The 144179-nt window shown below is 41.8% G+C and overlaps 1 protein-coding gene across 5 annotated transcripts; it reads left to right on the top strand.

Annotated features, from left to right (window-relative positions):
* Positions 1–31408: 31408 nt before the first annotated feature.
* On the top strand, positions 31409–121796 carry PRR5 (proline rich 5). 5 transcript variants are annotated; one of them, XM_069864688.1, is made up of 11 exons: positions 31409–31474; positions 31879–31961; positions 54180–54317; positions 69589–69702; positions 78654–78734; positions 86138–86186; positions 86865–86922; positions 91062–91153; positions 93284–93424; positions 117425–117563; positions 120408–121796. In XM_069864688.1, the coding sequence occupies exons 4-11, from the start codon at positions 69599–69601 to the stop codon at positions 120956–120958; spliced, it is 1215 nt and encodes a 404-aa protein (XP_069720789.1). In that variant the 5' UTR covers positions 31409–31474; positions 31879–31961; positions 54180–54317; positions 69589–69598; the 3' UTR covers positions 120959–121796. The 5 variants fall into 5 exon arrangements, with proteins under 5 accessions (XP_069720789.1, XP_069720762.1, XP_069720779.1 ...); XM_069864661.1 differs by having other exon boundaries at positions 31410–31474; positions 69437–69702; XM_069864678.1 differs by lacking the exon at positions 31879–31961 and having other exon boundaries at positions 31430–31474; positions 69437–69702.
* Positions 121797–144179: the final 22383 nt, after the last annotated feature.

Raw genomic sequence — 144179 nt, 5'->3', positions numbered from 1 at the left:
CCCATATACAAGTTAACACACACACTCAGTCATTGTTATATGATCTGCAAGTCAAGGAAGTTCTGGCTTCCTCTGGATTTCAAGCAAACACTGTTTAAAATTTAAGCCACAAAACACCTTTTTTTCTTATGTGGGTCTTATTTTAACTTACAATTACAGCAAAGTGATTTGGGGTTTTTCCTTCTCCTCCCCCACAGTTCACATTGAATTGTTCAAAGGCTATGAAGCAGCAGGCAGCAATAGTTTTATTACTTTTTTCTGTCCTCTGCAAGCTTATCTTTATGATGCTACTTTTGATGCTAACATCCGTTCAAAAAGGCCATCAACCTTTATTAGCTACAATAAACCATGGATCAGTGGTACACCAGGCTCTCCAATTGCACTTTTAGATTAATAATTATTAAGGTAGAGGCAAAGGAAGGACTCAGATTACTTTACAGACCTGCATGCGAAAGGGTATTGCAGAACAATAACATAAGATGATGTCTGGAACCCCTTAGTCCGATGCTGTGAGCACATCACAAATAACTCATTTGTGAATATTAAATACTAAGCAATGAAATATGAAATTTCAGTGGTAATGAACTGTAAATGGACGGAAACACCTTTTGTTTGGGGTAAACAAATTGTCATGAGAAGCTTCATCACTGCTGAAGCTGTTTAGTAGTTTTTAACCAAGTGTACACATCACTTTAGCCTCCCTGTGTCTGCAGGCATATGATGAGAGAGGGCTTATGCTGTGAGCCAGTCAGAGCAACGTCAAGAAAGGAGGGGGAGAGAGAAGATGGGAAAACTGTCTGGGATAGATACACCACTCTCCTTGCAGCTACTACTGCTGCCACACAACCCAATCACATGGGACCCTCCTCCCCCAGGGATGAAGCCAAAGACACCTCGGCAATCGTGTGTTGCCCCCTGGCCCACTTCTTGCAGCTGGGCTGCATCATCTACCCATGAGAGGGACACACGTCCCTGCCACAGCTCCCCTCAACCTCCAGATGGGGACAGAAGTGTCACCCTGGAATGGCTCTCAACACCCATTGCTACCTCAAGGTGTATATTATTATGGAGTAGTTACAGGGTAGCTTAGGACTGGTCATATTTTTCTATGTGTATTGTATACATAGTAGCTTGTATTATTCTCAGTTTATAGTTAGTTATTGTATTCTGAGAGTGTGTTTGTTCGGGTAGCTGCAAGCTAGACATCGTGTCCTGGAACTTGTTATGCACAACACCCATCTGACTTCAACGCTATGCAAGTACAAAACTTCCCTTGAGGAAGAGTTAACAGCATTAGCAGTAAAGGAAAATTTACTTAAATTTATGGAACAAATAAGTCTGCAAATATTGTCTGGATATTTTCGATATAGAATGACTGAACAGTGGTTTAGAATTGCCCAGATCACAAGACGTATGCGGGGGTGCATAGAAAGGAGTGGGACTGCATTCATTGTAAGCACTTTTTGCATTTTGAAAGGAGTTGTTCAGATATTTGCAAACACAAGAATAGGTTTTATTGAGGATTGCTCTGTTACTAGAAGTGAATGTTCTTTACCATCAAAAGGAATATTTTGTCTTTGTATGAAAGAAAGATGAAAAAAACCACAGGCATAATGACAAAATGAAATGGCTTGGAGTAATACAATGCTTCACACTGGAAGTGGGCATTGGTGTAGGAAGGAACATTCCCCCTCAGCATTAGATGCCTTGGTGCCCATGAGCTAGGATGCACCACTGTTCTTGACCGAGTCACACAGCCCAAGGCTTCACCTGAAAAAAGAGCTGTTCATACCACCTCAATGAGACTGAGAAAGAGTGACTGGAGCTCCTGGGTCTTCATGCAGGCTGGTCTATGCAAAGCAGAGGGCTATGATATATTAAAGGGAACCACCAATACCTGCGTCAGGCTAAGTGTTCAATGTTCAGCACTTTGTCTACCACTTTTGTTTTCAAACTGCAGTGCAGTCACAGTCTCTCCTCCTCTCTTCCTCCAAACATGTGCAGTGGTCTGTGTTCACCTGCAGCAAGCCAGGCAACTCTACTGAGTTTTGTATCCTGACAGACTCACAGTGCTTTTGCCCTGACTCTACTGTAGAGCAGAGTCACCTGCCATTTGTTAGAGTTATGGTTGGACATGGCCCAGGAGGGACCTGAATGTAACCCAGTTGGTATGTTGGGCTCTAGCTGTATGCTAAGGAGAGGCAGTGTAATCATCAGGACTCAGATCTGAGGTCTCAGGACTGGTGCCAGGTGGGGGACAACTTGGGGATAAATGGGCTTGCTGGGGCCATGGCTGGAAAGTATTACATTTCAAACACCAGAGCTTGGCAATGCCAGAGGTCCCATGAGCAGTGTCAGCATTGCATACTGGGCCAAGAGAAGGCAATCCACAGCTTAGGGCAAGAGCTGTCGTGGACAAGGCAGTAATAACTAAGAGAGGATGTTAGTAGACCCTGGAGAACCATGATCACAAGTGTCTGTAATGGCCTTCACCTTGGGGTATCAACCAATGTGAGATACGGCCTTGATTTCCTCCTTAGCAATGACTCTTTAGAAATGTCTCACGGTATGGCCGTTTGTGCTCAGTATTCCCTTAGAAGAGAAAAATTAAAGCTGGATAGGATGCTAGCATCTTCAGGGATAACAAAAGGGCCTATTCACAGGCTTAAGAAAACAATATGAGCACTTTGCACAGATGAAGAAACCAATCTCAGTGACAAAAGATTTTTGTATAAAATTATTCCATGTAAGTTAATTCTGAATTAAAGTCTGGTGGTGGTGCATAGAATGGAACAGATTATACCTCCATCCCTGGAGAAAAATTTATGGGACTGTTTTATTTCTCCTCTCTTTGTTGGTATCTGATGGCAAACTGTCATTTTGGTTGCTTTCAGGTAGGCTTTAATTTGCTCAACTATGGCAGCTGGTGACTGTCATGCCTATTCCTTTTCCTCTGCAGTAAGCAGTGTACAGCGTGTCTTGCAGCTTTTTGGTACTTCTCTGCAGTCCTTTCTTTTTTTGTTCAGCAACATTAGTTATAACACCAAGCAGCTGCAAGTTTATCTCTGACACTGGAGGGGATTTCAAAATGTTTAAGGCCTCATGCCAGAAAGCTGTAAGGCTTTTCCCTGTTTGCTATATTGTTTCAGTGTTAACTCCTAGGGACAGCTATGATACCCCTGTTGACAGAGGCAGGGTTTTCACAACTGGATAATCTGGTATGAGCTTGAACCTTACACATCATGAGATCAAAGATGGGTTCAGGCTATTGCAGAATGTACCTCTGTAAAACTGTAATAACAATAACTCATATTTTTATCTTCAGCAGTAACACTTCATTTTTCTTACATTTATATCATAATAGCTTGTGCAGGTGAGTTATCCTGAGACAAACACAGCTAAGATAACCCTGGTTTTATTCAGTACTGCTTCCAGAAAAGGAGATCTAGGCAGAGGCACAGACTGATGTCAGAGACTCGTGTTATGTCAGACTGAGGTAATGATCTTCCTAGGACTGGAAGGAGAACCCCACCGGATAATTATCTGGGTTCACAATTGTTCCTGAACCCTCTAGCTCATCATAAAACATGACGAAACAAACCAAGGCAAGAGACAAACTGTTCCATGCATTTAGTCTCAACCTTCTGTTCCTTTCATTTTGGTACTGATTGAGAACACGATTAGTAAGATTGACCTCATTTAAAAGAGTATACATGATCCAGACCTTTCTCTGGGACTTAAGGAAAATCCAGAAAGAATTTAATGTTCCTGTGGGTCTTTTATAATCTACAATGACTTAAACTTCATAAGTCTTTGTTTTAATATTTCTACTTCTGGACAGAAAGCATTCCTGAACCTATGAATAGATTATCCATCTTTCCCTGAAAATCATCTTTCTTCCCATTACAATTGTATAATGCATTTCAGTGGAATGGTACCTTCAGCAATGTATTTGCTGAGTTTGTTTAGTAAATTGGTTGAGCTCTGTGACCTAATCTTTTCAACATCCTTTTTGAAGTATGATTCATGTGCCTAGGAATAAAGCCATACCTTCTCTTCACTGGCTTTCTCACTCATTTGCTTTTTCCCAGTTTACCGAAACACTTCAACCTGGACAAAAGACTGACTTTCTCACTTCAGTGCTCTGTTTTTACATTTAAGCGTGGCTGTGTCTGTTTGGATCAAATACAGACAATATCAAACCTGCAAAAAAACCTCAGCATACCTCACCATTGAACCATGATGTCTTTTTCAGGTATATATCCTCCTTCCTCTTCCTCACTCACAGGGTGGGTCGCTTCTTATGGACGGTCTGGGCATCAGTCATTAGGTGGAGTCATCGTTCAATTATGCATCACTTGTTTTGCACATCCTGTTGTTGCTGTTGGTGATATCTCTCCCTTTTGCTGTCCTATTAAACTCTCTTTATCTCAACCTCTGAGTTTTACTTTTTTTTTCTTCTATTCTCCTCTCCATCCCACTGGAGACAGGTGGCAGGTGAGCCAGTAGCTGTGCGGTGCTCAGTTGCCACCTGGGGTTAAACCAGGACAATCAAGAAACAAAATTAGGGATCTCAGACCTGAGTGTACTGATTGAATGCACCAGAATCATACTGGATGTCTGAAGGTGAACAGACCTTGATATTGAATGAGAGACTTTCCCCCAAAATCTTTAGGACCCAGGGCAATAGCTAAGAAATTGCAGCCAAACTTGGCAAATGCCATACCACACAAATGAAACCTCTTGAATGAATTCTGAGCATCTGTGGGAAAATGGAGACGGGAGTCCTTGACTGCATATCTTCAGCTGGGAAAGCCAGATCTAATCCAGAGTTGTCAAATGATATGCATCTGGTTTTGTCACAGCCAAGTATTTTTGGCTGCTTTGCATTTGAGTTGCTTCCATCGCCAGTAGGAATAAATTTGATACTTCTCATAGCTTTCGCTTACACAAACAATACACTCAACATTTCAATGACTGTTGAACTGTTGTCTGAAATTTGGTTTAAAAATAGCAATTTGAATTAAACAAAACTTTGAATTAGAACTCCAAAGAGACAAAAAAAATGAGCAATCATTTTGGTAAGATGTTGAATACTTCTGTTTACTAGGTCTGCTGCTCCCTTTAGCTTCAATTAGCTTTCATTCCAAACCATTTTATGTAATTCTATATGAATGATGATAATCTGTATTAAAAGGTCTCGGAGCTCTCCTTCTACTTGAATAAAGTTTTAGATGTTCAAACCGTTGCCCTTCCTATAGCAATGCCAATGTCTTATAAACTCACTCTGCAGTTCCCCAGCAGATTATCTTGGACTAATCTACTCTTTAGATGAATTCTTGTTCATTTGCAAAGTTTGGTAGAGTCCAATGTTCACTTCTTTGTCCCTGGAAGATTCCCTGCTCAGGAACGCATAATAATTTAGGGGAAAAAATATGCTTTGTCTTAGATAATTTAACATCTTTCATTGTAAAAGATCCTGAAGCATGTAGAGGCAGGATTGCCACAACTGACTGTGGATCTTAGACATGTGTCTAGTCCTATGTCAACTGGGATGAGTTATCTGGGCTACAAATAAAGGCAAAATGTGTCTGTCCAGAGCTTTGTGCATAACCCCTTACCCTCTAGTGAAAATTAATGTAATCAAATAAATACATCTTTAACAATAAAGTTTAGGTACAGGAGGATATTCAGTGCAAAGTGATAGTGGCCACAATGGTTTTGTTCACATCCACCTTCTTCATAAAATGTCCTGAGGAACATTTAGGGAATGCAAATCACATGAACTTTAGTTTGTTTCTCTTCAGAAGGCTTGGATCTCCTGAACCTAATAGCTCTTCATCTGGCAGGAATATGATAACAGGATATTGTTGCAGACAGAAAATTTCAGCTTGTTCAGTCATGAGGGCCTCTGCCTGCTGCTGTTGGAAATACATAAGTAACAAAGTTTAACAGTACATTATAAAAAAAACTTTTCACTTTCTTTGCTCTTAGGCTTCCTCAGCAGTATTCAGTTTTCTTCCACTTTATTTTACATAGCATTTCCTGATTATTTTTGCATTGGCCACATGGGTACTTGATTTCCTTTCTTGAAAAGTGTGGCAATATTTTTGGAGTCTATAACACAAGCTTTCAGGGCATCACAGAAAACTCAGATGTGGTACAGGCTCTCTGGTATCCAGGCAGGGAGGAGAAAAGACACAGAGATGCTGGATGCCTGATGCCCTCTTGGCAGCTGGAAAAAAGCTGCAATTCAGTCTTCAATTCCAGGCAGCTCCACTACTGCCAGGATTCCTGGAGTCACAGTGGGGATTCAGACCACTAATGATTTAGCGTTTCCAGTATCAAAACCAGAAGGAAACATGGTGGTTTAAAAAAAAAGAAATTTGATTTTATGAGCGCATCTTAATACATCAGAACAAGAGACACGGGCATATTTTTGTTTGCTTGGACTTAACATTTAAAACGGCATTTTCTGGTTTAGTAGCCCACAAAACATCAGGGTCATATATTCCATGGTAAAATCTGACACACCTCCATTAGTTGCAAGGAGAAAACTCTATTTATGTTGCTCAGGGCATAGTTCCATGTGTCTGACACAAGCTTCATGTGTCAGAGACTCTTCGAGCTTACCTTGATGCAAGGAGAAGGAATATATATTTGGGATTCATGGTTTAACTCTGCATAATAATGTAACTCATATTGCTTTCATGTACCCTAATACCAGTTTATTAAAAAATTATAAATGCCTTCATTTTATCCCTTTTCTGCTTGTCACAATGCAATATTTCATGTGTATTGGTTATATTAAAAAATACCCAAGTGATGATTTCTCCTCCTTTATTCTTCCTGTATTTCACACCCTGTAAGGCTTGATCTGAAACACGTTTATTAGAAATGACAGCTGGGAATGCAAGAACCCCAGCACAATGAAGATGTTATCTACCTTGCTGGGTTGTGCTCTTGGAAGTGTTCTGCTTCAGGCTAGGCTGCCTCTTGCAAGATTTTGTCATCTGAAAAGTCATTATTACAGAAATGTGTCCCTGGAATCATCGATAACAAAATCAGCAGGAAATAATCAAAATTAAAAAATTGGCCAAATTTTAAGTCATTTCCAGCCTACAGGTTCTGAAAGGGATTAATTTTGTGCATTTGGCACAGCATGCAAGCATTTTCATATAAAATATTCATTTGTCTTCCATCTAGTATTCTATATATTCATATATAGTTACTATATATATGTTATTATATAGTCTTTCCCAATCTTAGCAAACTATTAAGTAAAGGAAAGAAAGAAGGGGAGAAAATCTTAAAAGGTACAGAAAACAGATTTTAATAGGAAGGGGATGATGGCAAAAAAACTGCACATTTTCTCCTCTCCTGCTACCAGAAAAAGCAGAAAATTGAGATGAAAAAGAGATAAACCACTCCTCTCTTAAGAAGTCTTTAGCCAATAATTTGCACATTAATTGTGATTAATTAATGGCATTAGTTCCTCCCACCACTGCCTTACGGGCATAATTTTGTACTATCCTTTGTAGAGGCATGATGAGGGGGAGAGCAGAATGAGGAGGCTACAGCCCATCTCTGCAGTACAGCAGCAGGGCATGGGTCTCAGTTTAAGTAGATGAGCTTAAGGAGAAACAAGTCTCCCTGGTGAATTTCAGCACTAGAGTTAAGCTCTTCCCTTTTCAACATTGTTCAGGAAGGTAGATTAGGAGTTGGTGGCACATTCAGCTGACAGGGCATGTAAATCCATACGGCAGCACTGTATGGTACTTCACCTGCAATTCTGTTTTCGCAGTGGTGACAGTATCAGTAGCTTTGTGGTGAGAGGAATTTCTAGCCAAAACTGAGCTTTTTTAAGTACAGAGAGATTCATAGGAGAGGGCAACTACTGTGTGCAGGGCCAGCTTGGAGGTAGAGGTGGTGAAGCGGATCCTTAAGGCATTCCCAAAGGAACGTACCAAGGACATGGGTCGTCATGCTGCATTATGAATATAGTCGTGAAAGAGGACACAGTGATTCATGCTCCAAGCATAAAAGCTTCATTCATGTTTTCAACAGTGCTGTGCTCTCTGAGTAGTCCTGGTAACACACACAGGTCTATATCTGAAACAGAGTACCAGCTCACAAAGGTAGGGGACATATGAGCACACGTATGCACAGTTCTATGGTTGGTAAGATAAACAAAAGCAAGAGTATTCCTCAGCAGAGTAGTGAAGTCCTCTCCCTGTGCCCCAAAGAAAGCAAGGTTATGTTTGGAGGAAGACAGGAAGTTCTGCACAGCTTTTATGGTTTTGCTGCCCTTCAGAGGATTTCTGTCAGAGCTTGGAGGTCCCTCCCTTGGGACTCCCAGCAACACCCATGGGCTCTATTTAAGCTCAGCCTTGAGGCATTTTTTCGCCACCTGAACTATGTTGGAGAAGTGCTAGTCCACAGCCGCTGTTAGAACCATGTTTATCTGGACCTCCACCCAGTGACTCGTTCCCTGACTTGACCTGGGACCTGCCTTTTATCTGCAGATCTGCAGTTGGTGATGTTCCCAGGAAAGGTAAGCTGGAAGATAAGGAGTGGGTAGCAGAAAGAAAGAAGAAACAGCTCACAGAAGAAACAGCTCACACCACCAGACCAGTGGAATCTTGCATCAGGTCAAGTGGCCCTAAGTAGTCCCAAACTGAAGAGTGTTTCACGCATGTAGTGTTCAGAAAGGAAACAACTTGATCAGAGCAGTTATCTCTCCAGAGGAGAGAGCTGTGGGACACTTAAAGCTGTACTTAAGGATTTAGGTGTTGTATAACAGCCTGTTTGGTGTCCCTGGGGACTTAGGGGCTAGGACTGGCTCTTGAATGAAACATGAAATCATTGGAACTAAAATGTTATGCTTAACTTCTCCAAATCTCTGGATGAGACTTGAGTCAGTGTTGTATTAGTGATTCTTTAAATCTTGGTCTGCAGCTGTTGCATCTAATAAAGCACTGGCAAAAAGCTTGTATACTGAGAGAACAGTTTTGTGTACTGAGAGAACAGTTTAGAAAATTTAGTCTACAATTTACTTTCCTTCAGGGGAAGTATTTCAACAGTGACTGTGGCAAGTTTTCAAACAAAGTATTTAGAAAAGAATGATCAAAAGCATTAAGGGTGGTTAGGTGCTAGGCACCTGGTGGGCAATGAAGCAAATGCAAACTGGGTATACACCTCTTATCTCCTACAAAGTCTCCAGCTGATAGTACTGCAGTCTAGACAGCTGGCATTCCCTTTCTGAACCTGATTCATGCCTTTGTATAGGGAAAGGCTCCGGAGAATAAGTCCATGCAATTCTCTTGATGTTTATGCAGAGCTGGCGTGCTATGGTGAGGCTTGACTATGAGCTCCAACAGGTTCTGTAAGTGCTAACTCATGGCCAGATGAGGCTTCAGAGCACCCTACATTTCATGTCATTTTATGAAAAAAAAGAGATGAGCACTTGGGTGATGGATTTGTCAGGTGTTTTCACAGTTTTAACTTCACCTCGCTCCTTTCCCACACCGAATTCTGCTCCAGCCAGCTCTGCTGAGTATTGCTGACTAACTCTTGCACGGGCAACTCAGAAGAACTCATTCTGGTTCAGTATTTCAGTGTGTAATAATAGAATACCGACATTGTTATTAATGTTGGTGCAATGCAAAGATATTATCTTCATTCTCCATATGTTCTGTCAGAACAAAAGTTACTGCTACAAATGACATCTCTGTACCAAGTCATACAAATGTAGCTGTTTTCTCCTGCTACTGCTGTTCATTTTTACCTTCAAAATAGCTGTTTACACTTTAGAAAATGAAGGGAATCCATCTGTGTTTTGCAAGTAACAGGATCATGTGTCTGGTAAAGGCCAGTTGTAGACAGTATGTGAAACCAGGGGAGTCAAGAAAAGCAGTTAAAACAGTAGTCACCACACTGTCATAATGATGACAGCCATCAAATTTATGTTTAGCCAAATGCTTGTTCCTGGCATTTTTGGCAGGAAGTGCTAATGACTGTCAGAGGCATCCTCAGAAAGGCAGAATGCTCCATCCAGCCGAATGCTGGGAACATGTAATTACTTGTAAATAGATGAGTAAAGGAAGTGGTAAAGGAGTCAAGTCTAATGCCGTGCTGAAATGACCAAAAGAGTGAGGCAGAACCTCTGCTTCAATGACACTCATGCTGGGTTGCAGGACTCTAATTTGGCACCAACAGACTCCAGATTTTCTTCTCCTTTCCTCTAGACAGAGGTCTGCTTTGACTTAGTAGGGCTATAAGTGAAACCTTTCTTTACCTCCTGAACTTCTTCATTTTTTACTTTTTTCAGTTAGCTGAGTCAAGCAACTTGCTCATCACTTACAGTCCATTCGTGATTCCAATACTGCATTTCATCTGGCTTTTCTCTTAGGGGACTTACTGAGCCTATGGCCAGACTTTCAGTTCTAATATTTTTGTGCTTTGTTTCCAAACGGAGATGGACTAAATGATTTTTAGCCCACTGTTCAGCTACACAATACAAAGTAAGGTTCACAGCTTCATCAGAGGCCTACAGCTCACCAGCCAGCTCTAAAACTTCCACCCACAGCCCAACCATCTTCACAGACCAGACAGAAACTGGTAAATGTTTGAGGTAAAAATGAGAATTCGAGGTCTCTCTGTTACATATCATGAGTCAAAATGCAATGAGTCAGGTTTAACCTTGGAGCACTTTTTGCATAGTCTACAGACTTTTCACATTGCCATGGCAGTTCTAGTGGTGCTGGTGTTCCTGGCCAACTCCCTTTTTGTGTGTACAGACACAGGAAAGGCCTGTCAATGATAATCTGATGTCATTGATGCAATTGCGGCTCTACTAACTTACTATTCATACCTTTCCATGTCCTGTGAATACTTCCCTTACGATATACTTCGCCTTCTCTTCATCACCCTCTCTGCACTGAATATGGTTGGCTGCAGTCTCATTGGCAGATGACCTCACTCATCCCAAAGAAAATAAGTTTCTCATATTGTTTCTGCAAACTCTTTATTTGATGCAATGGAAGTAATGGGAGGGTACAGTCCAGAGGAGAGACCAGCCCCTGCGGTTAGATGAGGTTAGGTATAATATTAAACTACACTACTAAGTCCCACTAGTAGGTTTAAAGGCAACTGCACTGATGACTTGCTCCTGAATCCTTGAATAGGAGACCAAGACATGGAAGAAGAGTCGGTAATAAGTGACTAATGCAGTGCGTTATTTGCTTATATGTAATGATTGTTTCAGAATGTAATCTGAAGTCCAAGTTACAAGTAGACAGAAAAAGAAAGGTTGGATAAAGTGTATGTTCTTTCTTTTTACTGTATGAAATACATGTTTTAAATAGAATTTAATCCCAAACAGGGAACAGAAGATTTTCTTCATTATATAGAAAGCAATCCTTTCTTTTGGGATTTGAAAGATTTTTATCAGCAGGTGTTTTTGTTGCTGTTATAATCCAGATTCATATGTCAGTTTCATTGCCTCTCTTCAGCTAATAGGTATACCCACAGGCCATCTAAATATTCCTGAGGGATGAACAATGCAATCTTGCGAGCAGATCAAAGTCAGCATTCTTATTCACTATCATCATTTTTCCATTCACTATCATCCCTTTCCATCATCTTCCAGCACTCCTGGAAGACTGGGGAAGTTCCACTGGACTGGAGGCTGGCTGATGTCGTGTCCATCTATAAGAAGGGTTGCAGGGAGTAACCAGGGAACTACAGGCCTGTCAGTCTGACCTCAGTGCCAGAGAAAATCATGGAACAGGTGATCTTGAGTGCTATCATGAAGCACATGCAAGAGAACCGGGTGATCAGGCCCAGTCAACACGGGTTCATGAAAGGCAGGTCTTGCCAAACTAACCTGATCGCCTTCTATGACCAAGTGAATAGACTCTTGGATGAGGGAAAGGCTGTGGATGTGGTCTTCTTGGATTTCAGTAAAGCCTTTGACATAGTTTCTCACAGCATTCTGCTTGAGAAACTGTCAGCTTCTGGCCTGGACAGGCGCACGCTCTCCTGGGTGGAAAACTGGTTGGATGGCCGGGCCCAGGGAGTGGTGGTAAATGGTGTGAAATCCAGCTGGAGGCCAGTGATAAGTGGGGTTCCCCGGGGCTCAGTGCTGGGTCCAGCCCTGTTCAATGTCTTTATCAATGACCTGGATGAAGGCGTTGAGTGCACCCTTAGCAAGTTTGCAGATGACACTAAGCTGGGAGGAAGTGTTGATCTGCTGGAGGGTAGGGAGGCTCTGCAAAGGGATCTGAACAGGCTGGACAGCTGGGATGAGACCAATGGCATGAGGCTTAAGAAGACCAAATGCTGGGTCCTGCACTTGGGGCACAACAACCCTGTGCAGTGCTACAGACTAGGAGAAGTCTGGCTGGAAAGCTGCCTGGAGGAGAAGGACCTGGGAGTGTTGGTCGACAGCGACTGAACATGAGCCAACAGTGTGCCCAGGTGGCCAAGAAGGCCAATGGCATCTTGGCTTGTATCAGAAACAGCGTGACCAGCAGGTCCAGGGAGGTTATTCTCCCTCTGTACTCGGCACTGGTGAGACCACTCCTCGAATCCTGTGTTCAGGTCTGGGCCCCTCACCACAAGAAGGATGTTGAGGCTCTGGAGAGAGTCCAGAGAAGAGCGACGAAGCTGGTGAAGGGGATGGAGAACAAGCCTCACGAGGAGCGGCTGAGGGAGCTGAGGTTGTTTAACCTTGAGAAAAGGAGGCTGAGGGGAGACCTTATTGCATTCTACAAATACCTGAAAGGAGATTGTGGAGAGGAGGGAGCTGGCCTCTTCTCCCAAGTGACAGGGGACAGGACAAGAGGGAATGGCCTCATGCTCCACCATGAGAGGTTCGGGATGGACATCAGGAAAAAATATATCATGGGAAGGGTCATTGGGCACTGGCACAGGCTGCCCAGGGAGGTGGTTGAGTCACCTTCCTTGGAGGTGTTTAAGGGAGAGGTGGATGAGGTGCTGTGGGGCTTGGTTTATTGATTGATGGGAATGGTTGGACTCGATGATCCAGTGGGTCCTTTCCAACCTGGTGATTCTATCATTCTGTATTTCTTCTTCACATTTCTTTGTTTGGTTTTTGCCTAATCTAATGACAAACAGCTCAGGTGAAGAATGCATTGACTTATGAGAGTTTGGAGGAGCCCTGCATGAAGTAATGTAAATCTCCTAAAAATATATCATGTTTCTTTCATTTGCAAATCTTTCTAAAGCAAGTGTGTTGTAAAGAGGGCTGCCTCAGAGAGAATTCCTGTGAATACAGGAAAAGGACACCTAAGTGTAGCAAAGATTTAGGAATGTCATTTGCCATGTATGTATTCTGAGTAAAGAAATGCAGCAAAGTGTTTCTCCCTTGTGTGCTATGGGGATTTTTAGAACAAATAGCTTTATTGGCTTCTCTTCTGATGGCGTTTGTGTTTTCAGCCACATAGATTTTTTTTTGTTAGAAAATGATATATGAAGCCCATTGCCCCCACTGATTACATGTCTCCTTCCTTTGTAGAAACAAATGCAGGTAACTATGAAGCTAACAATAATTATTTCACTGGACTATTGTTAGAGTTTCCACTCTTGGCTGTGGGTGGTTTGAAGTCCTGAGGCCAAGCAAAATAGCCTAAGTTTTTGCAGCAGCAGAATGGATCAAAAAGCCTCACTTTTTTCAAATTCACAGCTACTCAGATAATCTACAGCTGCTTCTCGGATATATTTTTTTTTTTCAGTTTGTGAAAAGCATGCTATCCTCAGACTAGAAAAAGCCCTATCAAGCCTGTCCTGTACATTCAGTGCAGTTCTTTCTGAGGCTAAAAAGATATAAAGATTAGGCAAGTGTTATGAATCCCAGCCAGGAATCTGTCTTCATCCTGTGCCCAAAATTCCCTGAAGAGAGATGCTGCTTCTTAGGCTCTTGTTTGCCCTGAGAATATTTCTGACTGAGACTGATCTTCCTTGTAGTGTTCAATTCGGCAAGGCTCCAAGCACGCCCTGGTCATCCCCTTCCCTCCTGGTTCTTCCCATTCATTTTTCTGACATGCTTTCTGCATTTTCTCTCTCTTCCTGCCTCCCTCTCCCCCCCTTATTGTTCTATTTTTGCATGTGTACTTATGTGTGATGCCAACATAGCTTTCTTCTGCTGTAAGCCTAATTGAATCTAATTGCATTGCCCGGGTAGCATTCTGCAAATCTTTGTCTGCAACATCCTATTTGGTTTAACTCAAATATTAGCTAAATGCGCACATCTTTCTGAAAGCATGTCAAATGAGACAGAGCCTAGGCTGTATGAAGCAAGCGTGATTCTAGCACATTCATCTTAAAAGTAAATAATGAGAAATAAAACATAACACCATAGCTGCTCTCTTTTCAACCTCTTCTTTGCTTGGAATTATAAATACAAAGAAATATTTTGTGATTTTACTATTTTTGTTGGGTTTTTTGAAATCTGTTGTGACTTATGTAGGTTTCTGAAGGGAAAGAGGAAGGTATGATGAAGTGAGAGAAACAGTCATTCACACTTGAAGAGATGAGGGTTAAACAAGTGCTGGAGCAAGGTGAGAGAGCAGTTAATGCTACAGGACATGCAGCAGGCTCCAGGAGAGCTGCATCTCTTATTGCACCATTTTGATCCCCCAAAATGGGAAGGCTCATGCTTATCAAGTGAACAGTGTCCACCATCCACTTAGGGCCTGGATGAAGCCCTGTTGGATTTTGTTTGTTTTTTCTGGAGACCTTTCTGAAGGACCTGGAGCACTCAGGCAAAATGGAAGAACAGAAAAATGGTCACAAGAAAAGCTTTGAGTAAGAGGCCCTGGCATTCCAGAGGACCTGAGTCCAAACTAAAAGACATGTGAGAGAGCAAGGAAATTGAGGCAAGGAATTTCACAGGGCTTAATGTTTTGCCTAGACCATGTATTTTCTTGGCTAAGAGTCAAGAAAAGCAGAAGTCCTGAGATTCACATGACATTTCTATGTATGTTCCTATGTGACTGCATGCATATGTTTACACCTAGAACACATCCAAAAAATTAACTGTAAGCCAAACAAATCACATCTCGGTCATGTGTTTGGAGTTGGAGTGTTTTTAGGTCACTACAGAGCAGGTCCCTGATTGGTCACCATTTTAATACCTCAAAGAAAAAAAAAGGTGTCTTTTGTCTAGCTGTGAACTTTTTAAAATTCCAGTCAATGGATCTTGTAATACTATTTGCTACTAGTTTAATTATCCAACTAATATCACAAGTCTTTCCTGTATGGAGCTTGTTAAGAGTTACTATCAGGTCTCCTCAAGTGTTAATCTTGAGTGATGGAATAAAGGCAGGCTTTCCAGTCCTGAAGTCATCCATCTTATCATTGTACCTACTTTTTTGAAATATGGGCATTGACTGATAATCTGCTGCATTGTAATTGGAAAACAGAAAAGTCAAGAAACAATGATCTTTGAACCTTTTCATTTTGACCCTTGAATTTGTGTTCTCCTTTCACACAGGAGTCTGAATATTTGGATAATACCAGACAGGCTACATATATTGTGGATTTTAGACTTGTGCCTTTGTATGATACATTGCAGGTATGTTTTTCTAAGAACATCTTTAAAAGTGAGTAGGTTCTTCCTCCAAGAACTAGGACCTGTGTCTATTTAATCCTCAGTTTTAGTTGTTAAAACACATAGATACTTCACCATAGCCTAGGCTGAAACAAGACTGATATATTTGAAATGTACATAATGATGCAGCTAGACTTCATTCTTCTGAGTTCTTCTACATTTACACATTTCTCTGTCGGTATGACCTGCAACAGAAACATGCTTAAGTGACTGCAGACATATTACAGACATATGTCAAATAACATATTTCTATCATAAAACTTTAACACAATACGTGGTGTGTTTTTGGAAAAAAAGGTCCTACTTAAGGCCCTACTTAAGACTTAAGGCCCTACCCATTTAAGTTAAGTTGCCGAGGGAAAGAAGAAAGGAATTTAAAATGCATATTTAAAATCAGCTTTTCCTGAGCTCTTCTGAGCTGGAAGCACGTATCAGCAATCTGACACCTGGAGTATGGAATTGCTATGATCTTCTTTGTTGAAGAAGAGGAGCATCCAAAATATCTCTTATGAATGTCACAAAAGTCACATTTACTATTCTGGTATATTGCCATGCATGTGTCTTAGATGCAAAAACTATATTTGATCTCTCCGCTTTCTGTGCAGATTCACTATAGTGGGAGTAGAATCAGGCTTTCGTTAGATATTTTGTTCTGCACTCTGTCTGTACCTCCCTCTCTTGCTCTCCCTTTAATCTTTCTGAGCAATTTTCTCTCTTCCTGCAGGGGTGATTGAAATGATCTTTTGAAGCAGCCAGCTTTGACATTTGGAAAAAAAATTTCAAAAATGAAAGAATGCTCTAATTAAGCAAAACATCGGTTAAAGCTCTAGCAAAAATAAAAGATTATTATCAGTTCTTTTATGTATGCTTGAAAACTGCTCTGTGTTAGCAGAGGGGCTCATTTAGAGGGTGCTTACAGAAAGACCTGACTATTGATCAGAGATACCCACAAGACTGCATGTAAGAAAACTGAATATTCACCACCCTTCACATAATACATGTAATGACCTACTGCCCAAGTAGTTAAAGAAAAGAGAAAACTTTTCTTTATATTGGGGATATTAAACACTGTTCCAGAAGTAGAAAAGAGCTCAAAAGGGTGTGCATAGTCTTCATTGTTGTGAAACCAACACAGATCTGAGTCCTCTGGGTCTAGGCCCTTGCACATGTGTGTGCTTAATCATACCTGTGCAATCCATCAAATATATGGCAAGCATTTTAAAGAAAAAGATCTTTTCAAGAACATGGTCTTCTGTTCTTCCATGGTGTTGTCCCCATCTTAAATGTACTGTAGGTTGAGAAAGTTCTGAAAGAACAAGCTTCACCTTGTATCCTCATGTCTTATAGCCACTTGATAAAAAAGCTGAATTTGAATGTTGAGAGCTGAGGCTGGTATTTCTGCACACAAAATGCCCACAGCTCATTGTTTCAGCTGTAATGCCATTGTCTATAAAACAGCAACTACTTTTGTTGTAAGAATGACGCACATGATACAATGAGGTGATATTCTCTATTTAACCTCAGAGAGGGTCTCTGTGAAGCAGGGCTGGGGAGGATGTTGTGGGCTAGCAAGTTCAGCCCCACTGTGCTTCAGCCAGCCAGTTTGCAGAATCCACTTCATAACAGTAGTGAGATAAAGCTTAAAAATGAATAAATGTGGTATGCCCACACACCGCCTTTTGAAAAGCTGTTTAAGTGGAACGATATAAATCGTTCACATTGTTTTACTCACTTTCCTTTTCTTTTTTTGCTGAGCTAGGAATATTTTCTGCAGTAAGTTTGTGCACCGTGTAGGGTGTTTTTTTTCTGAAGCTTTCTCAACTCATTTAGCATTATTGGGCAAAAAATGCTAGAGGAGCAAGGCAGAGGAAACTCACAAATGCCCCTGGTCTCAGCCTCCCCGAGTTTCAGATGTGCATGCATGGTTTTCATTTAGTCACAGGATTTTTTACTCAAGGCCTACGGACAGTTACATGCATCCTTAAAAGTGCTACCACAAGCCTTGCTGTTGGAAAGCTGCACAATCATAAGAGATGAAATGGATTAAACGGGCAGAGAGAAAGGAGGAAGATCACAGCACTTTGGCAGGACTGACTATGAATTTATTACCTGCATTAGTAATGTGCTATTGCAGGATAAATAAATTTTGAGAACTGATGTGGGGGTGATACTGTGGTGAGAACACTTTTACCTGCAACAACCTACATTCTATATCTTGTGGCAGCCATTTGTCACTAAACAATAGTCACTTGGGGACCGTACACTAGCCTGGCTGTTTCAGGTCTTTCTCTCCACATTTTGCTGGCCTTGCATAGCTCACAGCATGGATAAAAATGTTCTCTCCCCAGGGAGTGCAGAAGAAACCTACTCGGTTAGGTTAGAAGGACATCCAAGCATTGGGAGGGCAGTCCATGCAGGCACATGCACAGGTTCCTGTGTCCTGTTGCTCTTTCAAAGGCACCTTGTGGAAGTCTCACTTCTGGGGCTGAACAAGAACCTCTTCCCTCAGGCAACAAGAATTATTTATAGCATGGTTTACTGAGCCACATATGTGTTTTTCTGGGGACAAAGGACTGGAGAATTCCTGAGCACTCTGGTCAGTCTCAGTTTCTACATTAGACAACACGGGGTATGGTATGTAGAATAGCTTCTATCCATTTTGCAGTTATCATTGTGGTGCTCCAGAGATCTTCAGAGTGTAGTTAAGAGCTGGGAAAGATGTGGCTTCCTGAGTGGGACTTCTTTCCTCATGCACAAGTACAACATAGGTTAAAAAAAGAAAGTTCTTAGGGGGAAAAAATGGGCTCTGAAGTCCTAAAATCTTGAATGGTTGGCAGAACAAGGAAAAGCCTGTTCTTTACTCCTTCAATCACCAGGCTTTTGTTGACAATTATTTTGGCATGCATAACACGCATACAATGTTTGACCGTACATTTATGCAACCCCCTGAAAAAAATGCATTGTGCTGGTGTTTGATTCTGTAGCTTTCTCTGATGCCCAATATGACAGACAATAAGATCTATTGGAGTAAGTTTTGTGTTCCTTTACTTTTAGATACATGTATTTTAGATTTATATCACCTTCCCAGAACAGTTACTGGCAGCAGATATGGCAATACCATTTTAAAGCTGACTCCTTTGATAGCTTTCAGATCTGACAAGGAGTTTGTTCCCAACAGATATTTGTTGGGGTTTCTTGGTTAAAGCATCTTCCCAATCTTTTGACAAATTCAGTGTCTCAACACTGTGAATCTCACACCCACCACCCCCAAAATACTGTCAGAGCAAATGGATTTCTTTAGAAATGTCCTCCTTCCAAGTTTTACATGCTGAAAGTTCCTCTTCAGATTCACTAAAGTCTAGCTTGTAGGAGGATCTGATGACATCTTCTCTTTATATCTTCATCTGCAGCATATCAGTTATTCCTGCCCTGCAGACTTGATGGCTGATCCCTCACTGCATGGGCCCCTCTAGCTTACCTGTATGTCCCAATGAAGCTGGAAAGTGAATTGCTCCATGCTGGCCCTGTGTGCAGGACCTTGCATTGAGGTGACTGCATCACTACCACAAGCAAAGGCTGGGACATAAAGTCATGTCACCAGATCACTTAGCAGAGTTAAGAGTAACAAATATTAATTGCCACCTGCTGACTAACAGTGACAGCTATACATGGCAGACAATATATATTTTGTTTGTCCTCACTTTGTAGATTATCTCCATGTAAGAAGAGAGTAGCTGGGTGAAGAGGCCTCTGGAAGGAGAAGGGATGCTCCTTCCCTTGGAAAGCAATTGAATCTTCCCAAGGGAGAGACACATCCAGATTACAGGGCGGATAAGAGGAAGCAGCAGTAAGGCTCTGCCTAGGCAGTAATTTGCAGCACAGCAAGGAAGCAAAAGACTGCTGAGAGAGGCAGTGAGCATGTTTTGAGCTCTGTGCTGATGTAAGGGAATTTCTTACAGAGCCAAGGGGACACTGCAGATAGTGTCAACCCACTAAAAATCTCCAAACTATAGCTTTAGAGCAATGGCCTGCCTTTCTAGGATAAAATGGGCAGAGGTACGTACATTTATAAACCTTTCAAACTACTCTTCTGTCTTACCTACTGTGTTACCTAGACACTGGAATCTTCTGATCTAAAAGGTCAAGAAGTCAGGTTTTTGGTCTAAGACTGGCTTTTTCTGAATTTGAATGGCCGTGTTTGAGGAGCTTCCTGTGAAAGAAAAAGTCTTGACAGATTCATACCAAAGCTTGGATCAATCTGGGATCCTATCACACAATTTGGTCATTTTCATAAAATGAGTTAGCAATCTGACCTAATTTGAATTGAATCATTGTAGTAGTAAATGACACTTTGTTCTCATGTTACCAGACTTAACAGAAAATGCCAAGACTGAATCACCATGAAGAAGAAAAGGTGCTTTTCCCTCCACTGCACCTGGTGTCTACAGGTTTGCTCTGAGGTGTATGCTTGGGCTGTCTCTGCCAGGGTGGGGGGGCTTTGCTGTTGCAAAACAGTGAGCACTTCTTCAGGGTATTGTATGTCTCTGAGAAACTGACTCTCCAAAATGTATACTCAAGTTTTGCAATCTTTTGGGGTAGGTTATGCTTTCCTTTATCCTGGAGAATACAGAGTACTGCTGTTGTGATTCCCCAGGTGGGCCAGGTGGATACATTAGCCAAATTTCCTCTCTCGGATGCTTGCTAGCAAATTAAACCCCGTAGGGCAGGAGTGCAAGCTGAACCTCTCCAAAGGTTGGTTCAGTAGCTTTGTTCTCCCTCTTCTTCTCTGCAGCTCCATATGGACTGAACCTGCCCTGCACAGGCAGAACCATATCCTTCCCTGCTTTTTTGAGAGCAGAGCTCCAAGTTTTGCCTCTGGTGCTCCAGACCTTCCAACCAACTTTCAGGGTTTAAAGTTATCACTGGCTTTAAGCTTTGGCAAAGGAAGAGGAAAATTTCTTGGGGAGAAGATGGAAGCTCTTTTCTGCCCAGTATCCACAAATATTCTGGTATATATTAAGTCCATAGTGTCCATATGAGAAAGAGGCACAGCAAAAGGAAAATAGGTACCTCCCACAGAAAAAAAAAAGCATCATCAGTGCACAGCTGAACTTGAAAATTGTTATACAATATACAACTCTTTAGCAGGCTTGAAGCTGATCTAACCAGTCTTTTACATCATGGAATCTTCCCCTACATATTATTCATTAAACAAAGGTATTTATTAGAGCAGAAACAGCAGTACATAGCATAGATAACATCTCTAGTGCAGGCGAAAAAAGCTCTAACCACTGTTTGGAACACACCTTGCTTATGTATGAATGGCAGGTAATGTTCTTTCAGCAGCAGAGAACACATTCCTAAGGAGTGCACAGAGGATTTCCATTGTCAGACCAGTTAGAAGCCAGCAAACTCCCTAATGCTGCTTCATCCCCCTTGTTCATCAACGACCATTGCTCTTAGTATGCTTTTCTACTTTGTTTCTCCGCATGTTCCATTCAGTGGGCTTCGAGCTGCTCCTGAGGGGCAGCCTTTTAAATCAGTGCTTTTCACTCTTCTTTTTTTTCGTAGGCTCCTGAGTGCCTCTACTGGGTCCACCCAAAGGTACAAACAAAATGCAATCCTGCTGGCAAGTGGGTTTACATTTGTCATGTAGGAGGCTGTAGAGCCACTTGGAAGGCTTTGCAATTGCACAGCTAAAAGGAGATTGAAAACCCACTTTCAATGAAAGCAGAAAAGATTATTATACTCGCACCCATATATGTTTTGTCTGCCTGATAATGGCCTTATTGGAGCAAAGGTGCTCCCTAAAGGACTTGAGTTACATAGACAGTGTCTAACATTCTGGTGTTACACATGCCTTTCTTCCAATCTTTCCATACTGATAATTTTTTTCTCTTTAATTTTCCTTGAACTGTGTCTCTTCAAAGTATCAACAAGAATGACTCCTTGATGATGGTATATTGCTCCATGATCAGGGATATTTCTTGGTGGGTCTCTGTTCCACAGTGCAGCAAGAGACAATGCTCAAGAATTGCTGGAATGTTCTCAGTCTATTGCTCCTCTCTCCCAAAGTGAGCCCTATAAAGATGTCTGTGATGATGCCCTACTTCCTTATGTAGCCAGCAGAGGCCAGCAATTTAAACTCAAGAAACTCCTAAATCTCAAATACATAAGATTTGAGTGAATTTGCCGTTAGAAAAAGGTCAGCTGTGGATGCTGCTGCAAACAAGTGTTAGCCAACGTGTAGGTTAAATGGAGCGGATCAAAACAGTCCTGGGCAGCCAGTCACTGCGCAAGCAATGTATCTGAATACATCAAAAGAGATCAAAGGTTTTTTACTTGGAAACAGCAGTGGCTGTGCAAAGACAAATAGGATATGCTGTTGGAGCCTGACAGAAATTTCCCATCTTTTTATAGTAATGGCAACATTTTTGAAAAAACTGCTGCAACAGCAGTTATTAGGGAGCAAATATATATGAATTATAATTGCATTACTTTTAGTCTAGCATCAGATTCATAATGTTATTTATTAAAGTCAATTTGGTACGTGGATTTTAAAGAAGATATTATTAGTCCCTACAGCATTACAAATGTGCTGCTATTAATATTTAAAATCTGTTACATAGGACTACTGTGTGTTTGATCTTCAGGGTATTAAAAACTGTACTTAAAAAAGAAAACAGTCTCTCTTGAGGAAGAGCCTCAGCAATGTAATAAACAAATTTTTTAAAAAAAAACCACATCAGAAAACAAAGAGAAAAATAATAAAATTAAATTTTTTTAAGAACCTGAAATAACTGTAAATTAAATAACTGTAAATGATACACAAGTTCTTTAGCCAAATAAAGTCTCTGTGTCATTTCGCACTCACTTCCAAGTGTTTCATTGTCCTCAGAAAATGCATCATGATAATTATGTACCATCACTTCTTTGACAAAAGGCCTTTAGCACTTAAACTTTTAATGATATTATGAGCTATAGGAATCACTTTTGCAATCAGGAAAATCCAGCCAGCACTAGCATGGAGTCTGGTAAATGCTTAGTAGCAAGGCAAAGGTTCTACATGGTATCATGGTTATGGAAGGAATTGTTTAATTGGATCCTGTGATGCAATAAACAGCAGTCCTAATTTATTCATCACCTAAAATCTTAGATGGACGAAGAATTCCTATGAGCTGGTTCCCCTGACCAGGGCAAGTTAACAATTCAGAAGGGCAAGAGCATGACGCCAAGAAACAACCTTCATCATTCCCTGCAGTAGAGCATCACAGAAACAGCTTTTACCACCTGCAACCCTTTTCAAGATTCAACATATTATCTTTTATTTGTTTCCTCTTGTTAGAGCTGTTCTGCTTTGACAAACTCATCAGATACTCCACATGACTGAGGGAGTCCCTGTACCTGCCAACCAGTGAGAGGCAGAGGCAGGGTAGACCTTTGCGAAGCACAAGGAATGTCTGAGAAATGAGGGACAGAGGGGACAGCAGTGTCTGTAGCCCTATTGAATGGTAAGTGAACCCCTTTGCAGCCCTTGCCAAAAGGGGAGGGAATAGAGTGAGGGGGCAGCAATAGCTTCTTTGATAGATTGCTCCTGCTGGTGGATCTTGTGTGCTAGGGATGGAGTCACTCCCACAATATATGTGATCACTATGAAGATTCCTGATGTCCAACAGGAAGGTCACTGGAAAAAAGCCCAGTTCACACTGAACAGTTCACATAAAATTATATTGTTCCAAAGACAAGACAGAGACAGGTCCCTCCTTGATCAGCCAAAGTCACAGTTGTAGCTCCTACAAGAGCTAAGGGTAACCAGCATGCAAACTGAACATTGAAATCAAAGCAGGAACTTGGGTCCCTGGCATCCTGGACAAGGGGTTTCTGTCTTTAGATGCATCATGTATTCTCAGGGCAGCTTCACTGATTTGAATCAAAAGTTTCAGTCTACATTTGAGACCCTCTTCCTAACGAAAATGTCACTTGAAAATTATCTAATCCTAGTTAATTTACAAGATGAGATAAAAACAGGAAGATGGATGGTGTCTCTCTCTCCCCTCTGTAGTTCACAACCATCTTGTCTCTGTGATGATGGGCTTGGGATTGTGGGCTCCTGACAGACTTCACCTGACTGAAGCTTAAGTAAAGCTATGTGTAAAAAGAGCAGAGATGCCAGCAGAAAACTGTGGTACTGCTGCCAGTAATTGTGCTAAGAGCTGACAAGACGCTGAGTTTTGAAATATCAGCTGAACTGCAGTTCCTTTTCCTTCTCTGCAGACTGTCAAGTTGAAACCTTTGGTTTATTTCATATACCCTCCAATGTTGGCCAAAATAACTCCAAAATAAAACATGGTGTTTCAGTGTTCAAACCTGTTTGTGTGTGCTGAATGCTTGGTGGCAGCTCTCTACTGCTGTACTTACACTTAACTGACCAGGACACTTGAAGATACCTTGAGATTGGAAAGCTTCTAGACCAGAGAGAAGCAATATGAGATGGGATATAGGATGTCTAAGATATATACAAGTGGTACATCACTGATTTGCTACATGCCCTTCAGCAACTCATACCTGCTTTTATATCTCCTTTGGTGATATCTTACAGGTATTTTGATGTTTTACCTACTGCAGATATTTTGCAAAATAACAATCAGTGTCTCAACTGGATGCTTTGAGTGAGCTAATTAATTATTGTTAGTGAAGCATTTGGTATTCTTGGACTAAAATCACTACAGAAAAATAGATTATCATCCCTTGTCTCATAGTTCAGATTCCACTCCATTCCTAAGTACTTGCTTTATCTAAGGCTGATAGCAAAACCCAACAAGGTCATAAAATGGGTAAGATACAGTTGCCTGAGGGGATCCTTAATCAGAGAAGATCTACAGGATATCTATAGTGGAGAATTTTACTAGCCAAGAAACAAAGAAAAAGCTTCCATGCTAAGTTATAACAAATAAGTGGTAATTGCTTTGTGACTAGAATAATGGTGTGGGAAGAAGGCTGTGACAAGCATCGCACTTCTGAGCCACTTAAGCTATGAAGGAAGCCAAACTCATATGGTTCCATTAAGGATCAAAAGTTAGAGGTCTTTATCCCAGCTGTCCCATAGATGAGAAAGTTATTTAATTAACTACTTGCACCTTGGTTGCCTAGGTAGGTTTCCTTTTCCACTGTCTGCAACTGTGCTTTTGTATTTAAAATTTTGTGAATGTGGTTCATCTTAACTTCCCCTGAGCTTCCCATCCTCATCTGACAACAATCCCTTGAGTAATTTGAGGAGATGCAACAGCAGGGACATGTAAAACAAGTGTGCACACAAAACCCTTAACGTTGTGCAATAAAGTAAATCCGGCCTCGTATTAATTTTAACCATCTGGTGAAAACTGAGCTTTCTCTGTGCTCTTACTTCATTGTTTAGAAAAGTGATTGGTTGGTGAGGCAATTATTTTTGCAGATGGAGGGAAATCTCTGCCTCCGGTTATATCTGTGGTATGAAGCTGCCTGGAGTGGGCATGCTACAGCTTAGCAGAGGACAGTCTCTGGCCTTCATACTCTCTGACAGTGTGAACTAGTAGTTTTCCGCAGCCTTTAGCCAGTAACAGGACATCAACCTTTTTCCATTAGCTCATCCTTTCTGCAGCTCTGTGGTTTCCTGTGCTTGTTCTAGTGCGAATTTCCTTCCATCCACAACTTTGTTGTGCAACTTTTACTTCAGGAGGCAAGAGGTTTGCCCTTGTTTTGATAACTATGAACTGCTGAGGGCACGAAAAAAAGTGCTAACAGCTAACGCCCTACATTTCCCAAAGCCCTGCATATTCTTTTTGCTGTCATAGCTGAGACACCTAAAAAGTGTGCCACCTCAGTGTACTAGGTACCAGGAAATGCTAGCTTAAAATTAATTTTACCGATCTCCTGTCTCTTTGCAGTCTGAGAATATGAGCACCGGAGTTCCCAACAACACATGGATGACCACGTTTCTTATGGAGCTATCTTGGAGCTTTGCAGCTCATCTCAGCACAGCTTATATAGGTACTCCCATCACTCACCTCAGCCTTTACTGCTGCTACTCAGGCTGCCCTGGTGATTAACATCTCTGGCAGTGCTGGCCCTGTTCCTTGCAAATATTCTAGCTGATTTTTGCTATCTAATTGTCTCTTCAGTGAGATCACCCATGGGAGGGTGACCTCAGAAACCTGGTGTTCTAACTTAAAAGCTGCTGCTGTCACTACCCACATCTCAGGCTATTTGTGTGTGAGCTGCTGCTCCCTTTGGTCACTTCATGCAGGGAAATGAAGTGAGATGGAAGTAATCATAGAATCATAGAAAGTCCTGAATTGTAAGGGACCCACAAGGATCATCAAGTCTAACTCCTGTCCCTGCATAGGACAACCCAAATACTCACACCATGTGTCTGAGGATGTTGTCCAAATGCTTCTTGAATATTGTCAGGCTTGGCACCATTGCTGCTTCCATGGGGAGCCTGTTCCAGTGCTCCACCACCATATGAGTGAAGAACCTTTCTGTAATATACAATGTAAACCTCCCCTGGCACATCTTCCTGTCGTTCCCTTGGCTGCTGTCACTGGTCGCCAAAGAGAAGAGATCAATGCCTGCTTCTCATTCCCTTGTGAGGAAGCAGTCAACTGTGATGAGGTCTCCCCTCAGTCTCCTCTTCTCCACACTGAACAGACTAAGTGACTTTAACAGCTCATTATACGGCTTCTCCTCCAAACCCTTCACCAACTTTGTAACCCTCCTCTGGACACTCTCCAGCAGCTTTATATCCTTTTTATACTGCAGCTCACAAAACTGTACCCGGTGCTCAAGGCGGGGGTTGCACCCGTGCAGAGTACAGCAGAACAGTCACCTACCTGAATCAGCTGGCAATGCTGTGCTTGATGCACCCCAGGACAATGTTTGATGAGGTCCTGTCAGTAGGATAGACCCCAGGACCTGGGCCCTCCTGCAAGGCATATTTACCTTGCTGCTTAGCACAGACCCACTGCTAGGCAAGCTTCCTCAGGTAGAGAAACCTCCTACTCTGTCCATACAAACTTCTACCTCCCTCAACAGCTGACCAAGAGTTTACCTGTATGTGCAGGGCAGCAGCTTGGGCTTTTACAGTGTGAAGGTGCCCTGCCAACCATCTTTGCAAGGAGTCAGAAAGAAAAGGAAGGGGATCTTCCTGCATCATCACCCCAGTCACCTGTCTCCACATGCCTCCTGTTTTGCTGTAAGCACATTTTCAGACAGCAGTCTAAAAATGGCTTTAGGAAGGGAGGAACTGAAACACAGAGAATGGGACTGAACTGCCTCTTGATTTGGCTTCCGCTGCCTTCCTGGGCATCCTTCGGCTCATTATTTCTAGTATTATACAGGTATTGAATAGGGCTTCCTTTCTCTCTTGCTGTGTCCTTTAAGAGAGCGGAAAAAAATAACCATTGGTTGCTATGTACTAATAACTCTACACCAGGCAGTTTTGCTGCCCTAGGCACCTGGGCTGACTACAGTTACAATAGTCCTGGTCCCTTTCATGGTGCACTTACGCTGGTATTGAACTGATAGGGAGCAATAAAATCAGTTGATGCTTTCTCTGAATTGTTGCTGTCTCCATGCTAGAGTTGTCATCAGTGTAGCAATGCTGTACTAATCTCTGCCCATCATCTCTAGTAAAAGACTTCAGTAGGAAGATGCTGCTACTGATGTGTGAGGTTTTTGTTTGTTTGTTTGTTTGTTTGTTTTTTCCTGAAGACTCTGAATGCATCTGGCTTTTAGCAAAGGACTTGAGAATATTCTGACTGATGTTACCTCATCTGGCACTGAGATTAATTTGAATCCTTTGGTATATTTTCCTGTTGTAAAAACCAAACATAACTAAATATTTCTCACACAAAGATGCTATAGCTGGGTAGTATTTCACCTGCCCAGAGTAATCACAAATTAATACTGCAAAATGAGGCTTCGATTCCATAAAACATTCCTATCAAAAGGAGGTTTATGCCCATCCTAGTTTTGATGGAAGTCACTTGGGCTGTGGAAGGGTACAGAGAGGTTGTCCATTCAGTTCTAGCTGTGATCCTGATAATCATCACTGAAATGGATCGTAAGTAACGATTCTCTCATTTCTGTGCTTCCTAGGGAGTTTGTAGTCGCTTTTGGAAAGCTTCCAGAGAGAATGTAACCTGTACATTTTTGTTTTGTTAAATAAACAAATTAATGTATTTGAGGCTTTTGATGACAAATTCAGATACCATTTCCTACCAAAAAAAGCATTATTTAACAGTGAATTTGTAAAACTTACAGATCAAAGACCTAACTCAGGTTGCTTTGCATGTTAATTAATAGTGTTTTAATCATTTGATTTGGCTTTTCTAAAATGGAGATAACTTAAAAGAAAACAGCCAGTGGTGGCAATGTCTCTTCCAGGGACTTTAATGTGTTCTAGAGACCTACTGTTTGAAAAAAAAATTACAGATCTGGAGAAGAAACTGCTCCCTGATCCTCAGATTGACTCTCCTTGGCATTCAGGGACAAGGGCAATAAGGGACATTCCTTTCATTCCCCCATCAAAGGGTTAGGAGGGTAAAGTGGTCTTCCCTAGATTTCTGGGTCAGTTAAACTAATGAGAAATCATGGGTTTCTTCTATACAGGAGTACATTTTTACAGGTTACATGACTCTCGGACTACTTAGTCATGAGCTTGATTGTTTCACCATTTAACCGCAAAAGACACCATGAATTCTGCGAGTATAAATACCTTATGACAACTCATGTACTGCTGTTTCTTTGCAGTCAGGAACTAGACAAGAGTGTACTTAATTAATTGCTTTTAAAGTGTAACAGTTTGAGCTGAACACTGGAAAGGAAGACTCCTTTGTATGGTTCTTACTTCTCCTTTATTAGATTCCTTCATCTAGTGTTACCATTCAAAGTAATTATAGTCTGAACACATGCTGGATATAGTAAGTCACTTATGTCCAGCTTCCACTGAAATGGGAAGAAAGTGAAGCATGAGCAGTTTCTTTTTCCCGAAAGACCATGCATTTTGAAGCCTACAGTACCGTGACATGGTGTTGTGACATTAGCACTCAAACTAATGATCCTGTGGGTCTCTTCCAACCTGGTTATTCTATGATTCTATGAAACACAGACATGATTTGAGTCCTTTTCTTGGCACTGTCATTCCCTCAGGTAGAACAGCTGAAGCAGGTAGGAAACCAAAGCAGCATGTCTACCAGATACCCCAAATGAGCTATGATTTGATGTGGCTGAAACCCATGGCGAAACTGATTTGTCAATTTAGTTTAAAAACCCTTTGGTTTAAATCCCATAACTCAGATCATAACTACAGACCAGGTGAAACCACTTGACTGATACATAAAGCCAACTTCAGCCCTCACACATGCAAGTCCTTGTGCTGACACCTGACACAAGGTGTGATGTTTCTCAGTGGAGTTCCAGCTCCTCTGGCACTGGAGCACCTAGTGATACAAGAAATACTTACTATTACAAAAAGTGGAATATTTTTTACTTAAGCTAAAGAAGAGCTAAGTTTCGTCTAAGTAATTGTGTTCTTTGAAAGTTAGACAGAACATGCCTCTGGTAGAACGTTTTCTTTCTCTGATAACATATTTTCTTTCAGTGTTTTTTTCCAGACATCGTTCATTCTTTGAAGAGGATAACATCTTGAGTTCAGTATGATCTGTGCTGAACAGATGTCTCCTCTTCTTTAATCACTTCTGTTTGAAATTTCTCCCTATCTCAAATGCAAGGTCAATCAGAGAGCTGGAGCCAGCTCCAAATTAGCAAGAGTATTGACTGTTGTGGAGTTCATAATAACATTAAAATTAGTCCTTGGAAAGTAATAGAATATGCATACAATTTCTGAGAAAATTTATACATGTGTATGTAAATAGGAAATACATTCTGTCCCTAGCTCTTGTCTTGCTGCACATGATTGATGGAGATCAATCGCTTGCGTTGCCCAGGCCTGATGAAGAGTGCTTACTTTCTAAAACGTGTCTTGGAGAGTTTATTTGCCGGCATTTTTGGTATCACTGGAGGAGCATTGGCTCTCCTCAAGAAGTTGCAACTTTGCTTGACACGCATGGACAAGCTCGCTTGTGTTCCTGCCTCCACCATGCTCCTGCCTCCACCTGCACCTTTGTCAAAGGAATTAAACGTTTTGTTTGCTGCCTTCATACAATTCCCTTTCCCCCCCTCTCCTTCAGCATCCTTCAGCAGCCGCCACCCTTCAGCTCGCTGGAGCAGCAAGGGGCTTGTCAGCCTGGCTCCACAAAACAGCTTGCAGGCTGCAGGAACCAGCTTGGTGCTGAGCAGCCTCAACCTGGCCACACTGAGCCACCACCGAGCACCGGCTCTCGCCTTTCCCTGGCACTAAGCTCCGCTCCTGGGTGGTGGGGACTGGGGGGACCCTGACCACCGAGCTACACCGGGCGGGGGAAGAAGGCTCTGCCAATAAATAGAGAGGAGCCCTGCTGGGGTACGGCTTCGCAAGTGGCTGTGGGGGCTGAGCCCAACCCAGCACCGAGGAACCCTGTCGGTCTGTCCGTCCATCCATCCACCCATCCATTGAATCATAGAAACATAGAATAGTTTGGCTTGGAAGGGACTTTAAAGCCCATCCATTTCCAACCCCCTGCCGTGGGCAGGGACACCTCCCACTGGATCAGGCTGCCCAAGTCCCCATCCAACCTGGCCTTGAACACCTCCAGGGATGGGGCAGACACAGTTTCCCTGGGCAACCTGGGCCAGTGCCTCACCACCCTCATAGTGAAGAAATTCTTCCTTATAGAATCATAGAATCACTAGGTTGGAAAGGACCCACTGGATCATCGAGTCCAACCATTCCCATCAATCAATAAACCATGCCCCTCAGCACCTCATCCACCCGTCCCTTAAACACCTCCAGGGAAGGTGACTTAAACACCTCCCTGGGCAGCCTGTGCCAGTGCCCAATGACCCTTCCCGTGAAATATTTTTTCCTGATGCCTAGCCTGACCCTCCCCTGGTGGAGCTTGAGGCCATTCCCTCTTGTCCTGTCCCCTGTCACTTGGGAGAAGAGGCCAGCACCCTCCTCTCCACAACCTCCTTTCAGGTAGTTGTAGAGAGCAATGAGGTCTCTCCTCAGCCTCCTCTTCTCCAGGCTAAACAGCCCCAGCTCCCTTAGCCACTCCTCATAACACTCCTTCTCCATCCCCTTCACCAGCTTTGTTGCTCTTCTCCGGACTCGCTCCAGAGCTTCAACATTCTTGTTGTGGTGAGGGGCCCAGAACTGAACACAGGATTCGAGGAGCGGTCTCACCAGTGCCGAGTACAGAGGGAGAACAACCTCCCTGGACCTGCTGGTCACACCGTTTCTGACACAAGCCAAGATGCCATTGGCCTTCTTGGCTTATGCCCCTCTCCAGTTTATTACCCATTGCCCCTGGTCCTATCACTACAAGCCTTTATAAACAGTCCGTCCGTCTGTCCGTCCGTCCGTCCATCCATCCATCCATCCATCCCTCCATCCATCCATCCCTGTGAGGAGAGGGGGCTGCAGACCCGGACTGGGCTCAGAGAGGCGGAGCAGCAGCGGGGAGGAGAGCTGGTGGCTCCCCGTTCAGGGTGGATTTAGAGGTTTTTTTAGGTTTTATTTTCCCTTTGGCTCCCTCCCGCCGCTGCCCGCCCCGTCCCTCTCCGCCCCGCCCCGCCGCGCCGCGCATTGTGCATCGCGCTGCTGCCTCGCCCGGTGGCACCGGCCCCGCCGGACCCCAAACCACCCGCACCGCCCCCCGTTCCCCCGCCCCGGGGCCGGGATCCTTCCCCCGGCCGCGCACGGTGAGTGCGGGGAGGCGGCGGGGACCGCGCATCCCCCGGGGACCGCGCGGGGCGGGGGGAGCGGGGCTCGCCGCGGAGAACTAGGGAATGGAAAGCGGGGCTGTTCCCGTTCTCCCGGGCGGACACGGGACTCGCTTGGCCCCTGGCAGCTCGGGGAGCGGCTCGCCACCCGTGGCGGTGGGAGGTCAGGGCTTCCCGTGAGATGGGGAAGCCTGCAGAGGAGCAGGCGCCAGCGTCTGAGGGGGCTCCCGGCTTTGTTTATTCCTCTGAAGTGCGATAAAATGCAGCCCTCGTGGCCGTTTGGATGGTTTCTGCTAATTCTGGACCTCGGGCTCGCAGGTTTTGCACGCTAAGTTAATGTTAAATTAATATTTGTGCAGACGCTCGTCTCCCTTTCCTTCCAGTCTGAAATAGCTCTCTCAGGTAACTGGACTTGACTCTAAATGTGGTTCCTGTGGGCTGACTGCTCTAAGCCTTATTCACGCAAGTAAGATCTATATGCATGAGTAACATTGGGGGGGGGTGCAGAATGATATTGCATGTTCCCACCCTGGAGTGTATAATCTCCGATAGCTTTTGCAGATTATACATTTCTATAAAGCCTATACGGTATACAGATGCTTGTGTGTTTCAATTTTTACATGTGTGCAGTCACGGTTAATTTTGGCATCTTATAGTTGATCACTGGTAGAGGTCCAGTGTCTTCCTTTTCTTCAAGAATACACTAAAAATTGGATGTGTGCCACTCTTTTAATATTGTAGAAGCACCAAGAGAGACAGGCTTAGAAAAAGGGTTGAGGAAATGATTTAGCTTCTCTAATGTTCATCATTTCCAGCCAGCGTACTTTTAAGCATTTCATTTTACATTGCAGGAAACAATCGGGTTTTGTGCTTACCAGCATGTTGATTAATAATGGAAGGATAGATCTAAAGCTGATATTTGCTGCTTCATTTAAAATAAATGCTTTTCATTTCCTCCACCTCACACACCTATTAGCTTTTATGAAAAAGACGAATATTAGGTGATGATTAGGCAGCTTTTGACAGTTTGAGTAAAAGAAATAGTTCAGTAACTGGAGACACTTTCCATCAAGTGCATAGTTGGATGTAGAGCTGTGGTGCTGCCTAGCAAAACTCTTCTTTCTTCATAACTTCTCCTGTAGCCGTAGCATATCTAAAACTTAGTTCTGGAAGTTCATTGATAACTGCGTATAACGCTGATTTCTCTAGGTAGACTATTAGTATATGTTCTACTATGAAACATGTATTGACAGGGACACTGCAAAGACACCGCAAAGCAGACAGTGTGCACTACTAAGAGGAATTTCCAAAAGTACTCATCACCCAAGACACAGCCAGATTTTGAACTCTCCTAGGCTTGTCTTTAGGCTCTGGAGTAAATTGTTAGAATTTCAGGTCTTTCCTTTCTGTTCTCAAACTTTTGTATCCAGAGGTCTCTGGGGAACCTTATATATTTGCGTAAGCCAATTTCTGAGTCTTCAACACCTAAAGCCGTGAGCACTTCAAAAAATCTGATGCTTGGGTTACAGTCATACCTCCCCTCATTTCCATTCTAGGAGCATTTCCTTTAATTTTTGTGGCAGGTAGAATTATAGTTGTAAAATGTAGCCACAATGAAAAAAGCCAGTAAAATTACTTTTTTTTTTTCATGTAAAAGCCAGTGGGATTAATGAACAGCTCCATAAATACACATGATAAAATGCAAGATTGGTAATAGAACTGTAAGTGACACTAAATCTTTGAACAAAAATAATAGATAATGGCCAAAACTAGCATTTCCTGTTTCAACAACAGAGTTAAATATTGTAATGGATGTTCACTGCAGCAAGGTAGATTGGTACAGAGCTACAGGCTATGACCATTCGTATCTGCTGACCTTCTGGCCTACTTTATTTTCCTTTAAAGTATCACTCTTGCATGTGTGTTTGATAATAAACCACAAATGCAAACCAAAAAGCTGTTTGTTAAAGGGAAAACCAGAGCTTTTTGCTGCACTATAGCGGTGCTATAATTTGTAGAATGTATTCTAGTTTCATATAGCGCAGCACAAACTGCTGGACTGTGTTCAGGTTATGCCTAGATTTACACAGGTGGTTGGTCCCATGCATGGGCAAGAACATCGAGCATCCTTGCACTAGAAAGAAAACAGTTTTTGAACTGTTTCAACATTACTGCTAGATAAATGCCTTCATATTAAGGTCAATGAAAACTTTGGAAGATGGAAAATATTGTATGAGCATGATTTGAATTAAGTGTTGTTATTCTCTGTTATTAAAGAAATTGCTTGCCTGGTGTACATCTCAAGTTGGAGTTGCAGGCAATTTTTGAAGTATTATTTAAATTATGGTTTAGGTCTGTTTAAGCAGAAGGGCCAGGGAAAGTCTCTCAGTAGGAAAAAAATAATAGGGAAAGATTTTCTTGTTTAAGCTTTTTTTTTTTTTTTCAGTAGCTGCAAAATCTGTGTATGTAGGAGGGAGGAAAAGGGAGTCAGATGGAGCTGAGCGAGGAGCTGTGGTGTGAGGTGAAATTCTGATATTGTTCTCTCATGCCACCCTGCAAATACATTTGCATTTAAAATTTCCAGGCAAGCCAAACTGTAGGACAGGTTCAGAATGCTAAACGAAACCTGACATCTAACTCTGAAAATGCCACATAACGATGCCAGACATTCCCTTCCTTGGACAATTGAGTTGAAGATTGTTTCAGATCCAGAATCATTACAAGAAACAAAGATGGGGGGGCGGGGAAGGGGACATCAATTTTGTTCATAGCTATTTTCACTAGAAAGATGTTTACTTTCTGTCACATTACCCTGTGACTGCTGGAAAACTCAGGAATTGTAAACCTCAAATCCCTTCCCTCATCAGCTAGCCACAATATACTCCTTTGTGTTGCTCAAGCTGAAATTCAACCTGCTTGGGAGGCTGTTGAGTGGTTCAGGGTGCAGTTGTGATCTGAAAGATATTGGGTATCACCACAGAGGTGCCCTTTATGCAGCTTGTATGAGTAGACAAAGCAGCAGCTCTTTTGAGGAAACTTGATGATGCGTCTCCTGTAGAAGAATAAAATGTATTCATGCTTACTGGCGGCATGATGTATAAGCCTGGATGATGACAACTGAGGAAAGAACATGAAAGGCATCCGAAGAGCTCAGTGCGTTTTACCTTTTCATGTGTAAAACTTGGGTGTCTGCAGTTATTGGAAATGAACTCTTTTCTCTGCAGGCAAACTGACGATGCAGAACAATCTAAGGAGACTGAAGGATGGAAACAGGAAAATAAAATGAATGATAGGTTAACGTGTGTATTAGGTGTGAAAGAGTGCACACAGTGTTACAGGGCTGAAACAAATCAAGGGTCTGTAGTTAGGCACATCTCCTGCAGTGAGCAGTGAGTAGTAATACAAGGCAGTTCAGTTGTCTGTGATATCACAGTTATGAGTGGAAGAATAACAGGTTTTATGTGTGCAGTGTGGATGCACCTGGCTCCTTGGGTTAAATGTAGGACACCTGCCCTTTGTAAGTTTGAGAGGGAAGGGAAAGAGCTGATTATGAAAGCAAAGGGACTGATTTATCAAGAATGATTAAAAATGTTTATAGAGACAGATGATCTAAGAAGCAAAGATGTCAACCATTTCAGCTGTGGGTACTCAAGGGATCGTCACTTAGCCTTTGCAAGAAGGTGCAAGCAGGCTTCCTGGGCTTTCAAAGATCGGGTAACTGGAACATCAAGAAAAGCTGCTTGATGGAATAAGGCTAAATAATCTTCCATGAAAAATGCTGGTAGTGTTGTTGGTTGGGGTTTTTTAAAGTTCAGATAGCACTCTGGAAAATGTCCTGCAGGGCTGGCAGCTCCCCTGGCTGAATTGTGCCTGGGGATCAGGATGGAGGTTTTCGGGAAAAAAAGGGTTCTTTATCAAGTGAGCTCCTCTGCGTGGAGTCAATTTCTCAACTTGCCTCTGGAAGGGACAAAGTCATTCTCTGCTAGCCTGGATTACATGCTGGTAGGGGGGAGATAGACTGGAGGAATTAATAGATTTTATTCCATCTTTAGCTCATAGGAACCTATAATCCAGGAAAATATGAACACTTACCTTGCTGGCAGCTAAAATGCACACTATTATTCTGTAAAATAAATACTATAGAATGCCATATGCCTCTCTGGTCATGCATCGAGGGAGGATGGAAGGAGGGATGTGGTGGAAGATACTTTCCTGAGGTGAGCACAGGGGGCTGGACTAGAAATATTGCTCAGTTTACATTGACTCTGTTAGTTTGTGTTCTTGGATACATGTTGAATTCTTCTCTTGAGGAAAAGCTAGAAAGCAACATGTTGGAGATGTTCTTCTGCTTAAAGCTTCAGCCATTATCAGCAAAAAATAAATGGATATTCTTGGACAGTAGTTGCCTCTTCCTTTGCTGAGTCCTGTAATTAGACACAACATTGTGTACTTACTGAAACGAGCAGAGTGACTTCAAAGGGTTGTGTGTGCAGCTGAATTTGTAGGCGATGCACAAACAGATCAGAAGGGCTGAAGGCTGTGATCCAAAATGCACCGCAGTGGGGGGAGAGACTGCTACTTCAGATCAACTCTAGCAGTTCTTTAGCCCAAGATCTCATGTTTGCTTATGTTAGGATTTAATCAGTTTCTTTGGGATTAAGGTATTTTTTAGAATGCAGTCTAGGAATATAAAGAAGTTGCGGTTTTGAGCTTAAGTAGTTTTATGATGTTACTGTATACTAGGGATATTGTTCTGTTCCTCTCTTCAGATATGAAGTGGGTCAGTTCATAAAAAGTCTTATTAGAGACCACTTAATAGTGTAATGAATGGTAGTACAACAATGTAGCTCTCACAGGTGGTTTGATGTCTTAATAATCTCCCCTTCACTGGATTTCTTGTTGTATCCCGGAATAAAGCAGAGTTTATATAAATTAGACATGCTTTTGCTTCAGAACAGGTGGAGTTATAAGTGTTACAAGATGGTATGTTGTTACTAGATAGGGAGGAGTATTTTTATTGTGATTCACAGTGGCTGCTTTAAAAACTGGAGACAGTTTGTCTTCAGCATGAATGGCTTATTGGAGGGCAGGCAGGGAAAATATTGACATTTACAATGCTGGTTTAAGGATGACTCTCTTCTAATTAAGTGTAACTTGAGTCCCAAAATTTCCTCATCTGGTGATTTTGTACCAAGATTTTACTTCCTGCACTTGAAGTGGAAAGTCAGGAGAAAAGAAACTATGAAATTTTGTTGTCTTGATTGCAAAGGAAGTAAAAAAGCTGAGGGAAGTTAAGCATTGTCCAGAAAGTTTAACCCAGCTTGGATGTGTTTATCCAATCCCTCCATAAGCCAATACTGCTGGTTTCCTTTTCACTACTATATTAATTTTTCTTACTGTAAAAAATTCTTTCAGGGCTCTCTCCTTAGGCCACTTGTTCTCTTTTGATTAACTAAATGTATCTAGATAGAGAGAAATACAATGATTGAACTGGTGATTTTCATTGGTTCCACTGAGTAAATTAATTTCACATTCAGTTGTCCTTGTAAGAGGAACACCCACTGTTGTCTGCATTAGTTTACAGATGTGACTTGGGTTTATAGTATCAATTACTTTTTAGGGTACATGCTAATAATTGCATGCAGAGAATCTTGATTCACTCCTGACTGCTCCATTGGTGGGTACTATGACTTTGTGATCATGGTTTTGCTTGTTTGTTTTGCTTGCTTTGTGGTGGGGGGGAGATGTTTTTCTGGGGGTGGGGAGAGGGTTACAATTTATTTTAATTTTTGCTCTGGAGGACTAGGCAAAGGCCGCTGTCATCATGTTATCAGACTAAACAGATGATTGGGTTGGCTTAGCATAGCAAAACTTTTGCTTCTAAAAAAACCACCGTTCCTGGTATAAATTATCCTGTAGTATATCCTATCAGTGAGGTCTGAATCAGTCCAAATCAAACTGCCAGGAAAAAAAGACATTCTTGTGGTATTCTGGCATGCTTGAAGATAGGAAGTATTGGAAAATTTGAGAGAGAGCTCGTTCTCATAAAATATCCAAGCTAGTTTCGTATAACTGCGAAACAGCTTGGAAAGTTCGGATAAGAAGCCAGATGTTGGCACAAACTTGTGAGATTTGCATGCATAGATCAAATTTGGCATTACAGCATGCTTACCAAATTAATTCTATAATGTATAATTCCAGCGTGAATTGATTTTCCATTTTACTCTGCATGACTTGTGTTCATTTATCATTATTGAACAATTTCCTGGGGATACTCAGGCGTAAGTATGTGTGTATATGACTACCAGAATTGTCTGTGGTTATACAGACAGGAGAGAAAATACTAATGGAGGTTTGAAGATAATCTTTTTCCTGTCTACAGCACTGTTTATACTTTTTACAGTCAGCAAGTATTTCTTAAAGTTTACCAAAAGATCTAATTTCATGAATGGTCCTAGCAAGGAATACGATGCAAGGTTTATGTTTAGCACACTCATATATAGTGAATTCCTCTTTCTTTTGCTTTTTTTTAGGGTCACATTTTTAATATTGATAATACACTACTGTCATCATCCCTTTTTGCTCTTTTGCTGGGAAAAGAGTATCTAAAAGAATATTTATTAGCTGATTTAAATTCAATGAACTTCATTTCACTTTCATGGAGTTTTTTAACAATGTTTAATGAGACATGCAACTGAATTGCAGAGCTATTATCTTCCCCTCAATAAATACATCGAGGTCTTTCTTGAATTCACGTGAAAGTTTCTTGATCATTCACATTTTAATCCTGGCCCTCATATTTATTTTCCAGCATATGGCAAGTCCTGTAGATGCTAATTCTGGTGGCCTTAGACCAGCTTATTCAACATATAGTTCCAGTCCCCTACTTATCCCTCTTGGTGATTTGATTATTATTTTTTCTGCCTTTGAACCCTTGGGCTGAGGAATTAAGACCACCTTGTGTTAGGCAGAGTACAAACACAAACCGAAGTGCAGTTCCTGCCCTTAAGTTCTTTTCCTTTTATAACTAAACGAGGGAGATTCCTTCTTACTGATCTGTACTCAGACTTCTCTACACTCTCAGCTGCCACTTTAGCAGCATTTAGATATCCTAGCAAGTAAATCTTCAGCTTAGGGAAAGCAGTTTAAAACTGAGTACCACTATTGCAAAAACAAGCATTATGCTTGTTGGAAGCTGCAAGAAATTTAAGTTTATAAAGCCCACCTTTCATTCCCGTGCTTGGGCGAAAATGTCAGGTCTTTCCTCTCTGCTTTGCTTTGCTTTTCTTCTCATTCAAGCAAATGGACTAATGAATGCTTAGGCAAAATGTGCCCCTCCTATTGTCTGTCTTGTTTGCTTGCTTCTTTCAACAGCTTCTCTATTCAGTGTTAAATAACAGCAGAAGAAAACCACTACTAAAAATGAATATATTTTATTATCACATTACCTATCTGCTTCCCCCACAAATGGTCAAACTAGAGAGGTCCCTTGCAGGTCTTAAAACCTGTGATGGCAACAAGAATGATAAAAGCACATTGAAATTACTAATTCGTGCATTGCTGAGTGCAAACTACTATATGTGGAGCACTCTGTGCCCTTTGAAGACTACAGCCTGATTTTTGTAGGCAGCAGAGGTTCAGAGGCAGTGTGAAGTGTGTCAGAGGGCAGTTAACTTGTTTTTCCTTTAGTTTTCTATACGGCCATTTATACGTATGCAGACATATAGATAAACATGCAGATGCATGATATTTAACAGACTAAGGATGAAGGCTAACTGGCTGCTCATAAAACAGAAGCCACTGCTCTGTACATTTTGCAGTGTATTGTCCTTAAGGCCCCATGTAAACTTGTATGAGGCATTGCATGGAATTGGAGTCCTGGAAAGATATACCGAGTAGCTAGATGATGCCTTTCTTGTATTGGCGCAGCTGGTGGAAGAAGCATATGGGGCTTGACATTCTTCTGATCCAGGAGAAGGCATGTCCAGACAGACTCCAGGCAGCATCTGTGTGGTGATCCTATCACCAGCAGGTGCTAGGAAGGATGGATGCAGCTTTACACTGCTAGGTCATAGCCTCTAAAGCTCGTTGCTTCATGATCTCAATAGGGAATGCAAGGAATGTTATGTACTCACAAAGACCAATGAAACAGCTGACACATCTATTGGGATTCATAAGTCTTTCAACCCTAACTTTCCAAAGCCTGGTGAGGTATATCTGGCAGAGCCCTGAAAAATTCAGAATGACTTCTCATCCACAATTCTTACTGAGCAATATTTACATGGGGCAGGATCCCCGGTGGTTTGATATTTGAGTATGACCCAACTCTTTACCATAGTATGATCCCATCTGAAGTCCAGAGGCATGTTGTGGTTTGGGACAGCCACAGCTACTGGAGGGACATGTAGAGCTTAGGCAACCATTGCTACTGCTTTGGCTAGTCCCAGCAGCTCCATGCAGACATCCAGAAATCACAAATATAAGCAAATAAAAGCTATTTGCTTAGGCCCTCCTCCTCTGCCTTTTTTTAAAAAAAATAAATAAATAAACAAACGACAAACCTCCTGTACCTACTGTGTCGCACAGTCTCCTGCCTGCCTTTACAAGTGAGACAATAGTAGAGCAGATGTATTAAGCTGATAGATTGGAGGAAGAACAGGAAATAACAGTGGATTTAGTGGAACTGGTAAACAGTCCTGACCTGAGGAGCACAGTGTGGTATGCTGGAATAAAGCTGAAAGATGGTGCCCTTGATCAGGGTGTCCAAAGTCACGGAGGATGTTTGAAGTCATTTAAGAAAGACTCACTTTGTTTATGTTTTAAAAACACCTGGTTGTTTTGCTGACTCTACAACAAAGTCCCTATCTTCCTACCTTGGAAACCAAGTACAAAACCTTTAGCATGCTAGTCATGTGGGTTCCTCTCAGTGATCAACATTCCATTTAGTGCTTAATTTATTATTTTTTTTTGCTTACTGAGAGGAAGCCAAATGGATTGTGGCACTTTAGGAGATGGCAAGAGGTATCTAGGAATGGCAAGTCCAGTGCTGATGCTTCTTGGCTTACTTTGTAGCTACTGAGTGAGCAAGGTGTGATGAACTGGGACTTTCATTGTCGTGTTAGGAGTTGGGCACATTCTGGGAGAGCACTTCAGTAAGAAACCTAAGTGCAGTGTTTATGTGAATGAGTGCAGAGAAGTCAAGTAATGCCCATGCATTTAGAGTAGCTAAAGGTATTGCATAATTTTGCATTGAGTTTTTTTGTATGAATCATGTCTATAAGCAGCACTGTGTGCCTTCTTCCTTGGAGCTTTTCCATGTGAACAGTGCTATCTCATGCTGTAGCTGATGCCTGCAACACTGTCAGCCAAGTCTTGTGTGCTGTCCTATTTCCCGTCCCACCCTCTTCCCCACCTCCTCTGATTACTTTTCAGTTTCTTGCATTTAAGAACTGTAAATTAGTATTGTAATCCTATTACTTTCTGGAGTTACGTTTATCAGTTGCTGATTTTGTTGATTAGAGCTGTACAACAGCCTAGAAGATAAGACTGGGTAAATTAGAATAGTAGGTGGTGTTGGGGGCTTTTAGTTTCTTCTAAGCGGAAGATAAAATATTGCAAACTTGAAGAAACACAAGGGAAGTATTTACTGTAGCCTCTCTACGCTTGGACTAACTTCAGGGAAGAATGCAGATTTACTAGCCTTGCAGTACCTCAGCACACCTGAATGAAATACAGTGCAGCTTGCTGGTATCTGAGTAGAAGATAAGACATTTGGCACAGCACTCTTTAGTGCAGGGTTGGACAATGGGGATAGTGGCAGCAGGGAACGATGACAGAAGGCAAATGACCTTCCAGTTTTCTCTCCTCCCTCCCAGGGAAACCTGGGCCATTTGAAGTCACCCTGAAGCTAAAACAGTTTAAAACTCACCCACTCAAGCCACCACCCTTGTCGGAGAGCAGAAGTCTGGTCTTCATTTCAATTAATTCTTGTTCAGCTACCAAAATCCCTTTGTATTTGGCCCTTAGGGCGGTGGTCCAGCTGTTTATTTTAAAGAACCAGTCTGGCTAACGCCTTCTTGGGGTACAGCCACCTTCTTACAGGGGAAACCAAACCTGGAGAGTCTTCTGGTTCCACAGAAGACATTTCTATTCAAATGAAACAAGCAGAGCTTTTTCCTGAATCGAAAATCCACATATTTAGTGCATTTGCCGGCTGACTGCTGCAGTGTCTTATTTGCTGTGCTCTCGTGGCTCCCTGGCAGTGCTCTCTGCTGTCGCATTTCATTGTATGTTTTCTGTTAACACAAAGGCATCTGTGTTAATCTCTCATTTTCCAGGCTATTCAGTGTTCTCTTGTAGCCTCTGTCTGCCTCCTTTTTCTCAGCTTTTTCCCAAGGTGGAAGTCAAATTTGGTAAAATATGTACAAGAGGGGATTGACCCAAATTTTCAAGGTGTTAAAATTACTGCAAAAGGAAACCAAATGGTCTTACACCCTCCTTTATTTCTGTTAATCCTGTTTTTAATAATACAAAGTCCGGTCCAGTGCATCCTGTAAGTCATCTCCATGAGCACAGTAATTCAGGTGATGCAAGAGGGGCTCCTGCATTTTTCTTTAGCAGAACCTGTAGTCTTGTGGCCAAATCTCATAACCTTAGAAAAGCAGCAGAGTATTTCAGTTCTTGAAGGCCTTCCTGCAGACCTCTCCATCGATTAATAAAATGCACTTGGGGGGAGGGTGGGCTGTGGGGAAGGGAATGTTCCCTTGTCTTTGATTTTGGTTTTCACTTTTGAGGGTTATTTTTGTTTGTGTAATTTTTCACTTCCCTGAGCATCACTGTCATATCAGGAACTAACTTCTTAGAGTATCTTTCTTGTCTTGCCCTTTCATTAACGGATGAGAGCTACCAAACACCATCCCACAAATATTTCAACAAAACCAAAACATTCCTGGTGTGTTTATAAAGCAAACAAATGGAAGAAAAAAACAAGGCTTTTACAGCAGTCCCATTATATTAATAGTAGGCTTTCAGCTTCTTCTGAGGCTTCAGAATTAAATTTGAGGCAGGGAAGTAAGTTTTTTATTACCTTTAAATAGAGCACTGAGGAGTAGAAAAAGCTGTGTTGTCTCTGCTTGGGGATTGGAGCAGCGACAACCTAGACCATCTTTCCTTGGGGACTGCTGCGTTGTAGTTGTTTCAGTGAGGTCTCCAATATTCAGATTCAGGTACTAACTCTGTGTGAAACTAACGGAGTCCACCAGCCTGTTGTGACATCTTGTAAAAGCCTTTTGCTCCCTCATTGTTTGAAAATGAAGGGAAATAGGGAAGAATTATTTGAGTTGTCTGGCTTGCTGCTAAAAGATTATGTGGAAATACTTTTGCTACTCTTTAGTTACCCTTGAATGATTGTGTGTAGAATGTATCCTGAGAGAACATATGCTTCTGCTATTGCTGACGCCTAATTATATTTTTTTTATGCTGTCTTCCCACAGCACCTGCCTCAGAGAGATTTTGATCTTTGAGCCTGTGACTGAGGCTCCATAGTTTGAGAATTATGTAGAAAAAAACAACAAATAATAATTCAATATCCTTAAATACAACTGCTTTTATGCTGCTTTGTATATGGAGCCTGCTCAATAAAGCTTAGAGGAAAATTTGTCTGACTTGTAGTTTTTACTGAGGTGTGATTGCCCTTGAAGCTCAGCGAGAGTTTTCTCCGAATAAAATATTTAAGAAATTATGCTTAGGCTTATCTGTCTGGTGTTTCATTCTTGGGGTTTCCCTGTCTTCATTCTCTTTGTATCTGAACCCTTGGCAGCTTTCCAGCATTGTTCTCTGGCCTGCTGTGAACAAGTGGAGAAGCAATGCTCCCTCACCACAAATTCAGCAGAGATTGAGCGATAGTATTTGGTGAAGGTTAGAGATGCTGGCTGAGGACAGGTTCAGAGTCACCCACCTGGCCACGTGTCTCAGCTTGTGGTTCTTCCCTGGTGTACGTGCCTGTTTCTTACTTGGGGAAGGTAAGTACTACCAACACTGTCCATCTCTTCTGATTCACAATTTTGTGGTTTTTTTCCTTTTCGTTTTTTGTTGCGTAAGTGGTATAACTGATGCTCTAATGTAAATTCTGTGGCCCTGGCAAAAGCTGCTTGCTCTCCCTTAATTATAAATGCTTTTGTATCTCTGTATAATGCAGAACAGTGACAAATAAGACTCCAGGGAAATTCATCATCAAAGCACTTACCAACCAGTAATGTCCACCAGCACAGATTCAACAAGCTCCACGGTCTGTCTTGAGATTGAAATTCTTCCTTCTCTTTGCTTATCATATAACTTACACTGTTGTAATTTCATAAGATTTTCCAAAGTTTGGCTTCCTGTGTATGAAGATCTTCTGGATGGATTATGCTGCTGGATCTGAAATCTAAATTGTGTTGCCCTTCAGCTATTTGTGTCACTTGACCTCCAGTGTTTCCCCTGTTTTCATGGAAACTTGAGAATTCTCCAACTATATCATCTTTTGTTGAAGAAGCAGTTTAGTTCAGGTTTTAAATGGCTCCTCCTGCTTGCAAAGGGTTGTTACCTGCTTACAAAAGGATTGTAGAAATAGTGTTAAAGTTTGTAGGTGTGTTTTCCTCTGCACCAATGGAAAATTGCGTTGAGGCTTTTGCTAGATGACTTGGATAAAGCACAGCAGAGGTGCTGCACTGCCTCCACTTGGCAAATTGCTATTTCCAGTTAAAATATGGAGAGGCCCCCTTTTCCCCAGCTGTTTGGTACTTCCCCTGCCTCTCTGCCAGCAGTTAGTCTTGCATGTGTCTGCTTAGCAGGATAGACTGTGTGAGCACTCCCTAACCCACTTCAGGCAAAATTAGAAAGCTCAGGTTAAAGTAAGAGTGGAAGATGCTTAAATGAGAATGGCTGTCATAGCGCTGGGGTGGCTGCTTCTCCTCTGCCCCAGGCAGGAGAGATCCCTGATCTAGTGAGTGCTTTAACACCCCCACTTGCATCTACACAGAGATCTGTTTGCACAGTATGACAGTATTGAAGCAGACACTTAGACTGGGTTAAATAAATCCATTTAACACTAGCACAGCAATCGTGTTTTGGCAGAACTGGAGTGTTCCTGTGAGCCTGGATAATATGTTAGTTTACAAAATGTTCACCTTTGAATTGCCCAGTATTGTTTTTCTAGCAGCTCTTTTCCTCTCCTCTGCCTGGTGAGAGGCTAACGCTTGGGGCTTTCGTTTATGAGATTTGTGAGTGGATTTTTTTTTGTCAATTTGCCTTGGTCATGCTCCTAAAACTCACAGAGCACCATGCAGGTAGCAGGCTGCCTGTGGTCTCTCAGCAGGCCATAACTCTTCCTTTGCTGGAAACAAACTCATCCATCTGTTCATGTGTGAAAATCTCAACAGTCATGGAAATTTTGGTAGGAATAAAGATGTGATAATGAAAGAGAGCCGAACAACCTAGCAAATTAAAATGGGGAAGAAAAAGACACCACTATCTAGATGAAAAAGGGTCTTATTTCAAAAATTCTAAAGTTGTGTAGCCAAGTTGGGAACCATTTGAGTACTGCAGGATAGCTTATTGCTTTTACCAAGTTGAGGAGAGTGGAAAAGTTCTACATTTTTCTTTTTTTTTGATGATTCAGTGTTCCCTTTTTGCTTCTTCTTTCTGTAGTAAGGGTGTTTCTTTTCAGTTCAGTTGATATCAGCTTAGCCCTTAAGGTAGTCTTGGGGCTTTCATGTTTGTATTCTCACAACAGTGTCAGGTTGGGACAAAGCAGTGTCATGGTGGTTGATAAAGTGACAGCATATTCTGGCTGCAGAATGACCAAAGTGAGATTCTTAGTGATATTGCTGCTGTTGCAGTTATTTGATCATGATTGTACTTAAGCAATTTATTAGCAGAATCACTGTGTTAGACTTTACATAAGTGTACACATGGAAACAGACACTTAAAATTCATATATATATATATGTACATGCGCACACATATATATGTGTGTACATATTACAAGTTAATAAAAAAATCAGAAGTCTGGTAAGAATTGCTCGGAGTGAGAAGATACCAAGAGCCAGCACCAGTGAGGATGCTACAGCCTCCTTCAGTCCTCTGTTAAATGCCCTGCGTCAACTGGCATGATCTAAGTCTTAAGGACAAGTATATTTTAGATTTTTCTGCGGTTAAACTGCCAGCTGTCCTGCAGGAACAGCTTCCAGATCATGTTCTCCTAAGCCAATAGGCTGTGTTCCTTCCTTGATTTCTTTGCAGCTGGTGAGCCAAACCAGCATCACACCTGCCTGCCATTCATCTGCTGGTTTTGCTGGTGCCAGACCAGCTGTGCAGCAGCAGTTGCCATCTGTCTGGGATGAAGATGTAGGGTGAGATTGCTAGTACAGAGACTCAGGAAGTAATTAGAAGATGAATTTAATTTGCTCTTCAAGCACATTTAGGTCCAAGTAGCTCTCCTTCCTGCCACAAAAAATGGAATGGGAGGGGGAAGGAAAGAAAATGATAGGAGGGAAATATGGGGGGGAAAGAATCGGGCTGGGTCCTCACCATCTGTCCACTTGGACTCTGCAGCTGCTCTGCCATTGACAGGTTGCCGTCTTTTCATCCAGCGCAGATAGCCAAATTACTTGCATTGTGAACACAAACCACTGGAGATTAACATTAGTGAGCAGCCTGGCCAGAATAAACTGTACCTGAGTGCAGAGCCTCTAGCTGCCCCAAACCCTTGGATATTCTCTCCCTTCCCTCTCATTTTTCTGTTCTCTCTTCTGAAGATTTTCCCAGAATTTGAGAGCCAAATATAATTTCAGTACACGTGCTTTTTCTGGATCAGATCCCATACCTCTGAACACAGCACAATCAGTTTTGGAACATTAAAAGGTTATCTAGAAGCGAAGGGGGATGGCCAGTTGGAGCTATAGTTGGACTACTTATGTCCTTAAAAGTAGTTAAGGGTGTGTTTAAATGCTTTGTTAGCTCAGGACTTCCATCTCCTACCTGGAGGTGCACAGTTTCTGACAGCCCTGCCCCAGAGGGATCTGGAAGAATGTGAATGTCGCATCTATTGTTGTGGAAACATAGCAGACAGGCCAGAGGTTACTTCAAGGGAACAAACACTGGAAACTAAACAAAAATGCCAAGGGCGTAGTGTGCCATTTTTGAATAGCTTTAGATATCTTCCTTGAAATCTCAGTCGGGCACTTGGAAGGTTTCTGAGGGGTTAGTCCAGCACCAGGTGTGTGCAAAATCCATCTCTCCCCTTCTGGAGCTTGATCCAGTATCTGTTGGCATCAGTAGAAAAATGCCTTGTGTACCCAATATAAAGAAATACAGCACAACACTAGTTTTGGTTTTCCTCTTCTGGTATTACTAATGATCATAGAGATTTTTCAGAGATTAATCACTGGCAGGTGTCCATTCCTAAGCCTGAAGGACCATTCAGACAGTTGTTCATCCCCAAGAATAATTTTGCACTTCAGTCACTGCTGAAAAATTGAATATTATTTAAAGACTCAAGGTGTCTCTTTCATAACATTTCAAAGAGGTGATGACAGGGTGACACTACAGCTTCCTAATGTTTGTGTGATAGGACTTTAAGTTATTGATGGTAGGAGCAGAAAATGATAGCTGAGTTGAATTCAGGTGCTTTTTGTGATAGTCCTATAATTGCTGCTATTTCTGTTTATCTCTTCTTTTTTGAAGTCACTCTATTTTCTACAAAACCCTTCCCTATGTACTGCCTCCAGCACATCAAGAACTTACATTGCTGCACTTCTAGCCTCTGGCTGGTTTCAGTGATGGAGGATTGGATGGAGCCCAGAATCTACTTGTTTCTGCATGATAAATCCAAGCCCAACATTCACATCTCCCCAGACTCTGGCAACTAAGAGAGACTTGAACTGTGTCTTCCAAACACTACTTTGCCCTCTGGTATCCAGGCACGTCATACTCACTAGAGAGGAGTCAAAAACTTCTTTCATATTCTTTTCTCCTTTTATTCTCAAGGGGTTCAGGCAGCCATACCTGCTTTGAGAATGGCAGCAGATACAAGCTGTGGAGCAGTAGTCTTTGTGTTACTAGGCTTCCTCAGGAAGCTTTTGAGTAAGCAGCTGCCGTCTTGTGCGTAGTCAAAAGCTGAGTCTGATAGTGTAATAGAAATGTCAGAGGAAATTTTAGAAGTTGCTGCCTCCAGCTATTTGCTACCTTTCTTCAAAATCTGCAAGGCTGGTAGAGCAGAAAGTATCTCAGTATTGTATCTGGCAGTTTCACCGGAACCTCACCTTCCTTGGCAACGGAGCTGACACCACTGGATTTTGCACAGAGACAGAGGCAGGGTATAACACTCCTCTGCCAGCTTCGCTTTAGTCAGGCAGAGTAAGGGGCAAAAAGAGTGGTAGTGTCACCATTTCTTACATTTCTCTTTGCAGAATTGGAAACTATCTGTAATGAGCTTAGTATGAACTACCTACTTAGTGTTCTTTGTTTGTTTGTTTTCTCTTTCCCCTCACATTATTAAATGCAGGTGGCAATTACTTCCCCTTCTAAGATGCCTGGCTGTAGAGTACTGTCTAAGTAAGGAATGGACAATCTTATTTTCTTTGTTTCCTTCCACTTCGGCAATCATAGTGATCCTGGAAATAGAAAATTACTATGTTTTGCATTCCTTTTGCCCAGTCCCTGCCTCTCAACCAAAATTTTCTTCACAGGGCCTTGTGAGCATCTCTTGTAAAACTCTGCTACAGATCCTGCATATGTCTCTAGTCTCGTGTCAATGCTGGCATCATTAGGGTTGGTTATCCTTATTGTGGCCACCAGTAACACCAGCTCTCTCTGAATATACAGAAACGTGAGTAGCTTTCGCTCTGGTGTATGCTTGAAAGGTGCTGAACCAGCAGCTTGGTGGTTTGAGTGGCGATGTCCAGATTAATGTTGGTGGGCCTTAGAGCATGTCCAGCAAAGTCTACAGGTATGTGAGGAAAGACAAAGTTGTCAAAGGGTGTTGTGGTTTGTGATCTCATCATTCCTTTTTTTCCATGTAGACTTTAAATTCTTGCTGCATTGGAAGTCACTTCTGGTTCTGTTCTGCTGTCAAATGCCTCTCACTCCCTCTCCTGTTGCTTCTTCTAAATGTTGCTTACTGCTGGCTGTGCCAGGAGAAATGGATTGGCTGAGTAGGGTGTGATTTGTTTCTCTAAGCTGGTTATGAGTATCAGTTGCCTAGGATCCATCAGACTCTTAATCTCTCCATAGAGGGTTGCTCTTGTTCTTAATAGGAAGTTACTGTTCACGGCAGATGTTTGTCACATAGGCTTCAGAAGCAGCTGCCTTAAATGTGGTCTGGCAGCTCTGCAGACTGAGGCTGAGCATTGGACTCAAAGAGGGGCTGGGGTGAGGATGCCTGTGAGCAGGATCTCCCTGCAGTACAGGAATTGCTTATAAATAGGAAAACAAATTGAAATATTCCCTTTTTGGTTTTCCACCTCTTGCATTTCTTGGAAATGAGGAAGGGGGCCAGCAAGAAACAGTGGCAATTTAGTCAAAAGCCAAGGCAGCTGAAAGGGAATACCTCTGTCGTTTGTATTTTTTTTTTCTCTTTGGAGAAATGTTGCTGCAGAGATAGTGCCAGGCTGCTGTGCAAAACAAATCCTGCCTGGATTTGCTTGTTTTTTAAATACAGGAGTAAAGCACTTGACAGTCCCTGTCTGTGAGGCTGCTGAAAGCGACTGACCCAGCAAAGGAGACTCAGCAGGTGCTCGAATGAAATTCTTCCAAAATGCCCTCATTTACAGTCACTGCATCTTTTCCTAGTAAAACCCTTCAAATAGTGCTTCAAAAATTAATGTATTTGAGTGCTTTAATGGAAGCAAGGAAGAGACCTTTCCGTTTCATCCAGAAAAAGCCTGTGGAATGTTCAAAGGGAACTTCTAGTATTTAGTTATGCTGTGTTAACCCATCCACGAACTCTTCTCCCTGAGTTATCTGTAGCTTTAATGTTTTATTGAAATTGTTTGGGGATGTTGGTTTTCATGTGAGACCTGTAAATGGGCAGCATGTAAAACCAAGGAACTAGTATATGAAATATAAATTTAGCTTAAAATTATGCACGTTATGAATAGGATTTTCTGGTCTTTTCCTGCTGAAATTGTTGAGTATTTAGCAGTGATGCAGCTGTATTTGCAAGCTTTGCTTGTGAGATAGTCTTACTTGAATACGAATTAAACTTGGGGTGCTGCAAAATCCAGTTCACATGGTACGCTCTATAAACCAGAGCATCACCACCTATGTCTGTGCAAGCATGCTTGCAGTCTTCTGTGTACCACTTGTCCATGCTGTCAATCAGTCCTTACATTTAAGATTTGGGCTATGAAAAATGAAGAATGAGAGAGGTTTTGGTATCAATTATTGGAATTTTAAGTGTGGAGAGAGATTTTAAGTAGGAGTTTTGAGTGTGGACAAAGTCATAATCTGAGATAAAAGAAATCTTTTGGTGCTTTTAGACTTGGTTAATCTTGCTACTAGTCCTTTAAAATTTTGCTCTTGGTTTTGGTACATGTGCTAGCTTTTTCTTTGTCTCCAAAGAGTAAATTTTGACGTATTTTAGTGCAGAGCTTTCTATGACTTTTTTTTATCCTACTTCTAAGGGTAACATCAAGGATTTTCAGAAGAAATGATTGCCTTTAGGTTTCTGTCTTCATAAGTTTATGTCCTCAAGAGAGATGAAAGCAGATTAAGTGTCACTATTGCAGCAGAAAAGAAACTCAACAATACATGTGACAGAAGCAGACCGTCAGCAAAAAAAATTCAGCTACAGGAAGTCATAATTAAAAACAGTCTTATTATTTGTCTGAGGTACAATGTTGCCCTAGGGAATGTCAACAGGGGTTTTCCTATCCATTTCTGTAGCCAAAATTCATCAGAACTCATCCTTTAGTTGTAATATGACTGTATAATATGAGTTTTAGTTCCATTCAAGTGAATTTTTTTTTAAAAAAAGAAATATCAGGGACATAAAGCCCAAGATATATTGCCACATTTTAATCTGTGACAAAAACCAAAAAATGAAAAGGAAAGTAATATTTTGTAGCCATGAATCAGGTCTGAAAGAAGAGTGAATGGAGGTGCTTCCTCAGCTCTGAAAGAAAGAGTGAACTTGGGTGCTTGGGAAGCCATGTATAGCATAGGCTGAACTCCATGGTTTTGCTTGTTGGGATCAGTTGTAGACTGGCTTGTTAACGGCTAGGGAGGGCTAAGCCAAGAGCACAAAAGACCACTTGCTTTGTAGACTAAAATAAGGCTTATCCAGCCCAAAGAAAATTCTACACATATGTAACTCAATGAATAAAGCCAAGAGTACAGAACTGTACATTTTATATCAGTGTCTTTTCACTTACTTCTTCATATGTGTATTTTTCCACACTTTTGATTGATTTAGCTGAGCTTGCAAAACTCTGAAAGTAGTGACCAAGCCTTTGCAGTTTCCAGCTGTCAGTATGTTTCCTGGTCATTGCAGCCTCAAATTAAAATCCTGCAATAGAAAAAGGTCCATAATGTTGCTACTCTGGATTTTCACCCAACAGCCATGATCATGTCAGCCTACCAGTCTGATTGTAGTTTTATTGCAATCACCACTTCCAGCCAGCGTGATTCTTGGCTTGCACCTTCAGAGACTGCAGTCACTGAAATGATAAAGCTTATTTGCTGGCCACTCATGGCTGAATTGAAAGACATATACAGTAATACCTGAAATAAGAGTCCGTGTGACTGATTTCTCTGGCTGAGCAGTAAGTGCAAGTGGCAACTGTGTCAGCTCCACTGAAATACTGATTTACAGCTGCTCTAGTAGTCAGTCCTGTGCAGGAACTGGCAGTCCTTTCGCTGAGCAAGTTCATTCTGTGTGAAAAATTAATTTCACCCACGCTCACAAATAAGTTAATTTCAAAGCACAGTTGTTTAGAAAAGAAGGGTAGTTATAATTATGTATTATTTATAATGTACTTGCATTGTGTGATCCTGTGTTTTACCCTGTATTTTTGAATACTCACTAGTATTTGGACACCTACCATTTCTGCCAAAAAGCAGCATTTCAAATCTGAGCAAATTCCAGAATAGCTATTCTTTCAAGTAACATCACCAGCCATGCTTCATTTTTCTTCCTCTGCCTCAAGCACAGAATATACCTGAAAATCACACTGCCCTATGGCTTAGAGCAGTTTGAACAGAATCTGGATTTGTGGCAGCTTTGGAGTCCAAAAATCTCTGGAGTCATGTTTCTTTTCATGCTGGTCAGGAGGTCTTTAAAGCTACAACATGACGTTTATGTCTGCAAAAATATTTTGCGTCCTTCACTGTGGTTCCCCTCAGAGGCTTGTATTGCTACTCTCTCTATAGTGAAGGGAAGCGAAGGGTAAGTAGTGTGCGCCTGAGAAAACTGTAAAGCAGTTCTGAAATTCTGCCTCTGGGAAATGCCTGGTTTAAGGTATGGCATCCGTACTTGATAACAAAAGGCTATATGAATTCTTGATTTGCTTTACCTGCCAAAATAACATACTGATTGCTCAGCTGGTGTGAAGAATATGCTTAATTAAAGTCTCCTAGAACTTCTGTACAACAGAATAATAGGTTGGCTTTTTTCAAGCATTCTTTTTCTCCCTTTCCTCTGAACCTATAAATAGTTTAAGATATACAGGATATTAGATGAAAGCAAGATAAATGTAATTCACAAGTCTTAAAAAAATAATAAATTACCCTTCATGTATGCATTGACTGAATAGCTGAGCTTTGATCATCGAAGATAGGTTGATTTAAATAAAAGAGGCAGTGGAGCTTTATTCTGAAATAACCTCCTCAAATCCTGAAGAGTAGCACTGTGACATTGTTTTATTATTATGGCTAATCACATTATCACAGGTTATAGGCAAAATGTAGGATTTGGTTTTTGTCTACTAGCCTAGTGATGTCAAAGGTGGATCTCCAAGCAAAACACTTATTTTCATACCTATAAGCATCTAATCTGTTGAGAACCAAATAGCTGTTATTGCCCTTTGTCCATAATATTTGTCTGGGATTTCTCTTGCGTTTTAAATTGGAGGATTAAGAATCTTCTTCGATTTGCCTTTTAGAGCAAGGAGGTGGGAAAAAAACTGAAATTCATGGAAAAGCGTATTATTTTAGGTACGTACTTTAATAGTATCCCCTTCAGCTGAGATCAGTTGGTCATAGTTTTTCGGAAGACTTCAGTGTCCTGACCCCTCCAGCCGTTTTGGCGGATGCTCCTAATATAAACCCAGCTACATCAAGAAAGCTCTACTGTGATATAGCTTGCTTTGCTTAGGGCATTTTTTTGTATACTAGTACAGCATCTGGCCATGTCCACTGGAGCTTTTGTTGGTATAGCATGTTTGTATCTAGTGAACAATGCTCGTATCTTGGATTTTTGCTGTTCGTCCCTCATTTAAAATTTGTTTGTGTGTCATCTCCCAGATGCATGTGTGTTGCTGAAAAGGTTGCTTTCCCTACCTTGCCACCAGGTATTCAAAATATCAGTTCCTGGCTCTGTAATTTCTCCTGTTCTGCAGGCTGTCTGCTGAGTTGCGCTCCTTAACGCATTGCAGTCAAAATGCACTGACTTCACACAAGAGTTATTTAACTAACACCTCTAGTTTTGCCTAAAATAAGTTGTAACAGGATGAAGCTCCCACCCATAGACAAAAAGATGGGATTATAAGAGGTTTATTTAGCTCTCTTAAACACAGGAAAGATTAACCTTAAAGTATATATTTTTAAACATGTGCAGTTATTTACATCCATGCAAAGTGGGTATGAAACACAAGCAAGCAGTTTGTACCCAGGATAAAGTAAGCCCAAAAGGACATCTATATCTTCCCAGTTAAATTTAGCACTGTGTTAGAGCTGGTATTGATGACTATGCAAAGTGCAAGGCATGAAGAACTGTACTCTGAGTGTGGATGTGAATGTGTGTGAATATGGCTGTGTGCCTGTGTGTCTGTATGTATATATATTCTTTTTTTCTAGTAGTGTTTTATATTTATTGATCAGTAATTTAAAAAAAATTCAATTATGAAGATATTTGTATTGGAGTTAGAAGTAACATAATTATAATTTTTTTGCTGCACCAAGATACTCACTCTGGGGTGTTTGTGTTAATAGTCATCTCAGAGAGGCACTTCAAGACCAGCTCAATACAGGCAGTGATATTACAAACATCATTTGAAGCCCTAAAGAAAGAATTTCCAATTTTTCTAAATGATGTATCTAATATACTTCTGGCCTTCTAGGACAGCTGCACTCCAAAGGTGATCACCACAAATCATGCAGTATATTTCAAACCTTTTTCTGTCACTTCTTTAATGCAGCAACATAAAACTGCTTGCACTGTATGTGCTCATGGAAACTCTCTTATCCTCTTTAGTCATAGGTGTAGCTCTAGCTCTTGGCATTGGTGTTAATGAGTTGCTCCCTCTCGAAGAAAACAAAACAGAAAAGGGAAAGATGTGAGAAGAAATGTTTCTTTCCGTCAGTGATAAACTGTAACAGCATTTGTTTCACTTCTGTGTGTCCCGTATGAGCATATTGGTTCACACTTGCAAAACAGTTCCTAGAATAGCAATATGCAATACTACTTTTTGTGCATCTTTTGTTTCAGACTTGCCTTTTTTACAAGGGGCTGACTTTTTTTAAACCAATTGTGTCGCCTGGCAAGAATTTTCATGTGACTCTCGGAAATCTGCTGCAGTGTCTTCTCTATTTGCTATTCAGTCCTGTTTTCTTCTCCCTTTGGCAGGTAAGCACATGTTTCTGCAACAGTATTTGCAACTGGAAAACATTACCATTTTCAGACACCTGGAGAGTTTGTTTTGTGGACTCAGTAGGGTAAATATCTCTCTTCCAAAATTTTCCACAGAATTGACTGTATTTTCTGCCATAGAAAAACACCTGAATATTTTGGGATTTGTAACATCAGCTCATGTCAGTCTGCATCCGTTTAGCTTTAGTGCAGCTTAAAAAATGCTATGCGTGAACTTGCAACTGTGAATCTCTTTACAGCTGAATCTGGGTTGTAAGCAAGCAATATAGAAAAACTTTTGAATTTCTACTCTCTTAGAAGAGTTTTTAAATAACTCTATGTCCTTGGGAAAAAAATGCCCTGAAGTAGAGAGCTAGAATATGTGATGCAAAAAACTTGGGTGTTACCCATCACAGTGAGCTTGAACTGAATGAGAGGGTTCAGATACTGTTCACCAAGATCATAGTCAGACAACCGTTGCATAAACGGATTAAGCCACCCTGGCTGACTGTGCACTGAAGCGTATGAAGAATTCTCAAATGACCTATATATGATTGATGTATACGTGGGTGTGGCAAGAAGCAGTACCAAACAGCTGAGAGGTTGCAATATCTTACACAGCTGCAGCTATTTCTGCAGAGGTGCTTGGCAAAACTCTCTAGGGTTCCCTAATATTCACTGCTAGAATTGGATCCATGTTTGAGATTCAGGGTTTTTAGGAAGGAGGAAATATTATGGATTCCTTGAAATCACTTTCTGTAAATGCTAGTCATTAATGGACTGTGTGTATGGGTGTGTGCATGTGCATTTATGTGAATGTGCTTAATCGGTCTTCAATGTTATGTTTTTCTTTTAACATTATCATTGCATGTAGAAGCTCTTTATTTTTTCAAAGCAACTTGGAAATTTTCTCGGAAAACAATTGCCAGTTTCCTCCTCCGAAAGTATCTTCTTTCTGAACTTATTAAGAGACTTATTTTCTCTTAAAGATCTACTTACTTTATCACTAAGCTGCAAAATCTAACCTCTGCCATGGCTTCAGGGTTTTTTTCTGTGTTTTTTTAAACGAAGAGATCTTTTCTAAAGGATCCACTCTTGAAAACTATTTTGATTTATATATGCATGTTTTCTTTACAGTTTGCATCACGCTGTAAATTATGGGAATGGTAATTCCATGCTACTTCATTGCAGTGGTAGCTGGATTTTGCTACAGTAGTTCCTTGGTCTCGTCTCATGCTGCAGGGGTAAATGGTCCCCTGGTGGGTCTGCACCTCCCACCAGATTGTTGCACCATAATCAAGTGCAAGGCTGTGACCTACAGCAGAATTTAGCTTGGTCTTCAAACTGGGAGCAGATATTTAGAACTGAGAGAAATAATTTTCATGTGTGCTGCACATTTTTCCCCGATGATTTCCAGAGTGTTGTTACCTACTACCGGTCTGGATTTGCCGAGAAGTGAGTTAGCATCAACAATAGCAAAGAGAGGGGATACCTGACAGCTGTATGTTGTACAAAGTGAACTTGATAGTCTCAATTCATGAAGAGTATGGGTATGGGCATCGCTCTTCTCTTTGTAAGTGATTCCTCTGGAAAAGCTGAAGGAAGAATCTGAGCATAACTCAGTCAGGAAATCCCTGCTACCTCTTCCCACATTATGTCAAGTTATCCAGAGGATGTCTACTCCTGAACTTTACAACCTTCTCTAAAACAAACCCCCACATTTGCTGTTAACTAAGTTGGCAGTTTACCAACTAGTGTGTTACCAAACACGAATTTTGTCAGTAGCAGCTCCAAATACTGCTGTTTAGAGGGTTCAGCCATTGCCAGCAGAAGTAAAAGCTGCTCTAATGCTTCACTGAAATATTTTGAGAAGTTCACTGTGAACACTCCATCTTTGTATTGTTCATTGTTAAACTTTTTATTCTTGGTATCGTAAATAACTGGGCTTCAAAGTAAACAGAGACACATGTGCGTATCTTCTGTTTCTAGCCAGGCATTTGCAATCTATCCCACTGTAAACTGTTCATAGATTACATTGTAATCTGTAACCTTATTATCATGGACAGTCAGATCAGAGTTCCCGCCATGCAAGGAGGCATTACTAGACATTATTCCTTGAGCAACTTGCCACCCCCCTGACAGAGTGTTTGATGGCTGGAAATACCGATGCCTTATGAAATAAACACTGCCTGCCTACTGAAACCCAGTATTATATAACCACTTAGTTGGTTTTTTTTACTTGAAAAAGCTGTAAATTCTCATTTGTTTGCAATATAATAGACTTCAAGGATGCTTGTAGTTTTAAGTGCAGCATTGTCTTCAAATTTTATATTCCAACAGTGTACATGTTTTCACAGTTACATTTATTATTTGCTCTTTATTGTGGTATGATATAATTCAAAGGTTTTAGGAGTCTGATCCTACTGAAATACGGACCATGGAAAGCATCATGGAAGGTTTCAGGCCCTCATTAGTTTACATCTGCAGGCATGGCCTTGGCAAAGGCACTGGTGAGACCGCTCCTTGAATACTGTGTTCAGTTCTGGACCCCTCACCACAAGAAAGATCTTGAGGCTCTGGAGCGAGTCCAGAGAGGAGCAACGAAGCTGGTGAAGGGGCTGGAGAACAGGCCTTATGAGGAGCGGCTGAGAGAGCTGGGGTTGTTTAGCCTTGAGAAGAGGAGGCTGAGGGGAGACCTCATTGCTCTCTACAACTACCTGAAAGGAGGCTGTAGAGAGGAGGGTGATGGCCTCTTCTCCCAAGTGACAGGAGACAGGACAAGAGGGAATGGCCTCAAGCTCCGCCAGGGGAGGTTTAGGCTGGACATTAGGAAAAAATTTTTCACAGAAAAGGTCATTGGACACTGGCAAAGGCTGCCCAGGGAGGTGGTTGATTAACCTTCCCTGGAGGTGTTTATGTCATGGGTGGACGAGGTGCTAAGGGGCATGGTTTAGTGTTTGATAGGAATGGTTGGACTCGATGATCCGGTGGGTCTCTTCCAACCTGGTTATTCTATGATTCTATGATCCTATGAAATGATTGTACATATGTGTTACTTTCTGCATATGTAGAGTCCCATATTATTCTACAGACCTATGAAACCTCACAGGTTTCAAAGCCAGCATATCCAGAAGCCTTGGCATGGCAGGGGCCTCATCAGAAGCAGCAAAATTATGCATTTGCCATGCTCACAAGGAGACAGAAGTCAGTAGGAGAGTGTTGAGATAATAAAGGAGGTTAGCAGTGTCTGCTGTGCCACAGCTGATAAGCACTCATATCTTTTTATAATTAGTAATGTGAGAAATTCCTGGCAAAGTGGTAACTCTTTGCTCCTTTTTTTCTCTTCCTCCAATACAAAGAGAAGAACTTGACAGTATCTTTATTTATTGTTTAATTCTCCTTGTCCACTGCTGGAGGGGGTGCTATTCTCAGTTCAACTATTCCCTATAATTTCTGCTGATTCTCCAGTCAGAAGGACCTTTTTATCAGCAAATCCCATTTGCCTTTTGGCTGAGGCTGTCCCATGAAGACTGCAAACTTTGCCCTTTTCTCTCAGTTCCCCAATGTCAGCAGCATTTCTATCCTAGAAATAATCCTAATTCAATATCTCCCTACTTGAAATACTAACTGAGCTTGTAAGCCAAAGACATCTCCCAGAGGTCTCTTCATCTAGGGCCAGAGTATGTACTTGAGGAAGTGAAGCATTCATTAGTTGGATGCCAGATAATTTACACTTGTATCATCATCAACCAGGCAGTGAGAGGCTGGGGATGACATTCATCTCATCTAATTTTAGATATTTACAGCTTGGAATACCATATCCATATCTGAAGTACTCGCATTATGGTGGAGAGAATGGGCATATCTCAAGCGCAACTTACCTGATCAGTTTTAAGTATCCTGCCATGAAGTGCACCCTAAGTGGACCTAATTTTCTCCAGCAACTACAGAATGAAGTCTGAATTTTCCTGTACATCTCTACCTGTACTTGTATATATCTCACACATCCCACTCCCGAAGTGCATTACTCCATTTCCTAGCAGCTAGTGCTGAATGAGCTTAGAAAAATAGGAAGTCCAAGAAAAAGAAAGTCACAAGAGTTTATTAACTGCACCTTCCAGTTCTGACCTCCCAAGTCACTATGCTGCTGTCACTACAATCACAAGTTTCCTTCTGTCTTCACAGCAGTTGCAGGGAATTTAATCAAAAGGAAGAAACAATTTCAAATGTTATTCCCAGTTTTCCTTCTGTTACTTATTTGCCACCTCAGTAAAACACAGACAGTAGTAGAATGTAGATAAAAGCATAAATATTCCATCTATTGGTGTGCCTATCTAACGGTACATAAAATAATTATCAACTCTGTAAGAGCTAAAATCTTACACTTATTCAATTTAATTTTGCTCTAAGTAAGGGAAGGTGAAAATAGTATATTTAATTCCTCTTTTTTTTCCCCCAACTCCACACAAATGCAACCCAAACAACTTTCACAGAGCTGAGCGAAGGTCACCTCATTGAATAATCGTCCAAAAGCTAACTAATAAGGATTACCCAAACAAGGCCTTAAAAATCATATATCAGGCACAAAACATCATGATGTGTGCTTGAAAATATTGGGGTTTTATTTTTTTAGAACCTGTATTCTAGTTTTGAACTGAAATGGGACTGCTTCAGTATCTTATGTTGAATACTAGATAGCATTTCTTGATGAAATAGTAAGATAAGTATGTCCTGGTCACATTTTCATTAAACCTCTTAGCTAGGACTTAATAAAATAATAATTTTGGATGCTTTTGGTTTTGGCCCTCTCATAGGGAAAAATTGTTACACCATATTAAGGATTCAGTCTTTAAAAATGAAGGCTCCTATAATTTTCTTCAACTAGGTACCAACAGTAGAGGTGTAAAGCCTTTTGCCTTTAAAAAAGAAGCTTCAAAACATTTGAACCAAGAAGATTTCCTGTAGGTAGGAAGCAAAGCAGTACAATAAGTAAACAGCGATAATTGCTATTTTGATTGCAGCAGAATAAGTTTAGATGTGCTTATGTTTCATGTGACATGCTAAATTCTTGTGCTAAACCCAAGGAATCCCAAATGGAGTCAATGAACCAAAAACTTGGATTAAAAAAGTGGTTTATAGCAGTCTGAGTCAAAAGTTCAGTTCTGGATACTGTCCTTCCTCAGAGTGTTCAAATCTAGATCCAGAAGTTTCTGTTGGAGCCAACCTTTGAAACAGATGACTGATAAAACCAGCGTCATTACACGCACACATACACACACTCATGAATCTCCTTTTTAACATGTGGAGTATTAGCTGAGGGCCAGGATTGTTTCAGATATATTTTATGTGTAAAATGATTCAACTCCCTTTTCCCCATCGTCCTTCATTCTCCCAGTCTGGCCAAATCTTTGTGCTGCCTCCTACTGCTGCATAGGCATATATTGCGAGAAGGAAGATGCTTTTTGGTAAAGAAAAGGAAAAAAACCTATAAAATTGTGGTTTGCTTTTTTCCTCGTATTCATCAATTAAATTAAACAGACAACTTAAAAATTGATGCAAGCAAATGGTATCCAAAGTGCCCTTGTGCATTTTATAATTGCATCCAGCTGTGATTACAGTCCCAAAGAATATATTTTTGCATTTTCTTTTCTTTTGGTACACTTCACTGGTGATTCACTTACTAGAAGGGATTCATCCCTTTTAGAAGAGAAGGAATTCACTGGTTTCATGACCTTTTATTTCTGCAGTAGAAATGGGTGAATTCACTTGAAATAAATGCAGACCAATCCAAAACATTACACAAGACAAAATTAATTCCAAATCTGACCTTTCTGAGTCTTAGGGGAAAATAAAAAAAAAACACACAAGAGGAGGAAGAAAAAAAAAAAGTTATTTCCCTCTGTCTTTTGACCGGTGCCTTACAATTTGCAAGCCCCCCTTCCCAGCATCCGCCTCACCTCAGGTATTCAGCACTTCAGGTAATCATAGAATAGTTTGGGTTGGAAGAAACCTTAAAGATAATCCAGTTCCACCCCCGCCAGCCACGGGCAGGGACACCTCCCACCAGACTAGGCTGCTCAAAGTCTCATCCAACCTGGCCTTGAACACCTCCAGGGATGGGGCATCCACAGCTTCCCTGGCCAACCTGTGCCAGTGCCTCACCACCCTCATTGTGAAGAATTTCTTCCTTATGTCTAATCTAAGTCTTCCCCTTCCAATTTAAAGCCATTGTTAGGCTGAAACCTGGAATGTGGCTCAGATGGAATTTTTTTTTTTTTTAAATAGCAAAATAGCAGGCTGACACAAACAGGTTTGTTGGTTTTTAAGAGTCAGGGTGAGCAAAGGCTGCAGTCTCTCTATGAGACCAAGCTTTGTCTGTCCCATGATCCTCTCCTCAGTAATCATAATGTCTCATCCATGAAAATGTCAAGTTGGTGAAGTTTGCTACCAACCTATTTATAAAGGCCAATGTATCTCACAAGGACTGGAGACAGAGATTTGAGCGTGCAGCTGATCACAGTCCAGGCTTCTCTGTTCATGAGAGGTTTTAAGTTTATTTATTTTTTCCAATAATGGTTCCAAATTCAAGTATGCTTTGCAGGAAACGATTGGAGCAAGTACTGGCTGAAAGCCTGAGGCTACCTGGATCTCAGCTTTCTGTATGAAGGAGCTGTGCATCCTGCCCAGGGCTTTTGGTGCCAAGATTGCAGCAGTCCAGCAGAGCATCTGTGAGCCTTGTGCGAGATAAGTCTTTCAACCTTTCTGCTTCCCGGTAGGGAAGCGCAGTCTGCGTGGGCATTCAAACTGCTGGCCCTAGAGCAGCAAGCTTGAAAGACTCCGGATGGCTCACAGCTCCAGGTGCCATGAGGCCTAAAACCTTTGTGGTCCCAACAGTTTTCTGAGATAAAGGAAAAGAAAGGAATTTTAGTTTTCCATGCATTTAGAGAACTTGAACTATTTTGCAATGAAATGTTAATATAGCCTGAGTTTGGAGAAAAAGATTTTTTTAATTGACTAAAGGAAGTCTGGTCAGCAGGAAGACTGGAGCAGCAGGACTCATCAAGAAAGAGAGACGGGAAAGGCACCACAAAATTGCTGACAATGCAAAAACCTTCTGAATGACACCTCTGTTCTTCCACCGCATCCCTCAGTGGCTTGAGGAGGCTGCCGATTATGCTGACTTAAGGGACGTACTTTGACTAGTTATCTAGTTGCTAGAAAAAAATGTTTTCTGGAAGGAAATGTAATGGAATTTGCCTTACCTTCTCTATAACGAGTCATTCCTTCCAGGTGATAACTGAGTTATCACTCAGACATCATGTTGATGTCTGACTGAAGATTGAGACTGGCTCATGAGTGGGAGTGAGAGTGAAAGGAGTTTTTTCCAAGCCTTGCTGTGAAGTCTAAAACATTCCAGCACTCTGCCCCTTGAGATAAGTTATTTCTGAGAGCATCCTGAGGAAACACTGATGTGATACATACTGGGAGGTCATAGTGCTGGACCTGCTGACTTGGTGATGAAAATTTAAATGTACAAAATGAAGATTTAAAAGCACAAGTGTACAATAATTTGTATGGTGAATGCTTTTTATACCTGCTGGTTCCCCTGCCTGGTATCTCAGTCTGCAGGGACTGTCTCAGCATGTGTATATGAAAAGGTGGCAAAAGGTCCCCATTTTAAGTTCCTAATGAAAGCTTCACCATACTGAACATTACAGAGTCCAACTACCCTGCTAGATCTTGCAGTTTTAGACTGTCTTTAAAATCTCTCTGCCGGTTTTTCTATTCAGAAAAATATCCTTGTGGTACAAAGGGAAAACAATAAATTTTCTGAAAGAACCCATTTGTATTGAAGGACAGACTTTTGTGACTTTGACAAGACTACAAGATTTGTTCCGAAGAACTTTACTACTATTTAAGTATCTGCAGCGTAGTACCACCAGAGTCAAAGATCCCCAGAATTTGTCAAGCTGTCTCTTGCATAGCTCAGTAGTGAAGCGACCTCTCTGACTTATGCACAGGAGGTGGCAGTAATCTCAAGGCATGTTTCATGCTTCCAGCCATGCTTACATTCTTAGAGAGAACATCATGCAAGTGATACCCTAGCTTTGCGAGTAAAGCCAGGATATCACTTCTAACTAACAGCTGGCTACCAGTGCAGTTTATTAGAAACTCGGCTAGTTACCGAAGTGGGTTCTTTATCTTGGTGACCTTCCAAGGCAATCAGAGCCTTCTTGGAAGACCTTGAATCAGAAATGTTTGGATATAAGAAAAACAGCACTGCACAGCACACAATTCTGATCTCCCAGGATTCCCAGATTTGGAAGGCGTCGTACCATATATAACTGTAGAAGACAGCACTGAGATACTGTAGCTGCTGCATCAAGGTCATGGTGTTCTGGGTTCCAATTAAAATTATGCAAGATAGGTAATTTAGGGAAGAATTCACGTAGAGCTGAGGAAGGAAAAAAAAAAAACCCATACGCATTATAAGCTCAGTTACTTTTTAAGATTAATTTTCCACTTTCTCATGAACTTGTAATTAGAGCACAAAGTATTTTAAACGTTTGATTTGCTTATTGATCACAACTCTCGAGACCTAACTTTCTAAATCATTCTTATAGATTTGACTTCCACTTAACAGCAGAGTTGTGGGCTTGCCTTGGAGTATATGCTTGTTGCAATTGGTTTTGAATTCTGTGTATGGGCAACATGAAACCTGGGACAGGCATGTCTGATGCTTGGAAACCAGCCTCCTCCCCTGGAAGTGACATGAATGGAAGGTGGTAGTGCCGCAGGTCCTGTACTCCAGAGCATTGATCCTCAGCTCCTCCAACATAGCCATCATGCTTATTCAGATCACTGCACTATCTTTAATTCCCAGAACCTGTGAAGAGATAATGAGGAATGATGCTGCAGGTCAGGGGAATTGCCATTTGGTGGAAAGCTTGATATTTTGGATGGAGGTGTTAGCAGGCCTATTCCTATTCTAATTGTCTCCTAATTCCTCTCTCCTGAAGGACACTGTAGATCTACTGTATTTTAAAAGCTGCTTATATTGTTATACTCTGTAAGCCAAAAACTGCTTCTGGTGAAGGGGTCAGGATTTCATGGATGCTTTGAGCAAAGGTCTCCTTACAGGTATTGCTAGATTCATGACCTTTGTTAGATTAGGGTGGTGATTGGGGACTTATAATGAGCTCAGGGCCTTATTTTGCCAGCTGGAGTGCAAACACTGAGTGTAGAGGGTAAAGAAGAGCTCACAGTCCAAACAGGCAAGAGAAAGACATGATTACCCTGGAGCCAGCCAAAGAGTGGTTTGCAAGCATTTTTAGTACCAGCTTTTTGTCCTTTTCCTCTTCCTTTTCCTTTTCCGTAAGAATTTTGCCTAAGGAAGAATTCTTCTAAGGAAGAATTAGCTAACCAAGAAAGACAAAAAAGGAAGAGGGAGCAGAAGAGCAAGGGGTGGTGGAGAAGCAGGAGAGGATCAAATTGGGAAGACTGAGAGTCTGAAACGGTCAGTGAAGAGATAAGAAATGCCATCCGGCAGAAAACAGTGAAAATAAACTAGACACACATGGTTGCTGCAGTTCGGATGGTCCTTTGCTCAGATGCAGGCCTTTCTTTCTGCTGAGAGAATCTTCTAGGCACGTTCATGCTGCTGTGCCTCACACCAAGCAAAACTGGGAAGGGAAGGTCCAGGAAATTGGCCCTGATCCTCTGCAGGTTGCAGTGATTCCAGGTCTCCTTGTTTGGTGCAAGCTAGTGTATGTCCAGGACAGGCAGTGGAAGCGCAGCAGTGGTGGCTGCCTGCGAGTCAAATCTGCTGCTTTGTAGAATGGGCTGTGCTTACAGGTGTTACTGCAGAAATGAAGAAGTCAGAGCACTCCTTTCTAGCAGCAATCAAAGGACTCTTTTTAATGGTCATCCACTTTCCTAGGAAGGGGGTACTGTCAAGCATTTCTTCTTTTTCACAGTGTAAAGGTCAAAGAAACCCCACGTGTGATTCCTACATGCAGTTGAAGGGGCAGAAACACCACCTCTGTCTAAAGAGACACAACTGTCATGTGGGCACTGCATCACAGGATGCAGAAGTACAGGAGGACACAGGAGTTGTTTCAGAAGGTGTGGAGATGGCCCAGTAAGCCCAGGTGCCCTTCTGTATATTAGAGCTTGGCCATGGTGAGAGCAGAATTAGAGCAAAGGACTGGTTAAACCAAGGCTATCTTGTGATCAGCCTCAAGAAAAGACGAGCAGAAACTGTCCTTCAGAGTGCCTTTATCTCCAGAGGTTTCAGAGTGTCAGTGGGATGAAGGGGGAAGGGTGCAAATAGTGCCTGTTTCATTTCATACTTCATACTTCATTCTCTTTATTCTTTGTTTTCTGATGATAAAGGAGCTTTATGTGGATAGTGTAGCAAAGGAATTGATGAGTCATAAGGTTTGTAACTTCATTTCTCCCTCTACTAGTTTTATTTTTTTCCTAATACTCACATCTTCTTCCCTCCTGCTTTGCCCCTTCTGTGCTGGTGCAGCAGGATGCGCTGTGCCTTTAAGAAGTGTGTTAATTCAGAAGACTAATTCTTGAGCTTTGGCATGTGTTGAGGCATGCCCTAAGTTTTGTGGTATAGTTTATGAAAATCTAAAGTGCATTTGTCTAAGGAGGTGTTTAACTCCTTTCTGCCGTAGATACACTGCCTCTTTGTTCTTTACTCACAGAATATACATCATTCAGCATTTCTGTAGGAATTTATTTTCTCTTCTCCAAAAGAGGAAGGAGATGACCAGGCCCCCTCTCTGGGTAGGAGAGGATGCCAGGAAGGGGGAGCTGTGGCACTTAGGGACATGGTTTAATAGTGGACCTGATAGGATTAGGTTTATGGTTGGACTCGATGATCATAAGGTTCTTTTCCAACCTAAATGGTTCTGTGAGAAAAAGTCAAATAGCGGGCTTCTTTTTTTTCTTTTTTTTTTTTTTCAATTAAAATTTATATTTATTGAGTCATTTTTTTACATGGCAAAGCACTGGTGAATAAAGCTGAGATAGCAAATTCTCTCGCTGATTATATCCTCCCACTGGCACCAATATTGCTGTAGTGTTAACCTGTCACTGCAGCTGCAGAGCAGTGTAGCCAAAGACACGTTGTCCCATGGCAGTCGTAGCACTGACAGCATTATTATGAATTTCATATATTGTGGATTTCTTAATGTTCCTGTTCATCAGTTTTACTTTTTGATTCCTTTCCCCTCTCATCAGGGTCAAAAAGAAGGCAATACAATTGTACTGTAAAAATTAACATAGCATTACATAAATAAAACATAGAGTTTTTCCTTTTGTTTTTTGGTTTATTTTTTCCTTTTTTAGCAAATCTCATTCTTTTGAAACCAAATGTTTGCTTGGAGAGGTCTGCCTCTATCTTTTTTCACATTTTCTAGGAACCTCAATGCAATCTTTAAACCACAGCTCCCAGTGAGAACGTTGCAGGCGTTACAGGCATACCAGGAGGCAACTACGGAGTTACCCTTGGTGATTATTTTAAAAGCCATGTTTCCAATGAGGTCCTGGATCTGTATGCTGTTGTTGTCTTGTAATACCAATGAAACCTCTTGGGCTATCAGCCTGTATTCGTGTACCTGTATGTTGTTTTAGGGCTCAAGATAGCAATTAAGTCCTGGTGAGCAGAATTCCCCTCCATCTCTGGCACTGTGGCAGCTCTGGGACCTACTATGCAGTCACCTGCAGGATGTGGGCCCCACAGATGAAAGAACAGTTTCTAGTAGAGACAGGCCTGTTTTTATGAGGAGGGTTGTTGAAAGGAAGGGGAGGAAGGCTGGATGTGCCTTCCACACTGAGGTGGTTTTGTGGCTTTGATTAAATCCCTTAACCTTTGAGCGGCAGGTTTCTTGTGAGTGAAATAGTGGTATTAGCACTGTGTATGGCATGCAGGGATTAAATGAATTAACATAGCAGTACTTTACAGTCTTGGCTCTGTAAATGTGCTGAGTGCAGTTGTTCTATTTAAGAAGCTTGTAGTGCTTGTTATTGAGCCTACGGGAGAGCCCCGCCAATCCCCCATCCTCCCCTCCCTCCCAATTAGTCTGGTCATTGCTCTTATCCCTCTCCATGACCAATAGCGAGCAATCTCTGTTGCTGAGCTTCTCGATCTTGAAGCAGTGCTGTATTGCGACAACTCTCTTCGCAAGTGGCTACAGAGGAACGGGCACACCACAAGCCTTGGTGGGGAGCTCTATCTTCTGCACTGCCCTCAAGCTGCCTGAACCAAAGGAGTCCCTGGCTACCCTGTCCCTGCAGCATTCCCCAGTAGCATGCTGGATTGGGGAGGTAGAGATCCTGGAGTCTCTTGACATCTCTGCCACCTGCTCACGGGGTGGCCTGGGCAAGTCATGTCACCTTTCTCTTCTTCACTGTTCATGCTGAACTGTGGACCGTACCTTTTACGTCCATACCGAAAAGCTGCTCAGGACTGAATTAATGAATGCTGTGAAGTCAAGGATATCTGTGGATACACAGCACAATGTAAATGTGAAGTATTACTCATAAATTATGGGTGGAGGTAACCCTTGTTGAAAAGGATTAATTTTATCATAAATCAACATTTGATCAGGTGTGATTTCAGGAAGAAGCGTAGAGAAAGTCTGTTCTCTGTTACCTCAATTGGAAATTTTTCAGGAGACTGGAATGCTGCTTCTCTCATGTGCTTTGTGCATGTGTCGACTCTGAACCTAGTACTGGTTACTGAGATTGATGGGGTGGCATAAAAATAGTCTGACTTCTATAGGTGTAGTTTTTCAACATACAAAGAGGACTTTTTTTTTTTTTTTGTCCTTCTCTTGGGATTTGGCACTTTTTGAGGAAGCCAAGTACTGCTTTTTGCAGCATAGCCTGGCATATTCAAGGTTGATGCAACATCTTCTTGGGTTCTGTCAATTTAGCAAGTTGAAGATTTTAAGAAAAATTAGATGAAATGTTATGTAGTTGTTGAGATACTGGCATCATCAGGGTACTGTTTATAAAGTCTGCCAAGGGATCAAAGAGTTAAAAATTCCAAAGATTTAATCCCATATAATAACATTTTGCAAGGCCTGTCAAATTCACAGCAAGTGAGAAGCAGAAAAGCAACTGAGCTAGGTGGAAAATTAAATTAGATGGAATTATATTGCCATAGGTTTATCTAACTAGTTGTTTCTTTAACTGGGTAGATGCAAGTTTTATCTGAGCCCTCAGCAGAAGCTCAGACAGAGTTGTGCTCTCCTGCTCTCACGGGCTGTATTATCCACAGAAATTGAGTGCCCTTCATCCGATTTGAACAAAACAGTGTTCTGCTGTATCTATTTTTGGTCACTGATTTGTATGCTGCAGAAGCCATCTCATTCCTTAGAATACAGCCATATATTGTTGTGTTTGTTTTGCATTTGTTGCTGTGTATTTAGTGGATTGTTGTTTGTTTGTCTGAATGATTCAAACATCTGAAAGACACTGGGGATAGCGATGTCTTTGTGTGTAGTTTAGATGTGGAGCTGCAGGTCCATTCCAAAGTGAAATTACGTGCTGTCTGCTGTGGTGTTCATTTGTATACTTGAGGGTTTTGGTGTGGGAAGGACAATCAATATAACATGAATCCAAGCATCTGTATAAAACTACTACTGCTAAAACTAGCACAAGGTAAAAATGGATTTATTTCCCTAGGTAGTTCTGCAGCTGGTTCCCATGGAGGTAATACCCAATATAAATTTTGTAAGTAAATATGTATATGCAATAAGCTTAGCTGAGTTTGAATCAGAGGAATTGGTTTTCACTAAAATATGTCAGTAAATGATGCACATCAGGCAGATCTTGCTGTGAGAAGTTCAGTTCTCCTGTAGTGTAAGCTTTGCTATATTATTCGGACACAAACAAATACAATTATAGCCTGAAACTAGACAATAGGTTATCACAGATTAAAAGAGTAAGTAGAAAGTAGGGGAAAAGAAAGGCCAAGTTCTTCAGTATTTCTGCCCCATTCCCTGGCTCATTCTAATGCAAACGGTTTCTTTTCTGAAAAGCTAATTGCTGTTGTGTTACATTACTTCCCGGAAGATGAGCCAGGCACTCCTGAATTTGAAACAGAACGGTGAGTGAGTGACAGCGAGCTAAGCACAGGCTGGAGTCTTGTAGCAGCATATCCTTCAGCTCTAGTGCTGCAGTCAGAGAGGCAAAGATTTTTCATTTGAAGATAGAGACACCTGGGGCTTTTGTAGAAACTAAGTATGCCCCAAGTTGTGCAGCTGTTATCTCGATTTACAAAAAAAACAACTAAACAAACAAACAAAAACAGGCAGAGAAAGACAAAGCATCTGACTCTTCTCTGCATCATCAAAAATTCCTCAAAATGCTAAACCCCAAACCAGCACTTTTCATTCTGCAGTTGCGTTGCTTGCCAGTTCTTTCTGTCTTGTGGCTTATGTGAGACTTTTAGCTGAAGCAGCCTCCCAAGCGAGCCGTGAGGCTGTGCTCTATGTGTACGGGAGAGAGGGAGTGCGGGAGTGTGCGTATGTATATGTATGAGTGAGGGAGCGAGAGCGCGTGTGTGTGGTGTTGTAACGTGGCAGGGCACAGGCAGTTACGAAACTTTCCAATAAAGTATCAGTGCGTCAATATTGGTTGCTTGGTTGGGTTTGGTGGTTTTGTGTTTTGGGGTTTTTTTTTCTGTCCGTTTTCCTCCAGTTTCATTTCCATTTATGAGTGCAGAGACAGAGAGGGAGAGGTTGAGAAATACTAGGAGGACCCCCCCTACCCCACAACCAAGCCGCTGGAGGAGCTGAGCAGTTCCCACGACAGGTGGAGCACGCCACCGCGGCACTGAGCAAGATTCTCCGGTCGTGGTGCCTGGGGACAGGGGGAGGGAAAGCCCTCACCCTCGGGGAAGCTGTGGTTGCAAGGGACCCCTCCAAAGTGCTGCAGCAGCAGCCAGAAGTTCGACTTTTGTTTTTTGGAAAGGACTGGAGAAATTATTAACCACAGTTGATGACGTCAGAGTTGATCTGATTAAAGGTTTGTTTTCTTGCTGGCAGAGGTGTGCTCCGTAGAGACTGGTTCTCTCTTCTTTTTTTTTTAAGTTTCTTTTTTGAACAGCAAACGGAGGGAACTGCTCGCATTGCTGCTGCTGCCACTGCTGCTGCTCCAGCTGCGTGTGTGTGTGTGTAAACAGGATGGTGTATCTGTAGCTGCCACACGCAAACACACATTTGACCATGAGGACTCTTCGCAGGTTGAAGTTCATGAGTTCGCCCAGCCTCAGTGATCTGGGCAAGAGAGAGCAGGCAGCCTTGGATGAGCGGGGGACCCAGCAGCGACGGGCCTGCTCCAACGCTACCTGGAACAGGTAAGGTCTTGCACAATGTACTGACTCCCCTGCAGCCTCTCCATGCTCCCACAGCCGTGATTCATGCACAGATTCTGTCGGCTTGCAGGCTGGGCTGCCTTGCTCCCAGCTCGGCAAGGTTATAGTGCGTCGGGCTTCTGTGCTAGTGTTACGCGTACCAGATTTCATGTTCAAGTAAAAGATGGGAACGCTCTTTTTCTCATTGCTGTTAACCTTTTTCTGAAGGCTGAGAGCAAAGACTCTTTCTTGCAGAAGGCTCAGCGTGTTCTTCCTTGTGATGGGCAAGGACTTATTTCAAAGAGTCTAGCTACAAATATGTCTTTGTGTCTATCTTGATATTCTCGTTCAAGGTTGATTTAGTTTACTTTAGTTTAAAAAATTATGTATATACAGTTGTTAAAATACATTATTTTTTGTCTGCATAACTATAAATATTGCTGATTATTGATACAGGTATGACAAATTCTACTCAATTTACTCACATTAATACAAATATCTGTGTGCGTGTGTATGTGCGCATGCAAGTACACACACTTTAGACAGGGAAAAATAAGCGCTGATTGTTTTCTTAACTGTGTTTATACATCTGAATTTTATTGTGTTTGACAAAAAAACATACAAACATTTTGTTGAGAATGTGTCACTTAGCACAGATATTCAGAAAGCATCTTTATGATCGTTTTGGTGGCATGTGTAAAGATGAGTTTAAGTCCTTAGGAATTATATTCTTATGTCCTTTTTGAAAATGAAATATCATCTTCTGGGTCACATCTTGGAAAGTGTCATTTATAATGTTTTATAATTGTATGGCGGTGCAGCTGTAGGAAGCAAAATACTAGTGAACTATAGACACATTTGTTAAAGGTATTTGAGTTGTGAGAAAATAAAAATATATATGTATCACAACTTCTGTCCCACTTACAACTCAATTTATGGTTTCATGCCTGCATTATGAATTAGTTATTAATGCCAGCAGCGCACCAAGCCCTGAAGCTGTATGGCCACAAAAAAATACCAAGTTTCTGCTTAAATATTGTGCTATTTATATGACATGGAGTTGCCCCTGATATCTGGATGGTGGTGGTAATTAGAGGTTAGATTGGGCCAGTGTGGCTCTTGCCATTTGGGGTTTCACTTGGCCAGTAGCCCCATGGGAAGCAGTAGGGAGTAAGATACTCCTTGCTGTGAACCAAGATGATAGAATACAGTTCCCAAAGCCTTTTTGTGATGGTGTGCTGACAGCTTTGGTTGGCAAGGATTAACATTTCCAGATCTTGTTTGTGGGGAGGAAGCTGTGAAGGAACATGTGAATGGAGTACGGGTCAGGCAAGGGGCTTTCTGTGAGAGGGAGAGCTCGGTGCTTAGGGGCTGCTGATACTCAAAGCAGAGGGTTTTCCTTAGTGAGACAGATCAAGAGTTTGTTATTTTTAACTTGAGCAGTACAGGTATAGCTCTGACCAGAAGGGTTTGCCTGTCAGCGAGTAAGACTTCTGTGCTTTTTTTTCCAAATGGTTAGACGCTGTCCCATCACCTGTCCACGAATCATTCTGTCACTGCTTTGCATGAACTCAGGCCTAACTGTGCTTTCCTGATGTAGGTTGCCTTTCACCTGTGCAGGGATCGCAGGGCCGTCCCTGCCATTTGCTGGCACATGCCTCCAAAACGCCTTGGGAATGCTGGCAGAACTACTGCAGCGGGCTGGTGCTGCCTGCACTGGCAAGTCAAGTGGGCATCGCGTACCTGTGCCAACAGCTGCCTAAAGCTATGGCAAGTACTGTGGACTACAAGGCAGTTTTGCTGTACAGGCAAAGGGAAGGCCTTTTATTTCTTAATTAATATCATAAGGCTTTCTCCGGAGTGGAAAAGAAAGTGAGTGTGACTCTTCTTTCAGGCACAAAACCACTCTAGTATCACCTGTTGATTTTAAGAAACTCAGATGTTCTGCAGACTGCAAAACTGGAGCTTATCCTCAGGAAAGCCAGGATTTAATGATGTTGGATGACTTGTATTAAGAAGTTATCTATGGTAGCTTCTGCCTGTCACCAGTGCATGCTCATTTTGGCATGTGTGACTGGGTCTGGTCTTGAGGGAATCGGTGTTCAGGTCTCCAGGAGAGACTGTATCATCAGTGTAACACACTGGCTGTTGAAACATTGACTCCCCAGAAATCTCAAGTTTTGAAAATTTTGGGCTGTGGAAGTTTTTTTTATTTTTCCCTTGTAAAATTAAAATACCCCAACAGAGGACTAGAATACCATACTTTGTTTTACAGGAACATTTGTTCTTCCAAATGAAAGGATTGCCTGTGCTGTCTCATTCTGTGCAGCATCAAGTGTAAGAGCTTACTGATCAAGGAAGTTAAGATACACCAGCAGAGCTCTTCCCTCTCACCAAGCCTAGCAGTTCTATATTTAAATGTCTGCTGGTTTCTTGCCTAATGTTAACAGCTGTGCCTGGGTGGGGCATGTGTGTATCTGCTTTTGAAAGAGGCGTTGAAGCAAGTTTATCAAAATTGATGTAGGGGAATGTAAAGCACAGCCTCATGGCAGGCCCTGCCCCACATGAGACTGCTGATCCCACACTGAAAATCAACCCTTTGAGGTGGAGCGAGAATGCTGCCTCAAGTCCTGCTAGGGACTGCAGTGAAACTCTGCCAAGCCAAAGTTTTGCTGGTGGAGTCCTCTGCATGGTAGCAACCCTGTCACTGCGGGATTTTCTGAGGAGGACATGAGGCTCCCCATCTGCAATTGGCTTGTGTGTGGCTATGGTCTGGCTGCCCAGCGACACAGCGACGTCCTGTCCACCACCTTCACTCTCTTCAGATCGGTCTCAGCCTTCAGACTGTTTATACCAGAGGATGCATGCTGCTTTCTGACACCGAGGGAGGGCAAACTGCAGGAGCTTAATCACAAGAGTTCAGGGGCACATACGCACATACCATTCATTCAGTGCTAGCAAGGAAAGTCTCTTCCTAAGTGATAACTTTACTTCACCGCCAAACTAAAATGCTGTAAAACCTCTTGACACTGTTAGATCAAAGGGAAATCAGTGCTGACCTGCTGTCTGCTACTATGTAAATTAGTCTTTATATTACAGCTTTTTCTGAGCTGGCTTTCCCATGAACCCCAAAAGATCTGTACAGCAATACACCGGCAGTGCACTTAGCTAGCAACCAACAGCAACATAGTGGAACAATACGGTTTCATTACAGCTCACAGAATTTGCATTGGATTAAAATAGCTTAGATTTTTTCACTAGCATTGTCTTCAATGCCTTTTCTCTCCCCTCCTCCCTCCCTTTTCTGCTTCAGGCAAAAATTGAAGGCTGAATGCTGACTAAACCAATTGGGCTGAGAAACACAGGGTTTTTAATCTTGAGCTTGCAAGCCTGGGGGTGGAGGGGGGCCTCTCAGGGCAAATAAAATCCATTGTGAGGTTTTCATTCTGACTGAGCTAGCACAGACTGCCTAATCAGGAGCTGATACTGTCTGAGTTGTGCTGTGGGAAAGAAAGCCTCCAGTCTAAGACACTTAGATCCTTGTTGGTGTAAGAAAATGGGGAAGATTCACAGAAATGTGAAGGAGTAGGAGATGGAAAAGAAAAGGCAAAGAAAACACAGATGTCATGCTTGTGACATTAGTGAGATCAGCAGTCAATCCGAGGAGACTTACGGAATCAGAGTTTTATGGTTTGGGCTAATTTTTACAGGCTTGTAATAAGCACAATAACTTGCTGTAAAGTAGTTTTTACAGTCATGGGAGCCATATTTCATGTTTTAATTAAAAATGAATGTTTTCTTGGGTCACAGGGAGGCTTTTCTAGTGGAGAAAACATTTCAGACCAGCATATTTATCTACTGCTTCTGCTCGGAAGATTTCTGTCTTCCAATATTTAGTGTTTATTTAGAAATATTTTTGACTGTCTAAGGATCACCTTCTTTTTCCTGACCCTATATGTGGAGCCCTCTTTGGAGTATTTGGCTGTGTGCGTGTGTGTGGGGCAGATAGAGCTGAGTTGTGGGGTGGAGAGGAGTGACGAGGTGGGTGAAGGGGCCTTCCCAGCTAGTCAAGCCGCCACTGCACCGTCAAGCACGTGCCAGGCTTGATTCTAGTAACAGAAAGTGGTGGTGATGAAGAACTTCTGTTCTCCATAGCACTCTCGACTTATACTTGCTTGAATGATGGTGCAGTTGGAAGCTAAACTCTCCTTAGTTCTACATTCTGCAGATCTATTAACTCTTGGTAGCACTTCAGGGAAGTCCCTTCTCCTGTCTGTTTCAGCTTCTTCATATGCAAGAGTAGTGTTTATAATTGCTGAAATTCGTGAACTAATGCCTCTAAAACTCTTTGAAGATGGAGTTTTGCAGACCAGCTTATTTTCACTTGTGTGATCCAGTGCATAATTGCAGCCTATCCCTCTTTGCAGATTGCTTTGCCTTGGGTAGAAATTTCAGAAATGTAAGTGAACGAGCAGCTGCAGGCTTATTTTGAAAGGGTCAAGGCCTCATGGAAAGCCTGTAGAGTTGCAGCTGGACTGAAGCTGTGCTGAGAATGGTCTCTTCCCAATTGGATTAAGCTAATTCAGAAAAATGGTATTTTATTCTGGAGCAAAGGTGTCTTCAGAGAGGTTTTGATACAAGTATATCAGGTTTATTATTGTTAGTTAGCTATTCCCATAACTGTCCAGGGGATGTGAGCCCTAAATCACTTAGTCCCTTTTGAAGGTGAAAATGTTGCCTTTTCCTGGTACTCACAGGGTGTGATAATTCTCACAGCATTGTTTATGCACATCAACTTCACTTGAAGCTCTGGGAAGGGGAGAATTTGCAAAAACTGAATAAAAAATTATATTTTCATCCATGCTGCATGCTATTCACAAATGAAAATGTGAGCCATTCCACCTGCTTTGCCACCAAGCGCCAAGTTGGGAATGCCACAGCCACTGTCAAAGCAAACAGGTTTGGATTCAGACAGAGACTTGCAAGCTCTGTTTTGCAGTTGTTCCTCAATTCTGCAGACTAGCTGTTTCTGACCTGGCAAAAACCAGTATTTTCATTATTTTCCTTCTTGACTTCCTAAAAGCATCAATGAAAGAACATGGGTGATCCTTCAGTGCTGGGGGAAGCCAAACTCCCACCAACTGAAGGAAGTGGTATCTGGGTGGACAACTAGCAACTTAAGGGAAGTGTACGTTTTGGTGGTGTTGATCTACTTACACAGTGGTTTCTGTTATGAAAAAATCAGAATAATAAGACCTACCCTCTCAGTCTTGGCACGCATATTGTTAAGCAGGTTGGGAGTGCCCTCAGCAAGCATCTAACTTTGTACTCTGGGGATTTGCACCTTCCAGATCCCTTTGTGCTAAAGCAAACAGTGGGGATGGTCAGTGCTGTATGTGCTAGTGCTGCCATCGGCCACATTTTGGGTGGGTGAATAGCAAGTCCTGGAGCTGCTGTCTTCTCTGGAGGATCAGGCAAATCTAGAATGTTTAGACTTTCCAAAGAGGTAAAGTTTCTTAGGCTGCTGGTTGATTTCTGTGTCTGTGAGTGCCTTCTTTGTTGTATGTAGTTCTCTCTTGGCAATCAACAGTCATCTGTGGCAATTGTGGGATGGTTAAGTACAATACATTGCGAGCTGTCTGACATTTTGTCTTAATTCTAAAGGCAACCCCCCAAAAAACTGATCTCTACATTTTTGCAACCTTGATTTCCCCTCCTACAGCCAGCCATCTCTAGCCATGCCTCTCTCTTCCCTGCTCACCCACTGACCCATGAGAGGCCTCCTCCTGTGTCTCTTTCTGCCCCACTGCTGGTCTCTCAAAGTGTCTTCTTCTAGGCTTAATCTTTAGACCAAGAGTATCCATGGCATACGGTTTTGTGGAAACTTGCCTGCATAATGTATCTTAGTGCTTGAATTCAGGCTAAATAATGCTGCCACATCAATGTGCCCCAGTTCATATCAGTTATGGAGCTGGCTAATGAATTGGTGTTGTGCTTTCAAGAAATGCCGTAATCTCATAACTCGAAAATTTGCCTTTCTCACAATGTGAAGGTGGCTGTATCTTGTTTCAGTGTGCACTGCTCAGGTACACAGAGCTTCCAGGTCCTTCTTTTGCCAGTAAAAGATACTGGTGGGGAAGTGTTAGAAATTGCTCATTTCCTTAAGCAGGTGAACGTGCAGCACTGCAGGAGGAGGTGGTTACATCTGTGCTTCTGTGGAAAATGTGTCTGTTGGTGCAATACAGCAAACCAGAAGAGTTTATAACCCTGGACATACATTGTGAAATCTGGTCTTGGTTGGAGACTGAAGCCTTAACCAGTACTGAACATGTGCCATTCAGGAGCTGACCTATTTTTTGGTCTCTTCTGGGCTCTACTTTGTCTCCTCTGCATTGCTTTGTTCTTTTGCATCTTGAGCACACGTTTACACACACAGCAACCACAGGGAAGATGTTCATAGTAATATCAGTGCATGAGTGCACCCATTATGAACTTTGATGTTGTAAAAGAGTTACAGAAGGCAGTTAACAAGGCATTTCCAATTCAGGTTAACTATTAAAATATAGGTTTCATTACGTATGTTATTGACTTAGCATCCATGGCAGCTGGTCACAGGCACAAGTAAGGGTGATCCACCTACCTCAAGCATCTTGCAGGACTTCTGTATGTAAGGAGCAGCTTAGATTTTCTTTACAACAAAAGGCTGTACCATTCTGACTACACACTTTTAAACAATCATTCATTATAGAAACCATAGCGTTACTTTGATGTATGCAAGGATTGGGTTTGTTGGGTTTTTTTTATTAGATTAAGGTAACTAAGCAGATTTAAGCTAGTTTTTTATTATGCTGACACCATATTAGGCCACTGGTAGCATCCAGGTTATTCCTAATCCTCTTCGTTACCTCTTGAGCAAGTGCAGAGGGCTAGATCTCTGTGGCCTGCGTGGGACTGCATGCCTGTACTGTGCATGTGAGTGCTGCTGTCTGCGATGGGAAGAAAAGGCTGCTGATCAGCATAGCATGGCCAAAATTTGCTTCCCAGGCAAGGCAGTTGTCCCTCACTTCAGGGGAGATCCCAGACAGATTGAAAGATCACCACTGGGATGTTGTATGTTTTAGAGATTGATGGGAATGGTTGGACTTGATGATCCGGTGGGTCTCTTTCAACCTGGTGATTCTATGATTCTATGTAGATGCACTTCTACTACATGAGCAATAACTTATATGCTCACAACCTGTCCCCTGAAGTTTTTCTTTAAAAAAAAGCTTGCACTGTTTTATTTATTTGAGGAATAATAATGGACCTGTTAAGCTGGAAAGAGAAAACTTCCCCCCCCTCGGCACTGGTGAGACCGCTCCTCGAATACTGTGTTCAGTTCTGGGCCCCTCACCACAAGAAGGATGTTGAGGCTCTGGAGAGAGTCCAGAGAAGAGCAACAAAGCTGGTGAAAGGGCTGGAGAACAGGCCTTATGAGGAGCGGCTGAGAGAGCTGGGGTTGTTTAGCCTGGAGAAGAGGAGGCTGAGGGGTGACCTCATTGCTCTCTACAACTACCTGAAAGGACGTTGTAGAGAGGAGGGTGCTGGCCTCTTCTCCCAAGTGACAGGGGACAGGACAAGAGGGAATGGCCTCAAGCTCCGCCAGGGGAGGTTTAGGCTAGACGTTAGGAAAAAATTCTTTACAGAAAGGGTCATTGGGCACTGGAACAGGCTGCCCAGGGAGGTGGTTGAGTCACCTTCCCTGGAGGTGTTTAAGGCACGGGTGGACGAGGTGCTGAGGGATATGGTTTAGTGTTTGGTAGGAACGGTTGGACTCGGTGATCCGGTGGGTCTCTTCCAACCTGGTTATTCTGTGATTCTGTGATTCTTTAGAAAGGAGTGACGAGAGGAGGAGAGAGAGCACGCTTGCTTCTAGGAGAGATATTTAGTCATTCTTCTCTGCAGAAGGCTGGCAGGGAACGTTGTGAAATTCATTTCTGAATCAGAAGAGCGTGTAAAGACTGCTTGTTTTATTCACTACATTAATCGTAATTCACGTATTACTCATAATATTAAAATACCCGATTTGCTTCACTATATACCAGAGACATTTATTTGCCAATTTTCAGATAGTTGTAAATAGAGTGTGTCTGTTTGAGCCAGCTGAAATAAGCCAGATTAGAGCACGAGTGTACTACTCTGTGCACATGGGTTTTAGTGACAGAGAGACCACCATGGTGGTGGGAGGGTCGGAGCATAAATCTATGAGAAATGAGTAAGCAGTAATAGGAAACAATCTTTGCAACCAATTGCCCCTTTTCTGTTGTTTTATTTTTTGAAAATGAACGAGAGATTGGTTAAATTGGCTTAAATATCATGATTGTCCAGTGTTTCTTTTATTTCTTTCTTAAAGAACTAACCATTCTTGAGGTTCTATTCTAGAAAAGGGATGTTACATTTGTGGGTTAAACTTGAAGTGTAGTGTCTAGCCTGCATAAATGCCTGGCTTGTTGATGAAAAAATCAAGTAACCATAGCTGAAACAAACATATGCCAACAATGCTGTGAATATCATCATTGATCTCAGAGTAAGGCTGTTAATTGTCTCTGTGGTGAGCCACAGAGACGGAAATATACTTTAAAATGCTTCAAATATATTTCATATATGAACATATTAAACGTTGTACTTAATATACTCTAAAAGTAGCTAAAATATGTAAGTCTAATTTTTCTGCTGATTGCAGATGTGCAACTGTTGAAGTTATGATGTTGGAACAAATAAGCAAGAAGTTGTTTTCAAAGATATCTGTTTCCTAGGCAATAATTCCCTTTAGGGCATCTAGGATGTGGTATCAGAACTCATCTATGACTCTTAAAAGTCTTGCAGTATGCAGGCAGAGATGTTAGTCTTACTGTGGAAGTGATACCCTTCTAAAATTCGATTGGGTTCTAATGACTCCTAATGTCCTCTTTCAGTATCCACAATGGAGTAATAGCAGTGTTCCAGCGTAAGGGTCTCCCAGACCATGAACTTTACAACCTCAATGAAGGAGTCAGGTAAGATACTCAACTCTACCAAGTGTTATTAGCTACCGTGCACAGTACCGTCTGCTAGCACTTGCACTTGAAAGCTTCTACAGCAGTATTCCATTCTTTTTTTTTTCTAGTGGTGGTTTCAGTCAGTACAGTCAATTTGTCCTCTGTGAATAGCTGTTGCTGATGTGTGTCAACATCTGCCGTGTAGCGCGGGCTGGGTTCGTCCTTCTGCGAAGGAAGTTTTTAGCTGTGAGGAGGATGGATTATTTCAGAATCTGTCTAGACATACCAGGTTGAAACTAAGGAAGGGAAAGCCTGGATCCCTCTAGTAATGCAGCCCTATTCCACTGCAGTGATGGTGCCCTGTCCCTAGGTGCCAGACCTAGCTCTGAGGTGCTTCTCTTGCATCCATGGAGCTTCCAAGTGCTCAGTGTGACCAGGCAAGGAAAGATGTCTCCTGGTGGTCCCTTATAGTCTAACTGCTCCTTCCACACAGGCTGAACATGTTGTAGATCTTATAAAGCCTTTTTGTCACCACAGTGACCTGAGTAATGCATTTTAAGGTTCTTACACTGTGATGATACTGCTCACAACAAACTAAATATAGGCTAGTGAAATATATAATGAGAACTTCTTTCACTGAAAAAGAAAAAGGTGAAAATCCTACCATTTAAGTTATTAAAGTTAGAGTTGCAAATAAAAATTTACCAAGAAATAAGCTGTTATGTGGATTTACAGCACTTTATTTTCAGTACTTTTTCTAGCACTTAGTATTACTCTTTCACTGACAAGGGCAATATAGCCGATTTCCTTACAGAAATTTGTCCAAATGCTTTGGAGAATGAATGGTAGGAAAGAAGCTGCACTTCTAAAAGACAGACAGCTTATTACATTCCCTGGCTTTCTTCAGATAAGAACCTCAGTGATTCCCTGTGCCTTACTGCTTATTTCCACTCTGTCCTGGGACCAGAGTCTGACAAAATCCACCAAATATCTGGATATTCTGGAATTATCTGTCCCTGTCTCGTTCCCAGTCTGGGATAGCTGATGCAGTTTGGTTCCTTCAATTGTGGGAATATCTTCAGAGAAGTCCAGGCAAATGACATTTGGTCTGTGATCTCTCTTTTTTCCCTCTCTCTCAGTCTTTTTTAAATTAAAAGAAACTTATTCTCCACTTAGTTCATACTTCTCCAGGGAGAAAATGAAATACAAAGAACAGCTTTTCTAGGGAGGCTGTCAGTTAGCGTGATCTATCAATCATTTTGAGTTGGTTATTGGAATAATGGTTGATCATTATTACTGTAAGTACGGTTAGATTTCTTCAGCTTTATCTGAATAATGAAAAAAATGGTAGTTTGGGCTAAGATTTCCTGGCCCAGTGCATTTGCCTGAAGATGCTCATCTGCTGGTGAGGACAGAAACAAAACTAATATTGTATGAACCAATAAACAGAAGATAGATAGATAGATAGATAGATAGATAGATAGATAGATAGATAGATAGATAGATAGACAGACAGACAGACAAACAGGTGTTATTTGGTGAACTATGCACAGATTTTGCTTTTATTTACCTGGTTATAAATCCTGCAGCACGTTGATGCTTGATGTTACATTTGTGTTGAATTTATTATGATGTCCTAGGCAGACCAACAGGCAAGCTGACCACAAATAAACTGATTTTTTTCCCATGCTCAGATGGGCTTTGCTGCTGCACAACTGGCCAATTTCTTATTTTTAGAGTAAGGACAACACTGCTATGTTGTTATCTTGGCTGATTTTACACTCTGGGGAGAACGCCTGGTGACTCATATACCTGAGCTAATGGGCAACATATTATGAAATCTAGACCAAACTAGAAAGCTGCTGTTATAAACAAGGCATCAGCAGCCTAACTCTCCTAGGATAAGCAAGCATTTAGCAAGATGCAGAGTGGGTTTCTAGACCGCTTCTTGCCTACTGCTGCTTTGAGGTTGTTCCCTCTTGTCTCCAACTTGGCCTGAATAGCCTTCGAATTTATTGCCAAATGCTTCCCATCTTCTTGGTGACAACACTGCGTTTATTTTTGTGAAACTTGTTGTGTATATCCTGCTTGCTTCGTTCTTAGAAAAAAAACTAAGAAGAGAAAACTGAGTTGATGAGGAGGACACAACATTCAAAAGATGTGTCTCTAGAGAAGAGTATGGTAGTGGTAGTTTTTTTAAACATACCTGTTCACATGTCCAGCCACACTCTTTCCAGAAGCTATTGTACTCCTGCTGTGTGCTTCATTTTTCTGCCCACCAGAGGCAATAATGATTTAGGGCCTCCTAACTATTTGCAATCAAAGCTCTTTTGCCTCAGTTAAATTAATCTCAAAACCTAACTAAAAAATTGCTGATTTGACTCATACCAAAAATATCTGGTTTACTACTATTGTTATTTAATTCAAAATAACTTTCTTTGAGTCAATATTATTGAATACAAAAATAGGATTCGTAAACTTGATCTCAGAAGTGGAACAAGTGTGTATTTGCCTTATGATTGTTTAGTTTTTCCCCACAAGTACATAAATAAAAAGAAACAAATAGCAATTATTTCCACGTGGCAAAATTTGAGTGGAGAAGTGTTTAAGTAAATGGCTAACATCAGTAACTTTTTACAACAGTTACAGGGCAGTAAAAGAAGGGGGGGTTTACTGCTGTAATTAGAACAGATTCTGCCATAATTAAACCTTGAATATCCAAGTTGGCTCACAGACCAGGTGTAAATATTTGAATAGCTAGGTTATGCCTGCAATATTTATGCGCTATCGTTTTGACTCAGGAAAGTCAACTACTGTATTCAACTACTGTATGTCACTTAAGTGCAAACGAATGTGTATAAGTTCCTTTTCTGAACACACATCTCAAGGCTTTGAATTCTGGTTATGTATGTACTGATTATTGAAGAAAACATCAGTGGGTACAAATCTGTACAGTGCCATTTACTTTCCCTCTACATGTGGCTCATAAAAGCTCTCACTCATTCACACCAGTACCTTTGGACACTATTCTTGCATTCCTCTGGCATTAGAAAGTGGCCTTAAATATGGAGTTACGTAGCACTCAGAAGCCCTGCTACCAATAACCAGTGTGTGACTTCAGTCTCTTTCATATTGCTGTAACTTCTGCCTAACTCTGCTAAAGCTAATGAAGTACAGTAAGGTGGTGAGAAGATAGCCCAGTAACTGGGAGTATCACCAGCATATGGTCTGTATATTACTTTTTCTCAGCCCTGACTAAGTGTTTCAGTAGGGGATTTATTCAGAAGTCAGGTAGTAAGAATCTACATGCATATACCTACTGCTTAATATTTTTCTTGGTACATGTGCATGATATTAGTAATCATGTAGCTTTTTTTTCCTTTTTGATTTCATGCACTATATGTTCTTTCAAAGTGTTTATTTACACTAGTTGTAAACCGAGCAGGAAAAAGAAGGGAAACAGTGGAAGCAGGATGTCCTGTATTAAAGCTAATACATATTTATAGCTGCTCCTTTTTTGAGTTTCAGGATCCTGACATAATGCAAACAAAGCATATTTAAGTGGTATTTCCTCCTTTGAGGAAAGAGTTCAAACCCCATAAAATCACTTGTTTCCATTTGCTTCATTTAACTTTATTTAACTAGTAAAGCTAAAATCATAGAATCAAAGAAAAGACCTTTGAGATCATTGAGTCCAAACATACCTGCCCACCACTAAACCGTATCCCTGAGCACCTCATCTACCCATCTTTTAAATACCTCCAGGGATGGTGACTCAACCACTTCCCTGGGCAACCTGTTCCAGTAACTGATAAACCTTTCGGCAAAGGATTTTTTCCTGATGTCTAATCTGAACCTCCCCCGGTGCATCTTGAGGCAATTCCCTCTTAACCTATTGGCTGTTACTTGGGCGAAGAGACCAACACCTATCTTGCTACAGCCTGCAGTTGTAGACAGTGATAAGGTCTCCCCTCAGCCTCTTTTTCTCACCCTAGTTCCCTCAGCCACCCCTCATAAGGCATGTTCTCCAGCCCCTTCACCAGCTTTGTTGCCGTTCTCTGGAGATGCTTAAGCACCTCAATGCCCTTCTTGTAGTGAGGGGCCCAAAATTGAACACAGCATTTGAGGTGCAGCCTCACCAGTGCTGAGTACAGGGGCACAATCACTTCCCTGCTCCTGCTGGCCACGCCATTTCTGATACAAGCCAAGATGCTACTGGCCTTCTTGGCGATCTGGGCACACTGCTGGTTCACGTTCAGTCGGCTATTGACCAACACCCCCCGGTCCTTGTCCTCCAGACAGCTTTCCAGCCAGTCTTCCTCAAGCCTCTCTTCCCCAGGCTTTTAGCACTGCTCCGGGTTGTGTCCCAAGTGCAGGAATCGGCACTTGGTCTGCTTAAATGTCATCTCATTGGCCTCAGCCCATTGATCCAGCCTGTTCAGATCCCTCTGTAGAGGATCCTTACCCTCAAGCAGATCGACACTTCCTCCCAGCTTGGTGTCATTTGCAAACTTGCTAACGGTGCATTCAATCCTCTCATGCAAATCATTGATTAAGATATTGAACAGGACTGGATCCAGCACCGAGCCTTGGGGACACAGCTGGATTTAGCTCCATCTACCACCACTCTTTGGGCGCGGCCATCCAGCCACTTTTTTTACCCAGCAGAGCGTGCACTTGTCCAGGCCAATGGTAGCCAGTTTCTCAAGCAGAATCCTGTGAGAAACTGTGTCAAAAGCTTTACTGAAGTCCAAGTACGCTACATCCACCGCCTTTCCCTCATCCTTTAAGCAGGTCACCTTGTCATAGAAAGCGATCAGGTTAGTTTGGCAGAACCTGCCTCTCATAAACCCATGATGACTGGGCCTGATCACCCAGTTGTCTTGTGTGTGCTGTGTGATAGCACTCAAAATGACCTTCTCTGGCACCAAGGTCAGACTGACAGGCCTGTAGTTCCCCAGATCCTCCCTCCAGCCCTTCTTGTAAATGAGCGTAATATTTGCCAACCTCAAATCAGATATTGTACAGTGTTAGACATTCCATTCTGAATAATGTGGCAGGAATTAATTTCAAAATGAACCAAAGAAGTGGCATCAGGAAGATACAAAAAAGTCAGAAGCTGTTTTAGCATATTTTATATGAATTTGTGTTATCATCTTAATTTATGAAGTCATTAAATAGGCAATGCTGACCTTATATCAATGATATATGAGCTTCATAAGAGTGCAAAATGGCTAGCTTCAAAATCGAATGCACTTGAAATGAAGTCTCCTGTCTGATCAGGGATCTCTTTTAGGTTTGATCAGATTTTTACTGGATTCTACAATAATGTCCACATGTCTAGGTAAGATTATACAGTAATGTGAATTATCCAGGATCTGACAGGTGACAACCTTTCTGATTTCTGTTAAAGGAAGTTAAACAGGGATGGAAAAAGATTGCAAGCAATGTCTTAGATCCAGCTGTGTTTTGGATCTTTATTAAATGAACATGGGTACAGAGAACATCAAACACCAGTGTTCTGATGTGGCCTGAGGGCCTCACTATTTCATGAGAAATTAATTAAGTGGCATGAAGTACCTGTACTATTAGGAATTCAAAGAGCGAAGCACATTAATTGTGCTGTCAGTTCTTCTTCCACCCTGTAAAAAGCGATGTTAATGTAGTTATAGTCCTGCTTGCTGTGATGTAGTCCGGTGCATATAATTAACTACAAGCTAGTTGTTTATTTCATTCACAGCTAAAAAATGGAAATGTGGTGGGATTTCATTTTATCAGAGGGCTGCTTATTGGATGAGTAGAACGTCATCTTGTGTTTCCTGCTCTAAATGACAGGGATTATCAGTAGAACATAAAATATGAAAAGAGAAAATATTTAGAAATCACCTGTTCAAGGCTATGAGAAATCCAGGACTAGATTTCAAAGAGCTGTTAGCTTCAGGAGTGCTTAGAAGCATCTGAAAAAATCCCTTCTTTTTGTTATTTTCATTTATGCCTAGAGTATTTCCACAGGGTGCTATGACATCAGTGTGCCCATGTGCTAAAGGATAAATAAATAAGATGTTGTATTTCAGCCACCTAAAGATTGACCTGCTCCCTCTTTCCCTGAACTTTCAGAAGATCTCAAGAGGCTGTACTGAAGTACGTAGTGTTAAAAACATCAGATCCAACTCCTGCAGACTTTTTCAGTCTGGAGCGTAGGGATATGCTGGACTGCTTAAGCCAAATGTCAATTTGTTTACTAGTTAAATAATTTGATTAATTAGTTATTTACTAGTTAGAGGCATAACGCAAAGGGATAGGTGATAACATGCTACTGAATATATCATTTACATAACTACCCTAATTGAAGTGGGTATTTAGATTTTAGGTTGAATTTGGCCTCGTTTCTTCATGGTACCTGAAGTGGTCACACAGAGACAGATTTCAAAACAGCTTCGGCCCAGATTTGCACATGTTCAGAAAACTGAGCTAGGTCTATGTTTTTATAAGGTCTGAGTTCTGATTTATGCATCTAAATAGAGACCTGAATGCAGAGAATTTTATCTGTCATCCAACATGTGAGACTTAAATGACATAGTTTTTTAGCAATATGTAGTGAGTTTTACCTGAGTATAAACATTGGGCTTGCGTATCAGGTTGAATTCAGTTTCTGAATTTGAGGGTTGTTTGTGGGATTTTGTTTTCAGCATGTGAGTTTGGTTTGCTTTCTGAGATTGCTTTGCAAGTTTTAGTATAGAGGAATCATGAAAAGCAGAGCTAAGCTGTTAAAATTCCTTCCTGCTTTTTCACTGAAACCGTATGAAACTTCAACTGTGTGGGTCTCCTGAGTGGGAGATTGCAAACTTTTCAATGAAAACTGGGCAAGTTTCACACCTGCAACAAAATGAAACAGAATATCAAACTCCTTCAGGTTTCTCTCTAAATATTTTATCATAGCTCTTCTTTCAACCTTATGCAGAACAGGGTAGATTTGGCTCTGCACATATCAGGCAAATCATGTGCTTGTTTTTTGGCTCAGACCCATGGATGGGCAGAGAACATGAGGAGTTCTCCCACATCTGCAGCACCTGGCACCACTGAAGCCCTGGCACAGCAGGAGAACATTTTGAGCATTTTTGAAAGGGTTAGATGTAAGGATGGAAAGTGTCCTTTTTTCTTCAAATCTCAATTTCCTTTCATACGTATTTATGCAACTGAGCCATCTAAATCCACAGCAGATACTTTTCAGCACACAGAAATGCTTGTTGGGAGTCTTAAATTACTGATGCTGTTTGCTGTATTAGTTGTTAGTCATTATTGACAGGCTGTGTGCTCATATGAAAATATTTTGCTATTAGTGACTTCTTCTTTTCCATGAAATGCAGAGTTAATATGATTTGCTGATTACACAGATCCTTTTCTTATGCTTTTTAATACAGGCAATTACTGAAAACAGAACTGGGATCCTTTTTCACTGAATATCTACAGGTAGGCATGTGTTTTCTTTCATTTAAATCAGATTTCATTATATGTCACTGAGCAAAATCATCTGACCCACTCTAAATGGTGATATGGAGCCCCTTAATACCATTCAGAAATGTCTACTGACTTCGCTGTTTCTGTCATTTATGGACTAATGAGATTTGGATTTTATATCTATATGGTTAGATGGTGAAAGCCCAAGCTGTGGAATAGTTTTGTGCAGTCACTATGTTTCTGTATGGCATTGCCATCTTTCAGTAGACTTCAGATATTCTCTTTTAACTTTACATTTGAAGTTCATGAATAAACCAGTCAAGTTCATTGTAGTACAGTTAATAGGAGTGACATTTAGTAGCAAGTACACACTGTCTATTGGAACAGTCTTCTTTCTGCTTCTCTAAGACTGAGTATGTGCTTAGTGAATTATCCATTTGAAGTTTGAGAAGCACTTTGTACTGCAGAAAATACGTGCTGTATCCTGAAAGCAGTAGGTGATTATATCATCATTTGAGAAGTCTCCTGAGTGATTTAAGCAAGGTGGACACAGGAGGAGTCCTTTGATGACTGATCATTAAATTAAAGACCTCCCTTTATTGTCAAAAGTTAAGAATTAACAAATGTGAAATACAATGGCTGTAAGGAAATACAGAATTTATTAAAGAGTAGTCTATATTTTACTTACAGAATCAGCTGCTCACAAAAGGCATGGTGATCCTAAGGGACAAGATCCGGTTTTACGAAGGTAACTTGAGTTTTTTCATGGCTATCTCTATCTGTCACTGGAGTTTTAGCAAATGCATTCTGGAGGCAGTATGATGCTTTCCACTGTCTTCCCAGGACTATGGATTAGCTTGTATCAGTTTATTCCTGCAATCTGTTGTGTCCTGCCTCGGTGTTCCCATTGGCATTCATCAAGGAGAGATGATTGCCTAGAGCAGCAGCAAGGGAGAAAAAAAAAGATTACCTCCAGCATGGATACTTGCTTCTCCTTCAATTATAGGTGCTCAATGTTAAGGAAAAGTGGAAAAATACGGTCAAAAAATGATAATAAACAAAAAACTAAGCACTAAAATCTCAGTTAATTGAAGTGTCTGGCTAGGTCCAAAATAATGCTGTAGGTTGTTTTAAGAATTATTCTGGATTTGTGCTTACATAAACAAGGTCAGACACTGTCTCTTTTTCTTACAGTCAAGGCTTCATTTGTCTTTCTGCACCTTCTGGAGGTGTTGCCTTATGGAAGTAAACATCAAGGATAACCTCCACTCCCTGTGTTATTTTACAGTCACCCATATTTCATGTTCTATGCTACTGTGCAGCATTTAGATGTGCTATTAAATATACTGTTTTGTCCTGGATGTAGGTATACGCGGCCAGAGGGTGAAATGATTTCAGATAACCTTCAAGAATTATTGCAAATATAAGCATTCTGAAGATCTTTGGGGAGTATGGAGGCAAATTTAAAGAAACACATCTTTCCTTTTCCAAAGCTGCAGTCATAATACCACTTGGTCTAAATATACTGTTTAAGCAATAGCCTGGAGACAACCATTTCCACTAGTTTTAGCTATCTATATATCCTAAATGTGGTCTTTCATTACTGACAGTACAGTTGATCAAATTAAGATGGTTCTATGGGACCCAGCTTTTCTGATGAAAAGACAATAGCCCTGAACACCACACAAAGAAAACTAATTTCCCCTTTAAAATATACCCCAAAAAAGTATCCAAACTCTTCTAAGCTGAACACAGGGTTCCTCAGTTACATAAAATAACAGCTTGGAGAGCACAAGAGGAGCTGTAAGGGTCGGAAAGCCATCATCTCTACTTTGTAAATCACAAAGGAAGTGGTTTTGTAGGTATCCAGTTGGCAAATTAGATGCAGAGACCTACCAAAGCCCAGCCCTTTTTTTCTTCTGGTTTTACTAGCTTGAAAATCAAGAATGCTATCTCTGATGTTTAAGATCAAAGCTGAGATGAAAAATTGAAATGTGAGATCAGTAAATGCCTTTCAAATGTAGGAGCATGTTTAGCAAATACAAAATTTCAACAAACTATTAGGTTTATTTCAGTTTTGAATTTGGTGTATAAAGTTGTGGTTGTCCTTGGAAGTATAATCAGAGAAGATGGAAAGGTGAGGATTAAGTCGGTCATGTTTTTTTTCCAACTCTGTCCTTGGAAATGTCAGCTTACTAAAACTGGCAAGTTGCAGGAGACTAGCTGTAATTTAGGAATCTCATTCCTAAGAGGTCTTTCTGACAGACAGCTTTCTGTTAGCTTGTCAGGGGACCTGCTGATGGATTTGTTTCCAAGGCTGGAATTTGGGTTTCCTGGCAGCAGAGTACCCCAGAGCTCATCCTGTAATGAGTGACCCCATGGCTCCAAAACCACATGAGGCAAATTTGGGAGCACAAAAATCTTTGGAGCTCCCATTCTGAGCAGGGCTCCCTTCCTGGGTCTGCAGGAGCAGTAATCCCATCCTCAAATCTCAGGTTGTCCTACTTCCCAAGGTTTGAGTTTCCCTATCCAGTTGGTGTTGAAGTTTTCAAAAGAGAAAAAAAGATTACTTCAGAGCACATTTTGAAGGGTTTTTGTCCTGTGAGAGGTTTTGAAAATTTTATCTTTGGTTTTGAAATGATGATTTTTTTGGGGTTTACATTTCTTTCAGGAGTTTCAGTTAGCTTTTAGAAGCGCTGTGAGAAGTACTGCATGCATTTTATACCATTCAAAGTAGACTACATTGTGCTTCATTAAAAAGAGCATTTAGAGTTACCCAGTTTCCTGGAATCTGGCAAAGCTATGGTAAAAGTAGGAATCTTTGCCTGACAGTAAACCAAATATATTCTGGAAAGGACAGGAAAGTCACATTCCTCCATGTGAAATATGCTCATGATCAACAAACAGTAGGAATTCTTCCTCAGCCCCCAGTTGAAGGCCTGCCTGGCAAAAGGCAGTTAACTACAGTCTTTCTGAGCTTCTGTACAGAAATCCGTCACTTCACAAAAAAAAAGCTGCTCACAAGATGAAAGGAAAGTTAAGGCATGTTTATCTCAACAGGGTAATTGACTTCATGCAATTCTAGCAGCAAGACTTGAAAAGGACCAATGTTCAGCATCTGCATCTGGAGCAGAATTTGTAAGGGCATATTTTCCGCTTAACCTCAACTTGTGGGCAACTAACTCATTTAACTCTCTTTAAAACTCTGCCCTTAAGGCATAGAGTGGTTGGGCTTCACCTTCATGATCAGATTTATGTCTTTGAAACACCTCAGTGTTTCAGACACTAGTATATGAAGGTTATAAAAGTATTTCTTTTATTATTGTTATTATTATTATTACCATTATCATTATTACTGCTACAGCTGCCAGGAAATTTTAAACCTGGTTCTATACTGTATTTCACTAGAACTAGTGCAAGACAAAAAAAAGAAATATTGAAACCAAGAACACCCTTTTCAGTCTTGCGCACAGATGTGTAGGACAGAGAGAACCACTGCCTGGTGGTGCAGAAATAAAGAACTTGGCGTGGTTCACAAGCCAGCAGCTGCATTATAGCATGGTGATCCACATTTATCACTGAAAGCACTTAAAGTCACCAACCCAGGCATAATGCAGGAGTTGCAGATGGGCCAGAACTGGTGCTATTTGTCATGTGCTTAAAAATGCAGGGATATCAAGTATCCCACAATAAAGATTGGCACCTGGCTAACTTGGAATGTAGCTGCTTTCAGGCAGAGTTTCTTTGTCATGGGTGTGTAATTCTAGGCAAAATGTTCTCTGGCTGAGGTCCTAAGTAATGCTGTAATACCAAAATTAAGAACAGTATCTGATTCTGTCACAAGTAGTAATATTGATTAATAGCTATTAAATTTCCTTTCTGATAGTCATATTGTCTTCTCTGAATGCACCATTGATGCATTGATCATTGATGCATTTATCTCCCTAATACTTGCTGTTTGAGGTGCAGTGGCATTGCCCTGGTATCACCTTTAGGTTAGGGGTACAGGGATGCTAAAGAGCTTTCCCAAGGTCACATAGGCCTTTGACAAACAGGGATTTGAAACCAGCATTCAGCTATCGAGCCAGACTTCCTCTCCCCCAGAACTCACCTTCTGCGTTTTCCTCTGTGTTTTTTTGAAATGTTCTGTAAGGAACTCTTGTGCCCAACTTGGTTGTAGAGCCTGGCCAGAACTTCTCTGATCTCTGCTGGGGGCGCTTCCAGGTGGCCGCAGGTGGAGAGGGGGTGTCCTCGCTGTAAGGAGCACAGGGAACTCATTTTATAGCAGGTTTTGACTGCATCCTTTGAAATTTACAGTAAAAAGTAGAACCACAACACCATTCTCTTTTTCCATACATCTTGGTTGAGATTTTCTATGTAAGCAGAGATACAGAGAAGCTGAGGTATCAGTCTGAGGGCATGCTTTGTGGAGGTTCTCCATAGAGCACAGTTTGCTCTGTTGCCTTAAGGCTTGGAGGGCAGAGGGGAGAATGGGGCGAGATTACTCTGCAGGAATATTTCCATGTTTAAGCCGCTGAGTCCTCCTCCTACTGCTCTCCTCCACAGTCTTGTCCAGTAGGTATTTCTGCAAGAAGAGGAGGAGGTAACCTGGGCTATTATTCTTTATTCTTCATGAGTTTTTTCTTAGTAAGCGTCAACATCAAAGTCTCTGATTTTACTAAGAACATTAGATGTGTCATCTGAAAAGACACAAATACTGAATGATCTGATACTGTGAAAGGAATACTAATTCCTTACTGCTAATAGTAGCTGTTGCATGATTCATCATGTGTATAAAAGATCCACACTGTTTCCTACATATTTTAGTCTTTGCAGTTAGCTGATTATAACCTAAAAGGTTCACTAGTTTGTTTTGTGTTTTTGCAGGGCAGAAACTACTGGACACCTTAGCTGAAACTTGGGATTTTTTCTTCAGTGATGTCCTGCCTATGCTTCAGGCTATTTTCTATCCTGTGCAGGTGAAAAATTACTCTGTTACTATAGAATCTTGAAAGACTGGAAAAAGCAACTTTACTGGTTCATCAACAGATTGATGCAATCCTTACTCTCTCTCCTTGGGCCAACCTCCTAGTGCAGCTGTTCTGTATGGTCATGTCATGCAAATAAGCAAAGCAAAATGTTTACTTATGCAAACACCGGTATGAAGTGCTTGGGTGAAAAAGATGAAAGGGGAATTTGAAAACAGGAGTGGAGTGGAGGGAAGATGGTTAGTCCTTATGTCAGCTCACAGTAAAACTCTAAAAAGGTTGTGAACAATAAACTGACGTATGCACACAGTGAAATAAGTGGAGCTGTGTTGACTTCAGTATATGCAATTCCTTCTCTGCAATGTGAATTTATCTTTGAAATACCTTAATTTATGAAGAGGAGTTATATTTCTGAGTTCAAATCTGTGCTACTATAAATGAACAGCAGTAGTCAGTAGAGTTAGACCAGTTTCTGTGAGCATAGACCTTGACTCCAGTAATTGTCATTGTACAAAGTACATGATAGGTACTTGATCTGATTTGGATGAAGGCTCAATCTTCTAACTTAGAAATGGCCATGGAATGTTGATTATCACTTAAGTCCGAAGGAATTGTGTAGCAAATAGGTCTAAGGGACCTTTTGGAGTTGCTCCTAGATGTCTACAGATTTTAGTGGGAGTTTGATGCCTAAACATATTTGGGGAAACTCTGGGAGAGTTCTCACATTTTTCCTAGTGGACTTAATGCCTAAAATGATTGTCCAAATGTTAATGGTATTGCCATTTGCGTCTGCCGGTAAGTTACAGGCATGAAATCTGAATTCAGAGGAAAAGGTGCAACTCTACACAGAATTTGATTATGAAATTGAAAAGCTCTAAAAACATACAGGACTAGTTCACCCATTGACTTGTGTCTTACCAATAGAAACTTTAAAACAATAAAAATAAAACATTAGAACACTATAGGAGGTTTTTCTAGGTACCACACCCAAGGCATTTGGGCCTAGAGATGTAGGTAGGTTCTCAGCCTGGTTTTCCATTTTTCCAAATACCCATTTTCACTGTTGTGTTCCTGAGGCCTTCGAAAATAATTTACCAACACATCTCCTCACCTTTCAGATGGAAATAATTGCTTGACTTTTCAAAGGAACCTAGAGGGAGTAAGAGCCCTAAGACCTATTTAATTTCAAATAGATCTAGGTGCCTCATGGTCTGAGGTTATTTCCAAAATCCAGCTGGTGCTTGCTTGCTCTTGTAAATTCTACCAATTGAAGCAGATTTGGGGCCTCCTTTGCTTCAGTATCAAAGTGAAAAGGGTTGGGTAGGGTGGGGTTGGTTCAAGCTTCTTTATTCCAAACAAAGATAAGTCAATACCAGCTGAACATCAGACCTTCCAGATGGGTTAATATTTGTCTGGCAGCACACATAACTGCAGCCATATATACCCAAGGAAAAAGGCCAAATGCCAGAAACAGGAACAGTTCTGCAAATCCTCATAAGGCAAGTGGTGTTAATCTCCACAGGCAGAGCTAGCATTGTATTCTTCAGATAAGATTTTCTTCTATAAAAAGCTATTCTTGAACTACATAAAGACATCTTTGAAAAGGCTATATGAAACTTCAGCTCTGCTTCTGCCTTCTAGTGAAGTCACCAAAACTGTAGAGAAAAGGAGGATGCACGGGTGGGCTGTGTCAGGATTTTCACTGTTTTGGAGACATTGTCCAGCCTGTGCTCAAAATCTTGAGAAATAATGGAAATACAACTGTTATTCAACCCTGTTGGGTTTTTTTTCAACATAATATACATTTCATTACTGTTAAAGTACAAAATATTCGTATATACCTTGTGCTCAGGTGTGATCCCCCACACCCTACCCCACCTCTTCATCATCTTCACATACAGTCAGACTCAGTCATTGTCTGCAATATTCATTACTGCCACATCAAATTTGCTCTGCAGACTTGTAGGCTGCTCTGTGTCCTTTGTTATGTTTCCTTTGCTTTTCACTCAGATTTATCATTCTTGTGATCCCTCAGAAGTGGCGGAAGGAATTTTGACAGAGGATTTTGAAACTCGTTTTCACAGAACTCATAATCTATCTCACTTTGTTTTTGTTTCTAAGGGGAAGGAGCCCTCGGTTCGGCAGCTGGCTCTTCTGCACTTTAGGAATATAATTACCCTTAATATTAAATTGGAAGATGCATTATCACGTTCCAGAGCCAGAGTTCCACCTTCTATTATTCAGATGCTGTTGATACTCCAGGTAAATTTGTTACTTTTCTCAGGCTGTTCCTTTTATCTTTCTGTGCTGTATTGCTGAAGCTGTCTTAAGCAGTCTCTGATTTTGTTCATTCATAGAAAACTTCTAACCCACAATGCCAGAAATTAAATGTGGATATTTAATGACGGCAATATCAGAGATATTAAGATTTCTAGGAGTTTCATGGAAATTAGTGTCTAGAGAGAGGAGAGGAGCCTCAGGGTAAAACTGGAGCATGGGCTTAACTGCATAATGAGACATCAAAGAATTCACGTAATTGAACTGTGAACCCAGCTGTGTTAATAGACACCAGAGACTCCACATGAGAGAGTACCATTGTGAAAACTTTAATCACAGGAAGGATGTTTATCAGGCCTCATCCCTACTTAGAAGTGAGGTAAACTCGTCATTGTATACCAGGCTTCAGCAGTGTCGTTGCTAACAGATCTACTAGCTTGTTTGTTGTTTCTTCTTTAGAGAGTCTGTGTTGGCTCTGGGCAGGATCCGGCTTTGAATGAATTCAGCGATGAGCTGGGAACTGAATAACACCCAGATTTAGAAAGTTCACAGGAGGTGATGTGGAGTCATTTGCCAGGATCAGTCCTACAAGAAAGTTTCTTTGCAAATCTGCTTTCTTCAACAGTCGGAAGTGTTAACTATGTGGATGCATGGTTAGGTTAAAAGTCCAAATCTGTTCTCATTGCAAAGCTGCTGGTGGAAATCAATAACAGATGAGAGGGATTTTGCCCCTGGATGTTTATTTCTGCATACGTTATGTATGGTTGTGTGGTGGGGATGGTGAAATTCCTTTCTTGGAAATGGCTCTGCCAAACTTCTGGCTTAAAATCTAGTGGAAATTACAGGAAAAGGCCACCGTAGGATCCGGGAACGAGCAGTTTACATGCTTAGCAGTGTTAGTCAATAACTGGATTTTAGAGCAAAGTTTTTTTCCCAAACTAAAATGTCACATTAAACAAAAGCAAATTTTATAAATTTATGGCATAGTAATGGAATTTCCTTGACTTAGATTAACTCAACATGTGAATTGTGCTGGAACAGAGATAACAATTCAGCTGTCCAAATGCATGTGGTGGTCTTGTGTGTGTGGGTTACCCAGACTGAGAGGTTATGTCTTGGCGTAGACATTGTCTGATCCCTATTTCTATCTACCCTAGATGTCTCTTCCGTAACAAACTTTCTGATGCTGCAGCAGATTCCTGTGGCTAGAAGATGAGTCTAGAGATGTAGACTCTGGACAAAGCATTAAACCTAGCACTAAGTTTCCATGTTTCTGTCCTCAACAGCTTTGGGCAGCTGTGTTACGTAACTAAGGAGTAATTCAAGACAGCAGCTGTAGTGTCTGCTGAAGGTCAGAAGTTGACAAAGGCCCATGCTGCCACGCACCAGTCTGTCCTGTTAGACTGGATTAAAGCAGCAGACATTTGGTAACTAATGCAGGGTGCATCTGGTATTGCTCATGTATTAGCTTGATGTGGTGTAGGAGAACAACTTTGTCAGTTTGTCAGGAGAAAATATTTTCCTTTATGGAGGCAAAGAGAAGCTTTTTCAAGAGGAAATGGAAGCTGCATTCACCCTTGGACTTTATTCAGGAGGAAGGTGCTGATTTGGCAAAGCTCAGTAAGCACACATTTTGCCTGATCATGAATTAGCTTCATTGGCTTCTGCACGTGAGCCGTTTCGTTTACCTCTGTGAACTTACTGACCTAATTGCAAGTTGCACACATTCCTTGCTTGCTTAGCTGGCTGCACTCTAGCAAGGAGAATAAGAAAGTCCCTGCCAAAGACCTGCTGAATAAAAGGACCTGAAATGAGCTTGCACCCCTTACATCATTGTTTGGATGATTGTTTTTCCTTCTTTGCATCAAGTCATTTTTCCTGTCCATGGTAAATTACCTGCTGGAAATATCCCTACCAGCCATTCATTTAATACCCTAGCATATGATACAACATCCACACCAGTCCTCTACCATACAGTGGCATGATAGAGGATATCCCCTGGGACAGAAGGGGTCACTAACCTCATACATACCTCACAATTTGCCTAAAGAGGTAAATACCTCATTTTCTTTGTGGTTTTGTGTTTAACACACCAAACGCTGGGGGTAAAAAGGCTGGGTGGAGGAAAACCTTACATCTTCTCCATGCAGTCCCTTTTTGAAGGACAACTTCCATTTCTGGGATAAAGCTGTTGCAGTATTGTAATAGCAAAGTGTATATCTGAAGCTTTGCTGTAAGATACCCTCCATTTAGAGGATTAGAAATTAGTCCTTAAGTTAATTATTAGACTTGGGTTCTCCAGTCCAGTAGAGCCACTCCTCACCAGTGCTATAACCTGATCTAATTACAAGCCAGCTATCTATTGGGAAAGAAGCAGTCCCCCAGAAGTGGGGGAAGGAGTGATATTCCTGTGCTGTTGAAGTCAGTGGGAGTTTTATCACGGCTGGGAAGAAGGGCCTTGTACCACTCAAAACTTTAGGTTTACAGCATAGCCTGACCCAGTTACAAAGCACAAACTGAAATGTTAATCCTTTGTGGCTGCTTATACATAACATAGGATGAAGGGTCTCCAGGACTTCAGTAGCAGAGTCATGACTGAGGGAAGAAAAATAACTAAAACTGGTTTTGAGCACAGAGTAATGCACAGAAGCTCACGTAACTACACTGAGTTTTGAGTCTCACCTTTTACTTTGGATAAAATTAGAAAGCTGGAAGGGGAGTGACAAACAGAAGGAGGGAGAGGGATAAACAGAAGGAGAGATTAGGAAAGAATTTTGTTTATGCTGTGTGTATGAAAGAGAGCAAAACTACCATTGGAGGATAAACAATCTGACTTATTTCCCGAAGTGTGTTGCCAAAGGAGACCTTTGCCACTGAAATGGGAACATCTTATCTCCAGGTCTTTCTTCTGAGGTCTAAGAAAGTTGGAGAAGAGTGTTTTATCTGTATCTTTTGGTTAACATCAGGATTATTTGAATTCACAGAATCCCCCTGGATGACCTGAGGTGCTTAAAAAACATAGAAAAGCACAGCACAATATCTCTCTTGCTGAGGGATGAGGCCTCACTAAACATAATCTCTGAAGTGAAAAATAAAACCTGTGGTTTCCTTTTTGGCTTTTCTGAGCTTCATTTGAACTTTTTTGCCTGTTGTCTTTCTCTGTAAAGGAAGACAAAATAAATACTTAAAACTGGCCAGTGGGGCCTATTTATTATCTCTGGAAAGTTTCTAAATGTAGATCCAGTTCTTGCACTTTAAAGGGGTGGAAAAGCACATTGCAAAAGCTTAAAGCAAAATACAAAGAGTGCTGTTTTTCCATCTCAGCAGCCACACAGCAAACAAAAGACAGTGTAGTGGTTAAAAACTTCACTATCGGAACACTGCAGTGTCCTGCCTGTGGAACAACAGCTTTGCTGTAACACTGCAACGTGCCTCAATTGGGGTCAATTCTTTATGGCCATAGGGTTTAGAATTTGGTGGTTGCTTTTGAGAGGTTTAGAACAAAGTGATGTGGGCGTGACATTTCAACGTGCTTTTAATTTTTCTTTATATTTTCTGAATTCCAAATTCGACACAAAAAATAGAACCCAATAAATAAAGGGATTGTAGACCCTGTTTAAATATAAATCACCTTATCAAAAACCTGTGCTTCCTCTGGGTTGTACATAAATGTGTTTTCTTCCTTCCTCATGAGAGAGTAGCTTATCTCTGTCGCTTGCATCAGCCCCATTGGTTCATAAGGAGTCAGGCAAGAAGTCTTACAGCCAGGATGCTGCCTGACAAAGACTCCTCCGTTGCTTTGTGTTGACGTATGTGAAACTGAGAATCTGGCCCTCAAGAGTATTTTGTTGCTTGCTTCTAAGCAATATTCTCTGGTTTATATATTGTCACTCTCCACAAGTGCAGTTTGCAGTAATTAAATTGGCACAAGTTTGTTATCCTGGACTGAATTCATATTGCCATGATTTCTAACAAGGCATAGCATTCATTTGTTGTAGGAAAAAGATCTTTTTGAAAGAAAATCTTGACCTTTTTACTAGTGAGGAGTACTTGTCATATTTGATTTTGAATGTATTAATATGTTTTTTAGTATTGTGCTAGTTTTGTGATGCTGAGAATTATTTCTACATAGAAGCAGAAAAAATGGTAGAACTATTTCATATGCATCTTTGGGTATTGCCTCAAGCAGGGTCAGATGTGCTGTGTTGATAGGTATGAGACAAAAAGCTGGGAACTGACTAGAGAGTTTAAAACAGCAACAGCAGCAGTATCCTGAGTGCAACAGAGGGGAGCCAGAGAGGTCTAAGTGTACATTACAGCAGTTGCCAGGTGGGAGTGCCTAATACACTATTTGTACTAACCAAAGTACCACCTTCGCTTGTTTGCATGTCTATCAAGAGCAATACCCTGACCACGTACACCTTGGTGTAAGTGGTAAGGATGTGAGTCAGTGACAGCTGGTGGCTCTCTGTTTTCCATTTACAAGCTATAGGGTTATAGCTTAAGAAGGGAAACCATACCAGAGGCATTTTCCCTCTGTAATGCTTTTAGCTCGCTTTCCACCTGGAATTTACTTCATGGCTCACCACAAGTGTGTTTTCTCTAGGGGTAGAGACAGGGGGAGTGAGCATGGTTGCAATTAACCTTTCTGATTGATAGGGCTTTTTCAGTAGTAACTTGAACACAGACAGCGTTTCTGCACCATGGACCTTTAAAGCTCTGTGCTCATGTAGACTTACTTTGTAACTAAGGCCAGTGGAAATCCATTACTATATGAAAATAAGATTTCATTTTGCAGTCAAGTACTCCTCAAAACTGGATCTCCACATATTTGACTACACTATATGTTCCCATTTCTGTAACCTAAAGCATCAGAAAAACAGGAAAGTGACATAAAATGCTTTAGTTTTGCTTTGTTATATATGAACCTGTCTTATGAACACCGTGACGTAGTAATTCAAATGTGCGTGTTGTCCCTCCTCTTAACAGAAAGGCAGTGTTCAAGGGAACATGATCATAACCTTCTCTGTACCAATTAAACACAATTGTTCTAGAAGGGAATTTTAATTGTGCAAACTCCCTTTGGGCATACACTCATAGTGAGTTTTAAGAGTACATCACATTAAGAAAAATGTCCCACCTCTGAAGGATACCAGTCAGTTAACCAAAGGTGTGGCTTCAGACAGAGCTGGTCAAATGCTGCAGCCCTTGTCTAGACTGCCCTGAGTTAAGCTGTTACCATCTATCTGCAGGTCCTCTGCAGTTACTGCTCATTTGCTGTCTTGCAGTGTGGTAGGTGAGAAGTGCTTATTTGTTCTTCTTCAAATTACTCAACACTTGCCTTGGGCCTAAGGCAGGAGTACATGGAGTTACAGTGTAGCTGCTCCCTATAGCACTTTAGACTTTCTTAGCGCACAATAATTTACTTACGCAACCTAAGTGTGAGTTGTTTCAGCTCGAGTCAGTTACGTGTTTAACCTCAGCTAAACCAGGTTGTCCTTACAAAAATATATGTCGGTCTCCTGAAGTTGGCCTTCATTAATGAAACTGGCCTTTTAAAACCAGTACAATTTCATTGCTAGGGAAATCCTTAATTCTTAACAAAATAATCAGAAAAATCATCCTTAACCAGAATTAGAATATCTCTGCAGACCCTGTAGTTCTGTTGGGTAAGAGAGAGAGGATTTTAACTAATTGCATTAGTTTGTGCAAGGGTCTTTTGCGGACCCATTTGGGCCTGTAGGCTAAAACTGGCATAGAAATTCTGACTATTGAAAAACTCTGAGAAGGAAACATTTCCCACAGTGCAAGAATCCTGTGAGGCAGGGTGCTTTAATGCTGTAATTCATAGGTTGCCTACAGGGGGAACGTAAGATAAGCTATCTTTTAAAGAAGATTAATTAGACCTCATTAAAACTCTCTATGGACACTGATTTTGAGAATTAAAGGGGTAGGAAGGGAGGCAAGTTAAATTCATGACACTTAAACTCTACATGAAAGGCCTAAACAGAGCTTTCTGCTCTTACTTTAGTGAATATGATTCCATTTTCTTGAGTGTCCCCAGGCAGACAAGGCCAGGAGGGAATCACAGCTGTTGAATTGCCCAGGGCACTGCAGGAGTTGGTCTCCAACAGGGGGCAGCCACTTCTCGGCTGTTATGGCTGATCATAGACCTGGGAGACATCCCAGATGCCACCAGAACCACGGATGGTATCTACCAGCTACAGCAGTGGTGGCACCCAGCACAAAAAGGGAGAACCATATGCTCTCTGTGACCGAGTTGTGTCCGTGCAGGTGGCAAGGTCAGCTGGTGTCAGAATGGCTGGTGCAGCACCTCCTGCTTTTTCCTGCTGGGATTCACCTGGTGCAGCTCACAGGAAGAAGGACAAAAGTAATTTCCAACAGAAAGACTGTGCAGTGTTGTGTCATAGTGTTGCACACACAGGCTTCCCCATGGTTTTCAGAGGCAAGTCAACTTTGGTTTCCAGTCAGATCTATACTGAGCTGCATCTGGGTTCAGAGAACCTTGGTTAGTCCCTTGTGCAGGTACCACCATGTTCCTGCCTTCTCACTACCTAAAACGTCCTGGCTAAGTACAGGGCTGGCAGAGAAGCTTCCTGCCAGGAGATTTCAGATGCAGCCCATGCTCCCATTCTCCTACTCCTTAAGCCTTTCCTGTGGTAGACAAAGGGCTGCACAAGTGCTCGCTGGATTTTGAGCACTGTTGCTTGCTGGTAGTATAACTTCTCCCATCATCTTGCTGTCTGCTTTGTCATCTTTTAACTTCACATATATTACCTTCTGACTTTTCCTTCCCTAACCTCGTCTTATTTTCCCAGTAGGTAGAAGGAAGGAAGGCAGAGAGGGAATTAGCTGGCAGCATTAGTCATATGGAGGACAGCTGGAGGCTAATCCTTGCAGGCAGCAGTTTCTCTGATCTATTTCCCCCTCCTGTCTTCAATTATGCCCATAAACTAGGTCAAGACCCAGTAGCAGCTGGTTGCAGAGTGCCAGGACACACAATGTGGGGAAGTGCCTACAACGCAGGCCCATTACATGTTCATGACTGATGATCATCTCTCAGCGGTGCCTGAACTGCTGAGTCCTCCCAGAGGCAGCAGTAACCTGGGTGAGTTACAGGGAGACAGGCTGCAGCTAGTGGGAATGCAGGTGCTGTGAAGCTCCGTCTGTGTGTAGGCAGCACTCTCTGGCTTGCAGCCAGCTGCCTATCTGATTCAGGGACAGACCAGGGCATGGCCAGTGCTCCTTGCCCTACAAAGGGGGTGTCCTCCAGCAGCAGGCACAGAGCAGTTTGCCTACACCAATGCAAATGGCAGCTGCATGGAAAAGTCCCCTGTAATTAGAGGAATGAAGCAAATAGCTTCCTATATGATTTTTTTTGAAAGCAATTCTGGCAGCTGTATTCTTTCCATCAGGAGTTATTTCTCTTGGGGTTTTGGTGTTTGCCTGTTTCTCCATCTATAGTATAGAATTTTATTATTATAGGAAGGCGTGTTTCCATTTAAGCCAACAGAGTGATTGAAACAAATTATATAAAAAGTCCTAGCCTTCTCCTTCCCAGAAGATGCACAGAGGACGGAAAAAGTTGTGAAAGATACGAAACTGCACACTGCAATGCCACCTGAGCCCCATCCCCATGCCTTTCCCTTCCTGCACTGTAATTGCTAGTACCAGAGCCAGCAGCCCAATGAGACAGTATGAACCAGGCTGGTGCAGAGGGTAATGGCTTTGTTGTGTATTTCTTCCAAAAATAACAAGGCTATATGTTGCAGTCTGCAAAAGGTAGTGGCCAGGGTTAATTGTCTTCTATCAGTAATTTCACAGTCTTGCCCTTAGCACTGCTGGAGCTGCTGAAGAAGCAACTATGTGGCACAGTGACATGCAACATGTACTGTGAAATTCACTAACTTGCCACTGCCCAATTATTACCGGCAATCAAAATGTAAACAGTTAATCATGTGACAGAGGAGGGCTCAGGTTACATTATTCAATTTAAATGGTTATCTCTTGGTATCCTGTGGTGGTTTCCAGTTTGCAACTGGGTGTTTGCAGCAAAATTTCTGCAGCAGAAGGTGGCAACGATGTGACAGGCTGTGCCTGTGGGCAGGTGTGCCAAGCATCCCTGGTACCTTATGGCCTCGCTGCCCTTGGCAGCATGGTTTTTCTGAGAAGCAAATCCATCAGAAAAAAAACCATAGAATCATAGAATGGTTTGAGTGGGAAGAGATCTTAAAGATATTCTAATTCCTCCCCCCACCCCCAGCCATGGGCAGGGACACCTCTCACCAGACCAGGCTGCTCAAGGACCCATGCAACCTGGCCTTGAACTATTCCAGGGATAGGGCATCTACAGCTTCCCTGGGCAACCTGTGGCAGTACCTCGCCGTCCTCATCATGAAGAATTTCCTCCTAATGTCTAATCTAAATCTTCCCATCTCCAATTTATAGCTATTCCCCCTAGTCCTATCACTACAGGTCTTTGTAAAAAGTCCCTCCCCTGCTTTGTTGTAGACCCCCTTCAGCTACCGGAAGGCCATTATAAGGTCTCCTTGGAGTCTTCTTTTTTCCAGGATGAACAACCCCAACTCTCAGCATGTCCACCTACGGGAGGTACTCCAGCCCTGATTATCTTTGTAGCCCTTCTCTTGACCCATTCCAACAGCCCCATATCTTTTTTACGTTGAGGATTCCAGAGCTGGACAGAATACTCCAGATGAGATCTCACACGTGCGGAACGGGGCAGAATCACCTCCCTTGACCTGCTGGCCATGCCTGTTTTGATGCAGCCCAGGAAACAGTTGGCCTTCTGGGCTGCAAGCATGCATTGCCAGCTCATGTCAAGCTTCTCATTGCTCAGCACCCCTAAGTCCTTCTCCACAGGCCTGGTCTCAATCACATTATCCCCCATCCTGTATTGAAACTATGGATTCCCCCAACACAAGTGTAGGTCCTTGCACATGGCCTTATTTGAACCTCACGAGGTTCACACAGGCCCACTTCTCTAGCTTGTCCAGGTCCCTCTGGATGACATTCTATCCTTCTGGTGTGGCAACTGCACTACTCAGCTTGGTGTCATCTGCAAACCTGCTGGGGTTGCACTCAATCTCACAGTCTGTATCACTAGTGAAGATATCAAACAGTACTCATCCCAGTACAGACCCCTGAGGGACACCACTTGTCACAGATCTCCATCTGGACATTGAGCCGTTGACCACTACTCTCTGAATATGATCTTCAAACCAATTTCTTATCCAGTGTACCATCCACCCATCAAATCCATATTTAGAGAGAAGGATGTTGTGGGGGACCATGTCAAAGGTTTTACAGAAGTCCAGATAGATTACATCCATTGGTTTTCCCATGTCCATTGATATAGTTACCACCCCATCATAGAAAGCCACTAGGTTGGTCAGACAGGGCTTGCCCTTGGTGAAGCCATGCTTACTGCCACTAATCACCTTGCCGTCCTCCGTGTGCTTTAGCATGGCTTCTAGGAGGATCTGTTCCATGATATTTTCAGGCACAGAAGTGAAGCTGATGGGTTGTAGTTCCCAGGGCAATCTCTTCTATGTTTTTTAAAAATGGGCACAATATTACCCTCTTTCCCCTGAGCCCCAAGAGGATGGGACAAGCTAGAAGCATGGGGTATTTTGCAAAATACAGCTGTTGTGTTTAGTGGCTCACATAAAACCAAATACATTTATTCTTCTTTAGCAGCTAAGTACTGTCAGTTGCTTCTATTAGTGACTGCCATGTATCTCCAAACCTCCTTTCTTGCTAGTGTGGATATAGAAAGAGCCAAGCCTTCATGTACTAGACACTGTATAAACACAATGGAAACATGGTGTCTGCGTTAAAGATCACACAGGCTGATGCAAGAGTTGGTAGATGTATCTGGACAGAGAAATGGGGAACAGAAGGAAACAAACAGAAGGTGACAAACACACTGGAATTTATTTTTATGACAAATAATACATTTTTTGACTTAATGGTCCAGATGTCCACTAGAGACTAAGGACAATGTGGTCCTTCTTGTCCTCTGGTTGTAGGTTGCCTGTTGAGCTCCAAGAAAAAAAATACATCCATCATTCCTCATGCTTCACTGATGAGCCTGTTTTGTGGTTTCCTTGTTTAGTGGAAGAGAGCAAAATCTTGGAAGAAGCAGTGAGGTATTTCCATGTTTCTCAAAATGTCTGAATCGTATGAGGACAGATATTTAGGCAGTATGAAGCTAATGCAGCACTGCTAGAGCCCCTGTATAACGGAGGGGGAACTAGGTAGTACTTTGGTCTGTAATGTTCTAGCATACAGTTATATGTGTAGCAAAGTTGTTAATGTTTAAAACAGGCAGCTATGTGATATTATGTGAATTAAATCAAAGTATAAGCCAGCTTTGAGGGGGAAAAAAAAAAAGATACTTTTTCCCAGTATTGGGGTCATGTCTGCCAGAGGTAGGTCAGAGTGTCTGTTGGTTTCAGCTACTCAGGTTTCCATTATGTGTGGATCTACCACAGTTACTGCAAGAATTGCTAAATGCTGCTGAATTTTGCTGGGGTGTGGCATTGCCAGTGTGTATGTCCCTGATGAGTGATAGAAATGATGGAGAGTGGAAGCTCAGCCCTTTAGAGCCACTCCTGTGATCACATCCCTAATCTGTGTACTGTTTGCATTTGGGAAGTGCACTGCTCAGTGCTCTCTGGCTGTAAACTCAGATTTTGTATGCTTGTATTTCTTTGCTTCCTGTTATCCTCTACATATTGGGTTGCTGAGAGGAGGTTTTGGTCTAAATCCAGTCAGTTACTTTCCAAGTATTTTGAATTGGAAAAAACTTCTTTTTAAAAAATGGTTTGTTCTGTGGGAATGTGTTGCTTTCAACAAAGCTTTTGCTATGAGGGCCCCCATAGGCTCTGGCTGTTGTGCATGTGGACTCCAAAACTTCCGTGTTCTGGATTTGATGGAAGCTTGACCTCCTTGTGCAAGTGAATAACCAGAAAGCACACAGTCAGGAGTGTACTACTCAGTCCCCAGTTGTCCCAGTGTGCTGCTCCCTTCCCATTCAAGCATCAGGCTGAGGGCAAGCAGCTGTCCTGAGTGCCTGGTTGCCCGAGAAGACAGCTGCCCATGGTGGTGTCTGAACCATGCACCTTCTTAATCCACGGTACAGAGTTGATCTAGAGGTGATCTGCTGCTTTCTGGCTCATAGGGATGAGTAAAAACTGTGTCACTACCAGAAATAGCAAAAGAAAAAAAATTAAAACCCGGAAGGCAGAGCTGACACATCTGCTTTGTCTGTTCAAGAGTGTTTCAGAAAAGAAAATTCATGGAGTAGATTCAGTCAGCTGCAAAGAATGAAGCAGCATGAAGGGTGCTGAGGGATGAATGTTCATTAATGATTTAAAAGGGGAGCATGGCTGTGGAAGGCAGTATCAGAAATCCTCACAAGTAGGTAACAGCAGTCAAGTTAATGTTTGCAGCTCTTCAAAAGTGTTTCTTGGATGTCTCTTCAAAAGAGCCTGGATGCACTGAAGGAGGGCTTTGCCATCCTTTTTTCTATTTGAGTACCCACCTAAAAATAAATGCAGTATGAATTTTCTTGTAATAAATGAGAAAACACTCAGAGCCAAGACTAGGTAAAAGACTTGAATGCTTACTGTTAAGTCATTAGTTTTCCAGCAAGATTAGATGAGCTTAATGTGTATAGATCAGCAAGAACTTCAGGAGGGACCCTAAAAAGAAATAAGATGCTTTATTCTCTTGGATGTTAAACATCATGTCTAATTATTTAGTAACTCACAGGGTGATATCTTGAAGGGGCTGTACATGGACTTCTCTGCACGTATGTGTTTGTCTGTGAGTGTAATGTGGGAGTACCAAAGCATTTGTAAATGCAGATAAACTAACTCCAGCTCAAATTTATTCCATAACCAGCTCTTCAGAGACAGTTACCTCTGCATAGATTCATTTGTTGGGTTGTTTCAAAGTCACATTAGTTTATTTGACTGAGATGATTGCAGCTCTCGTCTGTGCCCAGGGGAGACACTTAGCTGGGAATCAGACAACCTGTGGCCCTGAAACTATGAAAGGCAGAAATGCATATCATTATTTTTGGTTGATCTTTATTAGCAGACTGGCAGTTCAGATTCTGTGGGATCCTAAGCACTGTATTTAAAGCCTCAGAGTAACTTCTCTTACTTCTAATAATTTCATATATTTTATTTGTCTTCAGTCTTCGTCTTCTGCTTTGACTTTAGCAGTTTCGTGTAAAATGTTTAGTAACAGTTTAAAGAAAAATAATACATTGGATTTCTGTGGATCAGTGGAAGACTAGCCTGTTCTTAGAGTCTGATCCTTTCTGGAAAGAAAAATCCTATTGCTGTCTTTCTGCAGCTGAGCCATTTGAAAAACTCTCACCAGCTGAACACAAACCATGTCTGGGTGTTTTGATTTCTTTATCTTTTGTCTGTGTCTCAGTGCCACCAATGATAGGAAGAGAGAAACAGAGTAGCTTCTCACTCTGACATTGACATAACTTGGCACTTGCTGGCGATGAAAGCTAATGTGATAAGATCTTTATTTCTGAGGCAGTCACAGGGAACTGAAATGCTGACTTCTGTCAATATGGCTATGAGAAAAGCAAGAGACAGAGATGAGACAAGTTATGATTTAACCCTTCAAATATTCTAGGCTTTACCCATACGCCAGTGGCTTAGGATAAAATGAAGAGAGGAAAAAATAATCTGAGACAACACTGCCGAGGGCAACCATGAACTGTGCAGCTGCATCTGTCCGACATGTGCAAAAATGGATACCAGCGCCTATGAACGGATATGTAATGCATAGGGCATGGCCTCCCACAGTTGTAAACCAGTATAAAATTGCTAAGCTATCAAGGGTTATTCTGACTGAAATCAATTGCGAATTTGATGTACAAGTCCTGTTTTTCACATATCCCTTTCACCATGAGATATAGCCATTTGCAAACACACATAGCATAGTCTTAGAGACTTACTGAAAAAGAGTCCATTATGAATTCTTAGCCCTCTTCCACCAGGCTGAGATTAGCCTTCCAAGAGGGGAAACTGCTTTCTTCCAGCTTGTTCTAGTCTGCAAAGGTATGGCCACTGTTTTCCCCCAGCCCAGGCATATTTTTGCATTCTTCCTTTGAGCTGCTGCAGAAGACCCTCCACAGGGAAGAGGGCACACACAGTTTAAGTCAATCATGTTCAGCTTAGTCAACACATGCTTGGACAAAGCAAAATTTAGTCCCTGCTTGAAGCAGCTTTGATCCTTTTTTGAGTCTTCCTAAAGGCTAAAAAATGCCTGAGTTGTCTGCTTGGGATGAAAGTGGCATGAATCATCAGGGAAACCCAGGAGGAATTACTTGATATTTTCTATCCTTTCAAACACAGACAAGTGGGCTAGAAACAGGAGGATTAAACTCCCAGTCCTTGACCCCTTTCTTCATCCAGTTAGTTTGAGGCAGGGCACTTCTTTTTTCCCAGATGTCTCTTCAGAATGTATCAACTGATCTTGTAGCCCATCTCAATAAGGTCTCAGAATTTACTTAATGTTTTTATGGGACTCGGAGCTCTTGAACGGAGAGTCCTTCAGAAATGCAGAGCCCCATTGAAGCCAGAAGAAGAACATGGGCCAGAAATGTGCCTTTGCTCCAGAGAAGGCTAATGGTATCCTGGGCTACATTAGACAATGTATTGTCAGCAAGTTGAGATAGGTCATATTTCCCCTCTGCTCAGCACTCATAAGGCCGCAGCTGGGTACTGTGTCCAGTTCTGGGCTCCTCAGTACAGGAGAGACATGGACTTACTGGAGAGAGTCCAACAAAGGACCATGAAAATGATACAGAGACAGGAGCATCTTTATTATGAGGAAAGGCTGAGAGAGCTGGAACTGCTCAGCCTGGAGGCTCATGGGAGATCTTATCAGTTGTGATAAATACCTGAAGGGGGAATGTAAAGAAGACAAAACCAATCTCTTCTCAGTAGACCAGAAGCAATTGGCACAAACTGAAACACAAAAGGCTGTATCTGAACATTAGAAAACACTTGTCTTACTGTGAGGGTGACTGAGCACTGGCACAGATTGTCCAGAGGGGTGGTGGAGTCTCCCTCCTTGAGGACATTCAAAAGCCATCTTGACAGAGCCATGGACAACTGACTCTCTGGCTCTGCTTGAGCAGTGGGTTTGGACCAGATGACAGCAGAGGTCCCTTCCAATCTTAGGCGTTCTGTGATTCTGTGAATATCAGGATTTCATCAATATAAGTGGAAAAATTTGTCACTCTCTCTGTGTCTTATTTGTTTTCATCCTGTTTCCACCCTTGCTGGCTTGAGCTGGAGCACCAGCTGATGTCAGTCAGCACAATTCCACTTAATTGCAACTAACATTGAGTATTAAGCCGAATAATTGTTGCCAACAATTCGGTCCTTCTCTGTTGGACAGCAGAAAGGTTCAGCGTTGCACTCACTCACATTCTAAATAGGAAAGCTGCAACTGCACAAAAAAAATTACTTCGCGAAAGGACCAAAGAAACCCATCCCCTCCCCTGTTCAAGGACTTAGTAGTTAGGTTGGTTCTTTATTTCTGGAAATTAGCTGTTCTATCAGTTATTGACCACCTTCATTTGTTGGATAAATTATTCCTAGCACAGATTGCTTATGCTTAAGGGCCACTCAAAGTCCCATGCAGCAAGTTTTTACATTGCTATTTGCCAGAAGCACCAACGTATTCTACAATAAAGCCCCCACTGAGCATTCTCTATTTCCATTTTTTTTTTTTTTTGGCCTATGCACTTCTCCTGTTGTCACTGTTAGCAGGAAAATGTTTAATTTAGTTAAATTCTGGTCTGACACTGCTAAGCTGATTCTGTGCAGTGTGTTACCCTTAGTGTCCAGATTGCAAAGGCTAAGAATCCTTTATCACATCTGATACTTCCCTGAGCTTACTCATGAGTTTGCATTTATTGATGTGTGAATGGAGGCCAGATGCTGTTCTACAAATGTAATTCCATTTATATACTTGAGGATTTGCTCTGCAAGGCTGACTCCCAGGGAACAAAGTGGGCAGCTGGGAGTGAGGAAGCCCAATATCTCCACCTACTTGGGCTTCCTGATTTTGTGATGGAGGCCAGGGAGTTCCTGCAGGGAGTATAAGAGCGAGGTCCTGGAGATTTTCAGTAGTGTTGTACATATCAGCTGAAGATGGAGTAAATGTGATCAGGAGACTCCCGTGATGATGCTCCGCAGCAACTCTGAACAGCAGTGCACAGGAGGACAGCTTCAGCTGGTTGGGCAGCAACTGCTGCCACTGTGTTCTCCTCCAAAGTATGTGTCTGGATGGACTTCATCAATGAAAGTGCCACAGTGCTGTAGGAAAAAAGAAAAATTCTACATTCTCAGGGACCGCTCTTGAAGCCTCTTCTAAGCCAAGTAAACCATAACGTAGCTTTGCTGCCATCAGTGTGTGTGTGAGCATTGCAAGATGAGTAAAAATTAGATGATTTGCTATTGGATGATATTAAGTATGTGCATATGTCTGTTCAAAGGAGAATGGAAGGGTGCAGACCTCAATCCAGAATGTGACTTATAGCATAATTGGGAGCACATATTTTGCCACAGGTTGTGCACATGGCAAGGACGGGTGGCCCATTTGTCCTTAATTAATCCTCACAATGATTTCATGCCGGCCTGGAGAGTGGGTTGCCCTGTGTTGCTCAAATTTTAGAAGACTAGGTATCATGCAATGAAAGGTGTTATATGTGCCAAAGTGGGATAAAAAGTAGTCATGGCCTGTAAGGGCACTGTTTTCCAAATCTCATGCAAGCAAGGTGCTACTATCTCTTTGAATAAAATAAGAAGCAGATCTTGCCATTTATGCGGTCACCAGGGCATGCACTGCAGTCTGCACACCCTTATGAATTCTCCACTAGCAGTGTCAGCTGAGTAATGCCTGTTTTCACTATAGATATTATTCTGTGTCTGCCTTGTAGTATGTCTTGTGACTTTTAATTTCACCTTTCCCTGGGAGTAGCTGGGCAACTCTTATTATCCAGTATTTGTCAGAGTATCGTTGCTGCACGCGTGTTTCTTTCAGTCATATTGATCTGACCTGTTGCCAGTTAAAGAAATAAATGTGTTCTTAATGCATTTTTCTTTCCTCCAAGGAATGTGCTGCTTTTAAGCAGAAAATAGTTACATTTCATTGCTGTTTACCTGTGTGGCTAACGCAGGACACTATGAGGCCAGGACTTCATCTTGTGTTTGAGCCTGACCCTGTAAACACTTCTGGCAGTGTGTTTCTTTTCACATAGAACTAGTTCAGGACTGCTTCAGCAGGTGGTAGGTCACAGTTTTTTGTTGGTTGAACAGGGTGGAGGCTAGCTATTAAGGATGCCCCGGCTGACCCAGGTTGAGGATGTACCAGTAGATTTGAGGTTCAGGAGGTGTTACTTGCCCATGAACTGAGCCATACGTGGTATCTTTCTGTCCCATGGGGAGAAGACTTGTCTCTTCTAGGCCATCAAGTCACTGAGAGTAATGATTGCTGGAATGACTTCCTTAAATAATCCAGAAGTCTAGCTTTTGCTCCAGGATCTATCTCACAGCTGTTCCTGCTTGGTGTCCTCTGTGGCAGAGCTGTTCCTGCATCAAGCACCAAGATCTGTTATGCCTTCCTCGGTGCTGTGTCCACTCCTGGCAGGGTGCTGGGCTTGGGTCCAGAAGACCTGCTTGCTTTGCCCACCCTGACCTGGGGGAAGACAGGTTTTATTTATGTTCTATTTTATTCTATTACATTTTCTTTTTAATTCAAAAGTTATCCAGCAGTTTGTGAGTTGAAATAGAAGGCAGTCTTCTGCACCAGTACTTACTCATGTAAACATGCTGATCAGCTGAAGCATTAAAGCTAAGGTTGAATGGCTACCTCATTTAATCGATGACCAGTGTATACTCCAGCACATCTACAGTTGCAGGCGGGCATGAAGTAGTTCCCACATTATGTCCGATTGTCAGGGTATGCTTAGACACTGGGCATATCTTTTAATGTATAATTTTCTAGGTAAATGGTTGTATAATATTCTGTGCTACAGGGGGAAGTGAAAAGCAGCTGAGTGATACCACCATTTCTAGGTGTCACTGGTGGTGAATGCTGTTAGTCAGAAGGGGAAACCATAGAGGACCTATGACCTTGTGTAAGTACTCAGAAAAACGCTAAGTTACTGCTGGGCAGTTAAAAGTAGTTTGGTTTTTAATAGTGCCTTATGATTATTTTTAGACACAGATGAGTGAGAAGTTACCTCAAGTGATTTCAGTTTTCCAGCCAGAACTGAAACAACCTGCGGTAAATATAAATACAGGGAGTCTCGTACAGAAGAGGAGCTCAGTAGATGGCAGGGGGCTTGCCCAGGGCCTGGAAGAGGAGCTCAGGGTGGTTGTGTGGTATTAGGAAACAGCAGATGTCAAGGGGATGAAGCAAAAGGTTAAAACAAAAGGAGTCAGGCATGAGAGAGTGATGGCCACGTGGAGATCCAGTCAAGATACCAAAGTGAAATAACACGAGCCAAGCATCAACAATGCTTTCCTACAGGAAAGCTGGGAAGGAGCTCTTTACTGTGGAGTGCAGTGATAGGATGGGTGTAACCATTTTAAGCTGAAAGATGGGGGATTTAAATGAGATATTAGGAAGAAATTTTTCACAATGAGGGTGGTGTGGCATTGGAAAAGGTTGGCTAGAGAAGTTGTGGATGCCCCATCCTTGGAGGTGTTCAAGACCAGGTTGGATGGGACTTTGAGCAGCCTGGTCTGGTGGAAGGTGTCCTTGCCTATGGTGGGGGGGTTGGAACTGGGTGGTCTTTATGGTCCCTTCCAACTCAAATCATTCTGTGATTTTGTGATTTTTAGGATAAGTAATTTTTCAGTCAATTTAACCCACCAATTCCCAAGATTTCCATGCAGTTGGATGAAATAGCGAATATACCATCCTGCTGGTGGCCGCTCTGCCCATCCTGAGTACTTGAGAATAAAATTTCATCTTTGTTTTACTTAATGTTGTGCTAGCAAGCACTTGCAAGCGAGCTGTAATTCACAGAGCGATGGGGCAGAAAATGATGCAGCCTGCTCCGTGGCCCAGGAGCAGTCTCTGCTTCTAGGTCTATATTTTATTGCTGGTCTCCCTACGCAGGCTATTAACAGTAGGGATTTGCCACCAGTATTTGCTGCTGAAAAACTGAGGCTTTGCCACCTCTTCGCTCCCTAATACAAGTAAAAAGGAGATATGCAGCTTCGCATCCAGTTTTTGTGGTGAGAATCAAGAGACATAAACAGCAAATGATACACAAACACTTTTTCCTTTCTGCCACATGCCAGGGCTTCAGAAGCCATGTCTTTTCCATAAGACGTCCTACATCTGCTCACAGGAACACAGGATGCCTCTGTGCCCTAATTTAGCCGGACTGCCTAAGAAGACATACTGGACCATCAGCAGCCTAAATAGTTTTTCATAGCCATGACCATCTCTGGGGATTGCTTCATGTCTGTTTTCTGTACAAGCGCCTGAGGAAGTGAAGTAGCCAACACCTGGTGAAGAGTGGCAGAAGGCAGATGATTAATTTCTAGGCTCTCTGTAACTCAGAGTCTGAACATCTTCCCAATGGGCTGGGCTTGATGCAAACAGGCTTATGGTCATTTCAGAGCAATTGTTTGAAAGCACTGGTACTATCTGGCTATATTTTCAAGTTGGAGGTTTTTTAACCAAAAAATAAAGGATTTCAGTTATCGTGATGAATGAAGTGGTGGAGCTGGAGCCTCGGGGAGCCAACAACCACCTAGTTGCGCAGAGGCAAAAGCTGCAAGCCGTCTTGCATCATAGACAGAGTTGGATCTCAAGCAGCTGGGTCTCTAGTCAAATCTAGCTGCTTGCATGCCACTGTCACTCTCCACTGCCTATGAAAAGAAGAGCAGGGTATTAAAAACGAATCAAGTCCTTTAATGCCTGCCTAGAGTGGGATCCATTTCAGGAGCACTTTGAGGCTAAAGAAGTCCTATATATTGAAAAAGTAGGCTGTGGCCTTGTGGAGAGTTACTAAACCCCCTGCTATCTTTCTGAACGTATCTGTTTATTAGCAGTGCCAAAAGACAAACTTACTCTTTCCCCTGTGCTTTCAGATAAAGTCACTGTGTTCTTCAAAAGCTCAGTAGTAGTTTGTGGTTAATTTACTAAATTAACAGGGATGGAAGCCTGAGCAGTTTAGTGTATCTTTTCTCTCTGGAATCACTTATGGTTTTGACTCACCAGGGTTGTTCCCAAACACAAGGAATGGTTTGTGCAGTGACAGGGGATTATGCACGTGCCTGGTGCTGCGGTTCAGCAGACAGGGCAGTAACTTCATAAAGTAGGTACCTCAATAATCCGCAGTCTTTAGGGTATATGGCCCTTGTGGGAGTGCTTATGGCCAGAGCCATAACCAGACCCGACCCTGGCTGCCCTTCAGCTGCACCAAGGGCAGCACCAGCTATGCCTGGGATTCTCTAAGGAAGTGAAATCAGAAGAATTGCAGAATGCAGTTCACTTTCAAAGAATGGAGTTGTGGGGCACCCTTGCCCCGGTTACTGCCTTTGGTGCATATCAGCTAACCTGTTGTGGGCTGACGTATGACCCTGCAGCTACCTCCTTCCTGGGCCATGATCTTAAAGGTCATGGAAAGGAACTGGGGCTGCCTTATACCCTGTGACCCAACCTTTGACAACCTACATCCTGGACCCTTGGGTCAGTACACTTCCCTGCCTTGTCATGTTGACACAGCTGCAGCAAGGACCAGCTGGCTCTGGATAAGGGGACATTTGGTTTCATGAGTGACATGCAGTGACTGCAGTAGGGTGGCGCCCTGCCCCTCGGTGGAGGCTGCAGCCAGGCAGAGGTGGTCCCAGCTTTTGCTCTGAGCCTGCAGGTGCTCCTCTGGGCCACTTGGGCTGAAATAATCTGTAAATAAGTGATGATGGTGTTCAGATCATATGGAAAGTTGGGGTTTGGAAAGCTGAATATTGGGATGTACTTGGTTAAATAGAGGCCTAGAGGATGTTTGTCACTGAATAACACAGCAGAAAAAGCATGAAAAGCACACTATTACAAGATCAGGACACAGTCTGCAGCCTGGTACACTCCTCCTCTCACAGAAACTCCACATCAAGAAAATGGTTTAAAGGTACTGCAGCACTGGGTGCCTGCAGGAAGGCCTGGAACAATGACTAACATAGGAAAGATGTTGCAGGTGGGTACAGCACATTGGTCCCAAAGTGCAGAGGAGAACAGAAGTCACCACGGGTCTAGCAGAGGCCAGATGTTTTATGACTTTTCAGTATGTTTTGAAAAGCATCCTGTGAATGATTGCAGAACCGAGGAATAGGAATAATGGCAAGCTGTGTTAATACTGCTTGGGTTTACACTGTAAAGGTGGTATTTTGTGGCCTCTTCACTTCTACGGTAGGAACTAAAAGATGATGGAGTAAAAAGGGGAGTGGAGATTAGCACCACTGTTGGGAGAGCAGAAATGAAGGTTGAGGGCAAGTCCGAAGGACCTCATGCAAGTGTTTACGGAGTTGGGATTTTACAAAGAAGAGGCTGTTTCCTGAGAGCAGTGAGGCAATGGGCTTTACAGGGACATTAGCTGTGTGACGGCAATGATGGGGACAAGACAAATCCGTGCCCCAGCACAGCTACATGCTGGAGGGGTTTTGCAGCAGCTGGAGCTTTGGGGTTCAGTCTCCATCCTCTCTGCTCAATCCAAGAGCCTACCCCGATCTGAGGGAGCTGCTGGAAGACTTCTTGTATCCCTGCCAGAGCGGCAGTCAATGCAGAATACAACTCAGGCTTTTGAAGTGTTCATCAGGGAAGGAGTGTATAGCAGAACAGATAATTCACAACCAGGAGGGAAACAAAAAGAGCTTTTCTGCCATGTAAGGCCAACAGGAAATTAGATAGTGTTAAGAAAAGATGCCACTGAAGAAGAATACTCCTATCACTCGCAGAGTGTCACAGTTTGGCTAGTTGTTAAGTTATTTTGTGGGCAGCACAGTACTAGTGAATTACTAGGTTTCATTCTCCACAGTTGGTATTCAGCTACCCTCTTTCACAAGTATAAAAAATACTTAAATGGCAGAAAAGTAAATAAAGCCTTAGCACAAAGTCTTGGCATGAGCAGTGCAAAATATCACTGGCTTTTGCCATGAGTATTTTGTACCACGTTTAGAAGACCAGTTCCAGAGATAATTGGAGTGGGAGACTAGAGCTGATGGCATTTGCCAGTGAGTTATGAGTTTGATGCAACCATGAATATGCAGTAAGTTAGCAAGCGTGTTGCCCTTCTGAAAGCTGAAAAGATCTTGGTTAAATCACAAGGGTAAATCCTTTATCCCAAGAGGGTGAAATCTGAAGCAGATCCCAACACGATAAAAATTGAGACCCTTTCTCCTGTTATTTGAAATGTTTTCTCTGCAATGGGCCAACAATGACTTTGAAATAATATGTGCCCCTTCACTAAGTCTTCTCAATTATTCCTATGCTATTTTTGTCTAGTTTAGTTGGTTGAATATGTATGGGTTCTTTCTGCTATATTCTGTTTGCAAGCTTTCAGGTCCACTGCTTATGTTCTTGTGTTCATATTTCTATTTGTGGCTCTCGAGAAGTTTTACAGTACATAGCATATCCCCGCAGATTGTTATTTATTATTTAAAGACTGCTGAACTGTAGTCCAAATTCTATCCATTCTGTTGGCCATTATATATTTTCCATTCATGAACTTCTATCAAGTAACAGCAGACAGCTTTCAGGCAATGCAGCAGCAAAAAGACATTCACAAACACATTGCAGGCTGATAGTCACCCATAGACACTGGTTGGTGAATCATTCTGAGCAGTGAATACTTCCTGAACATCAGAATCCTTTCACATGCTGAGGGAAGTGTTGCAATTTTACTCATTTGATTTGCATATTGCTCTCTGGAGGCTTTCAGCCCAGCTTCTTTTTACAACAATTCAGGGACATACTAGGAAATCTGGAATTCTGCTAAATTCAGGCAAAGTTCTTGCTGAGTGTGACATTTAGGATCTTAATTCTGCAACAAGATGTGGCAAACATATGGCCAAACAGCAACACACTAAAATGGGAATTTTCTTTGGGTTGCAAGAGGAATCCTACGCATGAGTATACAGGGTTTTGCTCAGAGAGTTGCAGGAGTACCCACACTGCAGCTGTAAGCAGAGGGGAGACTACAGATCCACAGGGTTTTCCTGTCATCTCTGCAGCTTTATAAGCCCACTTGTGGGTGAAAGTGCAAAGTTAAGAGCTAAGGGCAAAAGATTTCACCTATGGGTGAATCTTACCATGGTAGTTATACTATAACTTTTGCCTGGATGATGGCAAGTGCCAGGGAAGGAGGTGAGTGAAGAGGAATTTACCTCTTCACTGTAAATAGTTCTTGTTGAAAATGTCTTGAAAAAAATATTTCTGAGTCTCAGTTTCAGCTTTTTTTTAACCCTGTTGGTGTTGCTTAGATGGCAGTGACACCCTGTGGTACCAGCCGCTGGTGCAGCACTCAGTGGTAGTTCGTTCAGAAAGTCGGTGTAATATTGTGATAACAAAAAGCCCAGGGATGTTTTTAATTCATCTTCACAGACCACATTCTCCATCCTTCCTGATTGCTTTTTCACTAAGCAGGATGAACCTTTCTGCTTTTGAATGTTCTGGAAGTAGCTACTGCCTCTTTCTGAGCATTTATGCAGTGCCAGCATGGGGAGTTCCTCTGGTTCAGCTCACATCTCTTGGCTTTGCAGTGAAGGAAATCCGCTGTGGAAACAAACCAGTATTGTATAACAGTGCACCTTTGCTGTATAACATAGTGAAAATGCTTGCTGCTTTTCTGCTCACCCAGGGCTCAGTGCTGGGTCCAGCCCTGTTCAATGTCTTTGTCATGACCTGGATGAAGGCACTGAGTGCACCCTTAGCAAGTTTGCCGATGACACTAAGCTGGGTGGAAGTGTCGATCTGCTGGAGGGTAGGGAGGCTCTGCAAAGGGATCTGAACAGGCTGGACCGCTGGGCTGAGTCCAATGGCATGAGGTTTAACAAGGCCAAATGCCGGGTCCTGCACTTGGGGCACAACAACCCTATGCAGTGCTACAGACTAGGAGAAGTCTGTCTAGAAAGCTGCCTGGAGGAGAGGGACCTGGGAGTGTTGGTTGACAGCCGACTGAACATGAGCCAGCAGTGTGCCCAGGTGGCCAAGAAGGACAATGGCATCTTGGCTTGTATCAGAAACGGCGTGACCAGCAGGTCCAGGGAGGTTATTCTCCCTCTGTACTCGGCACTGGTGAGACCGCTCCTTGAATCCTGTGTTCAGTTCTGGGCCCCTCACTGCAAGAAGGATGTTGAGGCTCTGGAGCGAGTCCAGAGAAGAGCAACAAAGCTGGTGAAGGGGCTGGAGAACAGGCCTTATGAAGAACGGCTGAGAGAGTTGGGGCTGTTTAGCCTGGAGAAGGGGAGGCTGAGGGGAGACATTATTGCTCTCTACAACTACTTGAAAGGAGGTTGTAGAGAGGAGGGAGCTGGCCTCATCTTCCAAGTGATGAGTGACAGGACAAGAGGAAATGGCCTCAAGCTCCACCAGGGGAGGTTTAGGCGGGACATTAGGAAAAAATTTTTCACAGAAAGGGTCATTGGGCACTGGCAGAGGCTGCCCAAGGAGGTGTTTAAGTCACCTTCCCTGGAGGTGTTTAGGGCATGGGTGGATGAGGTGCTGAGGGGCATGATTTAGTGTTTGATAGGAATGGTTGGACTCGATGATCCGGTGGGTCTCTTCCAACCTGGTTATTCTATGATTCTATGATTTACCCAATGAGCAAGGAAAGCTTGTGGTTTTAGTGGACAGCATTCATCTTGGATATTTTCTCTCTTTCAGGGTGTTCACGAATCAAAAGGTGTGACTGAGGATTATTTGAAACTGGAATCTCTGATCCAGAAAGTTGTTTCTCCTTACTTGGGCACGTATGGTCTGTATTCTAGTGATGGACCCTTCACACACTCTTCCTGTATCCTGGGTAAGAATAACAGAGCCTCTATTTGACACAGCACGGCAGGCTTCACCAAAACCTTGAGTGAGGGCCCACACGAGAGGAGACTGCCAGTACTAATGCAATGTAGTCAGGCTCCTTTTCTAAGACCAAATGCCATACTCTTTGCAATGTGCAAAGTCACAGTGCAACTTGACAGTGACAGAAAATGAAAACAGATTGTCATAATGAATCTGTGAATCTAGAGTGTGTTTAGCATTTCCATTCTACCTTTTAATGAGAGACTTTTAACACAAGGTGCTTTATTGACAGTAAAGGAAAGAAGCAAGAAGCCATTTCTAGAATGTTGAGCAGTGTCTGTTCGTTAGTGCAGAAAGATCATATAACACTGGTTAAAAGCAGGGAAGAAAGTAAGAATTTGTCTTAGAGAAGACTAAGTGATAAGCCTTCAAACATGTAAAAGCTTTCTGCAGAGTGGAAGGTAAAAAACTGTTCTCCATCTTACTGGAGGTAAGAAAAACAGAATGGACATGGTAAGAGAAATTCAGATTACACGGAAGGAAAATTCTTCACTGCTAGAGGCGTTATGTACATGTCACAGGCATAGTCATCCATAAGAGCAAGGTGGGTAAACATGGTCCTGCCTGGTGGCAGAGGCTGAATGAATGACCTTCTTGAATCCCTTTCAGCTTATTTTGTATGATTCTTTGAGCTCTAAAGCATTCAGTAACTTCTATGAAAGCAAGATTAGGCCAAGGTGAAAGCCTATTGAATAACCCACATAATAATCCATTCTGTAGAAAAAGCAAGGGGGTTACTACCAGCGTAAATAGGAGGGAGCTGGCCACTTCTCCCAAGTGACAAGTGACAGGACAAGAGGGAATGGCCTCAAGCTCCGGCAGGGGAGGTTCAGGTTGGACATCAGAAAAAAAATTTTCGTGGAAAGGGTCATTGGGTACTGTAACAACCTGCCAAGGGAGGTGGTTGTCTCACCATCCCTGGAGTTATTTAAAAGACAAGTGGATGAGGTGCTGATGGCCATGGTTTAGTGATGGATAGGAATGGGTGGACTCGATGATCCTGTGGGTCTTTTCCAACCTAGTGATTCTGAGATTCTGTGAAATCAAAAAGGAAGCATGTTAGTACCCAAATATTTTAATGTGAGTACTGTCATGGCCTGCTTGAACACAGAAATCAGGAGAAGATAAGTTCAGTTGTCTGTTTCCTATGCAGTAAATATAATGTGTTTCTTTGTCAGAAATGGTCAATAGGGCAGCTCGATTTCCCCTGAAGCTGAATGGAAAAATGGTTGTATTGTGGTAGGCTTTTAAGAAACTTTATCAGTTTTATGTGAATAAGAGGAGGCCGGTTATTTGTGGAAAATGGTTTGGGATTACTTCTTTGTCATTAAAAGGCCATAAACATTTAAATGGAGCCCCAGGTTGACATTTTCTGAATAGAAACTTTTGTATGTAAGGACAGAAAAAATGCACCCAGAGAGATTAAAACTCCAGTGAAGTGGGTTGTTAGAAAATAAGTGTTCTATTACATGACTGCAGAAGATGGGCAAGTTTTGGTAGGCCAGACACTTCCCCCTTGTTGCTCTTGCCAAGCCTTGGTGTGACCAAAAAGCCAAGAGTTCCTGTGCCAAGACAGTCCCAGGGAAACATTTCTGTTTGCTAGGTCAAACTCCTAATAAGGAAAAAGTCCAAAAGTGAACTTGGCTCAGTTGATTTCACTGCTGAGGGAGAAACAACTGCAAAGTACAATCTTACGTACAGAACTGGCTTTTTTATTAGTACAGCATGTGATTGGAATTTGTGTCCAGATAGACACATAGTTATACATAAGAATAATTTTAGAAGAGCCTGGCATTTGTAAAGGAAATTGTATGATTTAGAATGGAACATATACCAGCATCTTGATTAAAAGCGGACAGTTTATACGTAGTGGCTGTGGTTGACTTCTAGAATGTAACTAATTTCCCTTTTCCAGTCATGCCCTTTCCATGGGTATGGAGAAGTAGGAGTAGCAGGGAGAAAGCTGAGACCTATTAGTCACACCACATTTGGGTTTTAGCACCTTTGAGAAAGGAAGTCTGCTAGAGGTCTCATGATGATCATTTTGGTCTAGCTGCGGGAGAGCACACCAGCCCTAAACCACTTCTGATGGATTTCCATGCTGACTTGCTGCCACCTGCTGCTCATTGCTTGGAAAGAACCCACTTGGTCAGAGGCAGTGCTCATAAAAATCACTGCCAGATCGAGGGTTGATTTGTTCCCCCAAAAGTTTGCTGTGGGCACTGCTCTTTGGTTAACATTTCCAAATGCTTCTGGTGCTCTTTCCTGATGGTGGTCTCCAAATGAATATTTAAATCTAAGTTTTTCCAGAACTATTAGTGAGACTTCCTGTCTTAATCCTTGTGCCCCAAATTTAAAGAAATCTGATTTTACCAAAGTGGCTAGAAAAGTTAGATTTCAACTACCAGAAATTAGCGATGACCTTTATAGCCTGAAGAAGAACAGAATTCTACTTTAAGTTCTTGTCTAAAGGAAGTATTTGCAATTGTCTCCCAGGTCTACCAGAACATTGTTTTACTCCAGCTGCTGAAGATATATGAATATAAGAGAATCTCACCTATTATTAATAGAAATAGATTTGAGATCTTCAATATGCTGAAAAGATCTAGGAAATTTGAAGCCTATGGGTCTATAAAACCAGTATAAAGTATTCTTCTAGAAAATTTTCTGTCATTCAAGAAAAGTTTATGGATATTCATGCTTTGACTTTTCTTTTGAACAGCCATAACCATTAGTATCACAAAAACAGGAGTCTTTGTAGATATTACTCTGGATCTTTCTCTATTTACAGAGAAGCGGTTCTTCAGGCGTTCAAAATCCGGTGACATCCTCGCCAAGAACCCCGTGGTGCGATCAAAAAGCTACAACAATCCATTGCTGACACCAGTGGCCGAGTATGAAACCGAGGGCATGGCTGCCAATGGAACCGGCATCCGAAGGCACTCTGTTTCAGAAATGACCTCCTGCCTGGAGCTCCAGGGATACTCCAATCTCACCACCATCATGGACAACGGTTCCAAGAGCTCCATGACGACCACAAAAAGCTCCCTGTCTGGAGACCAGGAGAGGCCCAACACTGGCTCAGTGCAGTGCTCTAGCAAACTAAGCACAGTTGAACAACAGAAAGGACTGTTCCACTCGATGGATGACCCACATAGGTCTTTTGAGCTGGAGAGGGACCCTTCCTTGATTCCAGTTCCTTCTTCGAGCCCCGAGAACATTGTGGATGAGATTTTGGAGTCAATAGATTCTGATTCTGAAGGCATTTTTATTGATTTTGGCCGAGGCTGTTCCAGTTCATCAGCATACAATGTGGACGTGAACAGACAGAGCATCATGTGAAGGACATCAGGACACAAACCTTGGGTTTTAATATTCTGTATGAAAGTTACTAACGCATTGAGTCAGACTATGGCAAGCTATGTTTGTCTATACATAGGGCAGAACCTCTGTTGTAGGTCATCACAGCTGTACTGACATACACAAACAGGTTTACAGCAGGCAGGTATCTGCTGTCAGGTGGAAGAAACTCCAGCCACCTCTCCCCATACCTGTCACTCTGCAGTCTGGTTTCCTCTTGTCTTTATAGGGATTCACAAACTGACAAGTGTCTGGTAATATGCTATTAGTGCAGCTGGCAGTGTTTGTTCAGTAAAACTGCCTGACAAATAGCTGTGATCACTTTTAATTTTCTCAAGAGATTTCCTGTAGACGGCAGGTTGTTCTCTGAACTGTAACACCATAGCCAGAGTGAAAACATATCCTTTTTAAAACCTAAAACCAACAGAGGCTGTGGGCTTTCATACCACAGAATACAGTGATAAATAAGTCTCTTTTAATCTTTTTCTTTTACATCTTGTATGCACTCCTTTGCCCAATGGTGAGTTTAGAGTTCTTGAAGAAAGGCAAATAAACACAGATGTGATACCTGATGTCATGCAACGCCTAGTGTCTCATGTTCTGTTTCACAGCCAGTACCTTGTGTCTGTGAGAGAATTGTCTTGAAACTGGCTTTTAAGGCCGTGTTGATTTGTTCTAAATGTGGCGCTTCCAAGAAATTTGTGCACTGTCAACTCCTGGAGTATCCATTGTATGGAGAGATTCCAGCAGAATTCAACTTACTTGTTTCCTAAATAAACAAAAATATGGCCTCTTGGTGGAAATTCTCATTATATGTCTATATTCTTGAAGAAATACCAAAATGCATGTACTGTCAATTATGCATTGATATTTGGGAAGTGGAAACCTTGTGGCTCTTCTTATTGTGATCACTCCCAGCTCTTTGATTTTGCCTTGAGGTAACATGGTGTTGTAGGAGCGTTATCAGTGTTTTTACAGAGAATTGATGCACGTGATGCTAAGGTGAAATAGAAATGCGGATGTGTGATAGATCTTTGATCAGATGGTTTTACAATGAAGAAAGAGCTACTTCAGGTCTCTCCATTCTAGGCATCTCCTCTAGAGGAGAGTCAGTTGGCAACTCCTGAGCTGCTCAGCAGTCAGGTCATCAGTTCAGTCTGGTGGCACCTGCTGCTCAGCTCAGATGCTCAAGGACACTCCAGCTTCTCTCCGCACTTGCACTACTGACCCTAACATTTGCCAAACTCTTTCCCAGGTTTTGATTATATTTCTGTGTTCAAGGCCCTGCTTCTGATACTTTCCTTTGGCCTCACTACTTGATCTTTTGGACAGTGTGAGCTAAGTGTTTTGCTGCTGCCCTGATTCACTGCTGGAGGTTATAGCTTCCAGATAGATGTGCAGGCTCCCCATAACACAGATATTTGACAGCCTCAGAAACCAGCTGAGGAAGGAGCCCCATAAATTAGGCAGGGGTTTTGTTTCTGCTTTCCTTCTTTGTGTTTAGCACGTTCAGCTGTGTAGCCTCCCCTACACAGAGACACTTAAGTTAGGTCATACTTAACAGTTTCTTTTATAGAGAGATAAATAATTGATTCTATGTGCCAACACTCTCAGACTTAACAGGCAGGGAACACACCTGGTTGGGACCATCTAGTGTGGAACAGAGTCAGTGCAGAGGGACTTATCTGGCAGAAATACAGATGCAGCACAACATACCCCCAGCAAGAGCAAGTCCAGTGCCTGTAGGGATCTTTGAGGTCCAATAATTGAAACTGCTTAGGATGCAGGCAGTAGCCCTCCAGATGTGCAGCTAAAAGTTGCAAATTACCAGTCACACATTTGGCCACTTCCTGACCATGGTGATGCCTGTACAAGCCTCTGGTTGTGCTCTGGGGCACACTTAGGACTACTTCACTGTTGATGGGGCCAAGTATGCTGACAGTTTGCTCAGATCTGAGGTTTTATCAGGTTTCTGTCAACTGGTTGGTGCCACCAGTGGGAGTTTGCCCACCCTCTCCTAGCTGAGGGGCCTGATGAGCCCTCAGTCTCAAGGTATATTTGTTACCACATTTGCCTCTGTGCAAACAGTAGGAGAGACAAGAGGTCTCACTGAACTTGGATCCAATATATTACAGGATTGATGTTCAGAAGTGTCCTCAAGAAGTACAGACCCCCAATGCTGGTGCCCTCAGCTTCCACCCTTGTTCCTTCTTACAAACGCTGTTCTGTTTCCTGAATTATTATTGAGGTAGGAGAAAAAGAGTACCCACAGCCTTGTCCTAAGGACACAGTGCAGGGGAGGAGAAGATAAGATTCAAGTCCTACAAGAAAACTTAAAAAATGTAGTGGATCAAGGCCTCTGCACACCTTCCCTTAGGGAACATCAACTGTAATAAGAGTTATAACCTTACTTAATTACTGAGGAGTATTTAAGTCAGTTTTAACTGAGAGGAGAAAGACTGCTAGGACACTTCCCACATGAGTTTTCACATGGTTGGTGCCCTCTCCTATGATTGGAGATCTCAAATTTCCTAGTATACTTGCAATTAATTCGCATCTTCCACCTTGCATGCATGGAGCTAGCAAATGAAAATCCTCCTCTGACTGTTTTAAAAGGATTCAAGATAGTGACTGTGTAAAAGGAGTATTGTTAACATGCACCCTGGTAAATCTCAAAGAGGTCTCAGCAGGGTTTAGGCAACAGTTTTGGCTTCAGTATTTCCTATTGGCCAAGGCAGGCAGCCTGGTGCCTGTTGTAAAAGCCTTCTTACAACTGCAGCATAGGGAACCAGCTATTCCAGAGGATTACAGTATTGCAGCCCTGCCCTTTCATGTGTCCTTTACATTTCTCTTACACTTAAAGTGAGCTCTTTAAGGTCAAAGCTCTAGCAGCCAGAAGTTCTTCTATAGTAGCACATAGACTCTTCAACCCATACAGACCATGGCCCATTCACCAGGACCTCATTGCAAAACAGAACAGAAAAGCAAAGCAAAGCTAAGCAAAACCCAGCCCTGCCCCACTCCACCCTACCCTGTTTCCAGAACTGTGATTACCAGCTGTGATAGGGTCGAATGAGGATGTAAGGAAGTTGGGTTCAGCACTGTTGGGATTCATTACTTGTTAGGTGTTGGGATGATGTGTATGTGCTGCTGAGATGAAGTAAAAGGCTTATATTGATCCTCTTTAGGATGAAGTGTATCTCAATGGGCTTCAATTAAGGTAAGTTAACCTGATGGTGCTATAATTGTACTGGCTGAGCTCTGCTGTTTAGAGCTGTGGTTTAGAGCTTTCTAGCTAAACTTGCCTCTGTTAGCAAGTGGACTATTGACAAAAGTGTTTTGTCTGCTATGCTAAAGCTTTTTTACTGGGGTAAGGACTAAAGAAGGAGCAAATGCTTCCTGACTCTTAAGGGTTCAAGCTGCAGTTTCAGGGCTATTAATTAAAGGAAACATCATAAACTCAGCAGGTTTGCTATGAAGAGCCTGAAAATCTGAAATCAGAGTTCAGTTCCCTATTGCAATGGTGATAAGGTGGCATTTTCTTTATATTGAAATGTGCAGGGAAATGTGACTGTAAAACAAAAAACTGAGTTTGGTGGTCAGGCTCTTTCCTATGAAAGCCACCAATTGTCCTCAGAGATGAAGTTTCTCATCAACTTATTCCCCAAGAAATGGCACAAGTGGGGGTGCTATATAGAAAGTTGTAGGTGTAGCTGTGCTGTAGCTCTTTGCTTTGAGCCTTTGTGCAGGTCTGGTTTGTAGTTGCAAGATCACATGCATGAATGTTCAAGGTGCGAGGGGTATGGAGTCAGACATAGTCATGTAGATGATGCTGAACAAGGTGTGCATGGGCAATCAAATCTCAATATTCAGTGACTTTATTGCTGCACAGGTGTGAGACTACCCTAATTTATGATCCTTCTACTGGTAATGCCAATGCAGGTGAATTCGGGACGTGGTCATCTTAGAGACAAATCATGGAGTCATTGCAAAGGAAAAATGTGTATCAAAGTGAATAGTGAGGTTCTTGCCAAAATATATTTTGGAAGTGATGGCTTTTGGCTTTCAAGTGCTGCTACATAGCAGTGTCCCAGTGCACCAAAGATGCTCAAGCTCTTTCCCTAAGGGAACATTCTCAGTATGTCAGTTATTCCTCACCACCCTTCCTTTGTTATAATAAATTGTGGCATTTTGTATCCTAATACAAAACTCAAAAGCTCTCTGCTCTTTCCCTTGCTTGGGACACATTCCAAAACCCTACCAGGGAGATACAGAGCATGAGATAGCACTTAAAGCTCCTGTCATCTGGCACTGCAGGGTGAACGTTATGCAAGCAAAAAGAACTTTGAGACTAACCTAATGAAAGCTCCTGAGCTCTATGGAGAAGTAATATGGCTCCCTGGAGCACAACTGGAAATAGCAGAATAATTGGCTGCAAATAATGCTGCCCAAAGAGGCTTTTATTTTATTTTTTTTAAAAAACTGTTTTTGATAGTGTTTTTGACAAAAAAAAAAAAAAAGCTCTTGTTGATACCACCTGAACTGCTAAGACATGGTGACAGAACAGAAGAGCTATGGGCCACCTTCTTCTAGGACTACCATGCAGAAGTGATTATATAAAAATATCTGATCTCACTCTAAAGTTCTGGTTACAGATGTATGGATCGTCCCTCTATTAGGACAATACCCTGTAAAAGCATCTTGGAAATAAAGTTGTCAGAAAGCTCTTAGTGTTATTTTTAAACTGTGGTCTGCAGAGGTGTGACTGTCATTCCAGAACGTTTCTCAGAGTACCAAAATTTGGAAGGGAGGAGCAGAAATCCATATATCAATTGAGCTGGCAGTGCTGTAAATAACATGCAGCCATTCTAATAATACATAAATCCTTGCCACTATGCCCTCCAGGAAAATAAAATGCTTGGTTTACAATTGAAGTATTGTTTGAACCTCTCCACAAAGGAAAAAATACCCTTCTAAAAGGGGAATAATTATATTTTGCCTCTAAGTGGCTTCTAACATATGTTTCTCTTCACATGACATGGTAGCCACAGTAACAGATTGCTAGGCTCACTCCCCAAGCTGTAGAGGGAAGTGCCAGAAAGTTATTCAATTTTTTTTGGTGGTGCTAGCGTACTGCAGACAAGTGGACAGTACCTCTCCCAAGCACTCTGTATTGGCCTTGTTGCTCCATCAAAACCGATGGTTAAACTCAACTGATTTCATCAGACTCAGAATTAGGCTGATGTGTTGTCTCTCTGAAATTGCCCACCTGGTTTGAAGCTGCTGCTTACTGCTCTGTATTGCCCTCAGAAGCCACATTTTGGGGAAGATCTGCAGAAAGGATTTAGCTTTGATCTACTCTTTCAACATTGTAATTCCACTAGCATTTTAACATTCTTCAGGCAGGTAATTTGCCTAGTAATCAAATAATGAAAATAGCTCCTTCTTTCACAAGCAGTCACCCCTGATGTCTTGTGTTGTATAATTGGATTAGCAAGCTGGCTGCTTGCCTTGTAGCAGGATTGCCTACCTGAGAGATGAACTGCCAGGACCCTCAGCCAAAGCCAGAGGGGAGGTGAGGCAAAACTGGGTGTGAGAACAGCTGTAGAAATGCTGGGCTAACAAGCCTGCCAGGAGTTTATTGCTAGTTAGTTGCCTTTGTAAAATGAGGTATTGAAGGCTAACCTTATTTCTATTACAGATGGTCTGGGTCAGCATTTTCACCCTTCACGTTGCTAACTCTTCCAGAATATATTTATTTTATAATTAATTAATATATCTTAATAGCCCTCTATGTCATTTACTTCTTCAGAACATGGGGATAATGTTCTTATCTGTCTTTCTTACATTTTAAATTGTTGAGTGGATTGTCTTGTTGCCTAAAGTTTTCATGATAAAGCATGTACAACAAGAGCAGAGGAGGAAGTGTATTGGAAATTATTGCATGTAAATTAGCAATGCAATCCTAAGTTGTGTGTATTTAGATTTGTTGGCATCATGCTCTTTCAATGTAACTGCACCACTGATTTAGGTCTATATTTACTAATTAATACTTATTTATGATCCATTCCTTGTCTTCATGCCTTGTTTGGCTTTCCTCCTCAAAAGCAATCTCCACTGACTCTATGCTCTTGTTTCTTTAGCTGGTATTACCCCTTTAATACTCTGTGAGCTTTAAGCACTTCCTGGGGGTTTTTTTCCCTCATTTCATGTTAGTCTGTTCTTATCAGCATCAAGATTCTTATTTCCCATTACTCTAAATAGTTTAGGTCCCTCTGAAATCCCTCATGTTCTGTCCTGAATATGTTCAGTAACCCTCAGAAGGAAATATCTTTGCTTCACACTTCGTCCATCTCTTCCAATTAAAAAACTGGAAGGCATAAGACTTGATTTCCAAGGAATAAAATTTATCTTCCCCCTTGCGGTTGTTTTGTGGAAAATTGAGATCATAATGTTCTGTTCTTCATGATCACTCAAACTGGTTTTCCCAGATACGGTTGTAAAGGCTGCTAGTTTATAAGTGTTTGGATCATACCCTCAGGTAACACAGGTACAGTACTTGTGATCTCCAGTTGTCCACAACAATGTCTCTGAAAAAAAACCAACCTCCATTTGCTGTGAGTTGTAATGCTGCTTCATTCTACTGCCTCATGGGTATGCAGTCATCTGGGACAGCAAAACACTACAGGGGACTGGAGAAGCTGGTAACCTCTTGAGGTATCCACAGGCAATCTCTTTACATGATATGATTGAGTAGTAAAAATAGAAATGGAAATATCGCACCCAAAAATCAGAAGCAGAATGGCCCATGGGTGCTAGACAGAGAAAAGATGCAAACTATTTAATGACAAAACTTAACTGACCTTAAATGCACCTCTCTTCTCACATCTGCACCAGCACCTTTGCAAAGTCCCTATTGTTAAACCTTGTCCAAGCCTCCCTCTTGGATGAACAGAAATTATTCTGAAGAATATATTGTACATGGCTCTGAGAGGATAATGTTGTAAGGCTTGCAAGAGAAGGAATTTGTGAAGGTAAGGGCAGAAAACATTTTCACTTTCGCTGGTTCATTTTAAATCCTGATTTGTCATACATTCCCGATCTTTGGCAAAACTGGCATTTAAAATTATTTTTAACTGCTTTTTGTGTCATCCAGTCTAGGAGTAAGGAGTTGTGGCAGTCACATACAGTGTACCACTAGAAAATCAGGCAGTACTCAAATGGATAAAAAGCTTTCTGAAGAAAACTCCAGATTTCCAGGGCATGTTGACTGAGAGAAGGAAGAAAGGGCTTTCTTGCACAAACATTCCTGCAACTTCTCAGCTGCTGCTGTGCTCAGCAAGGGGGAAGGTGAACAGCTGCACTACCTGGGGCATGATAAACATAACCAAGAAAAACAGGCTTGGAACATTTGTTATTTTCTGTATTCACTTCTCCATTACTTGGATCAAACACCAAGGATTCTCTTCATGCACAAAACTGTATTTGGATGGCAAGAGCCAAGGTGGCATTTGAAGTTTTACTGTTAGATGCAGATACATCCAAATGCATCTGTGGCAGCACTAGTCCTGCTCCCTCCTCTTTTACTTGCACCTCCTATAAACAAGCAATTGCTGATTGTTGACAAATAGCTTTAATATTTTGAAATTGGTATTGCATGCTTTCACAGTGCCTGGATTCATTCAGATACTTCCAATAAGCTCGCCCAGGGAGCATCAGTGAGCCTTCTGCAGCTGGGTATTCCAAACATCCTGCACTCAATGATCCAAAAGGTCTTTTCCAACCTGGTGGATCTATGAATCTGGCCCTGTCAATGTGGGATTAGCAAATGATGAAGAAGCAAAGTAAAACTGCTGCCACACTTAACAGGGAAAGGAAGTGCACATTGATGTCTCCAGTTTGTGTGTGCAGTCTGGAAAGACCATGCACGTGGTAACTGTACAGATTCAAGTGAATCCAACTTTGTCAGCACTAATTTCTTAATGACTTGCTCACACTGAAGAACTAATCTGATATTCTACCTTTTGCATCTTCCGAAAGTTTTTCCTTAAATGTTGTGTGTGGGCAGGGGCTCTTTGCTGGTAATGCTGCAGTTTAAACACTTCATTTTAAATCCTCACAATTAATATATCAGTCTTGGTTCAGATTGTAGGAGTATTCAAATATAGCACTGAGCCTCAGCTAAACAGTCTTGTACATATGAAGACAGGACTTTTTTTTTCCCCTTACGCTTGAAACTGTCACATACTTTCCTCTCACTGGGTAAGTAGAGTTCAGGGATTTGTGTGTGTTGTGGGTGGGATTATTTTACTTATTTGTTTTTTCCCAGAGGATACTTTAAGTTAAACCTAAACTCTTACTTTTCTGGTCTTGGTGCACACTGGGATTATCTCTCCGCCTTTTCTAATACAGATGATTATAGTGTTTTTATTTCCTCTTTTGTATGTTAACCCTGCCAGCTAGATCACTGGGACACTCTATGACAAAAGCTGACCACTGGCTTCACGTCAGGAGGTGCTCCCACAGCCGTGTGTCAATGGCCAGGCTGTGTATTTTAGAAGGGAGTCATAACTGTAAACAGGACTGACTCAAAATAGCTATGCTGTTTGCTCTTTCCGCTGTCATTTCTTTTTCCCTCATTAATCAAGCTGCTGTTGTCTTTCTGACCAATCTTGTTGACTCTGCAAGCTATGAAAAAAACCCCACCACAATAATTTTGTTAGGGTTCAGGCTTTGTTTCCTGGACTCCTTTTTGTGTGACCAGGAATCCTGTTGATGAGGGAGGCGGAGAATGCAAGGACATGCATTCAGCATCGAGTGTCTCTTTGGAGGTACTCCTGTTTCAGACTGGCTTGCAGAAGACAATTTCTCATCTCATATGGTCAGAAGTGGTGAACAGCTTCCTTCAGGAACACCTGCTCTTCTCTATTCTCCAAACTAAAGCATATGTAAAAACTACACAGGGAAAGGAGTCTGCTTAGCATAAATATTTCCCCTTTCAATAGATGATTTTCAGAAGGGCTGTGCTGTGCAATATTTACTCAAGTCACTGCCACAGACTGCACTCCCAGTGCAGGAGTCCAAAGGCAATTCTCAGAGGGGAGATCCTTCCTCTCAGCTGGCTCAGTAGCTGTCAGTCTTCACACTAAGATTTTCCACAGTCTATTTCTGCAGGATTTCTGTGGCTTCACCTCTGTGATTCCTTGGGTAAAAAGTGATATCAAGCCTACACCTTTTTCTGTTGGGATGAAAGGATCCTGCATGTCCACTTCTCTGCCTCTTTCCATGTGCTCTCCAGGCCAAAATGCCTAATCTATCACAACAGATAAAATAAATCCACATACTCAGAAAACTGACATATTTAAAATGTTAATTTATTACTGTCAGTGGCAGTGCTAGCGCCTTCTAGGCAGTGAGCCTCTTCCTCACTGAAGGGCTGTTGTAGAAGCAGTGTCCTCCCTGGTCTGGGGTGCAAGTCCTCTTCTGGGATGCGCTTTCTGCTGTAGTCAGATGTTGGGCTTGATGCCAGCATCCGCTGCACCTGTGCTTAGCACCACAGGGAAATAACATTCTGAAAAATGTTAGTGAGGTATGTACAGTTTTGTGAGGATGGACACCTACTGCCTCTAAAGAAAAGCTACCCCTTTTGTTGGTTCTAGCAACTCAGCCCTCAGCCTCTCTAATCAAGAAACATGCGTCCTCTGTGCATCTTTTGAGATCACACATCGATAGACATCACTGCTTCTCTTCAGGCTCAGTGATATCGAAATTCCCTTTAGGTGCTTCCTGGTTTTGCAGTGGATTAGAGTTTGTACAGAGTATTACTGTGTTACTATCCAAACTGGCCACTGGATTGCACCATTGCTCCAAATAAATGCAGCAGAAAGCAATGCAGCATCAGAGAGCAGAGATGCCAGCTCTCTATATAAAAAGCCTTTTGTCTTCTCACCTTCCAAAGTCACTCTGAGAGAACAGCAGTAACATGCAGATCATCCTACAAGAATATCGGTCTCTCATCTAACTTGCATCTTCATTAGTGGGCTGACAGGGACCAAGAAACATGACAATCTTACACTATTTGACTTCATTGGGCTCAATTCCTGTGCCATATTCAGCTACATACACTCTGGTGGTGAGATGGGCAAGAGCTGCTGTGCGGTGTTTCAGAAGTACACCCCCTCCTGTGGTCTCTCATCTCATGGTGAAGGTAAGGAGACCAAGCAATTTGGAGAATGAATTGCCCTTTTGAAAGAACCTCGTGAGAGGAAGAAACAGCAGAGGAGTAGCACAGAGAGGCAGAGTCCAGGCTGCTGAACACAGCTATCACAGCAGGACCATCTCCTGAGATGTGGAGAACTGGGACATGGAAGGCTCTTTTAACAAAGTGGAGCAAAAAGCTCGTGCACTAGCTGTCTTGCTTTCACCTCACATGTCACCTCTCTAACTCTAGGCGTGTTTAAGTTCCTGATGATTTACTTGTATTCCAGCCTAGGAATACAAGTAGCAGCCTGAGACATGGACACTGCCACAGGGCTGCTGAAGCTCAGTAGCTGAAAGATCCATGCTAGCCCCTCTGCCTCAGGCACTCTTGCAATGTAGGGACTTCTTCTCTACCATCAGTATTCAGGACAAGCTTTCCTCTCTTTTTGAAGGTGATAGAGGTGGCACTGAGCCCTCCTGGAGAAGGAATGTCAGAATTGGGGCACAGGAATCTAGGTATTTGTTTGTCTTGGAGACTGAACACAACCTTTTTTTTTTAAGAAGACCAAGTCCAGCCATCAAGCAGCAAAAAAGGGGACTTGAGGACTCTCCAAGGAGATGCAGTGATATCACTGCTTGGAAAGATGCCCAGTGAAGAGGTGAGCAAGGGCAATGCCAAGGAGTTATGCTGGGGGTTTGGGAGAAGATGGGAAGCAAGCTCTTAAGCCCTGTAACCAAACGTCTCTCGAACTTTGGCCATTGGCCAAGGCCCATGGCAAGGATCACTGCTGACAGAAGAGGTTGTTTTTCATTGAAAGAAGAAAACCAGTCCAGTTTGCCCTATGTCTGGCACCCAGCTGGGGCTCTTGGCTCAGTGCAGCTCAGGAGCCCTCTGCAGTGTAGCCTTGGAGGTCATGCAAGGACCTGCCCTTGCTTCTTTGAAGGACCACTCGAGCCTAGTTCAGCTTAATCCAAATGTCTGTGGTTGACCCAGATATCTCGTGTGGATACACACAAGCAACAAAAAAGGGGATGGGCTCTTGCCAAGCATATAGTCAAATCACAGCTTCCTCTTGATCCCTGCCTACTGCCTTCTTCACAGACCTAACCAAGCTCCAGAGAAGACAGTCCAACTGAGGTCCCAGATTATCTTTTGTCCAGCTCTTTTCAAAGCTCCAGCGGTCATCCAGCTCCTGTGGAGGCTACTCAGAAAGCCTTGCTCGGTGTGGTCACAGACTGGATGGGCACAAAGTCAATTCTGGCTACAGAGAGGTGGCAACATAGAATCATAGAATAACCAGGTTGGAAGAGACCCACCGGATCATCCAGTCCAACCATTCCTATCAAACACTAAACCATGCCCCTTAGCATCTCGTCCACCCGTGCCTTAAACACCTCCAGGGAAGGTGACTCAACCACCTCCCTGGGCAGCCTGTTCCAGTGCCCAATGACTCTTTCTGTGAAGAATTTTTTCCTAATGTCCATGTCCTTGCAGGAGGATAGGCCTTTGCATACACCAAGCCAAAAAAGCAACAGTGGATGCCTGCATGGGTGAAAGGATAAATCAATGCATAAGAATTGATTGATTCTCCAGCATGTCATCAGTTTGGGACTTGTGGTTGCAAGCAAGAGCTCTTGAACTCTTATCCTTAGGCATAAATGGGAGTCGCTGGTCATTAAGTTTCTTTTTAAAAAACATACCTCAAAGGTTGCCCTCAGAAGTAGGCTCTTCAGCCTACCCTCTGTTACAGATAAACCTTTGAGAATGACCTTCCCTGGGAGAAGGATTGCTGAAGAGACTGATAAGACAGTCCATTTGTCTGGAATTTCCCAACATCTACATTTAAAAAGAAAGCAAAACAACGAATGCTGCACTATCTACAATTCCAAAAGAGATGGCTTTGTTTTAATTGAACTTCTTTTTCTTTTTTCTGGAGAACCAACTCCCTGGTTTGTTTTGCGTGCCTTCAGACTATAGCCTGGGAAAAAGCATCCTGTTCTTGGATAGAGGTCCCCTGAAAACAAAGTTAATAGAACAAGACAGGCTTTTATCTTGAAAATAGTTTGGTCCCTCCCCATGAAAACATCAAAACTCTCTGCAGCCATTTTCTCATTCTTGTATCTGCCTTGCCTCAAGCCCAGTACTGCCACCAAGTTGGGATGGAGGAATCCACCAGAGGAGGAAGTTCACTGTGCCTGCACCATTACACTGAGTAGGGATTTTCTCAGTTACTACCAAAGTCATAGAGACAGACATAGGGTAGCCTCCCATGCAAGCAAAAATAATTACATCTGAGAAGGTTATAAGGTCCTTTCCAAGGTTATGGACCTTTCTTGTTATCCAATAACTTCTCTTATTTTCTTTCTCTTCTTTTTTTTTTTTTTGGCATTAATTTGTTCTTTAAATCCTTATTTCATTTTTCCCATATTTGCACACACACATACTAGAAATTTTTTTGTTGGTCTTGCCACCCCCTAAAATGGCCACTGAACAGCAGTTTAAGGTAGTGCCAACTCCTGCTCTCTTCCTTGCCTTTCTGCTGCACCGTGAACCCTCCTAGGTGTCTGCGAAAGGCAATACTGACCCCAGCTGTGTCTCCTGTTGTTCCTTTCTAGGCTGTAGTCACAATATTCTAAGGGAACATATGCTCTTGTTGTAGTCAGTTCAGAGCCAGTTGTTTTAACTTAAACTGGCTCAAGCAACTGAGATGTGAACATATTTCCTGCTAAAAGAGCATGGGCATGAGGAGAATGATGTGGAAAGGGGGAAATCTTCCTAAAATAATCACAGCAAGATTTATCAGACTTGTTTTATCAGTTTTCAGCCCTGTGTGGTTCAACAATGCAGCATATCCAGCTGTGCTGTTTTGTAGGGCCAGATTAAAATTGCCACAGCCACAGGATGCAAAGTGCTGAACTAACATAAGCTCATGTAACATAACTGGTCACATGAGTTTCAAAAGCAATTATAAACCAACTGGATAATAGCAAGGTGGAGCTGGGGTTGTTGGTTCTTTTTACACCTAGCATAAGCTCTGTGTTACGTGTGCTTGTGAGCTTTTTAGAAATGTAATCAATGTTTGACACAGGCTGTATTTTTGTGGTTAAGCAATCAGCCATGTGAAGATTTGGCATTACGCTGTATGGAGTGGTGTGGTCCCACAAAAGCCATCTTGCTTTGTACTTCCAAGGGAATTTATAACAGGCTTTTTCTAGAAAGCACTTGGAAAAATACCCCTAATCGTAAACACTTACTGTACACCAGACTAATTAACAGCATGAGCGATGTGATGGCATTTCTTTCACCTTGTGAACTGGAGAAAAGGACTTGTAACAAGCAAGGACAGCAGTGTATAATCCATGATCTCACAAGGAGAACATAGCAGGAGCATCAAATTGCGCTCCCTTTGATAGACTTCGTGCAGCTAAACATCAGAAATGCAGAAAGGGGAGAATATCAAGTGGAAATATAGCACCCCAAAAGCTTTGGAGGAAGAACATAGTGTGAACTCAAAGCTATGTGCTTAGGATCATACTTTAAGTAGAGATTTTCAAAGAAATTGAAAAAGAGAGGAGTAGCAGTACTGGTTGGTTTTTATCTGGAGCAGAGTAAGTAAATCTCAGGTGGTATTCTTCCAAGGTTTCTAATCCACAGGGGTTTGGTCTCATATCTCTAATTCCATTGAGCATTAGTAGAGAAGATGTAGGCGGTGGTATAGCCAGCAGGATGTTTTATTTTCTCTTCATAAATATGAAGATTGTTTTGAGGCATTTTGAGCATTGGATTGCTAGCAATAAGATGGAGTTGCATTTTCTTTAGCCTCTGGCTCCTTGAGATCATTATGCTGGAAGTGATTTCGTGGCTTAAAAAGTTTAGGGATGACTGAGGCAAGTATTGTCATGGTGTCAAAATGCTGCACTCTGCTTCAGGTGTTTGACATGTAGCTGTAAGTACCACAGACTCTTTCAAATTGCTCCTTCTGCTTTGAGACTCTCTGCAGTCACCTGTGTGAGGTGTCCTTGAGCAATAGCAGGATGTCCTTGAGAACCATGATTTTTTCTTTGCAGTCCTCCATGAAGCCACACATCTCTCCTCCAACTCTTTCTACACGATCTACTTTATTGCAGAAATATCTTTAAGAAATCGGCAAGCCAAAATGAGCCATAATTACTGAGAGCAGATATTTCCTAAAAATCCACATGAAGCCCAAAATTGAAATCATCTTTGGGACAAGAAAGTTGCACAGCAGCTAACCTCCAAGACCATTTGATTTTTATTTCCTTCCATTGTTCTTATTTTTGTTATCTCTTCCTTTTAGCCTCTTGTTCATAATCTAATTTGAGACTTTTTGGGGCAGAGTATGCCTGTGTATGACAGTATGATTCTGCTCAGAGCCTCTCCCATACCATCCTCTTCTTCCCTTCTCTTGCAAGGACTCTTTTCCCCTCTCCCAGGCTTTCTAATGAACTATAATACAATTGTAATTGTCCTTCACTCCCCTTTTCACTCCATTTTGCTTATCTTTTCCCTTCTCAGTACTAAAATTATTAGGGTTTCACAAGAAGCCTAGGTGCTGGAAGATTCACCTGATACTTCAGAATGGAGAGGATATGTCATTCAATAGATATCATATTAAGCAAAGTACTGTTTATTTGAGTGTTATGCCTCATACTATCCTTGTGTGAGTAATACCAAGCATCCATGCATACCACACTCCCTGGAGAGGTTCTCCCTTGTTCTCTGGCCCTAGCTGCACAGACACAGCTTTGAGATGCATGCCACCACGCATCTCTGTGCTGACTCATTGACTTCCAGCCACAGAGTGAGGCCATGGTATTTCTAAGTGTTAAATGATGATGCCTGGTGCCTTGTGTCCTGAACTCACTGGTGCTTGTCTCTGGGCATTCATCTGCACAAAATAAAAAGCGTTCTATAAAGATAAAATATCACTGTCAAGAAGGTATAGTCTTGGAGACACACTGTAGTGTAGGGTGGAAGAGATAATACCAAAGCTTGATTCCCTTTTGGATTCTCTCTGGCACAGTCCTTCTTTCTGCCCTTTAAATATTTGGCAGCCAAGTACCAGGGATTACCCTTCTGTAAGGCCAGCTCTTATGGACAGACTTTTTTGAATCAGTAAAAGATACCATAAAAATGGCTTAGTGACTTTTGACAATGACTGGGAAGGGGGAATTATTTTCTGTTAGTATTATGTTACATGTCAAGTAACAACCACAAAAAAATTGCTGAAAATTTGTCACTGAGAGGATTTGTTTCGTGCCTTCCTCTGTGTGAATTCTGTCCTTTGAGGAGGGAAGGGGAGGAGTAGGGGGGGTGTGGGGTGTGTGGAAAGAAGTGAACTAGGATTTCTATATAAATAATAGGAGCAGAGTGGCAATCTCATTTCCATTGTCCCAACTGTATCAGTCTAACAATGAGCAAGAGATCTGCATTTCCTTTGGTCTTTCTGCTGAGGTGGTTGCCGTAGCTGGTGGTTGTAGTTCTCTTGGAATAGGTTACTGCCTTCAAGAACTGGATTGATACCAAAACAGATTATATTAAATCTGTTTTACTTATCCAGTTGATATAATTGTACTGATTCCTTTCATAATCCCTGAGCCAAAGTTCTCAGATGCTATAGCTGACTTGGCTTTTGGAAGTGAGGAAAGTAATTATTATGTGTGGAAGCAATGAAGTGATTTATAAGCCAATAAAGCTTTCATATCCAGAGCTGTCAGGGTTTACCAGGTGGTCAGATGAATCATTAGAAATACAGAAAATGTGACATTTGTAAGCTAAGGTTAGTCTTTCAGGAAGCGTAAGCAGAAACAGAAATAGGGTCAAACAATAATTTTCACTAGTATTGGGCTATGTTGCTCTTTTAAGAATAAAACATAAATCAACATGCTAAATGGAGAGGAATTTTCACCAAAAATTCTGGAATTAAGTCTCTGCCCTGACTCTAAATGGGCAGTATATTATCCGTGAGAAAAAAGAACATCTTATTCATTCGCTTGAACACACACCAGGGCATATAATGATGGAAATCTAAAAAAAAAAAAATTGGTTTTCATCCTGTGCTGATTCTTTTCAAACCAGCAAGATTTAAATTGCCACTCTGAAGAGGGATAAAATCCGATTCTTTGATGGTTGTGCAAAGAAGTGCACAAGAAGCCTGGGCCAGGGATAAAATTTGGAAAACTATGTCTCTTTCACCATTAAGTAATTCCATCTAAGCAGCACTAATAACACACCAGCCCTAACATGAGCATACAAGAATCCACTCAAAGGATAAGGCTCCACTGCTCCATGCCTGCATGTACCAATTCCAGTTATTTTTTAAATGGCAGGCCCGGTTTTGATCTCTACATCGAAGCACAGCAATGTTTTGGGTTGTGATTTTTGTAAAGAAATATTTATTTCTTCTAATATGCTGCTTCCCTCTCCAGAAAACTTCTTAAGCTGTGTCTCCCTTTCATCACCAAAGCAGGAAAGATGCTTTCATCTTCCATCTCTAGTTATACTTCTCTCACTTCATCTTTAAAAAAGAAAAAAATCCTCTTTTAGTAGCAATGCGGTTCAGAACTTTGTTGGGCAATTCTTTGCCCTTGGTAATCTCTTTGTCTCCTAGAAAGGAAAGAGATAAACCCTCTAATTTGAAATAGATGTGATAAAATATCTGTGCTCAGCTGGTGGGAAGCACAAAGATAAATATATAGTCTGCAATAGTGGCTTACACCACTTTAACAACTACAGAATAGAGGATGTAAACCACAAAGCAGGGTATCTCTCAAGATAGTAAAGCAGCAAAGATTCTCGTAACAACTTTGATAATTATTTTGTTTCAGCCCTGAGAGAGGAAGAAAGAAATCAACCACACAAAATTACTGGAGAATCTGAAAGCAGCTTTTGCAGCAGTGATGGCTGCTGCAATAGTTTGCATTGTAGCAAAGGAGGTGTTGCTGATTTGATTTCCCACGTTGAAAGAACAATTTTTAAAATGTTAAGGCATATGCAGATGTTCAACTTCTTTGGCCTTTGTATTTCAGTAAGATCATAAATTCTGCTCTTCTGTATTTGCATTATTGTGGAGCTTCTCCTCCAGGGTACCCAAGACTTAGCTGGTGGTAAGTGAAGGAAGTGCTCCATTTTCCTAATCACTGTGAAGCTCTCAGGGCATCTCAAAGAGGCTGCAGCACTGAAAATAAAACGAACTGCCTTGTTTCTTGTGCAGCTTTCTTTACCTTCAAGAGACACCATTTTTTGGTTGTTTATCTGCCTTTAGACAGGCTTTCTGCAGGTTGTCTTTTTCTGTTTGCTGTTGTTTATCCTATAGCCTGCACATAAGGATTAGCTATAAAAAAATAATAACATAGACCAATCTCTTTTCTTAGTACCTTTTAATCAAAGTCTTGTAGCCCAGAAGAAAATATTGCTGGTTTGAAGTGCACACTTTTTTTCCAACACTTAACAGTCTGATTTTGGCTGTTCTTTATTATTTTAGTTTATGCTAGACCAAGGCAAACTGTGCAAAACTGTTGCTAAATCATATCAGCTGACCCAAAATAAACTCGATTTCAATCAAAATAAGCATCGAGGAGCTTTTGCACAAGTTTGACTGAATCTGTTTAAAATCATACATCTTTGTAGACCTTGTTTAAATTAGATACTTAAGAATGAAAGACCTGAGCCTAAGGTGGGCTCTGGATTTCCCTGCAGTATGAGGGCTTGACTACAGACAGGAAAGCTAAAAATGCAACAGCAAAAAAATAGGAAAAAAATTAAGACAGAAGGATCTGGGTTACATATTTATAAACTAAGTAGTTATTAATAGCTTAAGTTGATTTCTTTTTCTTACTAGAGAGTGTTTTCTACATATTCTTGTCTTGCAACAAAACTGTGCTTCCTTCCCACTCCTACAAGTTTATTTTCCTCCTCCAAAGCCACAGTGCCTGTGACCTTGCATTCAGGAAATACCAGCTAAGCCTTTTTTAGCCTCTATGTAAATAGCTGAATTCAGTGCTGTTAATATTTTTTCATGGGTTTTTTTACAAGATTTATAGATATTGAAACTTTACAGTGTATATAAACACTGAGATGATTTAAATTATCCTTATCTTTTTGTTTAATAAATACACGCTAATTCTGCTTTGTTGGGTTGGGGTATGTGAATGCCTGTGCGTGAGAGGAAATTCAATGAACTCCAGTGCTGAGACCAACAGATTATTCAGATTATTCTTTGCTCTTCCCAAAGCAAATAAGCAAATAGCTGTGATCACAGTTCATACACACACACTGGAAAAAAAAAAAAAAAAAGAACATAGTCTGTCAGACCCTGGGTTTCTAGTTTGCTGCTTTGACACCTGACATGGACAGAATTGTGTGGTATTTTTAAATTCATACGTTGGATGTTGAGAAACATTCACAGCTACAGCGATGCTCTCTGCACACTATTAGTTGGCAGCTCAATATAACAACTTTGCATTCACCTAGTGTATCTTGCACAATCAGAGGCAGTTTCACCGAAGGTAATAATCTGTCTCAACATGCTAAAGCAAGATTTTGTGTATTGAAATAATCTCCGACCAGACACAATTTGATGTTATAGGAATTGACAGAAAGAATTTTCAATTCATGTACAAATTTTGATTCTGAAATAGATCATAGTAACATGAAACAAAATGCATTTTTGAGGCATGACAAAATTATTAGAATATTAGAATTTCAGAATTTTAGAATTCTAGATAGTGAATTTAAGATCTTGAAATGTAAGACGCAGTAGAAATGTTGTTAATTCTTCAATATTTTTTATTAATGCTATATGGGTTTATGGAGAATGTAGTGAGAAAATCAATATCTGGTTGAGTTCCAGGGCTTACCTCGAAGTTCAAGACTACTCAGTAAAATCCTTTATTCCCATTCCTGGAAATGCATGCATTATCTTCCTAATTCCATTTTGGAGATTGCTTCCTCGTGTAGTACCTTAACAGCCAATTGACATTTTTGTTTTTACTGACCCACTGCTGCACAAGCTGCATGTAGTCCATTTAATTTGATTATTGTGAAGGCCAGGATCTGCCTGACTTCTACTTTCATCTGACTTTGGTATAAAGCAAAATTGAGCTCAGACCAGCGAGATGCTGAGCCAGTGAAGGCTATTTAATTTTGAGCGATGCTTTCTACCTTACAGTACTGAGGCCACCTGCCACATGCTAAAATGAAGTACAGACAATCTGAATGATATGAATGTACTCATTTTCAGAGTTTGTTACTCCAATGTTAGGGCAAGACTTCAACAGCATTACAGCAGTCCCTCTATCACTGTCTTCTGCAGCTGCTCTCAAAGAAGCAGGGTAAGACCAGCATCAGAGGTACCACTTTGCTGCATCTGGCAGTGGGGAAAAGGGGTTCCCTTGTAGCACTCGGCAGGTATTTGGACCCAGCAGTCTCTTCTTCAGCCATGTGGTGGTGGTGAAACACTAGGGGGAAGAGCCGTGCAGAACCAGCAGTCAAAAGAAACAGGCAAAGCAGGAGCTCACAAACAACTAACAGCTTTCACTTCCTTCTCCCTTTTCATGCTACATGGTCGTCACTCAAATTCTATCTCCTATTCTCTTCATACCTATTTCTCTAGGGTTGCCTTTCTTTCTTTTGCTTTGACTTCAAAATACCACTTCACCTTCAGAGTAAACCCATGAGAGAAAAAAGGAATAATTGTCAAGCTGATGCTTTCCATTGCCTTGTCTATTTAGCCCTAGGGTTATAAATGTCTTCTGCTGAGTACTTCGCAAGGCAAGGATCTGTCCCTGAGTGGTTGTTAGGCACTGCTGTCCTAATGTTCATTAAAAACTTTATGCCAGCTGAGAATGTTATTATTAGCACTAATTGGTGTAACTTGACTTATTTCACTTGACATGAGGGCAATTGACAGTCTCCAATGTTCAAGTACCCCTCTATTTATAACGGTATTTCATGCTGCATCTTTGTGCAACCACTCACATCTGCTAGATGAATTTGCAAAGTCATCAAAAAGCCTCCTCCAACTTTTGATCATAGTAATAATGCAGTATGAGTTCCAGCAAAGAAATTTGCTGTTCTTAAATACATTTCAGAACAACACTGCCTTTCATGGTACTCACTTTCCTATTTTTAAAGGTTACTTTGCAAAACAAATATCCCTGGAACAGCAATATGTGAAGAGAGATTAATGTTTTACATCCTGGGACAAGTTGTTTCAACTACGCCTATGTCTTGCCAAAAAATAACAAAGCTAAATGAAATTGATAGTATGGAAATGATAGCACTCTCTTCTCTTGCCAAATGATCATTTCCAGCCCTCTGTGTCCTCTCCTAATAGCTATAGAGTCCTTAGCAAATCACATTTCATCTTAAACATGGACAAAGAGATTCAAAGGCATGGAGTCTTGCCCTTTTAAGTCATTAATGAGAGACAGTGTTGACATAAATGAATAAGACAAACCAAATATTTCATTAGAAACCATGTAACACATGAAGGATGGACGCACTTCAGCTTTAAACAATTACAGACCCTTTTCTATTCATACTTACAGTTACCTTAATTTCTTGAAAGACAAGTGAACTCAGACCGGATGGGGGTTCTGAATATAATTGATGATGAGCTACTTAAATAGGCTTTTGGTCTGTTCTTCAACTTTCAGTGCTTTTCTCAAGGTTGACTGTTCATAATTTCCAGCAATAGATAGAAGCAATTCCTCGAAAGCCCGCTGCACTATTGATATTGACCTAAGCTTTCAACAGGCAAGGTACCAATTACTTCTTACAGGTTTCAGTTGCTGTGTGTGGAAGCACACACTGCACTGGCTCCTCAGCAATCTGAGATGGCAAGATGTATCAATTCTCTTCTACTGACAGAGCTTCTGAAGAGTAGCTGCTGTAGTGCTGCTTCTAGGTCTGGATATTTTTGATCATATCATATTTAATGACTTTCCCAGGAGAAGGACTTAATGTGCATATATTATTTAGCAGTAATACCCAACTGGCAACAGAGAGAATAGATACTGATTGATGGGCTTACAGAGTTATGTACTAAGTATATACTGTGCCAAAAAAGTCCCCTCTCTTTTTGGCACAGATGGATCAAATGTACAGCATCGTGAGGAAAATACATCAAAGCATACTAGGCAAATCTCAAATGAAAAACTAACTCAAATTCACCATACAATGCTTGATTAACTGAAAGGGCTTAGAGATTTTAGTGCAAAGTGAAAGGGCTTTTTACACAAGTTCAGAGTCTTGGTTTTTCAATTTAGCCTTTTTTTCCTGGATACTGGGGAATTATATAGCTTACAGCTTCTAAAGGCACTGTATAAGGGGCACCACAGCTACCTCTAATCAAAGTAAGGAGATTTACAAAATCTTTCTTTTCTGTGCAGAGATCTTCCTCAGACAAATTATTGAACTACCAGGAAGACTATTTGTTGTTATCTGCCATCACTGACAACTCCAGCTATCTTTATGCCTAGAATCAAACTATAAAAAAAAAATACAAACAACCCCAGCTATCATACGTTAAAATGCAAGCACACATAATACAGGATAAGAAATATTAGCATGACACACAGAGAAGCCTTCTTTTAGGCCAAAAGGTATTTTTCAGTTACTTGATTGTAATTGTATTGTTTTGGAGATTTTTGATTGGATGAGGTAGAAGACAGTACTCGGCCTGCACTGTTTGGAAGAACTTCTAGTAAGATAGTTTAAATCATTGTTCCCACTGCCGTGCTGCTTGTTTTTCATGTGTTTCTTTTATTATAATCCCTGAGTGCCTGGTTCCTTTCTGTTCTGCATTTGTGAAGATCCCAGCACAGTCAAGCCTGAGGGTTGAGTTCCTCCAATACATATAAACAAATAAATGGCTATAGCCTAGAGTTCGAGTAGTATCATCTATAGAATATGTAGAACTTCCCTTGCTCTTTTGGGACTTTCAGAAGAAAGTTTCTGCATAACTACAGAGATTTTCAAAGAATTTCCAGGCACTATACACCTTCCTTTTAATTTTTCCTGGTTTATTTTCAATGACTTTTGGCTTGTTCATGTACAGTGGTTTTTCATAGTAATAAGCCCTAAGAGAAAAGGCAGTGTAATGCTTCTGAAAATACAACAGATGCTTGTAATATCATTGCCCTCTCTACAGGGACTTCTGTAAACCAATTCCTTGCACACTCAGCATGTTAACATCCAGGAGCAGAATATTGTTTGTGGAATATATAATGCAACCAGGGATTCAAAAAATTGATCAAGGGGTCTTATAACTACAGGAGCTCCAAACTACATGTTATCAAGCTGCCTCAACTTTGCTGATTTTCAAACACAACGCAGTTTGCATTTAAAGCCTATTCTGAATAATCTTCACTTGGTACATCCTTACTCAGAGACTGTCAAGGAGAATTGATTATGTGCCAAGTAGTGATGTGTTTGGGAATATTCAGCACAAGTTTTGGTGTGTTATTCAAATGAATGACTTTTGTCACCCTTGAAACATGAATTGTCACTCTGGCAACCTCTGCATGCTGGGAAGTGTGCAGTGCAATGAGACATATAAGAGAACAAGAGGCAGGCAGAACAGCAGACATGATGAATGAGAAAAATAAGTCATTAGGAAAGCCTGGGATAAAAACAGAAGGGAAAAAAAAATTCTCTTGCATGGGGGTGAGGTGGGAAAACGCAGTTGGTTTCATTTTCTTCTGTGTTGACAGATTTCTGGGAGTGCATGCAAGAGCTTAGAGTGAAAATATGCATGAAAACTACAAAAGTCCATAACAAACATAAATACCTTTCTTTAAAACATTCTGTTATCTTATGGCATTATTTTGTCTTCTCTGACTCCCTGTTATTTTCTTAAACCTTTACAGCAATAAAGCGTAGCCCCTACACTGCTCAGACAGGCTTTGTAGCTGCAATAATTTTTCTGGTCCAGGTCCTCCTTTCTACCCATGACCTCTTCTGCTATAAAAAGTCATT

The sequence above is a fragment of the Phaenicophaeus curvirostris genome, chromosome 1 (assembly GCF_032191515.1).
Source record: "Phaenicophaeus curvirostris isolate KB17595 chromosome 1, BPBGC_Pcur_1.0, whole genome shotgun sequence".
Lineage (NCBI taxonomy): Eukaryota > Metazoa > Chordata > Aves > Cuculiformes > Cuculidae > Phaenicophaeus > Phaenicophaeus curvirostris.
Note: the sequence above shows the minus strand (reverse complement) of the source record. Positions and strands in the feature narration are given on the sequence as shown.

Coding starts and splice junctions, on each gene's coding strand:
- PRR5 (XM_069864661.1), top strand. CDS start 69,572: ATGAGGACTCTTCGCAGGTTGAAGTTCATGAGTTCGCCCAGCCTCAGT. Junction 69,703..78,653: donor TCCAACGCTACCTGGAACAG/GTAAGGTCTTGC, acceptor GTCCTCTTTCAG/TATCCACAATGGAGTAATAG. Junction 78,735..86,137: donor AACCTCAATGAAGGAGTCAG/GTAAGATACTCA, acceptor TTTTTAATACAG/GCAATTACTGAAAACAGAAC.